We start from the raw sequence: 141,019 nt of genomic DNA, 5'->3' as shown, positions 1-141,019 counted from the left end.
ACTGGTGCCTGCAGCTTATGTAATACGGATTATTGGCAAATTTATGCAGTGGCGTTGATGATAGTACACGTAAACCTTTTAAATATATTTTTTTTAAATCGTGTTTATGACCATGTGTAGTCGTTTTCCTGACCCTTGGCTGGCTTCCACGTCGTCTTCTTAAGCCTTTGCTGGCTTCCACGTCTCAACATGTAACAGGACGTGAAAAAATTCAACATCGACACTAAACGCCTGCGACAAACGTGCGATAACACATCAATACCTACGCTGTTTCACAATCTGTTGTAATACTGACATCAATTACTCAACGTTTATGTCTACTGATATCCGAGAACAGTCTGTGGGCGGAGTAAGTGTACACAACAACTCCCACGTCTGTGACCATTATCAAACAGTCACCAGTGCTTTATGGACCCGTGGAGATCAAGGTTACAATTGATCCGCAGCAGCACATGCTTGTCGTAAGAGACAACTTTAACGGGATAGGGTGGTTAGGCTCTTTGTCTTGGTTGACACAACTCATCGGTTCCCAATTGCGCAGGTCGATGCTCATGTTGTTGATCACTGGATTGTCTGGTCCAGAATCGATTCTTTATAGACTGCAACCATATAGCTAGAATTACGCTGAGTGCGGCGCAAAACATCTTTCTTACTTTCAACAGAAAACATACTTGCATTGTTTATCTTCGTTGATTTCATGGTAGTCACTGGGTACTTGAACAACAAGACGCACATCCTTTGTAGTGACGACAAGTTGTAGAGTAAAAATTCTTGAAGAATTTTCTCCAATAAACGTTACAAATTAAAATTGTGTCATTAATATTAAATGTGTGGTTAGTAAGTGGGTGGGATCTAGAGTAACATGGGTATTAGGCTATAGAAAACAGAGGATATTCCATTTTGGGGTGATATTTTTAGCAATCACATTGTGTGAGTATATTGTTTTCATTCATAACGTGTTTAGAAAGTCGTGCAAATGTTAGTTTCGTCCAAGCGTTTCTTTTTCACGTTCACTAGTATATCGGGGCGAAATTAGAAATTTATATTAACATGTATCGGATTCTTGAGAGGCATATAGAAATCGAAGTAAAAGCCAAAATCATGCCAATCATATACAAACAATTGGAAAACCAAGTATATAACCCCAGTTACCTAAAAGTAAAAAATCTTGTATATTTAATGACTACCACTCAGTGGCTTTTACTCCGATAATCAGGAAATGCTTTGAGCAAATGACCATGAACTTAGTTAAGCAAAATACTGGACATCAACCGGACCCTTTATAATTTGCTTACAGTGATGCGTGAGATTTATATGTATCTGGATAATTCAAATAAATCTTTTGTGAGAATCCTCTTTGCTATTTTCTCTTTCCTCCTCTGCTTTCAACACAATCCAGCCATAATTGCTGATAATGAAATTATTCAACATGGAAGTGTCGGTAACGAGCTGACTGACGCCATGCTCTATAGCTATAGATGCTAGGGCGCACGTTACCACAAAAACAAATGATAAGCAGTTGGATGACTGCTTACGTTCGGGTTAAATATCGTCTCTATATTTTAATGACATGTGTGATTAACGTAAACCAAATGGGGCAATCAGTGAACGTCGTAGATCTACTTACAATGTTAGTTTAGATCAGTACACCCAAATGAATCCAACTAGTCACGCCACATTCCACGGATGCATTGTAGGAATGCAAACATTGCGGAAGTTGCCGTCCACGTGTTATCCGACGTGTTGGCCGTCACATTATTCAATAACTCATCAACTCGGCTGACAGTGGACTTTCGATTAGGAATGTGCCTCGTTAAAACCAGACTGAGTTTGGCCTTTAATGACAAACGACGTCGAGCCAAAAGGATGGTCGATAATCTAACAAAATTTGTCAGTTGACACAACGCTCAGTCCATACTGCACCGTTAAACTATTTGTCAGATTAAGATATAAATATGGGATCACCAGCAACCAGAGACTGCACACAACGCATTGTCCGGTCCAGATTCCTTACTAAAGTCACTCACTGATCAGCAGTCAGAACCCCACACAAAGTACACACCGGATCTACGGCAATCTGTCTGTTAAATCACTGTTTTCTTTTCTTGTTACGTTTTCCTCTTACTTTTTCATAATGTATGGAAACGTATTTGGGCCACAGTCTAATTGTTCCATATCCTCTGTATTGTTGATACGTTCCTCTCGTACAAGATACTTCCTTCAACGCTCACGATAGATTCATTTGTATTGGATATGTAGTAAACAAAATGAAGATTCGTGTCATCGTTAGAGTGCTCCTTTTTTCATTTCTCATATCAGTGCGCATGCGCATTCTCTTTATGTCCATGTTCGCAGGTTCATAGTTCAAAGTTCATGTCATACATATTTCAACATCATAATTCTCATCTAAATCCTTTCTGACGAATGAAACGATTGACTGTAAATACATAAAAAATAGCAATAAGTACCAAGAATAATACACATCTGAGAATATTACAGTCATTAAAAGGAGAAAATATATGAAAAATATTTACTTTTATTTCACATATTTACTATTTACGTACATTAGAGAAAATATCTAAATGAACCTACATCCTTACCTTACAAAATACATTTTACGCGTACTGAATGAAGAAATTTAACAAGTGCATGAAAACTGAGTACATATATCAAAAAATTGCAATAAAACCTGCAAAATGTGGAATAGAAATATATTATGAATTACCATGTCTCTAACACAAGGAAACTTATTATTAACAATGAAAATATTCACCTACCATTTTGTTTGACCCCATATTATCCACCTTCCACTTCTCAAAACAACATGTCTTCTTTCAAACCACATGGCAATGAAATGACCAAGAAAAATAACGAGTAATTTCCCTCAAAAACACAAGTCAGCATGCTCCTTACAGGGAACATTGAGTAAAGAGCTCATTACAGGTGATACGGACTGAAGAGTTTGTATGTTGGTTCTTACGGGAGAGTTTCTCAAACAAAGCTGGTAAGTATCTTTTCATATAAATGTTAAAAATAATTAGACTGTAGCATTATGAGGTTAGTAATAATATCATTGTGCTTAATAGTGGCAATACCTGCTCGTTACCAGATATATACTGTATATTTAAGAAACCTGTATATTTAAGAAACGTTATGAAATGTGTCGTAAACAAATTCTACGTTGTTTAGGCATCTGTCCTCGAACCAGGTTTACGACCTTGGATGTTTGGATTGCCGGCAGAATATCCGATATCAAACTACCGCATTTCCGCTAATAGATGCCCGAAAGTCTATTAAAACCTCCCGAACTATTTACTCATAGGTATTGGAGGTCTAGTGTCTAAATAAAGAATAATACACGAGGTTTCATTACATACGAATAATACGTACCGATCGAGCGATCAGAAAGCATCTAAATCTCAGGAGTGGAGTATAATTTGTATGCAATAAGAACAAGTGTGCCATTTTATTTATTACCCGTATCTTACTTGCATAAAACTGACGAAACGGCGTATTTTGTTGTTTCTATGGTTTGAAACCGAAATCAGTTTCATAAATGGTTTTCGAAAGAATTTGTTGAGGACTAACCTTTGCACCTCTCTCGATATGCCCGAACATATGCAATTGAATGTAGTTCTTAATTGGTTTTACTTAACAGGGAAGCCAAAACATGTGGCAAGACTTAAAAATTCTAATAACAACTCACACAAGCTTCAAATGAAGCAAATATTTCTGATTATAGAATGATAACTAACTATCAACTCAAGTCACCCCGCACGGTATACGGGCAACTGCCATTTGCCTCATTTCGTCAGTTTTGATACTGAAAACACTGAATATTCCGAGAGTCGTAACGATGAAAGTGAAAGTTCCTCGAACTGCGTTATCGTTTGATGATTTCAATAACTTCAAAATGCTGTTAGCTATGCTATCAGGATTTTGAAATCATACTTAGAGCAGTCTACCATTAATTCAGACAGAATAGTCATTTGATTGAAATGAAACTTCCTCATATACAAGTATGTTTTGAAATTGTTTAACCTTGTTTGCTGCATTGATATAATATCGTGCATCGACCTTTTCTAAATGAAATGATAAACAAATGAAATGATAAACAAATGAAAAATAATCAAAGAAGGACAAATGTATATATCTGCATTATGATTCGCCTATAATAATGACTGTAACAAAACATTCATATACATGTTGATGGAAAAACAATCATCACTGAAAGAAAGGCATCTTCCAGATTTATGACATGACAAATAGCATGTTTACTGTAAATGGTATTGTTGTCAGCATGATTCACAGAGGGACGCCAGTTTCATAATATTTATATTAAGATAAATCAGAATGAGAGAAACAGCTGTCAGGGTCCCTTTACACTATCTCACAGTGCTTCAGTTTTAAACTCTGTGAAAAATCGGTAGACTCCAATATCCGGTGGTTTTCCAGCTTTCTATATTGGAACTTAGTCAAATGTTCAAAACCAGGGTATGATAACTTGCATTTCTACAGAAAACAGAGCCAGGTGCTACTTAAAACACTGGCGCTCAATAACTTTACTAAATATAGCCTATGCAATAGCTTATGGGTTCACGTGGACAAAGCGATCTTAGCGCAACTCCCATTCTTCAGCATAGGATTCAGATAAATATCACTTTGTACAAGTCGGGACTGGAGTAATATCGAATAGAATCAAGAATGTTGTACGTAATATCATAAGCAAAACGCAAAAGGTCTCACTTTAGGACCGATTCATTGGTGAAAATACAAGAATATTATTTGAATTACTGTGAAATACAAAAAAATCCAGGACCTCTTATAAAGGTAGATTTTGAAAAATCCTTTGACACAAGAGTGGTAATGTATAGATAAAGCACTGGAAGCATTCAATTTTGGACCTTCTCTCAGACAGTGGATTAAATTATTTCAGTATAATAGTAACAGTGCATAAATAAGCACAGAACACATTTCAAATTAATTTAATCTTGAAAGAGTCTGTAGACATGGCGATCCTATCTCCCCTATCTGTTTATCATTTGGGCAGAAGTACTAACCATATCTATTAAGAATACTACTTGGATGAAAGATATAGATGTTAATGGTGTTGAATATCTAAACTTCCAACTGGCTGATGACACAATTTTCACCTTAGAAGGATCACATGATGGTCTCTCTTAATTTATTGGGACATTACAAGCTAGGGACAGATGAGAATATATGGATGAACAACTTTTTTATTGCTATGACAGCGACGTTCCGGTGTAGGTTGTAACACCGTTATCAAGCATGTGACGAACAGTATGAGGAAGGGGAGCATATATACAGGTAGTGGATATGTTTGTATGCTTGTCAGTTTGATTGGGGTAGGAAACCAGACACAATAACAGCACATGGGCTTTGATTGGGTGGTGACAAACGACGAGGGTGTATCTTCTCTTCAAGATCTTACCTCTATATGGGACTCGAAGTTGGATGCAGAAAATTTCCGGCCCCAATGTTTTTTTAAATACAATATGAAATTGTGTGGCAGGCAGTAAGACACGGATTTTCGTATCATACCATCAAAATGATTTCTTTACAAAATACGATTGATAGAGGTATAACCTTTCTACATTTGCCAATCAGAAAGAGAAATACTAAAGCTTGTATAATTTTCCTGACGAAAAGTTCAAGCTATAATAAATGTAAGGAAGGATGACAATATTATGATAAATGTGATCAAATTTTGATATGAAAGTAGAACTTACTTATTCAGATTTAAATGTGAGTAATTTCCTTCTTGGAGATCAAAATTTGAATTTCTTGAAAACCTCCTCTTTACAATAACCAAGCGTTATATTCAAAACAGTCATTACAACAACACTATTCCCATGTTTACCCAATTATTACCGCTAATAAAATAATCACAACATCGAAAACATTCATTTCTGGAGACTGGACCCAGTTTACAGAAAAATTGAAAACCTTGCTTAAATAGGTAGGCGCAAAACAATGTTTGATAATACCTGCGTCTCTCCGCTCTTAATCACCTAAATCTCCAATCGTTTTTCTTATTCCTTCATACGTTATTAAAATATATGCTTATACTGTATTACCCAGCCACATGAATATGGTATTGCTTGCTATCCTAATTGAAAAAGACATTCATGGAGAGATTTCCACTTTTCAAGTTGTTCTGATGACGTGTGTGAAGGTATTTGGGGTAGGAATTAGAACAAAAATGTTTGTGCCCTGGCTTTTTATAATGGTAGTTACGCCCCTAAGAGACACCGTCAAACTTTGAAACTCTGAACCTTTAGCTGAAAAATCAGCAACTTTCAACACTGAAACGAAGGGAATGGCGGTGTAGCTGTCCACGGGATTATGGATATTCTAGGAATAGCCATGTATGGAAATTCAAAGTTATCTTTCCTTGGAAATAGAACTAGAATATTATCATCTCCGTGCCCATTTGCGGAGACAAGGCTCAGTCGTAAACATGGCCACAGGGTACGAGTCGCCGTCATCCAGCTGGTCAGAATGAGACGAGTAGTGTCTGACTTACAAGAATGTGTTATTCCAGCACCGATGTTTATTCCCACTTGCCTTGTGTGTTAAGTTCTTTTATATAATTTATGTAGATGTGAGCTTTAAGAAAGTTGACACCAGCTCCGTAGTGCGTCCCGTCCACGCTATGGACTCCTCTGGTCATGTTGAATGTATCAAACATAGGCACGTTGTATTTCTCTGCCACCTTCGCCATGTACCTGTTGAACTGCTCGGCATGTTCATTGTCTACTCCCTTCACAAAGGGTCGACGCCAGATGCCGAAATGATGGAACCCTGACCAGACCAATTTGGGCCACGTTCGGTTCTTTCCGTAATTGACAGTATTGATGACTGCCATGGCATATTTTTCAGTGTTTTGTGTGTTGAAGAACTTCCACAGTCCACACCCATACAGAATTATGGACCGGCGTTTGTCAAGGAGTTGCTTCACGTTCTTTGTCATTGCCGTTATTGAACTAGCTCGTGGGTATGCCCGAAACACAGCCTTGACGGTTCCGTTGCAAAGTCTTGGGGTAACGTCAATATACTTCCGGCAGGCTCTGGCCGGGAACACATACATTCCCGCACACATCCTCTTCACATCTGAAACACAAGACATCCCTTTGGCCACATGAAACAATATCCTTGCCCCAAACCCATTGGTCTCTATGGAAACGTACACCTTTTCTCCGATAGAAAATCCAAACTTAAAGATATGAAAACAATTCTCCACATTTTGAGAGTCAAAGCTGCATTTTCTGCAAAATTCCATATAAAACATATCGTAGGGTCGGGTTACATATTTGTGTAGGGCGGTAATGAGAAACATGAAAATTTATATATGACTTTAGCAACTGTTCGTTTAACGTTTTACATTTATGGTATATTCCACAATCGTTTCAGATGTGTCCAACAACCAACTACTAACAAGTCTGGTAACTCGGGGTTACTCGCCCCAGTTAGAATACCAGTCAGCTGATGCATAATCGTTATCTCCTGACTGGGACATACAATAGTCTAAACTGGATGACAGAATGATACCGTATACAAAATATTTCAAGTCATGGATTCCCACACATAGCTGCAACACTGCAGCTGCTGATGCGGCGCTAAACAATATTCAGTCAATCACTGTAGTCGTGGCTCCACAAGTGGGGATTAAGGTATTGTAAAATTATTGCCTCTTTAGAGGATACGTAGGTTCCTAAACATTCAACGGAAATTTAATTTACCAGATGTTATTCACGAAGCAACCTTTACTACGGTTAACCCTTATCCCCATCCCTTTACATTGTACTAAGTTTACCATAGTGACTTACGATTACCTTAGTGCTTTTTGAAAGGGGGCCCTGGACACCAAAGATAATGCTCACAAGTGATTAACGCCTCACTGACTCAGTTACTGACACACCCACTTTATGAAAGGTCGCTGTGGTGATTACAACAGCCTTTGCGAATCCACATTTATTCGCCACAGTCTGCAAGCTTTATATACTGAACAGCAAAGGAAATCTCGTAAATAAAGCGTTTCTGTTTATGTCTCTATTTTAAATCTTGCCAAAACAACCAAAGTCGCGTTTCTTTTGCTGTTCAGTATATATTATTTTGAATATAAACAGCCTATCTCTTTCCATAACCACAATGCATTGTGTCTACAGGATTTCTAAATACCTCGTCATGTTGATATGAGGGTACCGATTTTAAGACCTTCTCAGGATCAAACAACCCGACTGCCGCCCAATCCACAAGACCACGACTATTTCCTAATGTGAAGATCACCATACCTTGAGGGGTATCAGGCCTGAGTCCGCCATGCTGGTTGTCTCCCTTTAGAATGATGATGAATGCCAGGAACATCTGTCTGACCAGAGAGTCACCGTAGAAGTGGTAAGTTCCACCGCGAAGGAGTTGACATGCTGTCGCTGACGTCAACGTTTCAATCTTACACCTACAAAAAGTACTCAGTTGTCAGAGAGAGAGAGAGGGGGGGGGGGGGGGGCAGAGAGAAAGAGAAGGGGATCGGGGCTGTCAGAGGAAGGGCTGAGGACTGAAATCTGGGTGGTTTGTCACAATGACAAACATGTACATCTACATGACTTTACCTTTATGAGGCAATATCATGTTGATGCAGTGAATGAATGAATGAGTGAGTGGGTGAGTACGTGTTAACGCCGAAATAGACGCCTGAAATGGTCTTTATATATTTTAACGATGTGGGGTATCGAATACGGAATATCGAAACCGAGTATTTAGTCTGACGAACGGACGTTTTAACCATTATGCTACCTCACCGCCCCCCATTGTTTGTATTATTCAAGTGAAATTCATGTCAATACAACACACTAGACATCTGTGTGCTAATGACAAAACCCTATACGAAGCACACGTGTACCGAGTATTGTTTGTTACCAGAATCGTTAATTCTTCAATGGTTGACGTGACATTGAGGAGCACCACACTGCCGCACTTGCCCTCATTCGTCTACTGTATATATCCAGAGTCAACACAAAAGCACAGTTAGCCTCAGCAGCTGCATATTCCAGGGCGATAACGGTTAACGTAATGACGGAATTTACATGGGGTGTATGGTATTGTACATAGAGATCAAACCACAAAACAGTTGATGTAAACCAACGTTGGCTACGGAGAGTCCTTGGATGGGTGACCGTGTTTGGCATTATACTCCTGAGTGTCAAGAACTGCCCCGTGGTGAACCATACGAATGGACTCACCATTTTCTAGATATATACTAGTAATACATTTCTGATACATACTAGTAATACATTTCTGATGAAAAATGAACTTCCAGTCACTGATATTTAGTCATATTGTATTTTGGCAATTCCAAATGACTAATGTGCTGTAGCACATAAAGAGACACGTGAACATGCGGGTAATCCGAAATAATAATTTAGCTTTAGTGCAAAAATCTGGTTTTCAATAAATCTCTACGTTAGACATATTCTGTGTCTTTACTCATCAAAACGTTAATAAACTGATGCACTTTCAACTCAAGAAGATTTTGTATGAATAGAGCATTAGTTCGAATTGCAGAATTCCATATAATTTAATTTAGTTCTTCCTGGAATTTAGATCTAGCGAAGGACTGGTGTTCTTCAATCGATTCGAGAAACATATTCAGTAACAGTAACCCGAGCGTTGGGCGTACCCACAAACGTTTAGAAGTTGGTCCATCAATAGCACTATATATGACCATGTTTCCTCCGTCAGTCACCCGTGCTTCATGAGTACTTCCAGACACGGTTAGACGTTTGACATGAACTGTTATATATTGGAGATTATGGTACCGTTTTTTCGGTGCGAGTGCCGGTCACTAATCGAAGCAAGCGTCTAATAGACTAATAATCAGCCCAGGCATTGGTGGTATCGTGATATCAAGTCCAACTTTTGGGTTATGAGTTTGTACGACATGCATATAGGTTTGTGTATGTAAAGGACAGTTGAAAGTCTGGGGTAGAATAGGCCTTCAGCAACCCATGCTTGCCATAAAAGGGGACTATACTTGTCGTAAGAGGCAACTAACGGGATCGGGTGGTCAGACTTGCTAACTTGGTTGACACATGTCATCGGTTCCCAATTGCGCAGATCGATGCTCATGTTGTTGATCACTGGATTGTCTGGTCCAGGCTCGATTATTTACGGACGACCACCATACAGCTGGGGTATTGCCGAGTGCGGCGTAAAACTAAACTCACTAATTGTGTATGTAAAGAATGGATTGTGTGACACTTACCTGTCGTCATGGGGAACCCATGTTGAGTACTCAGCTTGTATTTGTGGTCTTAGGTCATAGCAGCCATCACAGACACATTCTTCAACTGTCCTCATTTGACAGACGTTGCCATAACAGCAGGGAGTGGTCCCCTTTGGTTCGCACAGTGCTCGGAACCAATCATCTCCAGGGTAAGAGATATTTCCACACTTCTTATCTGGAAGCTCTAAACTATCCCTGGGGTTTACCATCAATCTAGAGAGTACTTTGTGTTGAAATGTGTCCATTTCATTTTCCTCGCTCTCTGTCAAAGGTCGTGTTTTCCAAGATCCTGACAACATGCCTCGTAGAACACTGGGACACATCTCGGTAACATTACTGGTTTTACCGGGATACGCTATTGTGACGTTTCTGGGGTACGTCATGATGTTACTGGGACACATGGTGGCGTTACTGACACAGGGCGCAAGGAGGCTAGGAGACACCATGGTGCCATTTCTAGAAGCAGTGGGAAGTAAGTATGTAGGTTGGTTTGCTACGTAACACATCGCTATGATGGAGAGTGTCACTGTTATCATCAGTATGCTCCGTCGGTAAGTCATTTAGGTTTACTCGCTGGCTGCAGAAAACAGAAACAGATCAGGATATGAAGGCAAATAAAAAATGTTTAATGTATGTTTGCCTGGTATTCGTTCATGGATGACAACTTCTTCTTCATTGCATAAAACGACATCTTACCTTACAGTTGTGTAAGAATCTACACCAAACCGTCGCTCTATGCAATACACATGAACTTGGCATCAATAATGTATGTTCCAGTTAAAATAGAAGCGGCAAAACGCTCTCCACATTTATAAGACATTTCGGAGTCGATTACAATTGTGATTATACCATGAGCAGATATTTGTGTCATCTGTATTACAGCTGTATGATTTTGTTTGTAATCAAATCGGGTCTGACTCAGAGAATCCATGAGTTTGTCGCCATGCGATACCAAGTGCCAGTCTAAGTAAACTTAGTCTCAGTGTATTTCGTTACACTCCACTACAGAGTCAAACAAAACCTTATGGGAGGTCGCGTCTGGTAACCTTTGAGACTGACCAATCAGAACACAGCTTACCTAATCGCGAAAGTGGACATTCGCAAATACCTTTTGAACTTTTTATCTCAAAAGGTTCGTACCCGAACGATTCCGAATGCTATTTAGCGTACGCTCGCTTCCGGGTGATGCACACGGCATACGTACCGTACAACCATGACAACGGTGAGTAAACAGTCGCTGAAAATGGTGTTTTTGGCAATATTCAAGGATGTCAACTTGCGGAAATATTAGCTAATGGTAATCATGTCAACAGAAACCCCACAGCGCATACTGCAGTTCACATAATTGTGTTATATGCGGATTTTTGTGTGTGGAGAGATCTGTGTCAGTGACCTGAATATTTTGAAAGTCCCTCCGATCCCTAAAGTGTAGCCGCTGTCTGATTGGTTAAATCTATTCAACGGTTTCGCGTTTGGTTGGACGGTCACTGGGCGCTCAAAGCTTACCTGACGCGACCTTCTACTAGGTTTTCTTACTCTCAGTGTTGGAGTGTAAAGAAATACACTGAGACTAAGTTTACTTAGACTGGAGCAAGTGATTTTGTATCTCCATCAAAAAGTCATGATAACAGGTGTACGCTTAAAGGTGAGCGTATCCTACGCCATCGGTGACCCTTAATGAAGTAAATTTAGTCAGAGAATAAAATAAGGCAGGATCCCTCTACCTTGTTATGTAGGACAGCCACATCCAGTGCGATATCTCAGTGAACTGGTACTAGTTAACAAAACGGTATAAAACGGTATCGAAATCTACGCTCATGCGCATGCGCGTTTCTCTGTAACTGCAGTATTCTAGACAGCCTTGCTCTCAAGAGAGTGTTGACAGGTCAGATTCATTACTATATGCGCCACCCCACACAAATACATATTAGTCCCCGAACACTGAACACGCAAGGCTCAAGCACATCTATAAAACATATCAATATATATAGTTGAAGTCACCATCTCACTTTCTTCTGTCTGCAGGCTTTTTACCAGCTTAGTGATGAAATCAGAACACTGTAGCGTAAAACAGAAATAAAACAAAACACAAAACATGGCGTACTTACTCCGAGTGTATCTGACGGGGGGTGTTTCATGGTATGTGGCATGCCGGCTGCTGAATCTGACCATCTGTGAAGTGCGTGATTCGTGGTTGTTTCTGATAATGTCCAATCAATGTGTGGCTTTCTCTGGTTCCTCATACATTCACGTATTTGCCACGCCCCCGTGTGTCGAGAAATGAACAGACGACGGGTCTCGCCCGCAAACACACCACCTGCCACCTGCCAGAATTCTATCGGAAAGAAAAACTTTTTTATAAAGGTACGATCGTCTAAAAGTCACCTTCCGTGATTGAAAGTGGATCAAAAAGTTTGCAAAGTAGCAATAAACACAGGAAAACAATTACCAGTCCCTAAGAAAATATGCTTTTGAAATGCGATTGCCGGTCCTTTTCGTCAAATGGGTGACAGCTGGAGCCTGGGATTTAAAAAAATATAAAAATAATAATGCTTCAAATGGGGAAAAATAGATATTCCCAGCTACAAAACTTACACTGGAATTATTTTGGTAAATACTATAGGATCATAGTTTGCAATTATAATGCATCACGTTTCCATGCAAGATTTCAGCCTTGTTGATGCAGTTAAGTTATTCCCCAATAACTGCTGAATTATATACTCACCGCCAAAAGAAACGCGAATATTGTGAAATGACGATGTTGACAGTGAGTGAAAACATAGTATTATTTCTACTGACTGTACTTTCACAAGAAACAACGATAACTGGAAAGATTGCACTTAGTGTGTTTATTCTCCACATGTCATGAAAATACAGTCAATCAATATGGAAACCACATAACGCATGCCTTTAGGTATTGTACTTAAAAGGGAAAGCTCCAGCAAATATGACGATGTCTTAGAGCAAAAGATGGACGAATAACTTCGTCGGTGTAGCGCTGCACAGTACCACGATCTTGCAAATTGTTCTGAAAGACTACATGTTGAACATGACGAACCCAGGTTATGCCACCTCAAGACATGGGAGAAGGCTCTCACAAAAGATCTGTCTCTAAAACATGGTTTTCTCAGAATATTTCACCTTGACGACGCCATATTCTCACTCTGCCGCCTGCGGTATCGATGCAAAAGCGACTTTCTTCTGAAAAGATGATGTTCTCCCACTGTCAGTTGCGCCAGTTGCGATACCAGCCAGATCAGTCGAGCACGTCTATGTCGTGACGTCAAACTTGAACCAACCTATGTGAGTGAGACGGCGACGTACAATTACTGATGGATCTGTTGTATCTTCCTATGGTGTTACGAACTGTTGTGGTAGTTGGCATGAAGCGATGTCGCAAATGCGTTCACAATGTAGCGGTCGTGCCGGTATGACGTTTCATGTGGACGCCTGCTACGACAGTGGTCAAAGACGGTGTTTGTCTCCTGATAGCGATCAAGCAGTCTGGCTTTCCCATCCTCACGAGGCACCCATTCACAGCTGGGTGGACTGAGACACATAATCAAAATACGTTTTCCAGTCCACGTGGCCACCATCTGGTCATATACCGACGGATTCGTGGGTAAATTGTGACAACACTGAGAGGGGCTGCACACAAAGCTGATTCCAAGATTGTTACACCTGGATTGTTACACCGGTGGGCTCATCCAAGCTCACTGGATCACGAGATAGCTCGCAGACCACTACATAGGAAGTCTGATGCCCTACCTAATTGGACAAAATGGAAATATGCAAAATAGCCGAAGCTCAGATAAAAGAAACTGTGTTCGCGAATGAAACATCAATAACGATGTTTTAATCAAAACCCGGGGTGCATGTTTATAATGATTTTACTTTCCACCCAGCAAATTATTGTAACTGTCTAGGCCGATTCTCCTTTAGAGGCGACTATGCTTGTCGTAAGAGGCGACTAATGGGACCGGGTGGTCAGGCTCCCTAACGTGGTTGACACATGTCATCGGTTCCCAGTTGCACAGACCGATGGTCATACTGTTGATCACTAGATTGTCTGGTCCAGACTCGATTATTTACAGAACCGCTACCATATAGCTGGAATAAAACTCAACTCACTCACTCCTATGAACAGGAATAGGCTAGCCCTAAAAGACCAGCGGCTGCTTTACACAAGCTGCGACCGTAATAGCTTCATAGCCACACAGACATAAACAGTGCGATACTAAAACTACAAAATGTCAATATGAATCCATTCAAAACCATATGGTCACACGTGTTTGCTTTCAACACCTCTCACATGCGTCACAGGCGTAACGATTGAGAGGAAAAACCTTTATAGTTGAAGATCTCACAGTAAATGGTCATCTAGTGTGAACAAAACAGGTGGCATGTTCGACATATGGCATTGTTCCCTTCGTCCATAATATATCTTGATATGGTTTACTTTTTTTGAATTTGTGGTGAATATCTCAAAATAGTGTAATCTCTGTTATCCCTTGAAAATGGCCATGTAATTACTATATGTATCAGAAAGAGTTCCTTACTTACAGTTTTATGTTGGGACAATACAATATCAATATCATGGCCACTAAATTTCAAAAGATGTTGCAAATTGTGGGATGTGCGATGTGCACTATCACTGGACTGGTCACCCGTCATAGACAAACTTGCCGGCCAGCAGACAGGCCTAGAACTGGAAGACCAAGGGTTACAGGAAGATCGCCAATTCCGAATGCTTCACTTGAGGTACACATTGATCACTGTGACGTCAACCACCGAAAACCGCACTGGTCATCCCATCAGCGGGGGACATTTACCTGACGACTCCGTCCACATGGCCTTGAGCCTATCAACCGTTCAAAGACACTTAGACATCGACGTTCGCTAGTGACAAAAAACAAATTGGCGATGGACAGTGTTTAGCGATGAAAGCAGGTTTCAGCTTAAGGAACATCACGGTAGTGTCCATTGTCGTCACTATACGGCGTGTAAGTAGATCACTCTGCAAGACATTAGTACCTCCGGTGACAAACAAACTTTCATACTAATACAAAACACTCGTTATGGATGTGCAGCTTCTTTATCATTTACACACAACGCACAGCATGTTTGGGTAGACACCATTGTTCACTTGAATCAGTTAATGCACCAGATATTGGGAAGGAGGACACCCTGGTTCCTGACCAGCTCAGGTGGAGACCGTTTGATGTGGATAGCTTTCATTAATTTCCGTTTACGCCAGTGCGTAATCTTACGCTAAGATGTCTAAGTGTTGCCATCAGATGGTTCGGTCAGGATTCTTAACGAACTGTTCCGAAAGATCGTCTTTTAACTTTCATTTGTTGACACACATTTTGTGTTCTTTGATCCGGGTAGCAATAGGTCTGCCATTCTCACCAATATAAGTGTCACCACAGTTGTATTCCAGTTTGTAGACACATCCTGTTCAGTTGAGACTGATGTTGCAGTTGTGTATGTCATTGGCGATTAATAAGGTTTTTAGGCTTCTACCGGATGCGAATGTGGTGTCAGTTCTGACAGTTTTCTTCTATAGTTTTCTGATTTGATGGCTAATGGGTCCTACATATGGAATGTTAATAAGGATGGGACGGTGGGTTGGGTGTGGATCGGTCTTCATGTTGAAGAGTTGCCTACATGGCGGTTTTCACTAGTTGTCTCGGGTAGTCAATGAGGGTTACGAAAGTTGTCTTGAGTTGGTCGAGTTCATGTTGAAGATGGGAGGCGCTGCTGATGGATTTGGCACGTCTGACTTATGCGGATATGACGATGTTATTTTTCTTCCTCGACATCTGCATTCAGAGATGCAAATGTTATATATCGGAGTCGCCTAATATTGCACATTCCAATTTCTATCACTGTATACTTTCCTGGCCTCATCTATGGTCATTCACTCTATATAAACATGTTGTACAAACATAACATAATTCCCTCACAGATATATTGTAAAAACAACTCTGTGACTTCATGTACTTACTATACGTACCGCATTTCTGTGGCTTCCTGTGTATTCTATATATAATTATTCAGTGTCATTCAACTGATGAAGGTGCAAGTATTAGTCCAGAAACATCGTGTGTAAATAATAAAAGAAGTTGCACATCCGTAACAAGTGTGCAATCTATCAATTGTAGTACTCTACCAACTTCTCAATGTCAATCAAACATCTGACCCTTTCATACCTTTCCGAATGCTCTCATGATGGTCAGCTGACAGTGAGGAACCGATAATCCTTGCAGGAGTGACAGCCAAGCATGGTTGTACGCATGGTCCAGTCTGGTAAAGTTTTTTTGGTCTCCAAATTTGGAATCAAAACTGGTTCTTGACTATACGCTTGTATTTGGTACAGGACGTATGTTGGGTCCCGTCTCGCATATTACAATCTGGTGCGCGCAAAGGGAATTGGGAACCAGCATTGCGTCTCGGAAGACTTGAAGGCAATGTGGACGTACGTCACGTTGTCGTGTTCCAGAAGCGGAGCCTTGGATGTTAGTTTGAGAGTTTGAGGTAAGGATGACTGATTTGGTTGTTATTAATAGAAATCTCAGAGCATATTGATTAGATTGATTATGTTTAGAGGTTCTGTCAATTATCCCAGTCTCCAGGACAATGTCACCCTTGTAACACATTGAATCATTTTGAAATTTGCCTCGCTTCTATGTCCCTACAACCTTGTTACAACTGCGCTATGTAACAGGCAATGTTTAGTGGATTACAACTTAATGGCCCAACGATATCGTATCAACCATATAGCAACATGTGATTGTTAATTCCATGCATAACTTTCACGTACATTCAAGAATCAGTATTAGAGGGGACGAGTCCAACACGTTGTCTGCAGTGTCTAAACTTAACGAAGCACAAAATTGTGTCTGAAACAATATCTGAATGATTTTCGGTTTTTGTAATTATGGAATATGTTTAAGGGTGTATGTATTTGTATTGACGTGTAGCCTCCTACAAAGCTGTTCACAGGGTGAATCCTCTAGCACTTTTCTCCACCGCGTATTGTAACCGCACGAATTCATTTGCTATAAAAATAATTCCTGTAAATCTAAGGTGCATTTTCTGCCTGTTCGGGTGTTGTGTAAGTATTTGATTGACTACTTGGAAAGCAGAATTAATTAATGAGGTATACTCAAAGAGTAAATCCGCGAGAATTAAAACAAAAAGGGAAATCAAATTTGAATCTGCAATAGGGAATACCAAATATTGTGATTGTCATAAACAGTGTGCGAGCTATAGCTACGGGCCTGCTAGCACGTCGATGGTAAAATCCAGTCGGGCCAGTTAATATCCACAGCCATCAGTGAATTTTGCCTGGGTCATTTCGTAAATATATCCCGTCTTGTTAAGTCAGAATACTTTTAAATCATGCAAGATTACGTCCTGATAAAAATGTTCATCCTATTAGCAGTTTCATATTGAAACCCTTGTCATGTCAACAATGTCTTATCCCAATCTATTTTTTTAAATATATTGCTAGGTTCCCATGTTCAAATTTCGGGCTAGTAAATTATTTGGGACTAGTATGTTTCATGTATAGTCTTGCAAAAGCTGGACACTATTTCGCACACTGGTCTTGATGTTCCATGTTGTCCTTGAGGTGTAAGCTCCAACTCTACACTCACCTGGTTCAGGGAGGATCGGTAAGACAAGGAAGGATTAAAGAAACATTAGTCTGTATACTCACATAGGTGTCTTAGTCCATCTCTCCTGCTACAACTTTATCACACGACACGAGTAAAGGCGTTTCTAGCCAAACTAGACGACCTACACCAACGTTTACACCATCAGCCACATTTAGCGCTGTAACGTTCAAGGACGGAAAACCTCCTCTACAAATAGCGTCGTTGAACAAAGAAATTGTATTACTCTATTGTAGAATAGCGCAAGCTTGCTTTCCTCGTGACTGTCTCGATGGCTATTGAATGAGTAGAGGCATGAAAGAAAGACCGTCACTGCCCACATCTGTGACCTGTTTCTATCGTTTCCTGCAGGGGAATGGTCACCACACATTTGTTTTGTTTCAGCCACAGCTGAAATTTCATGATGCACCACATAACGACAGATATCACTACAAAAATACAAAACAAAGAGAGAGCAAATCACAGTCATTGATTCATTACAAGGTAGCTACAAGCATACAAAAGCCAGATATGCCAAAATATAAACAGGAAGTTGAAGTGAAGATTGAGAGCTTTTTTATTTTAAAATCAAATACTCCATTGCTTAAATTTACGGGTACTGCCTGATAGTAAGATCATTATTTCACAAGCTATTTAGAGACGTGCTGCTCGATTAATAGCTTGAACATTGATCTGACAGCTGAAAGTCGGGGCGACTATCTGAGGAACGCATGATTAAACCGTGGCATCATGTGGGCGGCCTAGCATGAAAAACAATCAGCTCAACACATACGTATCCTTGCACCCAAATTTGTACCCTCTGCCTGCTTTTCTGTGTCAGACTATAGTTAACCCCCCTATTGTTTATCTAGCTGACATGGCCGACTGCATCTACACCTACGACAATACGTACGGGCACAGTGAGGTGTCCCCACACATACACATCGCGGTGTAAGCAACGTAAGCAGATAACTTCGATAACTGTGATCGTTGATATAAACACACACATACTATTGTTTACAAACAGCTTGTTAACAGTACAACAAGTGCAGTGTGCGACATGTCAAAAGATCAGGATCGCGGGATTGCCTAGGTCGCCTGGTTCGCTCGTCATACCAAAGAACCGGGTTCTTACATAATAACTTCAAAGTGATAAGTGACAGAAAGCGACCATATTGCCAGGTGGTGCGTGTTGCACAGCTGTAGCACTGTTTACGCAAACAGTATGTGGGCCAAACAGTCACTGTTGCCAAGCAACACAAATTAATGACATTAAGAATGTCAAATAGTCATTTTGTCAGTGTGCTGACAATTAATATCTGCTTCTCGGGGTACATATAGTTGTCCTATTCTTCAGTGTTTTCTTTCGTGTTTAGATTTCACGTTTTATTATTCTTGAAGACAACTTTGTTACGACACTGTGGTCAAAGTGCCTCTCTAATTGAAGATGATCTTCACAGAGCCAAAGATGTTATCTGAAATGAGCAGACGAACAAATATATAATCAGCGACATGGCAAGAGGTTAGACGCCGAGGTCAACGTTTTGTCCCTCAAAAACAGACGTGGTAGGGCAAACGTCAGATTTCCGTTGGATCATAGTTTACATTTAGAGTGTGATACGTTGCAGTTAACACCTGACAGAACGATCGATTGGGGGTCGGCTTAGGATTGGGATTAGTGACTGGCGGAACACTGTTACATGTTAGTCACGGACGTGTCATTGGGAAGTACTATCGTGACAATACCCTGGAGGAGTCACGGGTCAAGAGCAACACAAGACCACACACATTGCTACTGAGTCGACCGATTCGGACGATATTAACGTTTCACGCTGATGTGTGTGTGTGTGTGTGTGTGTGTGTGATGGAGAGAGAGAGAGAGAGAGAGATAGAGACTCACTGAAGCAGGTAATGACGGCTGCTTGTGCCGGGGCTGTAGCGACCGATATAAGCACAGGGAACAGAAACAACATTGTAATAGGAACAGAAAGTGAAGTCTTTCAACTTCAGTCATCAATGAAAATAATGATACCATCAAGAGCCATAAAGCTCTATGTGACTAGGTGAAAGCACGTAGTGCTGACACTGGCTCTCATATAAGTACAGTTTTACACGCAGTTTCATCTCTTTCATGTGAACTGAAGTCCAGTTTTGTCAATGTAGGTTCACGGGTAGACAATTAAGAGAACAAGATGGAGAAAACAATTGAAAATATACATGTTGAAACGTTTACAGAAACTTGTTTATGAGGAAATCAAAAGTGTAAAGAAAGACTTTGGTTCAGAGTATGGTAGGCCTAAGGCGTCTGTAAGTGCTCATGAGGAGAAATGCGATAAACGTGCACAAACGTATTGCAAAAACTGTTCAACTTTATCCTACAAAAAGGCGCTTTCAAAATAACATTGTCATAAAACAAAATCTCAAGCTCGAAACAAATGAGATCAAAAATCAAAGTGTCACTGTACACAAGATAACTGCACTACTTAAAGATGGACTTAAACTGCACAAGGTATAAGTAACAAAAGCAGATAGAAGAGTGGCAGAAGAGAAAAGCGAGTGATAGCAACACTGGGCACAAGTGAACACGAAACACAGGTACTTCAAAACAAAAGGAAACTCCAGGAATCCAGCACATACAAGTCTGTCATTATCGACAGTGAATTCACGCCTGAAGACCTGAAGAGTCAACGTGCTCTGGGGACAATAATAAAGTAAATAAGAACAAACACAGAGTGTATGGATCCCGCCTTGTTTCTCTGCAACAATGGGATGGACTTTGTGTCTGGAATTGTGAAGGCTGGTCTATCAAGGACAATGAAACTTCAAAGTTTAGAAAAAAAACATTACAAAACAAAAGAATAGTGATGTTGTAGGAATATGTGAAACTTTTTAAAAACAAGATGAAGAATTTATTCTACCAGATTATACTTGGTGTGGAAACAACAGAAAACAGTTTCATGCGTAAGCCCGGCAATGTTCAGGAGGAGTTGGGTTTTTTATTCGAAATGAGGTTTTAAGCACCTTTTGAAGTATTGGTCTCAGACAAAATCTGAAGAGCATATATTGTTGTTGGCATTAACCTCCAACATTCTGATTTTACAGTTGTTGCGTGTGTATGTTATCTGTGACCAGCAGGTTCACCCTATGTGAGAGATGCGGAGGAGTATTTCAACACACTAAGGAGACAGGTATATACATATCAGGGAGAAGGTGCTAACCTCATCACTGGCGATTTTAATGCCAGAGTAGGGGATGCCGCTGACTATATAGAAGGTGTTCATTGTGTTCCTTCTATACACGTTTTAGATCAAACGGAAAATTCACATGGCTCACATCTCACAGATTTCCCGATGCATGCTGTGCAATTTGTGAATGCTGAACGTGAGACTGGTGTGCAATGATTTTACGCACGTTGCACCACATGGAACTGTCTTCGGTGTCCAGCCTATGTTAGCACTTGTAAACAGCCTATGTTAGCACTTGTAAACAGCCTATGTTAGCACTTGTAAACAGCCTATGTTAGCACTTGTAAACAGCCTATGTTAGCACTTGTAAACAGCCTACAAGCCAACGTCTCATGGATACAGAAAACGAAGCATACACACAGAACTCAAATAATGAGTTACGCTTTAACTTTAAGTCAGGCTTTAAACTAAACTGTCTCCTAACTGATTTCCTTATGATATGGCTGTAGGAATGAACACATGCAGGAGGAATGGAAGGAAATGTGCACTAGTGAAAAGAACTGGCTGAAGTGTAAAAGCTCTGGCAGCAAACAAACTCTTACACATGTTTTCAACCTAAACGCAAATTGTTTGACAAACTTCACAAGAAATACAAATGACAATATCAAGTTGATAAGCAGGAATCACCGACAGCACTTCTTCATCAACACTCTGATAGAGACTTTTGGATATAAATAGGGATATAAATAGGGATATAAATAGGGATATAAATAGGGATATTGAAAACGACAGGAAAAACATGTATACCTATGGAAGTCCTTGACTCTGATGGAGTCCTCACACCTCATATTGAAGAAGTCATGGATCAGTGGAAAGAGGACTATGAGAATCTGTTTAATTACAAAGAGGTCAATTACGACTCCCTCATATGCAGCGGGTAAAGTCAGAGACATCACTTCTTACTGGACCAATCACATTGGAAGAAGCTTAAACGGCAGTGAACCATGCTAAGAGTAATAAAGCCAGCAGAAGCCCTAAAAATACCAGCAGAAGCCCTAAAACCCAAACTGTATTAACATTTTGCATAAGATATTGGATTTGAAAATGGAACCATCCCAAACCAGTGGAAACATGGAATCACAACCTATTAAACCAGGAAGTACAGACTTAAGAAAACCATCACTATTTAGAGCTATTACTTTAATATCTGTGCCATGTAAACTTAACTGTCATATCTTAAACCAAAGACTGTCGCATTTACTTGAAGATAATAATATTTTGGCAGATGAACAGAGCGGATTCAGAAGAAAAGGGTATGTATCGAATGAATATACACATTGTTTACACTTATTGAAGGCAGAAAATCTTCTAACCAGTCAACATATGCCGGATTTGGGGACCTAAAGAAAGCTTTCGACAATGCTGATCGAGAGTGTTTGTGGAACAAACTATGCAAACCTGGAGTTTATGGCAAAATCTAGAAGTCCATAACATTCGCATACACAGGCATTGCAGAGCTCAGTGAGAGTGAATGGCTATACAGGTCCAAGTTTCAACTTAACCAAGGGATTGAAGCAGGGATGTTCAGTGTCGCCAACACTGTTCTTACTATGTACAAACAACTTGGTAGAAGACATAAAGTCTCTCAACTGTGGAATAGAACTTACAATGAATACGGATAAAACTAAAGTTGTTCATTTTCGTCTCGACAATTTCCAAGTTACTGCTGTTAAGTTTTCCTGTGGATGCGATAACATAAAAATAGTGGATAAATATACATATTTAGGACTATGGTTCCATGGACACTTAGATCTACGTGTCACAGTGAGGGAAATAGCCAGATAAACAAGTCGGGCTCTGTCCTGTCTCCAGACAAAGTTTACTGAAGCAGGAGGGATGACATACGAAACATTCAAGAACCTCTACGAAGCGCTGGTTCCACCAGTTCTGTTATATGGATCTGCGGTATAGGGTACGAAGGGATACAGCTGCATAAATTCAGCTCAGGGAATAGAGCTTGGTTATCTTATTGTGCCATCCGTTGAGAAATGGTCTTGAAGAGTTGCCTCACCAAACAACCGATGAGAAATATTCAGACTGTTTGCAAAAGTAGCGTTTGAGGATAGGACTCCATCAAGATCAGCCTTCAGTTTGTCAAGTCGGAAAAAAATCTTGGATCTATAAAGTTACCGCCCTTGCAGCCAAAATGTCTATAAACACGGATTTTATTGTGCTTTTGTCTACGGACAGTTTTATGTACCATGTGAAACATATATGTAATGCTGTTGACGATGAACAGTGGATCAGTGACTTGTGGCACGACAAAAATCATCAACATGGAAATACGAGAGAGCCTATGGAAAGTTTACAAAATGACAGAGCTCCAGAAAGCTGTTTATTCTACCGGATGTCACGGTGCCAGCGAACACTGTTAGCTAAACCATTATGTGGGACTCCCCCACTTTCATTTTACTTATTCAATATATTATCTGTCTATCTGTCTGTCTGTCTCTCTCTCTCTCTCTCTCTCTCTCTCTTTCCCTCTCTCTCTGTGAAAACGAATGCAGATAATGCAGATGCACGCTTATCTCTCTCTGATTACCACTGGTATTATGTGTGTGCGTGGGCGCGCAAGTGTGTGTGTTTGTTCTGTTTGTGTGTATACTTTTGTGTAATTTATTTTAATCATTTGATCCATAGCACACATTTTTATGCTCTTTCCGTCTCTTATAGTCTCTTGGCGACTTGTGCAGACACCGTATAAATTTATGTATAAATTACACGTCTATACAAGGTGAGACTAAAATAAACATATTCCTCCCTCTCTCTCTCTCTCTCTCTCTCTCTCACACATTCTTATAAATTTATGTATACATCACACGTCTATACAACGTGAGACTAAAATAAACAACATCTCCCTCTCTCGCTCTCTCTCTCTCTCTCTCTCTCTCACACACGCCTTCTTATAAATTTATGTATAAATTACACGTATATACAAGGTTAGACTAAAATAGTCAACATCTCCCTCTCTCTCTCACACACACACACCTTCTTATAAATTTATGTATAAATTACACGTATATACAAGGTGAGACTAAAATAAACATATTCCTCCCTCTCTCTCTCTCTCTCACACACACACACACACACACACACACACACACCTTCTTATAAATTTATGTATAAATTACACGTATATACAAGGTGAGACTAAAACATCTCCCCCCCCTCTCTCTCTCTCTCTCACACACACACACACACACACACCTTCTTATAAATTTATGTATAAATTACACGTATATACAAGGTGAGACTAAAATAAACATATCCCTCCCCCTCTCTCTCTCTCTCTCTCACATTCTTATAAATTTATGTATACATCACACGTCTATACAAGGTGAGACTAAAATAAACATCTCCCCCCCCCTCTCTCTCTCTCTCTCACACACACACACACCTTATAAATGTATGCATAAATTACACGTATATACAAGGTGAGACTAAAATAAACAACATCTCCCTCTCTCTCTCTCTCTCTCTCTCTCTCTCACACACACACACACACACACACACCTTCTTATAAATTTATGTATAAATTACACGTATATACAAGGTGAGACTAAAATAGTCAACATCTCCCTCTCTCTCTCTCTCACACACACACACACCTTCTTATAAATTTATGTATAAATTACACGTATATACAAGGTGAGACTAAAATAAACATCTCCCCTCTCTCTCTCTCTCTCTCACACACACACACACACACACACCTTATAAATGTATGTATAAATTACACGTATATACAAGGTGAGACTAAAATAAACATCCCCCCCCCTCTCTCTCTCTCTCTCTCTCTCTCTCTCACACACACACACACACACACACCTTATAAATTTATGTATAAATTACACGTATATACAAGGTGAGACTAAAATAAACATCTCCCCCCCTCTCTCTCTCTCTCTCACACACACACACACACACACACACACACCTTCTTATAAATGTATGTATAAATTACACGTATATACAAGGTGAGACTAAAATAAACATCTCCCCTCCCCTCTCTCTCTCTCTCTCTCACACACACACACACACACACACACACACACCTTCTTATAAATTTATGTATAAATTACACGTATATACAAGGTGAGACTAAAATAAACATCTCTCCCCCCCCCCCCCCCCCCTGCCATCTCTCTCTCTCTCACACACACTAAGTGTTGTACACATCCATATCCATACATCCACGCACCTGCCAGATCAGCTCAAAGTAAACTTTGATGGTCACCTTCCTGAAGATGTCAGGGATGAAGGTTACCTGACGTGACCTTCTGCAAGAGTTTATTAGACTCAGTGTTGGAGTGTACCGAATAACACTGAGACTAAGTTTACGTAGACTGCTCGACTACCTTACCTCTGCTCAGAGTATAGAGTTTCTATCATATAAATAGACATAGATGGACTAGAAATGAGGAAGTTGTCTCTGTCAGGATTAGTCAAGCCGCTCTCTGTCAGGATTAGTCAAGCCGCTCTTTGTCAGGATTAGTCAAGCCAGCGATCACCCCCCCCCCCCCCCCCCCCCTCCTTTGTAGGATCCTAACTGTTTATGTCCAATCTACATTTAGGACCTCGGAGATACACAATTTAGTGTTATTTCAATGATGATTTTGTGCGTACGGATATCACGAGGGGCCTTAAAAGGGTTTTACTATAATGTCGGGGGTGTCTGTGAAAAATTATGATTTCGCAGTTATCGTTTCTACGAACGTTTTGTTCAAATCTTTTTGCTTTTGACAATAAAGTAGTGAACTGTCTGAAGGATTTGAGGAACTGCTGACTGAAAGATGTCCATAAAGTATTGATGGCAGATCATACCCATGTATGTAAAACACGGTGAACATTGATGGTGATCAGTAAATACATGGGTATGGTAGAATTTGTGTTGTTCATTGGTGCATTCTAAGGGACGTGAGTGTTTGAGAGAGTTAACATTCAAAGTCATCTTCAATGTTTCTGCCACATATTGCGAATATGTCACTTCCATACATGACTCGTCAAAATTGTTGTGAAAATGCTCGTGAAATTGCAAAACCATGCAGCACCACATATCCTCCATTGTGTATTGCCATACATGTAGAAAGAGAAGCCCCTTAATTGTCACCATGTGCACGTGACGGGGTGTGACGCTGAAACCTGAAGTTTGATCGAAACATGCATTGGTACCTGTACGGATACTGACTGCCTGAACTATCTGACTGCCGACTTGAAGATCTTACTCTGTATGTGAAATCCCACATCTGAAAAGATGACTATTAATTGGTCTACAGCAGACTGGGTCTGTTGGATCAAAGTTGAACGTTTACCACACTGTCATCAGTCCGCTCATTCCCAAAACAACATGAATGGACAGGTGAAGGATTGACCGGAATCTGGACGTATACGAAAGGCCAGTTGGAAAGAAAATTAGGTCCTTCAACTCAAAGGGAAAACGTCTTCCAATTTCGTAAATTGCAAATTCAAGTACATCTCAGATACACTGCTGGACCTTTGCTATAACAAATAGCATCATCTAAGGCACCAATAAACAAGTTAGTTATCCCTAGTTTCTCTGTTCGTAGATGAAGAGGATGGTATGCTCTAGATGCACTGTACGGTCTCTGGATAACACTCCCGGAGTGACGGTGACAGTGGAAAATGTCTGCCAGATTCTGGAGCAATGTCATGGGTATGGGGAGCTGGACCTGGAACAGAAGGCCCTGAAGATCCTCACTGAAGGTGGGAAGAAAGTCACCCAGTCTACCGGATTCGGACAGCTTTGTCCTGGCTGTGTGGCTAAATTTGGTAGGTCATGTAAATTAGATTTAAAGGAGGAAGACATATTTGAAGCGGTGCTGTCCTGGACAAAGGAACGATAAAGGAAGGAAGGTGTTGGTGACACACCTGAGAACAACAAGCATTACTCCTGGGTGAGAAAAAGTATGACATCAGACTCACCAGCATGTCCATGGAGTATGTGGTCATGGTTGTGGGACGGTACGGCTTCCTGACAGATAGTGAGAGAATATGAATAATGGACAGAGCCATAGACACAGCAGAAGATATATCTCCATTTCAACATTCTGTGAGAAAAGCCACAAATACTGCCATTAGGAAACTGAAGACGCTGTGTAAGAGTGTGTACAGGTTTTTGTCTTACCGACAATCATTAATACACGCTGGGTTTAATGCTATCTTCTTCTCGCCTAGTAAGAGTGTTCTCCCACACGGGTGCCAGTTGTATGGAGGACACGACGATGCAGTGTTTAAACTGACCATTAGAATGCATGGCCGCAATGTGATCGATCAACCGCCATCCACCACCAGCATGACTCTGCAAGACAGCACAGTGCTGAATGACGTCCTGCTTTCTGGGTCTGTGTCGCTTACAGCTCAGAAGACGTAAACTCTGTGTGTTGATATGCAGGGTCCTGACACCGTGTGTGGAGAGGAAGGAAAGGATGCCGTTACTGTGGACGGGGTTACGTTCAAGTTTACAGACTGTCTAGTGTAAAGTACACCAGATACCTGGCTTGATATTCGGTCACCTATAGTCAGGTGCTTGTTGACAGTCTTGATACGGGGACAATGTTACTGTTCCGTAAGCCAGTTTGTTGCCTAAGATCATATTGAAGGTTTGATCCTATTACATTTTATCTAACTGACACTGAGATAAGGTAGATGAAGATTATAGGTACAGCGATATGATGCTAGGAACAGTCATGACAGTCTTGATACGGGAGACAATGTTACTGTTCCGCAAGCCAGTTTGTTGCCTAAGATCATATTGAAGCTTTGATCCTATTACATTTTATCTAACTGACACTGAGATAAGGTAGATGAAGATTATAGGTACAGCGATATGATGTTAGGAACATTCATGAAAATATAAAGAAAGAACTTAGTGAACCACCCTCTGACATATGTTACAATTGAATGAGCTCCAATATTTAGTATTTGGAGCGTATCTTGAGCATGACTGGTTCGTCGTGTGTAACAAAGGAATCCTCCTGTTCAGAATCAGGCCCATTTGGAAACTGTTTTACGCGAGGAATGGCGCATAGGCTGCCCTTTCAGGGGATCAGGAGGCTGACAGGGGTATGAGGAGGAAAGTACTGGCTCTCATAGAGTGACACTGAAGTTACACTCAAGTTGTCGACGCAGAACCAGTTCGCAGAGGTTCTATATGAGGGTTTGCCTTAAGGATAAAACTTTAGGTCCTGTGAAGTCATAAATGCGGGTGTGCTTTGTGTAGGTGTAGTTAACCAATCATCTCATGGATATCAGGCACCCGTGGCGAGCCACCTCCTCGTGGTGGGTGCTGGGTAACGCCAAGATCTCGCCTATTATTTGATATATGTTATTAGGTCTTGGCCGATTTTTTTACTTTCAACAATCAACTAACCTGATGAACATTAAATCTTTCGTGGGCATTCTGGTCACGGTCTCTGCTCACAAAACCTTGAAACACAAGTAAAGGTATTGTCAGAGATCGTGATCGACTGTTTGTTTGTATGTCAGAACTTGACATAGCATGCGAAATGAAAGATCAAGGAGTGCTTTATGTCAAGCGTTTTTCAACCCGAAAAAATAATGAAACTATCCAAACAGACACGTATCTGTTTTCCTCTTCTCGTCTCCAAATGCTCCTAAGTCAGTAAAGGCAGGTTACTGTAACATCCAAGTTGAGACATACATCCCTAACCCGCTCAGATGTTTTAAATGCCAGAAATACGGACACGGTGTGTCTACCTGTATCTACCTGTACACTGTGGTGAAAAGACACACACAACAGAAGATTGTGACAGAGATTTTAAAAAATGCACGAACTGCTCAGGCGACCATTCATCTTCTTCGAAACAGTGTCCAATTTGGAAAGAGCAAAAGGCAATAAACAGAATAAAGTTTACCCAAAATATCTCCTTTTCTGAGGCAAAAAAACTGGTGAAGAGATCTGATCTTACAGAAGGTTATGCTACAGTAGCAAACACATCACCTGTGTACAGCTCTAAAATAACAAAATCATCCACAAGCTGCCAAACTACCTTGACTTGGGTCAATTGCGACTCTCCACAGCTCTTGTACCCAGCTATATCATCTCAGACTGAGGAATCACTTCGTAGTACATCAAAGTCTTCTTCTGATCACAAATCATCATCATCATCATCATCATCATCATCATCATCATCATCATCATCATCTCAGTCACACTCAAAGTCTCAATCGACAGCTGATAGTTAACAAACTGTGAAAAGTAAACCTAAACCTGATGCTTCAAAACAACAAAGTGGCAGAGCTCCTAAAGGGTCACAAAATATAATTCAATTGTTCAATAAATATGGGTCTCTAGAGGACATGGACGTTTCGGAAAACGTCCATTCTAGGACACAGCTTGTCGCCCTCTAAAAGAGTGCGGGGTAGATCCCCAATAAATACCCCTTAAAGATTGTTTATTCCAATAATATTGTACAGTGGAACTGCAGAGGATTGAGGACTAATTTACATGAATTACAGCTATTAGTCCAGGATATTACACCTTCAGCGATATGTCTCCAAGAGACATATTTAAAACAAACAGATACATTTGACCTTCGTCATTTTAATGCATATCATTGTCTTTCCCCTCCGGGTGATAGGGCCCTTGGTGGATGATCCATTTTAGTCAGACAAAACGTTATTCAAAGCCCTGTTTCACTTATTACTAATATGCAGGCTGTTGCAGTGAGGATTAGTTTACATGTAGCGTTTACACTGTGCTCTCTTTATATTTCGCCGTCTTCGACGTTTGCCAGAAGTGATCTTCAAGCTCTATATGCCCAACTCCCGAAGCCCTGTATTATAATAAGAGATTTAAATGGGCACAAACCCCTCTGGGGTAGTGTAACTACAAACGCTAAAGGTAAATTGTTCGAGAACTTTTGTTCTGACAATGATTTATGTATTTATAATGATGGTTCCAACACATACTTACACCCTGGTACAGGGACCTATTCTGCTCTCGACTTGTCACTCACAAATTCAGAACTACTCAGTGAATTTGAATGGTCAATCCACGATGACCTCTGTGGAAGTGACTATTTTCCTACTATACTAAAATCTATAACACCGTCTGATGTGCCTCCATCATCAATTTTAAAAAGGCTAACCAGGCTTTATATGAAACACTGTGTTTTGAAAACCTTAAACCCGAACGTTTTATTGACGTTCCTGGTGCTATTAAATGTTTTTTCTGATGAACTGAATTCCATAGCTGATGAGTCTATACCAAAGGCCTCTGCAGTTCCACATGTTCGAAAACCATGGTTCAGTGATGAATGCAAACAAGCTAGGAAGACAAGGAAAAAAGCAGAACATTATTTCCGTCGCCATCCTATGGTGCATAATTTAAATAAATTTAAAATTTTAAATGCACGGCGTACTCTTAAACAGAACAAACGCCAATCTTGGCAAAATTATGTATCCAAATTAAATTCTCTGACATCCATGTCCAAGGTATGGAACATGGTCCAGAAAATTAATGGTACTAAATCTACAGTCCATCATCTTAAACATGGAGATCAATTACTTACTGATAAATCAGATATTGCAAATAAACTGGGTGAAACTCTCGCTAAACATTCTTCCTCTTCTAATTATATACCTAAATTTCAGCAATATCAAAAACAACAAGAAAGGAAAACTGTTAATTTCAATTCTGATAATGGAGAAGATTATGATGAAACGTTTTCTATTCATGGGCTCCATACTGCTCTTGATCAAGCTTATGACACTGCTACACTTACCAGAATCCTGTTTAGAGACGCCCTTATCAATTTTTGATGATATTTGGACTTCCGAGAAATTTCCCACTTCATGGCGTGATGCTATAGTAGTACCAATACCTAAACCTGGACGTGATCATACGGATCCGTCCAATTATCGACCAATTTCACTAACTAGCTGTGTTTGCAAGACCATGGAACGCATGATAAATAATCGACTTGTTTGGTACTTGGAAACAAATAACCTTATAACAGATATACAATGTGGTTTCCGTAAAAATAGAAGTACTGTCGATCAAACGCGCTGATTAATAAAAAACACGCTGTATCTATCTTTTTTATCTTGAGAAGGCATATGATACAACATAGAAATATGGCATTTTAAGGGATTTACATGACTTCGTGTGCCGGAATTCTAAGCAAACTTTTTAAATGACAGACAGTTCCAGGTCCATGTAGATTCTACCCTGTCTGATCATTACAATCAGGATCAGGGTGTTCCGCAAGGCAGTATTTTGTCTGTCACTCTTTTTAGCATCAAGATCAACAGTTTATCTAAAGTTTTAAACGATTCATTTGATGGATCGTTATTTGTGGATGATTTTAATATTTCTTGTCATGGGAAAAATATGCATACTATTGAACGGCAACTGCAGCTGTGTTTAAACAAAATAGATACATGGTGTCTTGAAAATAGCTTCAAATTTTCTAAATTTCTAAAACCAATTGTATACACTTCTGTCGTAAATATAAACCCCATAAAGACCCAGAACTATTTCTTAGTGGTACCCCTATCAAAGTTGTCAAGGAGGCTAAGTTCTTGGGGTTTATTTTTTATTCACATTTGACCTTTTTCACCTCCATATCAAGTCCCTAAAAGCCAAATGCTTGAAAGCTCTCGATTTATTAAAGGTTGTTTCAAATTCAAAATGGGGAGGGGGAGACGACCCTCCTTCACTTATATAGATCACTCGTGCGATCGAAACCTGATTATGGTCCCATCATATATGGTGGAGCCTGTCAAAGCAAACTAAAACTACTTGGTTCTATCCATCACCAAGGCCTAAGACTTTGTCTTGGTTCCTTTAGAACTTGTCCTATCGACAGTCTTTATGTCGAAGCTGATGAGCCTTCTCTCAACCAACGCCGTATAAAACTATCTTTACAATACATCACAAAACTAGCTTCTAATGAGTCAAATCATGCATTTAATTGTGTCTTTAATCCTCTTTATGAGGATTTGCATAACAAAAAGTCTTCCCTTGTTCCGCGTCTCGGACTCAGAATTAAGCCATTTCTTGCTGCTTCTAGCATTGAGCTGGAAAATATAGCTCCTTCCCGTCTTCTTTCTTCTCCTCCTTAGCAATTGGTTAGGCCACAAGTTGACCTAACATTAACTTCATTTAAAAAATCAGTAACAAGAATATAACAACTGAAACATATATACATGTATAGGAATTATTCATCCTTATTCACAGATGGGTCCAAGGATGGTGGCGCAGAATTTCTTGTGCCACTGTCATTGGATCCAGAACAATATCTTCTAGATTACCAGATAATAGTTCTATTTTTACAGCAGAAGCTAACGCCATATTAACAGCTCTTAAATATATTCAAAGACACCCTAAACGTAAACAATATATAATCTATTCCGACTCTCTTTCTTGCCTTCAGACTATTAAAAATATTTCTTGCAAACATCCACTTTTAATAGAAATTATTGAATTGTATAATGATCTTGCCACTGGCCAATACGACATCGTCTTCTGTTGGTTACCCAGCCATGTAGGAATCTCTGGCAACACATTGGCTGACCTTGCTGCTAAAGCAGAACTCAACAAATCTGTGACACCACTTCTTATTCCTTACAGTGATTACAACGCCACCATTAGATCTTATATCCGTGATCTGATGCAGGAGTGGGACGCCCAAGTAGGTATCAATAAACTACATGAAATAAAACCCTACACTGGTTAAGCCTACTTGGGTTGTCAGTCCAGATTTGAAGAGGTCATCATGCGACGATGTCGTATTGGCCATACATGATATACCCATAACTACCTGTTAAAAGGTGAGGATCCTCCATTTTGTATCCCTCGTGATGAGAGAGTCACAGTCAAGCATATCCTGATTGACTGTGTTGAGTTGTCCATCACAAGGGATAGATATTTCAATGTCAAAACCATCAAGGATCTTTTTACCACCGTTGCTTATCATTTAGTTATTGTTTTTTAAAAAGAAATTGATTTTTTGGTTGAATTATGAGTAATACGTTCTGTAAACAGATGTATTTTAAATATTGGTAGCTTAGATTAGTAACTTGAATTGTTAGTGGCTGTACCCTCAAAGGGGGTTGAAGTATTGTACAATTATTGTTCTCCTGAGAGGGTACGTAAGTCCCAAATCATTTGATAAATATTTAAGCCTACTAGGTTTCTAATCGTAGTATTCATGTTCTTTTAATTTTGGCTACCTTTTTGTACAATCGCCAGCAGCTGAAGGGATAGTGTAAATCCGACTGGGGTCCATGTAGGTAGCAAAGGTACTGTAAGTCCCCATGGTCCCTAGTGTGGTGATCAACCTTCTGTTGTTGGCGATCTATAGTCTGTTTTTATATTGTATTCTCTCAATAGTGATATTAGTTTTAACTTTCCATGTTAGTTTTAATTCAAATTGTGATATTCTAGTTGTTTTACTGTCATTCGTCGACAGGTTTTCATAATACTCATATATTCCATTTCAATTTCAGATCTGTTCTCGTCACGATATGGCTGACATATTGCCGATGTGACGTTAAATATTAACTCACTCACTCACTCATGGATATCAACATGGACATTGCAGCCAGCCGATATGTGTACATGAGAAGATATTTGTCTGCACTACTTTCCGTTTCCCGACTACCGTTTCCATTAAATAACATTCGGTCTGGTCATGCACACCACTCTTACTGAGTCCTAAGTATATGATAGGTGGCAGTTACACCACCATGTAAATGACATTGTGAATTCAGAGTACATGTATATACCTTAGATAAACTATGGATAGGTTAACACGCAATGTAAACCTTTGCAAGAAAAAATCACTTTGTGGACTTATGCAAACCTATTCATATGAAATATTTACATACATTAATACATAACATTCATCTTTAACCGTCTCTTATAACAAAACAAGTGTTATCTCATATTTATCCAATTATTAGCCAAATATCTTGTAATTTCGATATGTCCATCTTGTAAGAATGCATTAAAGCCTTGAATCAGCGTTAGAATTGTTCGCCACCATGGCTGCTAAATGGCTCACTCCAGACCAGTGTGCCATAAAGACACTGGCCCTTCCTTATGCCCGTGTCTCTCTTGAACTGTATTTGTAATCAGCATTGTGAAATTCACTTGTGACCTTGTATACCTTGCTCTCATTGCCTTAATACAAGATTTGAATATATCAAACTTGTCTTTGCTCTGTTTTGTTGGTTCACAAAGGGATTCTTACATCGTTTGTCACGGTAAATTCTTAACCGTAACAAAAGCCGTGTCACTGCGGCAACATCCTATTCACATTTGTTGTAAAAAACCTTTGTTATGTTTCTACATTCATATTTCGGGCTGGTAACTTTGAGGCATAGTTCAGTCCCTCCCGAATTCCGCGATTCCGCGGTTGCAGAGAAAATCGCGGGATTTACCTTTCCATGCAGGAGAACGTCTGGTTCGCGGAAAACGCGTTTTCGTGCAGAATTTGCCACTTTTCTGCCGCGGAATTTGCATATTTCAAAACTTGAGTGAAAACAGAATGACAGCCGAAATGAAAAGTAGAAATAATGTTAAGAGTAGGATCGGTTACACATAAATCGACATATTTACTGTGACAACATTTTCAAAAGAATCATGATTAAAGATACTTTATTAATAAAGCAAGTTTTGGGCATCTTTTAAATATTATTAGATGAACTTGACACTGCAATTACGTTCTCAAAGTCAATCATTTTGAAAACTGAAATTGTTGCAGAGTTAGTTTAAATATAAAATTGTTATTTGCATGAAGCTGGAAGTTGCTGGTCTGCATCTAAGTTAGGAATGAGAGGAGAGAAATAACTTAAAGCCAGTGTTTAATTCTCAAACAGAAAAAGATGTGGGTGCTTAGTCAAGATGTGATGTGTACTGTCGACGTAACATTATATCTGTGTTTGAGAATTAAACTATGAAGGTCTGTATAATGTTTTTGTTGTTTTTCCTAAATGTTGTAACCGCAGAATGTTTTGCAGAATGTTGAAAACTAGGGTGCAGAATTTGCTTAAATTTGCCGCGGAATTCATAAACATTTCCCCCGGAATCCAGCAGGGACTGCATAGTTGGCCCGACTGTCTTACAAAGACTGGAAACTATTTCGCAGACTGTTCCAGACTATTGATAAGAAGGGATTACCACAATCAATGATATCCAGGGAACGTTACCATTGTCGCACTCTATAATTGACAGGTACGTGGCGGTACTTAGTAAATTGTCACACAGCTGACTCTGAGCTGTAACAACATTTCCAGTCTATATACCATTGAATGTTTCCATAATCTATTGGGAAAATACCTTCTCTCCTTTAAAAAATCAGATGTAGAAATCATATATTTTTTAGAAACGAGATACGGATGGATTCGTATGACTTCCTATATCCTCGTAGAAGGTGTTTCGACAGTGGCTTAAAAAGTGTCACTTATCTCCCAGTAATGATCGTTAAATAATGGAATTATTGATGTGCACGTCTCCATTCTGATCGTCACATACACATGGCTGACAAAGTTGTCCTTCCCGAGATACCAAGTGAAGAGCACATAAAATATACATATGGTATGCGTTCAAAACGAAAGTAGAATTACACGGAAGCGTTGTGTGAAGGAAGTGAAGGTTACTGGTGTCAAGCAGACCTGTGAGGACGTCCTTCTCAGCTGGTGAGTTTAAACATTCTGTGCCAGTTCCAGAAAATCTTGATACGATCCACACTTATGTAGTGAATAATGACCCACCCCTCTTGTGTAGGGGCGTCTGTTTGAGATGTGTGTATCGGGAGTTGCCCACTTTGCCCGGCTGTGGTATTGACCAGTACCATCACAACATGTGACTTTCCAGATCTACAAACATTTCCCGTAACATTTTGTCTGTCTTGATACTTGTCACTACTTGTGACTGAAGCGATATTAATATTCACTTAATTAACGACCTGTATTTTAAAAACCAGCAAAATACACAGCCTGTATTAGCCTGAATTTGGCTGTGTTGGACAAGTCCGGTCCCGCAACCGTTTCGCGTGAATTGAGACCTATATACACACCTCACAAAAAATTAAGCAACAAGTATTTTCAGTGTAACATTTTATCAATCTCGATAGCGATGTTTACTGAAAGGTAAATATTTGAAGAATACATAACCTTTAATTGTTGTCAAAGTGATATAACCCGTGAAGGTCCCGGGGTAGAATAGGCCTTCAGCAACCCATGCTTGCCATAAAAGGCGACTCAGCTTGTCGTAAGAGGCGACTAACGGGATCGGGTGGTCAGGCTCGCTGACTTGGTTGACGCATGTCATCGGTTCCCAATTGCGCAGATCGATGCTCATGTTGTTGATCACTGGATTGTCTGGTCCAGACTCGATTATTTACAGACCGCCGCCATATAGCTGTAATATTGCTGAGTGTGGCGTAAAACTCAACTCACTCACTCACTCACTCACTCACCCAAAGTGATATATCTGACCACTTTTCCACCACCCGCACAATGACCGTCAAAAACAACATGCAGAATGAATAGCATGAATGTGCTCCACTCTTCATACATGCAGCCTGATCGGTTTATACTTGTAATCATTCCTGGCGGATCATTACTGACGGACCCTAACTTCATTTTGGTGGATATTAATGCCCCAGCATGAGTTGTGAATGGTGTTGTTTGGATCTACAACATCACACATGTGGACTGGTCTGCAAGGTCACTTGATCTTAAGGCATTGTTGGGAGTCGTGTTTTCGGTCTCCGCGATCATCTCAGACTCTGGATATCCTTGAACAGGCATTACAGAGAGAATGGCGGAACATTTCACGACAGCATCTTTAGAGGCACATTTGGTCAAAGCAATGCCTGGGCCGTCAGTAGAAACTTGTATTTGTTCTCACGGTAGTCATGCGCCTTACTGAACACTGCTTCACTGTCCGAACCAGACTTTCAGCTTAATGTTAAAATTGTACTCAATCAGTTTGTAGGTCTCTTATTGTTCAATACCTTTTCATCTCAGTTTGTTAATCATTTGTGCAAATGTGTCACCTTTTTGTTGAATCATTCCATGATTTGCAATTTCAATGAAAGAAAATGTAATGAGACTAAAATTTTGTGTTGCTAATTTTTTGTGAGGAGTACACACTGAAGGAAAAAACAAACTTTCACGTTCAATTTGATCTCACTGAAAACAAGAATAAGAAATCGGAGTTCGCATTTTAACAGGGCTAATAACTCATTGTACGTGGTATGGTCGATATTTCTTCAAACTAGAGAATTGCCTGTCAGTGGCTCTATTCGAGAAACACAACAAAGCGCCGCCTCTAGATAGAATACATGCAAATACACGTCTTCTTACTGAAGCTGAGAGGCGTCTTATGGCTTAGGACTTTTTATTTACTGTTTTGTAAATCGTGGATTCTGTCTCCGTCGAATAACTATCAATGTGGTCCCGTAAGTGCTCCATTTGGCGACATGTCGGGCGAGCATGCAGGCTATGGCAGGACGATGACATTATGAAAGAAGTTCTAGAGGCGACTGGAGCGGCATGTGGGCGAGCATTGTCAGGCTGGAAGAATATTGCCTGTGGCTGTTGCTGAAATACCTGGCCAATACAATGTTGGCCCGTGCGATTTCCGTTGATAACAACCGCCTACCAAATAGCTACCCCATACCATGACCCGGGTTGTATCATACGGCTCCGATTGCTGGACGCAGCAGCGAGCTTTCCTTTCGCCTCACCTTGTAAACTCTAGCGCGTCCATCGCCCCTTGATATAAAGAATCTGCTTTCGCCCGAAAACGGCAGCCGACGCTGGTAACGCAGCTGCCAACGCCTGACTCTTGTCACCCACAGGCGATGATGACTGTCAGCAGCAGTAGTATAGGGAATGACAGTTCTAAAACACTTTCAAGAAAAGTCTCTACAAAGCCTTATTTACTAAATAAGGCTTTGGTTGGGACCTTAGTTCTTGCTACTATTACCCCTACTACAAAAAAGTTGGCGTGCCTACTTCCTACTATTACCGTGTGTTGGTAGGAGGTAACACTGTGCCGTACGGTACGATCAATAATTCTTCTCTTACAAAACCCCTACCCGGCCCATCCCTCAAGTAGTACAAGTTAGGTTCGTTGGCTTTCATATCCACTTTATCTATGTTGTAAGTTTTGACTGACCATATAGGATCGGTGGCCCGCTTACGGCTATCACCCTCGTGTTCCCCCGGCTGGTATAGATACCTCACTAGGGCCCTATCTGGTATCTGTTTCTCCTTCCCACGCAATGGAGCGGCCGACTCTGCAACTATTGATTTTAGTTTGATAGCGTCTGCCGGTTTCTTACCGGTGAGACGGGTGACTTCATGGTTGATTGCCGACACCACCTTGGGTAACCTCGTGACCCATTCAGTCGATCGTTTTCCAGGGGTGGCCATCTCCCTAGCATACTGATGGCCGAACAAGCGCTCAGCCAAAGTCCTATTAAATCTCTCAACTATGGCTTGGCTGCGATGGGCTCCGGCCGTGCCACGCCTGACCTTTGTATCGTGTTTGGCTAGCAGTTGTGACACGGCACCCATGAACTCCCGTCCGGGGTCAACTTGCAGCTCTGTTGGCCACGTCAGCGGACTGCGTTTGTATATGCGTTCGAATCCTCTGGCTACCTGGGCCGAATCTTTCGTGGTCAAGGGTTCGGCTTCCTTGTAACGACTGGCTACGTAGGAACAGTAGGTCTGCCTGGTGAACGCTATTAGGTATGTTAATACCGAACCTCCTTCTAGGCACGTAGCGTGGTGCCGGCAAATAGATCTGCCACAGGGCTTGTTTTTCAAGCCACGCTTTGGCTTCCTCCGGGGGTACTCGCGCTATTTTAGCTAGCTTATCTACTGCGCTAGCTCCTTTCCAGTACCCACGCGGGCTGTAGTAAATAGCCTCAAATTTTTTCATGTCCATACGCGTATGTGTTTATCCCATCAATAGCTATCCAACGTTTCGTGTCCATAGGCGACAGGGACGTCTTGTTTATAGTCAGTCCGTATATCTTATGTCCATCACTTCTAAGTGTGTTCATTTTATGCCTAAAGGTACGGGTCTTGAACAGGGCTTCCTTGAATCTGGCGTGTTTGATGTGTTGTTTCACCACATACTTCTTAACCCCCTTAGCCTTCCGGATCTCACTATTGTCGGCTTTCAGTATGGAGTACATCTTAGGTCTCAAACCTATGTACTCGGCTATGGGCGTGCCAGCACACTCGTCCTTCATCTTACCTAGGACCTTTTTATTTACCGTACTGTGTAGGGTATGGGTCTTAGGGTAGTCGCTGGTGTCGTATAAATCGAGGTGTTTTTTCATGTCCTCGTACACGTCCTCGGTTCGAATCTCCATCAGCAGGGAATCTGTGTCAGTGTACAGCACTTCACACCTGTCACCGTACTGTTTCTTGAGCTCGTTGTAGTAAAAGTCGTACATCAGGTGTTTGGATAAATCGAGGATGCTCATCCCCACGTAAACAGGCCGGTTGAATTTTATGTGGCTTTTCTTCATGTGTAGGGCAACCAGGTTGTCTGTGAATATCTTACTACGGTTGAATGCCGGACTGGCTATCAATCTCCTGAGCTTGTCTTCCTCACTCGACCGAACCAGCTTCACGGTCACGCGTTTCCTCAGGTTCTCCATAGTCTTACCAAACACCGAGTTGTTCATGAGTTTGTAGAGATTTTTCTCAAAATCACTGGTGGCTTTTTTTCGTAGGTCTGTGTTCATTCTGATGTAGGGCTCCATCCATGGGCTCTGGTCGAACATGAGCACCCTGTGTATTTTGGTCAGCCTCATACCCAACGACAGGTACAGCTGTAGGTTGCGATAGTGAACGATGTACTTGGTCTTATTCATTAAGTTAGGAACGAGTTTTTCAACGTCTGTCACACGCCCACCTAACAAGTTATGTTGGTACTCAGACATCCAGTCTGGGTTAACCCTCATACGTTCGGGGGCCAGGGGGTAGCTGTTGTGTGATGTGTGTAATTCCTTGGTATACTCTAAGTCAACCTCGAGGATATACCCTTTGTTCGAATCTGGTGCAACCCCCATAACATCAACGTCTGGTACCCATTCGAATCCCCCTGTAGGTAGATACTGGCTCATGGCCCAGCCGTACAGGTTGTTTGCGTCAAGGTAGAGAATGTGATTGGTTGGCTTGTTAGGATCGTAACCTTTCACGTATTGATTATTTGCTTTCGCGTATCGTTTGGATGCCATGGAAATCCCACCTCGCAAGCCTTTCTCAATGAATAGGTGCATGTCGTAATCTGTGAGCAATTCCAAATTAACTCCGGTCTTTTTAAGCAAGGCGTCCCACGACAGACCTGGGCTGGTGTAATACCATGCGGGGTCGAGTTTATACTGCTTGAAACACGTCCGCCTAAACGTTTCAAACACGTCGGCTAACAGCAGTACATCTGTCCTCAAGTACAGGTCGTGATAATCACCCAGGTTCTTACAACCCAGTTTATTCCATACGTTAGTCGCGTGCGAGTAATCATCTCGTGAGACGGACGCCTCATTCAGCTTGCTATAAAAGCAGTCAATAGGGGGTAGTCTGGTCTCGGTGAACTTGACCCAACTATCCATGTACTCATAGGGGTACACACCCTTCCTCATAAGCAGGGGTCTAGTCTCGGCGTCTGTGTATCGATCGGTGATAGGGAAGGTATTGTTGGCCTTGACCAGACTGTCGAGTGACGACAGGAGGAACTGATACGAGTCAATGAACCTAAGTCCGTTTAAGCTGAAGGAGATGTATCTCTCCATGTTGTTGGGGATGCACGTTATATTACCATCGATTTTCGCGATGGCCTGCATGATCAAGTGTGAGTCGTACCCTCTCAAGTTGTGAAAGACAACGGGGATGTTTATTGTCTTAGGGTTGATTTTAAGCTTGAGGTTGCACGCGCTGTGAGCGGCGCCTCTATACTTACCAGTTATGTGGCAGTGATCTCTCACCGAATCACCGTTAAGTGGTGAGTCACACACGTGACATTTAGTGCTACGCTTGTGAGCTAGCTTGTCGTCTTGGGTCAGACGCATGGGAGCGATTTTATACAATGCATTCCTAATAATTTTTTCTTCCTCCTGCAAACACTTTAGAAACCTTTCAGCCGCGTCAGGGCCCCTATACACTACCGGAGCTTTCGTTTCCCCGTCACAACGGACGACAATGTATCCAAACCCACAGGCTTTATGCTCCTGTGTCTTGTGGGTGAAGCTACCACTGGGGGAATCCCCACCCACAACCAAGGCTTCGAAGTCGGCGTATATGATATAAGGCACAGACATTTGGTTCTTGTGGTTACTGAATTTTAGGATTTTGTTATCTTCCTTAGGCATGTCGACTCGTATAGCCGTCTGCCCCACACCTTGGCAATCCTCCCGGTGGGATTCTAATAAATCAGCTCGACTGAAACCGTGTAGGCATCGTACACAAAAGTGTTTTTCCCCATCGTGTTTCGACTGGTCGTGCAACAACCGGCTGAGATGTTTTATCCACGTGTAGTGATACTTGTCACCTCGTTGGATCATGAATATATTGATAACTTGGCGATCCTTCACCGGGCTGACCCTGTGTACTATTGTTTTGTTACCTTCGTGCCCAAAGACATTTATAGCCAGATTATTCTGTTTTTCTACTTTAGTGATCTGGGATATGGGGGTGGGTTCATCTATACCATCCCAGTTGAGCCCATCATCCTGAGGATAATTAGAAGGCCTGTTCGGATTAGTGTCAGCTGGAAATAAGGCTGACCTGATAGCTAACCTCAGGCAATCGTTTCCTCTATTCTTAACGTTTACTATGGCATGTTTGTTCCTATAGTAGGGAGGCAAGGCTAGGTATGACCCGCCTCTGAACGGCACGTAGTTAGCTATGTCTAGATAGACATTATCGATTTTATCTACAGCCCACCCGGACCCCAAGTGTGTGTAGCGTTCTAGGTATTCTCGTATCTGCTGAAAACTGGTATCGATTGATGCGTCAATGGTCTCTGTATGTGTGACGACCTCTTGTTTACCTCAGAAGTAAGGCTGAACATACTCAGTGGTACTCCCAACCTGCTTATCGAGCGACATTTTCACTGTGATCTGAAACTTGATACTTCCTAGGTTATTTAGTTCCTGGTTGACCTTATCAGCTATCAGAGGCTTGATATCTGTAATGTCTATGTTTCTATCAACGTGCATGCGCCAACCTCTCAAATAGTTGCCTACAGCGCGCTCAGTGCGCACGAACTGTAGGTCAATAGCTCTATTCTGTCGTAATAATTCTACAAGCTGTGGTTTTCTCATACGGGAATACCCGCCTAAACCCAAATCGTGTGCCTCGGCTTTCAGTTGTTTTACAGTGGGAGGTTTTGCTACGGGGGCATGTGATAACAATGCGGTTAACCCGGCTCTCCCCAGGTTTGAATAACCCGTGTATCCAAGCTGTTTTGCTTGAGCTTTTAATTGTGTTACCGTAGGAGGGGCTTCTAAACCTAGTAATCTCAACAATGCTGACTTCCGCATTCGAGAATACCCGATCACACCTCTCTGTTTTGCGACCCGCTTCAGCTCGCGCACAGTAGTCATAGTGTTTACACCTAAGAGAACCAATGTCTAATTGGTTCACAGTAAAGGGAGGTAACCCTTAAGTGGCTGTTTCACGCATTGTTGGATATGTGTAAACATTTAATTGGAGTCTATCTTAAGCAGTCGCCTACGTTCTTTTATGTAGCCCTTTTTATTCTCGTAGATGAGTTGATGTCTGACTACGTTCGCTCCGTGAGCTTTACATAGACAGTAGTGTCCTTTAACCCCGATACCACACACAGAACACGTGTAGTTAGGACTTCCCATATGGAAACAACAGAACCCCTGATTCCTGCATTTCCTACCACAGGCCTCGGTCTTCCCCATAAGTATGCATTCGCATCGGTATGGAGCGGGTCTCATGTTTACTTATATAGGTATTTTAATTTAATTGCTTCGCAACCAACGCAGTAGCTGCTATACCCAACACTATGAAGCCCAGTTCACGATTCATTTGTCCCTTGGATGGTGTGTAGTACTGAGCGAGTGTGGGTTTATTGAGCGGTTCCAATTGTTTACCAGTTAGTAGGTAGTATTCTTTCATTGCTTCATCGACATCGTTGAATGTTTGAACGGCATGGTTTTCACGCGTGAGTTGTTCGTTAATAAAATCGATCCTCTGGAGGCGTTTTTTATCGTACTCGGCCTGTGCCCTTTGTAATTTCTCAGTAGCGATCGTGCCGCTTCCTTTCTTCCTGTATTGCGTGGCCATCTCGTAGTTTCGAGAAGAGGAAATTACTCCCGGAAAATGCCAGGGCATTCACTAACGCCCCACCGGCCATCATAGCTATCGTGGCCATCCCTATACTTATTTCATTATATTTTCAGGTATTATTCCTTGTTTTACTAGGATGTCTTTTGTGGCCATCGCCATACCAAGGTTCATTATGAGCATACCCATATCCTGCAGGTTGAAATCTAGCTTGATAGTTGGTTGTTTAAGCACCATTTTAGTCAACCGAGCGTACCCTACGGCTAGACTGGCGACCACTGTGGCGTGGTATGCGTCGTTGACGAACGTTTTCCCCTCAGACATTATGTATATGATATAAAATATTAAAATTATAACATGATATGCGGGTCTACCGTGGGGGTGGGGGGCTCACTGTTGGGTGGTGGCTCACTGTGGGAGGGTACCCCCACGTATAACCACGAGATAGCCAAGGCAACAGTTACACCTACAGCCAACAACAGTCGGGTTGGGTTGGCCACTTTATGTTGGTTACACCACCGTTTTTTACCGGCAGCTACTCTCTTAGGATTCTTCTGCCTGGTTACTGTTGAAGGGGTCTCCACCGTCACCTCGGGACTCACTGTTGGGGGTACCACCACTGGGGTCTCCTCCATCACTGTTGGGGGTACCTCCACTGGGGTTTCCTGTGCAGCATCCATCTATACTATTATTATTATTCTTTCTCTCAAATTGACAATGCTTTGCCGTGATAATCGCCGCCGTCACTGGAGCCAACAACATACCATATTTGTGGTACAGCTCGCAGCTGATAGAGCTCACGGCGTGTTCGATAAAAGGGTCTTTATCTAGGTCCTCCCACAGGTAAAGTCGGCGCTCTGGTGGAATGGGAAGGAAGTATGACACAATACCGGTGTATATCTGGGTCATAGCCGATCCTATTGTCTTTGTCATTTCTGCTCCGAGCCGGGACTCGTATCTAGCGTACAGCTTATCGATTTCTTCGACTGACATTTTGTGAATTTTATCCGGAGTGTAGTCTCCAAAGTAATGTTTGGCTTTGCCACCAACAGCCAACGCCACCAGTTTCTCTCGCTTGTCATCAGTGGGGCCTGCCGGCGGCGTGGGGGAGACCCCCAACTGTTCGAGCAATTCCTCACACTCCATCTTATAATATAACAAGTAAGATTTAGTTTTAACTATATAATACCCGATGCAGACAAAACACAGAGAAATGAAGGTTAAGTTGCACACAACAAACACTTCAAATATCATAGCTATGCTTAGCATTTGCTTAGCTTTAGCTTAGCTTTGCTTAGCTTTGCTTAGCTTTGCTTAGCATACTATATATGCTACTGGTTGGTCGGTCTTGAGCACGAGCTTAGCGTGTTTAGTTTCAGCGAGCTGTTTCTTCACCCGTTCCCGTTCTAATTTGCTCATCACATCGTTCTCTCTCAAACACTCCTCGAACGAATCCCTGTCCTTGCAGTGAAATAAGGCCACCCATCGCGTCTGCTCCCTGAGGTCTTTCAACACCGAGTTGAACTTCTGCGTTAGCACCCAGACGCTGTGATTTGCATGCCGGCCGGAGAAGGCCAGGTACGATAGCATGTCTCTCTTTTTTGTTATCTCGCGATTAGCGCTGCAGTCGTCCAGTATGAACAGCGTCGGTTCCCCTTTAAATTTCTCGTGAAGAGCTTTCAACCAGTCCTGCAGGCGTGTTCCAGGGTCGATTTTGTGTACGTCCGGGTCCGTCATCACCCAAGGTCGCGTGTACGTTTTATTCATGCTCAGAGTAGGGCACATGATAACGATGTTATCGAACACATCCTTGTAGTAACCCTCCAACATATCCAACACGAAAACGGTCTTCCCACAGCCAGTCTGCCCGCACACTATGGCGCAGTGTGGGTCAGTGGGTAGTTGTGGGTACCCCCGGGGGGTGTGGGGGTCTCCCCCACTAGTAGACGGCTTGCACGAATCTCCCATTGTCTATATTAAGTTGCGCGTCCATAATAACGTACAAATATAATTTCAACTTACCAGCGGGTTGAGCCTTCTTAGTAATCTGGATGGTTATCCCTTCGCTGCCGTTATCTATACGGCGCCCGCTACCGTGCAGTTTATCATCATCCGTGGATCGCATGTCCAACCATAGGGCGTACTTGGTGGTCAGGTATTCACCGATCTGCACGGAGCCGAGGTCCAGGTCCTTTGTTATATAATCCCCCACTGGTAGCTTTTTTATCTCATCCCACTGCTGGTGTGGTCTCATACCATGACTGAACAGCTGGTTGGGCACGCCCTCGATGGTCACTTCCACCTTTTCAATCTCGGGGTTGAAAAACTTCTCGCTGTCCCTCCGGAATGGCTCGTAATCCTCCACGGGGACGACCAGGATACCTTTCATCGATCGCGCCGGCACGTTCAGGTTGATATTCCACACAGTGTCGCTCTTATCTCGCACGACTGATCTATGCCTCAGTACGCGATCGTACAGGATAGCCATCTTCCCAGAGTACTGGCTTCGAACCTGCCTGGCTAGCTCCGGGCTAGTGACCATGTCGAACTCCAGAGAGATGTTGTCTATGGCATAACTGGCCTCATCACCGTTCGGCGTACGCACTACTTTGCTATAGTCGTTAAACATGAGCTCGTATTCGAGCCTATCACCCAGCGCGGCCTGGTAAAACGGCGCGTGTCCCGTGAGCAACTCGAAGTCTAGCGGCACGCAGAATCGATTCCCGTATGCTCGAGCGATGGCCTTTTCACCGTCCGATAGCTTGTCTTGCTGGTCTTGCGTGAAGACATACCCTATGCGCGCCCGGGTTGATTTGCTGATACCCTGGTACACATCATTGACTCGTTCTCCCTCGTTTTTCCAGAGATCCCTGTAGCAGTGAAACACGTCGCTGTCGTCGATGCTCAGCACCTCGTTACCGCTGATCTTGACGGTCGTTTTCTTGATGATGGCTCGCCCCACGTTCCGCACTAGCTCACGTTTGTCGTTGTCGGAGGTCAACGTGATATTGAACGCCAGTCGAACAGTGCCTGGTACAATGAGGTCATTCTCACCAAGGTTTGGAAATCTAACCAGCAGAGTTTGATTCTGGTCTATCTTGCTGGGATTGTTGGTGATGGTCACCGACTGGCGCACGGCTCTGGCTCCTAATGGCTCTCTCAATCTTCTGAAAGGATCTAATTTTCTGCCGTACATTGTTATATATATATGAAATATATTTTTAATACTAAATAATGGCTGAAGACATACCTATGGAGGAGATGTGGTATGATACTATGGATGATACAGGGGCCGAGCAGGAGACCTCATTCAGTACTAGCCTACAGCCGTCTGTCGAAGATATAAACAAGCAGGAGATCTCACCAAGGACCAAACTCGTGAAGGACACCGTCGACGGATTTTATGATGGTTTAAAAAAAGATAAAAATTACGTAGAGCCGTTGTGGCGAGACTATACCAAGTTTTTTGTTGATAGAGAGGGCACGCTGCGTTTGAATGATTACCCGGGGATCGATATCTTTAATCAAAAAACGAGAAAACCGCTTGCTTTATCAACATTGGTCGGTAAAACAAATACTAACTTTGTCAAAAATGAACTAGGTTTCAAAGATTACGGTGGCGCGCGACCTAAGATTCCCACGAAGAAGATTCCCCCGAAGGTTAGTCAAGATCTGGAAGGCATCAGGGACGCCACATCAGTTCAAAACATGACTTATAATATTGAAAAGGTGTTGGCCGACTACGAGAACAAACCCTTCCGGGTCTCAAAATTACCTTTCGGGAACTGAAGGGGTTGGACCTGTTGATGCAAACCATTCGTGGTCATCTCTGGAAAAGCACGGCCAAAGTGAGTGAGATAGACGACAAAATCGCCTATGAAAAGAAAAAACTAGGTGAAACTGAGGACGAATCTATGAAAGCCACCCTCGAGGAACGAATACGTAATTTGGAAGATGAAAGGCAGGTCTGGTTGGAGACAGCGTCCGGCTACAAAGAAAAGCTTCGATCCCAGGTCAACCGTGTGCGGGAAACCATCAATCAAGTCCTCTACCGAGACACCACGTTAGCAGACAGGATTCGGATATTGTTCCGGGAGCAAAGGATCACCATCGCCAGCATTCTAACTGCATTTGGTTTCATCATATCAACCCTGGTGGTGTCACTGACAGGGGGTACTGTGGTGCCTGCCGGCGGCGGAACTCCAAGTGGCGGTGGGGGTGTTAAAGACTGGATAAAAAAACTCGGGGAACGCCTAGCTAAACTGGCTGGTAAAGCCGCCGAAGCCCTTCCCGGCATCCTGGGTAGCATCGTCTCGTGGTTGTTGAGCGCTCTGGCTAAAACTGCCACGTGGCTCAGTCAAAACCTGTGGGCAGCCATCGTCGCCGTGGCGGGTCTGGTGTACGTAGCGGCTAAGAAATCTTTAACCAAATAAGTCCCAAAGCTACCCCACCAACCACCAGGGCCGTTTTACTATCAATATGCTGCTGATAGGGGGGTACCCCCACATGCATATGGGGGGCCACCTCCTGTGGTGTTGGTTGAACTTTAGACTCCGGGGGTGACGTCACTATACCTGTTTCACGTGGTGGGATGTGTGGCATATAGGTGGTGTTAATATCGGGGTTGATACCCAACTTTTGATCCGACGTGGCTATGACTATTTTGTTGTTATAACCCACCACTTTTTTTACTCTCAGTTGCATATCACTCGGAGCCATGTACAGCCCCACGCCGAACACGTAATTGACTTTCGATCTGGCGTATTCTAACACGTTTTGGTAACGGTCGATGGCCCGCGGGAGATCAACTGGAGAATTGATAGCATCCTCAACGTTGGAAACGAACTGTTTCTGAGCGTCGTAAGCAGTTCCCTTACCGAGGATGTTGGAACGCGTCATCGACTGCGCACCCAACAGCGCCCACACGTACGTTCGAATCGAGTCGTTCAACCTGACTACCCCGGCACGAGTGAATCCTTTCGACGTATCCAGCATAAACATTTTCCACCCGTCTGCGGTTGACTGCTCCACTTTCTGGATTGTGAAAGCAACACCACCTTCAAAGTCCATACGATCATCTCTCCATTCATTACTCGACAAAGCAAAGTCCTGCCTAAGTATACCTCGTTTCACTAAATCATCACTTGCATCTTTCACTGGTTTTGGTCCATATTTGGTAGGTTTAGGAACAATATCATCTAATGCATGGAAAAAATTCCCAGTACTAAACATTTTCGTTTCATAAAGTTTGTTAGTAAATCTTTCTTAAATGCTTTTACTGAGAGCCCATCGCTGTAAGGAATACCCAACCCGTGGTTCAGCCCCGGCAAACGCCAATCCGTCTTCGGGCTTATTTCGAATTCATTGCAAATACGTTCATAGACCCGTCTATCGTACGGGTTGTTTGTTGCGTCCCACGCTTTGTCCTGTGGGAGGGGGGCGCTGATCTCTTTAAGGATACGTCTGACCTGGTAGTACACGTGGAACTTGAACACAGACTGACTCAGCGGCCCACGCCGAGTGTCGGTCAATGTCACACCACACCCCGTTGTAGCGCACCACACGGCAAAGTTTAATTGATTCTGCCAGAACTGCATAGGGTTGTTGAACCAAGCGTGGACTGCCTTAATGTTAGTCACCGAAAGCTTATACTTATCGAACACATCTAAAAGCTGGGCATTGAAATACAACCCAAGAGCAACCACGATCTTCATGGGGGAGAAATCTACGTCCAGTTTAGGGTAAAACATTTGAAACTCTTATATAATGAGTATATATACTCTAACATGTACATAACACTTCCAGGAATAACGAGCGGTGAGGCCGTTCAGCTGACGCACGCGATCGATAACACGTCAGACCAACTCGAAGTCGCACTCTGCGATATCACCTACCTACCGCAATGGACTAACATCAACGCCAGCAACAATAAGCTGTTCGTCAGTGGAACTCGCAGCCAGATAACTGACAGCTACTACAGCGTGTGCTCTCTAAACGACGAGGTCTTCAAACCCGTGGGAGCCGAACTCAAGATGAACGACTCAAACGGTACAGTGGTGTTAATCAACAACGGAAGAAACCCCTTGAGGCTCGGCCGACCATTAGCGAGGATACTCGGTATGTCTCCTGACGAGATAAAACCAACAACAACCGTCACAGGCACGAAGTTACCCGATCTAGTACCGTACCGAGAGCTGTACATTCATCTCGGTCAGGTGAGCACAACGTACAACATTCAAGGAGGTCACCCTTCCACTACACTGAGAGCAGTGCCGGTGAAAACTGAGAAATACAACGACGGTAGAACCGAGTCGTTTTCACCACGACAGTATAAGAGATTAATCCAGGGCAACATACCTGAGCTGACAATATCGGTGTTAGATATAAATCATAATCCTGTAAATATAGGATACCTCAGCTTAACGCTTCATGTAAAATGACCAGCGCACAAGGGCCCGGAGTTAAAAAATGCGTCAATATCGGGATCTCCGACCTCGGAGACACGCGCGGTTTCGACGCTCCCGGAGTAGATGGTACATCGTACGCCTTTCAACTGAAAAACAACATTTACAAACGCGTTGAAGTCACCTCCGGTGGAGCCCTAAGTGATATAGTAGATACCGCAAGAGCAAAAGTCAACACTAAGTACGCCCTTGTCAACACCGGTAATAATAACTGGATAATATACCCATCGTTCGGGGGTAAACTGTTCGACTTAGACGATGTTGAGAGCACTACCGTCGTCCAAAACAAACCATATATGCTCGTCTTCACCGAAGATGACAAGTGGGTGTTGTTACCCGATAACGACGACTGGTTTCTCAATATTAGACTCGTCTCTCCCTACGTGTTCACGGATAACAAAGACAACCACCTAAACAAAGTCGTGAACAATGGAACCCTGCTCGTGGCTTACGTCCCAACTCAGAGACGTAGCATAGTCGTCAGCCCACTCGACACTATGGCAGCCCACATGCTAACGAGTAAACCAGCCATAAAAAACGTGAAATTGCAGTTGGTGTCTGAATTCGAAGGCGTGGTCACTATACTAGAGAGTCTACCGGCAAACTCAACACTGATCATCAAAGTCTACCTAGGGGAACCATCGGGGAATGATGTCGAGATCGTGAAGGGGATCAAACTCGGGTGGGTGAAACGACACCAGTATCAAGTTTGCAACGTTTACGTGCGGGTGGGTTCCGACTCCAACACCAGTCTGCAGGGGGTCAACGTGATCGTGGAAAACGAGATATCACTAACCAATATCTTCCTGCCTGCCAACATACACTTCATGGGTATGAAGTTCACCCCTGAACTATTATCAAAAAACCAGTTGGAAATTATATCATAATAGTATAATAATGACCAGTCATCGACCCAACACTACGCTTAACGACCTAGGAGATACGGAGGGATTCGATCAGCCTGGTGAGGAAGACACCTTATATATCCTGCACTTCAAAGACAACGTGTACAGACGGGTGTCGTTATCAGATTTAAAAGAGCCCAAATGGTTGATCAACTTAACACCCACCTCACCTTATATCACATTTTACGCAAATTCGGGGAATATCTCTAAGATTAGGAACAACGGTATCTGGCCCGGGGATTTCATTTCGGAGAATCACTCAGCATCTCCGATACGTTTTGATACCGAAACAAATGGGTTAAGTTCTGGATTAGATAATAAATTAACATTTAGCAGTATTTACTACTTAATCCGGGAGTCTCTTGATAGAATATCCTCCCCCTACACACTCATCATAGAAGTCGTCTTTACGTATTTTGACCAGGTAAACTCCTCTAAAGGACGTCAAATTTTACTCGGGTTGGTAATACACTGGTATACCGAACACTTAGACCAATATTGTCGTATTGTTATACAACGGAATACCCCCACGGGTTCTATAAACCGCTTAATAAGCCTCAGTGGGGTTTTTATTACAACAGAAAAGTCTATTAGCCTCTCACCTATTATCATTGGTAATGATCTATCCCTTATAGGCTTCAAATACATTGATAGAGTATTAACTGAAACCCAATTAAAATATCTTTCATAATATATATTATAGGATGGGTCTGTACCCAGTCGTAGAGGAAGTAGCGAAGACGTTGGAAACCGTAGATGGGTTCCACTTGAGGCAGTTATGTGATGTGAAACGTCAACTAGAACAAGACCGTGACACGCGGAAAGCACTATGTAAGAAGTACAATAGAGCTTTCAATATCATGGACGGGGCTGACACTACCCTTATGGCAACCAGCATGGGACTAGGGGCGGCAGGCGTTGGGTTGTTGGCTACCATCGTGGCTGCACCTATAGTGCTAGGTTTTGAAATAACAGCTGGGGTGGCAGGGGTGTTAGGGTTGGCGCTTAAGTTAGTATCACGCAGACTTCATCGTAAGGCATTGAAACACGAAGAGATCAGGGTTCTGGCCAAAGCAAAGCTCAACACAGTGAGTGAGCATATTTCCACGGCACTCTCTGATAGTAAGATCTCAGAAGAGGAGTTTCGTTCAATCCTCTCTGAACTCACAAAATATAACGGAATGAAACAAGATATTCCGTCCAAGTCTCGTAAGTCTGCTATCAGCGAGGACGAGAAAAAAAGTACATAGAACAGGGGATACAAAAAGCCCAGCAAGCCTTTATTACGAACACCAAAGAGATCATAGGCGGTTCACGTTAAACTGTTTCATCGATATAAACGTGACATAGGCACGCCAACTTTTTTGTAGTAGGGGTAATAGTAGCAAGAACTAAGGTCCCAACCAAAGCCTTATTTAGTAAATAAGGCTTTGTAGAGACTTTTCTTGAAAGTGTTTTAGAACTGTCATTCCCTATACTACTGCAGCGTTTCCTGGTATGGTCAGTACGCCCTGGTACCACAGGCCCGTAGTTTCCCTGTCACTGTCAGGAAACGGTTTCTTAGGTGTAACGTCCTCGGGTTCAGGTCTTCCTGTGCAGTCGTTACCCGGGGTTTGCCTGTCCGGAGCCTGTCTGAGGTCAGACCAGTCTGTTTGTAACGCCGACGATGGTTCATAACGGTCACGGGGTTACAAATGCGACAAATACCCGTTGTAGCTTTCCGATGACACTTTCCGAAGTTAACATTGGCATTATAAAGTGCATTTTACCCTTACTTGTAAAACACATGCATTTGGTGTTTTCGATGTAAAGTTGTCAAGAGGTGCGTTTCGGCGCACCTGTTCGTCAGAATCGAACTCCTAGCTGTTGTTGGCATTAACTATGGAGCAATTTACAGTAGATTACATTTTCTTTTGTTAATGTTATGAAAGATATTGCAACAGAAAGTCCGTAGATGACCTTTATGTTCCATATGGTTTATATCTTGCATTGTATTAGTGAGTGGGTTTAGTTTTATGCCGCAATCAGCAGTATTCCAGCTACACGATTCTGTAAATAATCTGCTTTGAACAACACAATCCAATGGTCAAAAACATGAACATCGATCTATGCAACAGGGATACGATGTCATGTGTTAACCAAGTCAGTGAACCCTATCACCCGATCCCATTAGTCGCCTCTTTCGACAAACATGGGTTTACCCGGTTGCTGAAGATCAATTTTGGCAAACCGTAGCACAAACAGGGCTTCGTAGCAGATAGAAAAGTGACCATTCGTTCTATGTGCGGGCAAAGCGAGCAAACAGGAAGATATGTGATTCTCTGTCTATTGCGCAAGCCCATTTGCGCTTCAGTGTGCCCGGATTTTTCACGGTACTTATTATATGTATATGCTCATGTCTTGTATGTTTCAAGCTACAAGATGTCCGGCACAAGCAAAACATCTGGAATGGTGGACGACTGGCAGGCTGGGAAGACTGTAACAGAGTGCAATCGGCGCATGCTTGAAACTGAGGAGTTCAGTGACGTCACCTTCTTGCTGGGGTCACAGAAGCACGTGGTCCGAGCTCACCGCTACGTTCTTGTCAGTCGAAGCTGTGTATTCAATGCCATGTTCTGTGGCCCCTTGGCGGAGAAGGGGGACATAACCATTCCTGACATTGAGGCAGACATTTTCACGCAATTCTTAAGGTTAGCCTAATCTAGCAGTTATGTATATTAAATTATACACTAACGAAAACAATGACATAGGCTCTTTTTCTGAATTTTATCAAAGATGTTGGGAAGATTAAAAGTTGACATTTCAGGCATAAACTGTTTACCACACATCAGTCAGTATAAGTTATGTATTCCTACCTCGCAAAGCAAGAGATAAGAAAAGAACATCTGTTTTCAACCAAGACGTCGGAACTGGTAAAATGTAAAAGTGAAAAGGCACCCTGCTGATGTTGCTTTCATTTGAGTTAAGATAAAGATTGGGAAATACGTTAAGAACGTTTTCAAATCCTCCAACCCTTTTTACTTTCACATTATGTAGGTATGTGTACACAGACGATGCTACTATTGACGCAGAAACTGTCACTGGACTCATGTACACATCCAGGAAATACTCGATCGATGCCTTATACGATCGCTGTGTAGAGTTCATGGAAGAGTCCCTGTCAGAGGACAATGTCTGCCAGATCCTGGAGGAGTGTCATTGTTACGGGGAGGTAGACCTTGAACAGAAGGCCTTAGAGATCCTGACAGAAGGAGGAAAGAGAGTAACCAAGTCTCCAGGATTTCAGGGTCTTTGCTCTGACTGTCTGGAGAAGTTCCTGAAATCGGAAACGCTAAAACTGAAAGAGGAAGATGCATTTGAAGCTGTGCTGTCCTGGACAGAGAAGAGATGCCGGAAGGAAGGCGTGAGTGACACACCTGAGAACAGACGGGGACTCCTTGGTGACATGAGGTATGAGATCCGGTTTACCAGTATGCCTATGGAGTATCTGGTGAAGATTGTGGGTCCATCTGGACTACTGACAGCGGATGAGAAAATGAGGATAATCGACAGAGCCGTAGACACAACTGTGGACATATCCCCGTTTAGACACTCAAAGAGAAATACCACACAAACATTTACAGGAACCCTGAATGCACAGACGTTTACAAATTGTCCTAATCGAACAGGGAATCTGAATACGTCCTGTAAGATCGTGAATAGATTTTCGTTACTGAGCAACTGGGAAATTGCAGCAGGGCAACATGCTATCTCATTTACACCGAGTGAGAGCATTCTCCTTCGTGGCTGTCAGTTGTATGGTGGACACGATGATAAAGACTATATACTGACAATCAGAGTGTATGACGCTAACAACGTGGTGCTTTATGAACCATTCGAGAACAGAAGACTGTGTGTTCAAAACAGAAGGCAACTGAATGACGTCCTGTTTGAAAAGTGTGTCTCCCTCACAGCAGGTGCGACGTATACTCTTTATGTGGACATGCAGGGGCCTGACACTTGTTGTGGATTGTACGGAATGAACACAGTCACAGTGGAGGGAGTACAGTTCACATTTATAGACTCCCCAATGAGTACAACCGTCACATCCACCGGGCTGGGACAGATACCAGGCTTGATATTCCGTCCCCGCTCCTAGTGAATATGTCACCGTGACGTGGTCGCTCCTAGTGAATATGTCACCGTGACGTGGTCTGCTGACCGACACTGGTGGAAACCCGTTCATGCGCGACATGAATATATTAAATGGTTAAACTGATTGACTTTCACTAGTCTTACAGATGATTATATGGATTCACGACCCTCGTTACAGTGTATTGTGCATGGCGTCAATAAGCATAAGTCATCTGCACAGAATACACAATATGTGATAACAGATAGGTAAATACTGTCCAGTGAAAGTGCATAAAGTTTACATGTACCAAATGTTTAGCTAACTATTTTGCCTGCATGGAAAATAATAGCAAAAACAGTATAGTATGTGTATTTTGATTAGCTCGTTGTTGGTAGATAGACGAGAATTTTAATTATATATTAAATATAGACGGGGCGGCGGGAAAGCCTAGTGGTTAAAGTGTTAAGTCGTTACGCCGAAAGCCCGGGTTCGATTCCCCACATGGATACAATGTGCGAAGCCCATTTCTGATGTCACCTGTCGTGATATTACTGGAATATTGCTAAAGACGGCGTAAAACTCAACTGACTCACTGTATGTGGACAACGTTACAAGTGTCAAGTCCACGGAGTCAGTCAGCCTCACATCCATCCCACGCTGAAACTGCAGGGTTGTTCGCCGAATCCATGTGGAATCGGGGAGAGAAGTCTTCTGACATGGAGGTTCCTGACAGTTGTATATGTAACCCATATCTCTTGAACCAGCTAGGATTGTGGAACCACATGTGATAACCAGCCAAACTTCACTTGGATATTGTTCATGACATTGCCGTTGGTACTTCATTTTTATTAACTTTAAATCTCTTTCGCACCATATCGTTCTGCAGGTTTCTTGGAAACTGTAATATCATAGCTCCGAACAGAGAGCAGATTAAAAAACCTTCAAGTGCTTCAAGTACAGACCTAGAGCTTGGAAAAATGCATCATGGAATTGCCAAGTTAGATATGTCCTTGTATTGTGTTGTCATGTTTCTGTCCGTCCTTAATGTACCAATTGTAGCTTGTATGTTGTATTTACGTTATAGCAGATATTTGTATTTGCTTAATAGCTTATGTGTTGTGTTTGCTAAATAAGTTGTGTGTTGTGTTTGCCTTATGACTTATTTGTTCTAATTTCTTAAATACTTATCTGTTCTGTTTGTGTAATAACTTATTTGATATAACTGCTTAATTACTTATCTGTTATGTTTGTGTAATAACTTATGTCTTCTATTTGCTTTAATTAAATAAATCATTTGTTTTAATTGCTTAAATACTTATATATTCTATTTGCTTAATAACTTATACATTGTAGTTGCTTTATATCTTATTGTATTTACTGAATAGCATTTATGTTATATGTGGTTTATAACTTTATTATTGTAATTGGTAAATAGCTTTGAAATTGTATTTGCTTTATAACGGTAACATAATTGTATTCGCTTAATAAAGGTGATATACCCCTGCATTGCTACAGTTGTAATAAATAGAGCTAATATTGGGTTCCATCTTGTCGTTAGTTCTTTCAACTTTATGTTTGGACTGGGGTCTTTTTTCCTACACAGTTCCCAAATCTATGTGCCTCGTGTTCTGCAGTCATGTGGGTTATCGGATAGGCGTGACTACTGAGTGGAAAACCTCTATAGTTACAGTCTATTGCGATAGTTACAGTCTATTGTAATATATCACTGCACTAGCGATAGTCTATTGCGACCAACTATTGCAATACTATTGCAGTAGTTTCTTCCTTTGCATTGTCTTATTTTGAAGAAATTTCAGTTTCCGAAAACTTGAAACTGGTAGTTCCTGTATGTTGCTCTGCCTGTTTATCAAAGGAAGTGACTTACTTACCTATCGATAGGAAAGGTCCTGGTTTGCCTTCTGCAACCCATGCTTGCCTTGAAAGGCGACTATGCTTGTAAGAGGCGACTAACGGGATCGGGTGGTCAGGTTCGCTGACTTGGTTGACACATGTCATCGTTTCCCAATTGTGCAGATCGATGCTCATGCTGTTGATCACTGGATTGCGTTGTCCAGACTCGATTATTTTAAAGACCACCACCATATAGCTGGAATATTGGTGGATGCGGCGTAAAACTAAACTCACTCACTCACTCACCTATCGATAGTCACACATACTATCGATAGTTTTTCGTCTCTACCATGAATCACTATCGGAGACTCAACAATTGCCAGAGATCGATAGTTCGATGCATCGTTAAGCCCTATTATCGGCTATCGGACCCTGTAGCATGTGCTAGCATCGCACCATTATACAGTCTCACACATTAACTGCAGGAAATACAGTGTCGGTTTAGTCAACAGACGTGAGTACATCATATTTATGAACATGTAAAATCAATTTGCTTCAACACTGAATGCATTTAATGATTCACAGGCGTATCACTGTGACCTCTGAGAGAGGATCGTGTTTTGAGTGAGTGAGTGAGTGAGTGAGTGAGTTTAATTCTACGCAGCTCTTAGGAACATTCCGGCAATATCAAGGCGGTGGACATAAACGTCGTGTTTTGAGTGAGCGGATGGCTTCACTCCGCTTTTAGCATTATTCCAGTGATATCACTTCGGGGACACCAGAAATGGGCTTCACACATTGAACCCATGTGGGGAATCGAACCCGCTTCGGCATATATGTATTTCCATATGGTTTATATGCAGCAATCACTGTTGATTATTACTTCAGTGGGAAACAATAAGGTGTTCGCCAGTGAAAACCACTGGAGCTTGTATTGGTGAAAACAATACGTCTATAAGGCCCAACACTGTTGGCCATCTACATTCAAGTACTTATTTTTATTTAGATGGCCATCGGCGTGTTTTGTGTAGAAAAACGTATTATTTACACCAATTCACCCACCGTCCCACCTTTGACCACTTCCTTGTGTATTCCTAATTTGTAGTCCCTGGAGATGAACATGTATGTAAACATACTCTGAAGGAACCAAATTGAAACTATAGAAACTGAATTATAATTGACGAATACTTCATTTATTCATCACTAGTGGTTTACAATTTGCCCACCAGTAACATTCACGATGTCGTATTGCGATGCCTCTATTTTCAGAGTCTGACATGTATCAAACCCCGGATGGTGCTTCCTTTGTAATATGCATCTAGTTCCCAGGAACTCAGTGTAACAGGGTTTCACAACGCCACACTAAACTAACACAAGAGAGTGGCGTTGTTGAGTATCACATCGTGGAAAATACCTTAGTTGTGCGTGCGACGTAAGGTGAAGCAAATAATTAACAGGATGAAAATCAATGTGAGAAAAGTGAGGTTGCAGTTATAATATTGAAACGGCAATGCTGTTGGTTACATTAACGTGAAATAAACTGGACAAAAATAGTTAGGGATTTGTAAATTATTAATGATGGTATATTTATTCTTTGACATACTGATAAAATGTTAGTCATTAAAATACCAATATCCCTAACTTATTTTGCCCAGTATATTACAAACATGAAACACAGCATGACTTATAGTTCCTCTTGGCTAGAAACAGAACAATGTGTTTGATTGTTTGACAGTATGTTGTTTCTAGAAAAGTGGACACAGTAGAGGGGTATACCGTGCCAGAAGGGACTGAAATGAACACATTAACTTGCCGGTTTGGCGGTACCTCCCAGTTTATATCATGGAGTGAGTATGCATGTACGAATCCGGGCGTGGCGGTCTGACGAGCAAACCGCTAGGCTACCCACCATAATGACTTTAAGGATTGGTCATCATAATAACATATGACATAAGCTAGGACTCATATACTGACAAGACGCTTGGGTATATTTAGTTTTACGCCGCTCTTAGCAATATTCCACCAATATTACGGCGGGGGGACAACAGAAATGAGTCTCCCACATTGTGCCCATGTTGGGGATCAAACCAGGACATGCGGCATAACGAGCGGACGCTTTAACCGCTTGGCTAACCCTACCGTATCTAGTCTAATATTTCTTTAGATGGGAGTCACGAACCAATGGAATGTACATGAAATGAAAAATTAATGCTCAACAAATGGGTAACGGCTGTCAAATATTGCCATAGTAGTTAAACACCAGAACGCAAGTCCCATTAAATACACAAATAATCCCCTCGATCCGTAATGATGATGGTGGTTGGGGTTAAATAAGCGGTTTGGAACAGCTGGTGTTTCAATAATTGTTGTTGCAGGTTATCAGTTGGATTCAAAAGGAAAACCTTAATGTGGTCCTGACCATCGACATTACTACAGGTGTAGACCACACTCCATAATCAGGCTCAGTGAAAAGTCTAAAGCCATCACTCCCACCTGTGGGGCATTGCACAGCCAAGGAACGCAACTCTGCTCTGTAAACTGAGAGGACTCAACTTTTTCCATTGGTATTGGTTACTTCTTGGTATTTAGTTAATCAATATACTACAGTCAATACAATATTTCTATGTTTGAAAGATCCAGTTCTGCCTGAAACTTCAATAAAGGCGTTATCCGCAAATACCTACCTTGGAGAATGTTTTGAAAAGTCGTCAGTTTCATTGGAATATTTAAGATGAAATTTAAAAGTGTATCTCCAGTTCATTTGCATAAACGAAGTAATCAACGTATGGGATACTATTGCGAAAGCAAATGCAGTTAATTGTTTACAATGTGCTTGGTGACATTTTCGTTTCATATGAAACTCCTGTCAGTGTTTTTGTACATACCGGCAGGTAGTTGTGGAGGAACGTCGAATGTAGTTTCCACATTAATAAATAACCATAACGGTACGTATTCTGGGGACAGCCAGGCACTAACACTATGATCAGGGTCACAGATGGATTATACCAGGACATGAGCTTATTAATGTTATGCCGCTATGATATGCACATGTGATAAGAATGAATGGTGGCTGATGCAGAGGATGGTGAACGAAATGTGGGGGTCTTTGATGATGACAGGGAAAGGATAGCGTATTTGTGAATCTGGTTCCAAAATGAAATGGTATATTTTCAGTGGAAAATAAATTGTATTTGAATCGCCAGGTATCCACGGGTTACATTTTATGGATATTTGACTGAAGGATTTAAGCCATCAAGTGTGTCTGCTGCTGCGCACATTGGAGTTGGTTATGGTGTTTGGATGGTTAGACTCGGTACGGAAGTTCAGAACTTTAGAGACTTCGTGAACACACGCTGAGTTCTCGAGTTGCCCCCTCAAATTTAGTCAAAATGCTCCTGGGTTTTGGTCACATTGCCTGGGGTAGGGGTGTAGACGAAATGCCCTAATTTATTTGAAATGAGTGAATGTATGCTATTAATGCGTATGTTTTGTCAGGAATGTTTGTATGATCATTATACACAAGTAGGGTAGCTGGTCATAACTCAGTCATTAGTGAAATTCTCACAGACTTGGATGTTAATTAACTCTTTCATGAATAATTTTCACAAATATAGTTTCAGTTGAGTTGCTTTCAATGCTAGTAAATATCTACAAGCAGGGAAATCAACTAAGCTTCAGACACATAATTTCCCAGAAATGTGCCAGCAATTATTATGAAACTGCAGCTATTTGTACAACATATGTTGGAGGCAGGTATTTCTTCTTTCAGGTCCTGTGATATTGTTTGACCAAAACAAATACCATTGGCATGAGCATTCTTTTTTAATGACACCAGGAGGTGTAAAAGTTACATCGAGATGTTCCATTTGGAAACTGTTATATTTATAATGTTTGTATGTTACAGATGGGGGTGTGGGAATGGTTAAAGTATTGAACACAAAATGAGTCGGCAAAAACCGTCCCTCCCATTTGGCTGGATTGTGAAACAATCATCAACATACCCAGAACGTGTGTACTACTTCAACACGCACAGTGGAGTGACAACGTGGGAAATGCCTCATCTTGTAAAAGTTGGTCATGTGAGTTGTACAGTTGTGGTTACATATGAATGGAGTGTGTGTTGGCAGCATTTGTGCATGAAAATTGATATTTTTATGTCTGTGGTATTGGATAAAGTTAAGATAAGACTGTGGACTGCCTAACAAATGAATTGTTGCCACTACATTAACTGATGATGCGCTTGGAGTAATGAAGTCATCAGTGTTGCCTCCCTTGTCTGGACTAGGAAGTGCTGCTTCACAGACTTTCCAAGATTGTTGTGATAGGTCTGTGACATTCTGGATGATGTTACACCATTGCTATTGAAGGCACACTATCACACAACACTTTTCTAAAAATTAATAGTGCATTTTTCTAATTAGTCAGTTGTTCAAATTTTAAAAAAAAAAATTAGCCACTTGCAACAGTTGAAGTGACTTCAAGAAAGTTACTTGTCCTGACTAACTTTCCACTTGCCCTGGTTTTATGACAGTGTTTGATGTTAATGTTTACTAGACTGTTTATCGAAGAGTGATAAATTTCAAAGAACAATAGCTCTAAATTACTATTACTGTGAAATGTAATAGCTACATGAATGATTATGAGCAGATATGAAATGAAGCCATAAGTGGAAATTATCTAGTAGTCCACTGACAAGTAACATACCACTATTTGATTGCCCGAAATGAAAACTGACTTGTCCCGGGCGTCGAGCGATGGGATTTTTCAACCCTTGTTAATACTATCAGCCTCATCGAAGCCGCCATATAATTTATTCTGAAGAAAATATGTATTAACATTACAATATGTAATTGAAAAGTTCAAATGAATTAATGCAACATTGCATTAAATTGACTCTTGCACCCTCTACAGTCTGTACTGCATTTGAAGCGAACCACATAGAATTATGTCCCTTGGAACACTCTTTACAAATATCCTGTAACACAACTTGTGATTGAGGCCAGTTCACCAAAGACCATGTGTGACAGTTTTCAATGTACGGATCAATCGTTTACATTCCATTTATGATAAATGTTACGTGTTTGGAAGCTGTTCATCTTACCGTTTCAATTATCAATTTCAGGCAAGGCATAAGGTATAGTAAGTCTTTTATTGTATCAATAGGAAGTGAGTGCATATGTGCCAATATATATACATGTCTTATGGACCAAATGTGGTTGAAGAACATTGACATTGTGCCCTTAAAATAAAGCACTACTCACATTCACTCTGAACCCCCTATAGTTAACCTTAGTAGTCGAGTACATTGAATCTGCATTGATAATGGAAGGTTGGTGGTTTAAGCTATGGACGTATCATCGCAAAGTTTGTTTAAAGTGGTGCTGGTTATTGCTCACAATATCCAATAATCAGAAATTGGTTGTTGATCAATAATCAGGTGTTGTTGTGTTGATCAATAATCAGGTGTTGTTGTGAACTCATGAGGGCAATGAGGGCACACATTCATTGCAGGAACTGATTGATGCAATGACTGAGACGTTCAGGTATACTTCCTGTTTAGGTGTGCACATGAGTTTGTTGTTTTTATGACTGTCTGGAAACTGTTGCACTTGTCTATGTCTTGATTAAATTAACATAACAATGACATACAAACTTTCTAAAGTTGGATTTAATGGTTCATTTTTGGGGTGTCTTATACTCTCCCAAGTTCATTAATAATTGCAGATGCAAGCAAGTTGATCATTTGACCTATTATTTGATCTTTCACTAGTAGGTAAAAGGTAGCACTTGTTGTTTCCCAGTCTTGAGCACATTTTTGAGGTCATAAAACATGGACTGGTTGACTTGGAATCAGTACTACGTCAGAATGGGCCATCAATGTTTTTCTGCCAAAGGATGGTATTTGTCTGATTTAGTACAAACAAACACACATGTACACTTTACAGGAGGACATCAACTTTAGATCAGTTTCCATCTCACGTTGCCTCTCAACACCTCACCTAACTTTGATGGGTGCTGGGGAAGTCTTGTGGTTGGGCATTCTCTCCTCATGCCGAGGACATGTGTGAAGCCTGTTTCTGGTGTCCCCTTATGTGATACTGATGAAATGTTGCTCACCTCACCTCACCAGAAATGTTTGGAAGGACTTTATTCCAAATAACATAAAGTAAACATATAACTTGTATAAGGAACAAGCATATACTATAGTTCCATGCATGAGGCTTTTTCCAAATACGAGCAGCTGATCAGACTCCCCACATTTCTTGTGTCCCCTGCTGTGATACTGCTGGAATATTGCTTAAAACCAACCTTACTCCTTTACAAGCCCAGTATTCTGTAAATGAATTGCAAGTATTTTCATGGTTCAGAAAGTGTTTTACTTATGTTTCAGGGGGCCAAGTCTGGAGTTCATCCAGCAGGAAGAAAGCAGTTCAGTCCGCCATGCAGTCCCCGCTGTTCTCCGACCAGTTCGTCAGATGATTCTCCGTACTACAGTGAAGAAGAGAAACTTGACCCCAAGAATGAACCTGTGTTTAGTCAGTTCCAGAAGAACATCTATGATCATGTCATTTCCAACTCGCCATCTCACAACAAAGATGAACTTGTAAACAGTGTCAAAGAAGAATCTTCACCTGGACATCTGCCAAAGTTGTCACCAAGAAAATGTCCAGAGAACACTAAAAAGCACAAGGATAAGGAGAAAGTGTCTGAGAAAGAGTTTAAGTCTAAGCCTGATGAGAAAGTTCCTCGGGTTAAATTCAAAATAGAGACACCTGATTCAAAATTTGTATTGAAAAAGGAGGTGAATGACAAGCCAAGGAAGTTTGCACAAATGGACCGACAACACTCCTTTAATATTTCTAGGGTGTTATCAGAAATCAGGAAGGGTGTTGAGTCTTCTGATAATGTTAAAACTTCAAAGAAGAAAGTGTCTTCGAAAAGTGATTCTGTTTTTGATATTCAGAGGATGGAGCAATACCCATCACCAAAGAGGAGAAATGCTGGCAAGAGAGAAGTAATCAGTTCATCTCAGCATTTCAAAACACAGAATAAATCTCCTCTTCCACAAAGGAGAGGTGCCGTGAAGAGAGAGGTGATCTGTTCATCTCAGCATTTAAGAACAGATGTCAAATCTCCACTTCCACAGAAGAGACATGCCAGCAAGAGAGAAGTGTTGTATTCATTGCAGCCTAAAAAACCTAATGACAAATCCCCTGTTACTGCTAAGGCATGTCAGTCATCTGATCAGCTACAACTGAAACAGGACACGGTGCATGAGAGTGCACATATTTCATCGACCAAAGGTTTGTGGACACGTAAAAGAAGGATTTCAAATTCTTCCACCGATGATGTTGTACCAGAAAAAATTGTGACAAAAAATAACTTGTCCTTTAAAGTATCAGTTGGAGAGGAGAGGAAGGTTATATTGAGTCCTGAAAGAAGGAAGAGTACTAAAAGTAGCCAACATTCATCAAGTGATTTATTTGACCTGAATGTGGAAGATGAGACGGTAACAGAACATCTTCACTTTGACAGTCAAAATACTTCAAGTGTTGGTGTTCAATCATCTGTGTTCGAAAGATTGAATGTTTCATGTAAAGTTAGTCAAGGCCGAGGTTGTGCTGTCAACACTTTAAAACATAGCCATCAAACAGACATCAGAAGAGTGGTTTCATCAGACAGTGAGGCGAACACTAACAATAGTGCCCCTGTGGATCCACCTGGCGCTTGCCCCCCATCTGAGGCAGATAGACTTGACCGTGTCCAAGAGTGGGTAGATCTTATCAGTGGCAGTCAGGAGGTGCAGACAGAAACACCTGTTTGGTCACAGGCTCCTGATACAGTGCAAGGTAAATCAACATCCGAGGAAACTTTACTTTGTTCCAGCTTTTCTAGTGGTGTCTCATTTAGGTAAACCTGTGGGGTAAGGATTGGTCCTCAGCACCTGGGTTAGGATTAGTTCTCAGCACCTGGGTTAGGATTAGTTCTCAGCACCTGGGTTAGGATTAGTTCTCAGCACCTGGGTTACAATTTGTCCTCAGTACCTGGGTTAAGGATTGGTCATCTGTGACTGGGATATTTTTATCTGAGTAAAGATTTGTTGAGATAGGTCAGTAGCGTTAACGTAATTTAGAGAATTTCCATCGTCTGTTAGAATCCCTAGTGTGAATGACAACAGCAAGAAATAATGAGAGATAGCATGCAGCCTCAAAGTGTGGCCTAGTTCTGAGTCATCATACCTGAGATATGTTGCTGACATGGAAAGTGGTAGATCAATCACAAATCTTGTTGTTAAAGCTGGAGTGTAGCAGGATTCCATTAGTCTGTGTGGTCAGTATGATGTGGTCCATGTTTCAGCCGTCCAGGGACATCCGAATCATGATGTAGAGGTCTGTGACATGGAGGTGGATGAAGACACAGATGAAGACACAGATGAAGACACAGATGAGGAACGGATGGTTATAGATGTAAACAGCGCCTTCAATCTTTCAGCATTCAAACTTAACACTGTCCATTAACAGGTGGTGCTTAAATGCTTCAACTTACACAGATATTATGTGTATGTTAACTGTGTAATTTACTCTGGGACACCTTGTCTTTTGTCTGGAAACTGGTGCTTTTGTTTCAGTCTTTTTTTTATTTAAATTAACCAAATTATAGATTTCCATTTGTTTAACTGCTTCATCATCTTTGCATGTTTCAGCTTCATGAAGTCAGAGGAGAATTAGACTTTAGTTCTAGTCAGGTAGGTTTAATATGTGGGTTGGTTGGTGTTTAACGCCACCTTCAGAAATATTCCGGCAATGCACTGATCAACATTATGAGCATCGATCTGTGCAATGAAGATACAATGATATGTGTCAACCAAGTCAGCAAGCCTGACTACCCAATCTTGTAGTTGCCTTTCACGACAATCATGGGTTGCTGAAGGCCAACTGTAACCCGTTAAAGGACTGATTTCCAGTTGATTTTTTAGTTTGAATCTTGGAATTACAGTCATGTAACACACTTTACTATAAAAGACGCCACATGTTGCAAATCCATGAAGATGGAAGGTGGATGTAAACATTGCTAGACTATTACTGAATGTGGCATTAAACAACCAAAGAAGTGGGTGTAGATATTGCTAGACTATTACTGAATGTGGCATTAAACAACCGAAGAAGTGGGTGTAGTTATTGCTAGACTATTACTGAATGTGGCATTAAACAACCAAAGAAGTGGGTGTAGTTATTGCTAGACTATTACTGAATGTGGCATTAAACAACCGAAGAAGTGGGTGTAGTTATTGCTAGACTATTGCTGAATGTGGCATTAAACAACCAAAGAAGTGGGTGTAGTTATTGCTAGACTATTGCTGAATGTGGCATTAAACCAAAGAACCATGATCTGAACAGTTGCAGCCCAACAATAGATGGATTAATACTAATTAAGAGAATTGAATGTCGGTTGAAATAACCGACAAACAAAAAAGTCTGTTTGCCTTTGTATTCTTAGTACTATACACCCTGTTCCTGTAAGTGCCTTTTGTAATTAATCACCCCTGTCTCCTGTCACTGAAAATGTACTGCAAGTTACTGCAGTTTACAAACAGGACATCTTATATTCATAAATGGGCTTCAAATGTTGTACTTATTTGGAGAGTCAAATAGGTCTACAATGTGATGAATGAATGCTTTAACTAGCCCAATGCCCTCTTGGTTTGGAATCCCTCTGCTTCGGTCATTGGCCTCGGTGTGAGTGTGGATGCTGTCACGTTTGTATGTTTCCTGTTGCAGTCTGCGTTTTACCTATCTCCACCATGTTCTGCTACACAGAGTGAAACAGCCTCACAGGTGAGAGAACCTAGAATGACCTTTGTTTGAAATTATGAAACACTTGTAGCTTCTGATGTATTTTTGTCTGTTGAAACGTTGTAATTTGGATCATGCTGTTGATCACTGTTGATAGCTTACAGCATTTACATAGAGAAAGGGTCATAGATATTACAGATTTAGTTCTCTGTCCATGTGTCAGACTGCCAGGTGTGAATCTCTGCCCATGTGTCAGGTGATGGACACCTGAGTGAGTGTGAGGCACCTGTATCTGGTAGTTGACACCTGTGAATGTTAGCCTGCCAGGTGTTGCCCTCTGCCCAAGTGACAAGTGATGGACAACTATGTGAGTGTTAGTGTTGTTCTCTGTTCTAGGGCCTCTGTCTTGTGTTGGACACAAGTGTGATGATAAATCATCTGAAGCGTCTGTCTGACCTGCATGATGAGGAACTACAAGGTGATGTGAACATTACTCATTGTCGTAATAGTGTTTACATGTGACACAAGCTTTGCCTTGCCATCAGGTGGAGAACAAGCACGTGAATGGTCAAGCATTTTGAAGAGTCTTTTTTCAGTGTGATGTGTTAAATTGTGACCTGGTATCAGAGTTGGTTCTAAAAGCAGCATTTCACCAGATAGATACAAGCACAAACACTGTTATATGTTCAGTTACCACACAGTGTTAATCCAAATTTCACCTCACTGAACCATATGTTTACATAAGCCAATGAAACAGCCTGTTGCATCTTTACACAAAGCTCCTTTCAGGGATTGCTCCCTTTTCTTGGATCTTGTCTATCAGGGTGAGGGAGTGAGTGAGTTGATTTTTACGCCACACTCAGCAATATTCCAGCTATATGGCGTCGGTCTGTAAATACTCGAGTCTGGACCAGACAATCCAGTAATCAACAGCACGAGCATCACCATGCGCAATTTGGAACCGATTACATGTGTCAACCAAGTCAGTGAGCCAGACCACCCGATCCTGTTAGTGGCCTCTTAGAACAAGCATAGTCGCCTTTTATGGCAACCATAGGTTGCTGAAGGCCTGTTCTACCTTGGAGACCTTTACAGGTCTCAGGGTTTTGAAGGTATCAATCAGTGTGATGGAATTTTCTTCTCATGCCATACAGGTTCTGACATTTAGTGAATTACCCTACGAGTGTGGGTTCAACCTCAGATGGGACTTAACCCCCAAAATACTACACTGTATGCTTGAAAGACAAAGTGTAAACACACATGCCACTATAATTTGCATACAGATGCTACTTTTTTCCCAATGTAAATGTAAATTTCATTACTAAAGCTCTCTATTTTTTCAATAATTGAGATTTGTGAAGCCCATTTGTGGTCAAAAATGAAACTTTCAGGTTTATGGATTACAGCTTCTTTTTTTATTATGTTGAGTACAGTTTCGATGTAGATTCTCACATTGTTAATGTTATCATGCTAAATGTGATTTCTGGCGTTACTGCTGTGATATGGCTGGAATTTTGCTAAATGTGACATAAAACCTCACTAACTTACTACTTGTATTTAGTATTGTAGTTGAAATATCTGCTGTGTAATGACTTGAACAATGTATCATGTGTACTGGGTTTTGTAAGAATTCTTGTGAATCCTGCTGATGTGTATATATTAAAGAGACTAACTCAGTGACTCTTATGTTGCAGGGTTTGGGCTGCCAACGCTGGTGTTTCCCTGGGTAGTTTTGCAGGAACTGGATGCTCTCAAGGACAACCGAGCACGGCTCACTCTTGTATGTTGACATCTGTTTGTAGGAAGGACAAGAGCCCAAAGGATAAATATGCCATTGACATAATCCATTTTGTGGTGCATTACACCAAAGCTCCTTTTGGACAAACAAGCCTGTGATTATATTGCTAATCCTTTCATTAATGTGTGAATCTTAGCATGTTGACTAAAATTCACTCATTTAGCCTAAATTATGAAAATCAGCACAAGACAAGCTGTTCCTCCTACCACAGATGGTAAAGATGTCTCTGTTCTAGCTATATGGTTGTGGTCTGTAAGTAATCGTGTCTGGACCATACAATCCAGTGATCAACATCAGGAACATCACTCAACATGGACAGTGTAGGATGACATACTTCAAGGTCAACCAAGTCAGAGAGCATATAAAACATTGTCATATTATGATAGTTTCTTCAATCATTCTTGCAGTGATGAGTATGAAAATAAACAGCTACATATGGTTGGTTGAATGGCGCTGACTGCTGTGTACCAACTTCACACTGTATATTGTCTAACTTTTCATTCTCATCTGGAGACAGACTGAACTGTCAAGGTTTTTTAAGGCATCTTGACAGAAAACCAAACGTGACTGCCTTTTAATGAGCAAGTGCAGATTTGTGGTTGCATTTTTAGCACAGTTTATTTGAATATCTTTTTTAGATATCGCTTGATATGACACATTTTCTGGGTGTAATGAGAAACGGATTTTACATAAATTCCACAATGATGATGCATCTCTCTCTTACAGTCTATGAGCTGTCAGAACAAGGCAAACCAAGCTGTGAAGTACATCAATGCCTGCTTCACTGGGAAACATCCCAGAGTAAGGGGACAGTCTCATAGTGAGGTGAGTTCACTGGAAGACATCCCAGAGTAAGGGGACAGTCTCATATTGAGGTGAGTTCACTAGGAGACACCCTTGGATATTGGGACGTTTTCAAGTTGAGTTGAGTTCACTGGGAGACACCCCGGGATAATGGGACACTTTCATAGTTAGGTGAGTTCACTGGAAAACATCAAAGAGTAACAGGACAGTCTCATAGTGGGGTGAGTTCAGTGTGAGACACCCTTGGATATTGGGACATTTTCATGGTGAGGTGAGTTCACTGGGAGACACCACAGACTAATGGTACACTTTCATGGTGAGGTGAGTTCACTGGAAGACACCCCAGAATAATTGGACATTTTCATAGTGAGGTGAGTTCACTGTGCGACGCTCCTGGATAATGGGACACTTTGATAGTGAGGTGAGTTCACTGGAAAGCACTCCAGAATAATTGGACATGTTCATAGTGAGGTGAGTTCACTGTGAGACACCTCGGGGTAATGGGACATTTTCATAGTGAGGTGAGTCCATTGTGAGACACCCTAGAGTAACAGGACTGTCTCATAGTGAGATGAGTCCACTGTGAGACACCATAGAGTAACAGGACTGTCTCATAGTGAGATGAGTCAAATAGGAGACTTCTGAGAGTCTCATGGACATGAGTTACGGAAAGCTTCCTAGAGCCTCAAAAAGACATGAGTTGTTAGGAGACTTTCTAGAGTCCCATAGAGATGTGAGTTTTTCGAGAGACTTCTTTAGTCTCATAGAGTGTTGAGTGCTCTTGGAGACTTCCTGGAGTCTCACAATGAGGTTTCTCAGCAAGTCTTCCAAGACTTTTTTTTTGAGGGTTCCTAGAGTCTTATAGAGAAGCGAGTTGTAGATTCTCCTCGAGAACCAAATACCTTCATGCAGGGATGAACTTAATGTCTCCCATCTGTTTGTCTTCCATATCCTCCCAGCAACCTACATCTGTATTTAATTTGTCATATCATGATAGTATCTGTATGTCCAGGATGTAATGAGGACACGGTCCATGTGTTACAGGCTGCAGAGGTCGTGGAGGGGCTGCAGATAGAATGCAACGATGACAGGGTGCTACAGTGTTGTTTACAGTTCAGAAACAAGTGTGAGTTTTTTCCCCTAGAACTGTAACAGCCTCATAAATGTATTTGTGACAATGATTCATTTGTAATGACTAAATATTCATGCAATTCACAGCCTAATAGAATATTTTGCTGAGTTTTGCAGATTTTAATTTGTGTTTTGACGTTTGCTCAGCATAATTTTGTATTGCAGAGAATAAGAAATAAACTTTCAACTTTATTTATCTGCCAAGAGTGTAGTGTACCTGCATCAGAAATTAACTCTGCTGTCCCTACATGACCATGACTTGTCATGGATTGTATGTGCAAAGGTTAAGCGACAGTTCATGTTAAGTTCTATCTTTGGGATATCCTTTTCCATGTCATTGAATCTTGCATTTATCATTGTTTATAGTCTTTGTACTTCTACCAGACTCATAAAGCGTTTAATCAGTCAACAGCGGGATAAACATCATGTATTCTTCAAGTGATAGTCACATGTTGATGCTTGTTGGCATATGTTTGATGCTGTATAGAGACGAATGCACTAATGACATTCAAGAAGTATTGCCAGTGTAATCGTTAGATCCATGAGGTATGAGCACCATATCAGTGTGTCCACAAAGCCAGTGGTTCTAGTGATTTCAGTGGGTACAGCGCTGCCTAGCTTGAGGATGAGGCTGTCAATGAGGCACACTGTTTCCACAGTTAACCTCTCTGTCTTCTGATGCTGAAAGGTTAATGATCATGGATATTTACTTGGTTACTTCTAAGGAATTTTCACACAAAAAGTATGTCCTCAAAGACAGTTATGTCCTGGATGTATTTCTAGATATATTCAACTTCACGTCTTCACTTGCAGTTAGAGGGAGAAGGTGTAGCCTTGTGGTTAAAGTGTTCTCTTATCATGGTGAAAACCTGGGTTTGATTCCCCACATGACATTGCTAGAATATTGCTTAAAGCGATGGTGAAAACCCATGTCTGATTCCCCACGTGATATTGCTGGAATATTGCTTGAAGTGATGCTGAAAACCCGGGTTTGATTCCCCACATGATATTGCTGGAATATTTCTTAAAGCGATGGTGAAAACCTGTGTTCGATTCCCCACATGACATTGCTGGAATATTTCTTAAAACAATGGTGAAAACCTGGTTTTGATTCCCCATGTGATATTTCTTAAAACAACATAAGACTAAACTCATTCACTCTTTGTTGCAGTTGGGACTTCCAATGTGATTCTTCTGTCAGAGGATGTCAACCTGTGTAACAAAGCCATGATGTGTGGACTGGAAGCAGGCAGTATCAAGGTTGGTACCACATTCATTTCTCTGTGTTTTGGTACACTAGCTCATTGTGAATATGTTACAAGTTTTAAAACCTGACCTGTCTCTCGTATAGTAATCTCTTTCATGTCACCAGGGGAGCGGAAACATCCTGTTATGGTTTAACAAAGTTTCTGGCCTCCCTTAGTCCCTCACCCAAACACTCCCCACCGTTGTTGTAATCCTGTTGTAAGAATTTTCCTGCAGTTGACCCGCAGATGTTGTGCTTAGACTGCTTAAGATTGTGCACCTGAGGTGTCAGTTTCACGCCCACCTGAACAACGATGATTTTGCAGCATACTGTTGTGTTGGCTCACGGTGAGTTGCAGATAGAGATTGAAAATCTCCACAGGACAGACCTTTTAAGTAGGCGCATAGAATGTATCATTCCTCGATTCAAGACAATTTCCTAGACACTCCATCTGATTCTCATATGTCTCAGCTCTGCAACGACTGTTTTATGTCTCAGACCCTACTTATGTCGTCCAGAGACTAGATCCCTGGATACTACATGGGCAGTCTTGTTGATAGTTATGCAGAGTGGGAGGTCTCATCATTTCCCCATGTCTCACCTTCTGCGGACAACACTACAGGCACAGCACTTGTGCCTTTCACCATTGCTACTTTGGATATGACAGGCTTTTCGCAAGCGATTATCTGACTGGGATGGATGATCCCTTCTTCAGTGTTTTTTATGGGACCAGCGATCCTTGCTTCCTCTATGACCCTTCCAAGATCAGTGATTCCACCTTCTATGAGTGTATATCAGGAACGTCAAGTCTTATGGGTACATCGATCTTCTCTACAGGCTTCAGTGCACATTTAATGCTGCTACCTCCAGTCTTCAGCAAAAGCAGTGATCTTTCTATGATCGATGAATCCCCCCTCCACCACTTTCCACATGCAGATCTTAATGGATCGCCACCCCCTTGACTTACTGTTTGATTTCAGTGTTTTCCCAGGATCAGTGATCTACTCTTCAGTGGCCTTCAATCCACATGCAACTAACTTGCTGGGTTCTTAAACTGCTCCAGTGTCTTCTTTTCTCTTAAGATCAGCAATCTTGACTTTGGTGCTTTCTCTCCAATCCAAGGTCCCTTATTCACTCTCTTCTATGTTACGGGAGTGTTCGGGCAAGGGACTCAGGGAGGCTAGTAACTTTTTTTAAGTTTGTTTATGAGCATGTCTACACTTTTCGGCATAAGAGAGAGAGAGTACTATACGTAAGATAGGATAAGTATTATTAATATATATTCTTTTTCAGAAGAAGTCCTCCTTGGGGTACATATAGGTATTTTTATGTCCATTAAAAATCCCTACGACAGTTGTAACTATTTTGATAATAGAATATTTACAAAACAAAAAACTCGTTTTTGTCTTGTGAGTCCACCCTTACAGGGCCCCTCAGGGCCCCCTACAGCCAAGAACAGGTAACTCTGGCCGTCTACCTCGCACCTCACTTTTCATGCTGTCATTCGATTGAATGGTCGCGTCCATTCAAGTCTAGCTTGGAATCCTACACCTTGAGAGATGAGTGAAAAAGAGTCAGCAACTGTATGTATGGTTCCTTTCCTTTCGTGTTAGATGGCGGCCTATATGGCTTCTTTTTTAGAGGAAGTGTTTCGCTTGCGTCACATTTTCCTGTATGTTGCGTGTTAGTATGTTTCTTACATGCTGGAATGTTTTAACCCAGTTAGTTTCAGTCAAAATGGGTACATAGGTTTAAGACTTTTAGTCTTTTATCATGGTGTCACACAATTATATGTACACGCCTGTATATTGCATTTAGCCACTTATACAATGTGTTCAGCTGGGTTAAATGTACTTTACTTTGGGTTTAGCAATTTATTATCGCCTTTGCTTATAGTGTATATAGTGTAATTGTGTATATTTTCTGTACATCAGTTACCATTAGGTTGGTTGTGATTGTTACAGTTCCGCCCGTGCACTTCGTGTGGGCATACTCTTCCACCTCAAGACCCACATCTGATTTGTCTGAGGTGCTTAGCGGAGGAACACCATGATGATCAAGCCTGTGAAAAATGCAGGACTCTTTCGCCACACACCATCAAGAGACGGGCGGCCAACTTCTTGTTTTATAACAACCTGTTACAGACGGGGGGTGATATTTGGGCACAGGACCCGCCCTCCAAAAAGGTCAAGGGGAAGGGTAAGAAGAGCTCTAGCTCTTCTTCAGAAGGTCCAGGGAGCAAGTAGGCTAAGTCGGGGGATGTACCCTCCTCTTCTCCTCTCCCCTCCACCTCTAAAATTCCGCCCCCCGCACCTCTCACATTATCAGATATTTCATCTCTTTTACAGCAGCAGATGTCGTCTGTCCGGTCCTTGATCACAGATCGGCATCCGCCCCTGTGATCTTGGTGGGCCGGGATTGTCTATGTGGGGTACCCAAACCTTGGGCCTAGGCTTGGGCACTGGTGCTGTCCCTGGAGGAGTGTCCGATCCGAGCTCAGGCTCCGGTGGCAGCCTCCTCGCTGGTTCGGCGAGTTCTGCACTGGGCTCCGGCTTGGGTGCAGTTCCACTTCCCAGCGCTGGTCCATTGTGTCTCGTACCGTTGGTCACCGGCAACCTCACTAGTGGTTCCCGAGCACCGGCTTTGCCGTCTGCCTCGGTCCCACTCGGTGCACCAGGGATCCCTGTTTCGGCAGCCGATCCCACAGGGTCTCGGCACACGGGTTCGTCGGTAACCCATGGGTCAGTCGGTTTGGGCAACTCAGCTTTTCTAGATCCATTGTCCTTGTCAGCGGGCTCCTCAGGCGTTCCTTCGGAGGTATCCCTTGGTACGGGGGATTCCTTTGTAGAGATGTGTAGTGAGGTGGCCATGGATGAGGATGGCGGTCCGGAGCAGTTGGGGGAAGTTCATAGTTTCTTGCTGGGATTGTCCCTGCGGCAAGTGCGCGAACGTATCGCGGTAGTTTTGCCACGGTAGTTTTGCCTTCGGACGCCCCCGATCCTGCGGAGTTTCGTCTCCCTGGGGAAGCATTGCGCATATTACCTTCACTCATCAGTGAGGTAATTAATCTGCTTCTGTTGGGTAGCCGCTCGCGGTTCGATCTCCCGGAGTTCAACAGCCGCTACTCAATGGGGAAGGATGCGCTGTTTGACCCTCCTGTTGTCGACGAGTGCATTTACATCTTGATCGCATTTGGAGGGTCATCTGGCTACAGTCAGGTGTCAGCTCGTCAGGGCCGCCGCTTGCAGCCTTTCACTTCATCGAACCAGGTGTTGCGCTTGGTTTACGCTCCTTTGAGGAGCAATATCGGAACGCCGTGCAGCAGCGTATGGTTGCGGTACACTCAGCTTACCTCTCTGTCCTGCAGAGGCTGCTGGTGTCACAGGAGGACGTGGACGAGGATATTTCCTTGTCCACGTTAGAGCGGCAACTTACGGAGGTGCATTCACATCTGGCGTGCGACTCAATGCGCGAGTCAGATGATGTGTGCTGTGATGGGCCTTCGTAGGTTATGGCTGTCTCTCGCTAGGTATTCACTGGCTACACTGCAGGCACTGCTGTCTCTGCCTTTCCGTCAGGGCTCGACCCTGTTCCTGGGGGTTTTGACGGTAGTTAGGGAGGCAGCGGAGGCTCTTAGTCAATTCAAGCACTCTAAGCACTTGCTTGAACAACCCTCCACCTCTTGCATGCGGGCTTCGGTCCTCAGCTCAAGCTATCCTGCGACTCAGTCTAGGGATGCGCCGAAGTGGACTGCTCCACTACAGGCACGGAAGAGCAAGGGAAAGGGGAAAGGCAAGGGCAAGGCAGCTTCTCAGTCGCCTTTTCAAAGGAAGGGGAAGTCGACACCGGCTTCCCAGTAAGCGTACCTCTGGAACCCTTAGTTGTTCCGTTGCAAGCGTCAATCTCTCTGCGTTCCCGGGACACTTTGCTTTCTACCCGAAATTCCTATGGGTGGTCGCCTCCCATTATTCTTCCTGTCCACTGTCAGGCATGGACACATGCCACAGTGGAAGCGAGAGCCTCCTCCTTTCGCCGGGATTCGCTGCACTCCAGTGCCAGTCCTCTGTGCTGAAATTCAGTCTTTATTGGACAAGGCAGCCATAGAGATAGTTCCATTAGGACAGGAGAATATGGGGTTCTACTCCACTTATTTCCTGGTGACCAAAAAGGACGGAGGCTTCAGACCCATTCTGAATCTCAAGCGTTTGAACAACTTGATAGAGGTGCCAATTTCAAGATGGAGACACTGAGGTCAGTGGTCCCACTCGGAGAGCTACGAGAAGAGTCTGGCTATTCCCCAGTGGTTGATACTTCACTTGCGGTGGTGGACAGATACCGGAAATCTGTCCAAGGGTTTACCTCTGACGACTCCGGTACCATCGCTCACAATTAAGACGGATGGATCAGGTTCGAAGCCAAGTGGTTCTTCTAGAGATGGACAACCAGACGGCGATGTACTACATTCGGAAGCAAGGTGGCACTGTGTCTCCGTCACTCCTTCAGGAGGCGTGGCAGTTTCTGCTATGGTGGGATCAGTTCATCATACGGGTTATGCCTGTCTGTCTCCCAGGGGTGGACAACGTGCATGCAGATGCACTCTCACGACATGTTCTAGCTCCCCACGAGTGGTTGCTCGATCGGGAGATATTCGAGATTATCTCTGAGGTTGTTCGGGTCGTTCCAGGTGGATCTGTTTGCCTCTGGGGTGACGAATCAGATTCTGTTTTCTTTTTTCTCGGATTCCGGATCTGAGAGCCATTGCCGTCAATGTCTTCCAGCTGGACTGGACAGACAGGGTGTTGTGGGCATTTCCGCCAATTCCCCTGATTTCCAAAGTTCAGTCTCAGCTTGCCACCCAGCCAGCATGGCTACTAGTGCTTCTCGCACCTGTGTGGCCGTGTCAACGCTGGTTTCCGGTAATACTCAGGTCGCTAGTGCAGTTGCCTGTACTATTACCGCGGCGACCAAACCTACTATCCCAGAACGGCCATCCTCACCTCAATGCCAGGATTCAGTGGGTGGCCTGGCCACTGTCCGGAATCGTCTCCAAGAGAGCAGAATTCCTGCATCAGTTGCAGACACAATTCTGGCTTCGTGGAGGGATTCCATGAATGTACAATATGAGGATAGATGGGCCTGTTATGCGCGCTGGTGTGGAAATAGAAGGATTCTCGATCCTTTTTCTTTGACTGTAGTTGAAGTATTGGAGTTCTTACAGTCTTGTTTAGAATCTGGCTTAGCCGCTTCTATGATTCAAGGCTACTCCACGGCTATTTCAGCCTTCCACATACCCGTTGAGGGTGCCTTGTAGGGACAACACCCCCTGGTACAGCGTTTTCTTGCAGGTGTGGACAGACTGGATCCGGTCGTTAGACAGACAAAAAGTCCTCCTTGGGATTTGTCTATAGTATTGGATTGGTTGTCCTCTCCTCTCTTTTATGACTTGGCCAACCAGTCGTTGCAACTGTTAAGTTGGAAAACGGCTTTCTTGGTGGTGGTTACGTCGGGTAGACGTGTTGGCGATTTACATGCCATGTCTTAAGACCTGGAACTAACTGTGTTCCATAAGGATGGGGTTAGCATACGCTTACCGGATTCATACCGCCCGAAGATTGATCACTCGTTTCAAGTGAAAGTGCCTATCGATCTTCCTGTGTTTACGCTTCCTGCGTCGTCTCACAATACACGCTGTAGGGCTCATGTATTGGGCGTTAGGAAAACTCTTTAAACATACATTAACCCCCTGGATGCCACAGAGACATATATGTCCTTCCTCTACATACCTCACTTGGAAGTCCAATAAAATTCTAAATATACCACGCATATACAAATACTTCACAATTTTGAATTCTGCAGAAAATTCCCAGTTTCTTGATACCATCCACTATTATCTCAGACCAAGCTAAAGTGCTTAAAATCGCCTTTCAAAATAGGCTTCATCGTAAATGTCGCCATTTTTCAAACTGTACAAAATCGAGATTCACAGCATTATTTGCAGTATGTTTTGAAATGTGAAAATCGGATAATTACTGGGAGTAATGAATTTCAAAAATAGCATATTAATGATCACTGATATCAAGTTTTCATGTAACCAGTAATGGTAATTCTGAAACATCACCAATGTACCCAGAATCGGTTGGGATGTTTTCGAAAATACGCTTACGCGAACGCCGAAGTGCGCTTTCCGCCATATTGGATAGTGTTTACAAAATCACGTTTCGAGAAGGCCGGTATTGAGACGCCTATTGCATCATGTATACTTCATAGTTAGCTGCGACAAATGCATCATTGAATTCCCCACACATCTAAGAATCAAATTACAGAAGGTCTTTGTCACCAAATAGCAACTGTCTAGACAAAACGAAACGAAATATACTTTGTATGAAAACGAACGCGGTGCTCGAAAGACAGCGCTTGACTGAAACGTAAACAAAGAAAAATTCCAATTTTACACTGCGTAGGATTTTCGGAAATTTTCCAACATCTAGCAGCCTAATCATTGCTTACAATGGCTCAATACGTATATTCGGGGGAAGAGCATCATAGCAAGAAAGAGCAAATTGAAAACAGATACAATGAAAGCATTTGGTAATTCATAAGAAACTGTCAAACTTTTAGTGCAACGTGACGCCATGACTGACGCAAAAACACGCAGAACGACAACGGTACTTATAGGCATTTCTGGCTTCTCTCGTCATTTACAATGTAAACGACAAGAACATATAACAACACACGGATAGTCAGAATAATTCTGATTACTTACCTCTCATATTTATATACAAAAGATCCCTGAATCAAGCAAAAAGTACTCGCAAATTCCTGTTGACCCTTCTCTGCGAAGCCACCATTTTTAAAGAAATCGGTCATCGGTAGTGATGTCACACGTCAACATTGTTGCACATATTAGGCAATTTCTTTGAGGTGAAGGTCGGTTGAACAAGAGTAAACACAATGCCCATACCATTCCTATTGCACTTTTAGTATTGTGATGTATATTTTGCGTATCGTTCCGATATTTTTTCATGAAACTGATTTCAGTATGTACATATATCCATGTTCAACACCATATCATGTGTGGATATAAGGTATGCGTTTTTATTCTTTGAAAGCTTTTGATTGTTTGAATAATACTTGCATGGGAAATTGACTCAGTAAGTGTACTATACCACATTTTTAGCCTCTACACAAGTGTTGGAAGATCACATGTAGCCATTACTGCAACATGTGCTTTAGTTCCCGTGATGTACAATATTCAATACGTTGGGACAAATATTGCAGTTTCATATGAACAGGTTAATAAACAGCGATTTAATTCCAACTTAGATGTAAAACGGATAATATTAATGAAAATGATTTGTACATTTTATGAAATGTAGGGGCACACACACTACTATTTAAAGGAATTGTCTTGTTCATTGTATTGGTTTGTGTTGTTTTTATAGACAAAACTATTATGAATATTAATTGACCAGGTGCGACTTCGTCAAAACGTTTCATGATTCATTATCATTGTTTTTCAATAATAAAGTCAATTCAAATGCGATTAAAATATATCTGATGGCAGAATGTCTAACTCAAACAATATTTATATGGAACTTGTTAAAAATATATATATCAGGTCAAGTCTTAATTTCGACAAGCATTACGTCCATTTTCTAATACTTCTTTACTGAAAAAGCGATCTCTTTGTACCTTTCATTGCATACTTATGAAGGGAATTGATTTCATAATCATGAGAAGAAAAGTCTTTTTCCTAAATGAATACTCAATGAATATTCAGGTGTTGTGAAATTTTCATTTAAGCTATATTGATGGTAGGCAGGTGCGCGTGTTGCTCACAATAAGATATGTAGTAAAACCGTGTAATTGTTGATATATTCAGGACACTATTTCAGTGATAAAACCATTAATTTAATATTTTGACTAAAAAGTGTTGAATTCTGACACAGAAGCCGATATCTTTTACACATTGAATGGAAATTAGGTTTAACTTAGATATATACTAATCAGCAACCAGAGTAGTCTTTTTCCGACGTCACAAAATGCACAAAACATCCTGTGACGTCAACTAAAATGTCGCATTATTTTCAGTTATTTCATTACGTTTGAAAATGTGGCTGTTACTCCGTTAATAATGATGGAAAATTAATAAAAATACATATACACAAACAGGAGAATATGGGAATCAAAGAACTAAAATATGTATCGGATAGGGACATCCAAATCGCTATTGCATGATTTTTGATGTAGTACACCTGCATCTTTTCTTACAAATTGTGAAACTACCAAAAGGTGTCCTCTCACATTGGGGAACTTTGTATTGGAATAGTTTGGTTCACTGTGAACAAAACATAATGAAGATATACTGCCCGTATCCACAGCAAATTCTCTCCATGTGATCTGAGTTACACTGACCTAAAGTAAACCATAGCAGAGTTATACCCCCTTTTATTCATACGTGCATGACCTCTCTGTCGACGTTTGACGTCATAGTAGAAAATCGATTTTTGACATTTATTGCAGGTCATTTTTGATTTTGTGAGTATGACGTTATGCATTAGCACATACATCCATTTCATATACACTTATGTCGTTCAGATATCAAGCTGTATTTTCTTCGCTCACACTTTCCGTAAAGATGCCAGATTAAAAAAATCGTAGCAGAGTGCTTTTATTGGTGCACGATAAAAAACTGAGAAATTTACTGTTTTTGAACACACACAAAAGTTTTGGACAACATTTAGCAGTGTCTATTTCTCAAACCCCTGAGGTAGCCGCAATTATATCTATACCAACGGATAGGAAATCAAATATTCTACATGTCTGTGCAATTTCATAGCCGTACACAGGTCCAGGACCACGCGAGCGCAAATCTCGCACAACGTTCACTTTTCAAACCTTATGAAAATGTGCGCCTGAAAAAAAACTCGGCATCCAGGGGGTTAAGAGAACAGCCTTACTCTGTAAGGAGAAACAGCTATTTTGTTGTAATGGTGGTGGCAAAGCTGGTTGTTCGGCTAATACACGGACAGTATCCCGATGGATTGTATCGGTAATCTGCATGGCCTATATACATAAGGGCTTATCTCCCCCAGAGGGCTTGAAAGCTCACTCAGTGAGAGCAGTGGCCACGTCAGAAGCATATGCCGCTGCTCTGCCCATTGAGGAGATCTGCTCAGCATCTATTTGGAGCCTCCTAGCATGTTCATCCGGCATTACCAACTGGACAGACACTCATGAGAGCATGCTCTGTTCAGTCAGCCAGTTCTCCGCAGTGGACAGAGTAGCGCTGCTCAGGGTGATTAAGCTTTGTAGACTATATCTGTTTGCACTGGGTGGTGGGTTACCATCCGTTCCCATTTGACTGGTGGTGGTATTTGGCGATGGTTTTTTAGTCCCGCCTTCCCTTGGCTTGGTGCCTTACTTTCCTATCCATTTCCCCGCTTAGCTTGCTAATGTGGTATGGACAGGTTTTCAGTTTGGCGAGTTTCCCCTTTGGTCTCCAAACTTTGATTGGGCTGGGCGGGGTTTGTTCTTTGGGGTTTCCCAATTTTTAGCCAGTGGGCATATAAGCTTTGACAAGCGGGTCCTCAGCTTTGTCACACACAGCCCCGCCTTGATTGACATCAGCGGTCAGGTGACAAGGTAGGTGCCTTTTCTATTTCCGCATGGTTGTAGATTCGCACTTCGATCGAATGGACTGTGCTGTCAGACAGAATACCACTCCCTATTGCTTATCTTTGGGAGTCTGTTTAATGCTTATATGTACCCCAAGGAGGACTTCTTCAAAAAAAGAATTATACAAACCTGTAGAGGTTATGAATTCTTTGAAGAAAGTCCTCCTTAGGGTACAGCCACCCTCCTCCCTTCATTCTGTCTGATACGTTTAGCATGAAAAGTGAGGTGCGAGGTAGACAGCCAGAGTTACCTGCTCTTGGCTGTAGGGGGCACTGAGGGGTTCTGTAAGGGTGGTCTCACAAGACAAAAATGTCGTAGGGATTTTTAATAGACATAAAAATGCTTATATGTACCCCAAGGAGGACTTTGTTCTAAGAATTCACAACCTCTACAGGTTTGTATAAATTTATAGTAGTCTTTGAAATTGGTTGAAAAAATGCTTTGGTATGAAAGACATTGTTTCAGAATATCCATGAAATCCTGGTCCTGTCAAATGCTGTTCAAGACCAAAAGAGCACGCAAGGTAGGATTTTGATGACAGAATGGCAAAATATTTTTGCAAGATAAAGTCAAGTGGTTAAAGTGTTTGCTTGTCCAAAGCAAAGGCCTGTGTTCAATTCCACACCTAGGTACATTGTGTGAAGCCTATTCTTGATGTCCCCTGTAGTGATATTACTGGAATATTGCAAAAAGTGACATGAAAGTATGCACTCTCACTTATTCATTTTTGTCAGGTAGGAAAGTATCTTTGTTGATATTCTAAGCTGTTCACTGTATATCCAGGTCAGATACAGTGTTATGGGAGTATTCTTACTCTATATACATCATCTTTATGAATCCTGATTATTGACTTATTTTTTGCATTATTGCGTAGCATAGATCTAGAAAAAGGTAGTAACTCTAAGGTAGTGACCAATGAATGTCTGGGGTAGAACAGGCCTTCACAACTCATGCTTGCCCTAAAAGGCGACCAACACAATTGGATGGTCTGGCTTGCTGACTTGATTGACACATGTCATTGGTTCCTAATTGTGCAGATCGATGCTCATGCCGTTGATCACTGTATTGTCAGGTCCAGACTCAATTATTACAGACTACCACCATATGGCTGGAAAATTGCTGACTGCAGCGTAAAACTAAACTCACTCTCTCACTCTGTAGTGTGAATTCATTCAGTAGTGTATTTTGAGATCTTTGTGTATCCCCCACCCCCTCCTCCAAAATTCTGGATCTGTCCCAGAAAGGTTGTGATATATTTGTTGTCTGTTCTGTTATGTATTCACATCATTTTTTGACAGAATCAAATCTAGCACCAGAGACAGCAGCCATGTCACAGTCATGTTTTCCACCAAGGTCACAACAGCCACTACCCCACCCACCCTCACTCCCATCAGAGAAACACCATCACACAACATCAGTCACACCCTGCCATAAGGTGGACCGAGTCCAGGTAAGAAAGTACTTAGAACTTTGCCTTGCAGTATCTAAAGCTTCCAGTATTCCAAAGTATTTTCTACTTGTCACAGATTTGCATCTACACTACAAAAGTGTTATTTCTTCCGTAATTTATATGTGTCATATGGATAACAAAATGAACACTTAGTGCCTTGTAGAAAGTGGTCTAAGTGGTCAGTGCTTTTATCCATATGATATATTTGGAAAAAAATTTCTCCCATTGAAGATTTGAACCCACACTCTCAGAGTAAGAAACCTAATCACCGGCACACAATGTCAACAGTCTCACCCTCTCTGCCAATGTGACTTCCATGAAAATGGAAGTCATCAGGTGTCACATTTTGGTATTGATGAAAAGTCATAAGGACTTTGAAAAATGTCACACCTGTGAATGGAAGGCTATTGTTTGACTGACATTGGCTTTATGTCAGCATCTTGATTACTGGCAGGTTGGACATTTTTGTTTAGTATGTATCCAACTGACTCCCTATTTTGCAGATTGATGAAATGGTGGTGAAGGTCAAGGCTGTTGTCAAGGACACACTTGGTCTGGTCCTTGAGACTGAGATGAAAGCAGCATTTGACGACATTTGGTGAGAGAGATATCAAACACTAACAGACTAACTGAGTCCCAAACATGCCAATTTCGAAAGCTGACAGCTGCTCATGTTACTGCACAACAATCTCAAGTAAATCACAAGCTTTGCGCTAAACAGACATAATAGAATACACAGTATCAACTGAAAAGAATTGTAGGAATGCCCCATACATATGTCAAATAGCTTTTGAATTTGAAAGGCAATTAACTGCAGCTGCTCAACAGTAATCCTTGCCATTGGAGTAAATTCATGTTTCGTTGTGTTACTAGGAAGTCTGTTGTCTACAGAAAGCCACCCTGGACTGCTGGAGACATCATGGAATCCATCAAAAAGTAAGTCCTGATCTGGTGTTGGTGATTTTGCTTTAGGTGTTGCATTATTCATGTCGTCTTGTCATGCCACTCTTGTGGTCCTTGTTGAATTCAGTGTGCTTTGCCACCATATTGCTGGAATATTGCTGAGTGCTGTGTTAAACAGTAACAATTCAGTGTGCTTGCAACTTCCTTTTCTGAAGCTTCTTGTCATGTCTGTTATGCTCCTTTTATGGTTTATGTCTGTCAAGGTTAATGCCTGCAACTGTGTTTGATGTCATATCAGGATCATGCCTGTCATTGTGCTAGATGTCATGTCTGTCATAGATCATGTTTGTCATGGTGCTTGATGTCATGTCTATCATTGTTAATGTCTCATTTTGCGTCATGTTATGTTTCTCATGCTTAATGTCTGTTATGGTGTTTGATGTCATGTCTGACATGGTGCTTGATATCTTGTGTATCATGGTTAGTGTCTGTCATAGTGCTTGATGTCATGTGTATCGTGTTTAATATCTGTCATGATGCTTGATGTCATGTATATTATGGTTAGTGTCTGCCATTGTGCTTGATGCCATGTCACCCATGAATCGTGTCTGTCATGGTCAGTGCCTGTTATGGTCCTTGATGTCATGTCTGTCATGGTGCTTGACGTCATGTGTGTCATAGTAAATGTCTGTCATGGTGCTTGATGTCATGCCACTCATGGTTAATGTCTGTCATGGCGCTTGATGCCATGTCACCCATGGATTCTGTCTGTCATGGTTCTTGATATCATGTCTGTCATGGTCAGTGCCTGTCATGGTGCTTGATATCATGTCTGTGATGGTTAATGCCCATCAGGGTGCTTGATGTCATGTCATCCACGGATCATGTCTGTCATGGTCAGTGCCTGTTATGGTCTTTTATTTCATATCTGTCATTGTTAATGTCTGTCATGGATGGATGTGTTTGATAATCAGTAAAACAGAACATGTGTATACTGTATTTCCTCAGGCACTGGATGGATGTATTCGATAATCAGCAAAACAGAACGTGAACATGTGTATACTATATTTCCTCAGGCACTGGATGGCTGTGTTTGGTATGATCCTGCCTAAACATATATCGGAGACTGTCAGCTCCATCACCAACAAGTTCCAGCCATACAAAGGTGAATCCTTGCTTGCAGTATACATAATGTACTACATTAGATTTGGGCAGTAGAGTAGCTGTGTTGCTGAAGAGTTAGGCACTGTTCATAATTTATGGCTAGGGGTATGATGATGATATTTATAGAGAAACATGTACATTGTGAGTGGCCCACTCCCCTAAAATCAAACCCTACACTTCCCTCAGTAATCGCTAGAGGTGACTAATGGGATTGGGTGGTCAGGCTTGCTGACTTGGTTGACACATGTCTTCGGTTCCAAATTGTGCATATCAATGCTCATGCTGTTGATCACTGGATTGTATGGTTGATTATTTACAGACTGCCACCATACAGCTGAGATATTGCTGAGTGCGTTGTAAAACTGAACTCACTCACTTGCTCAGTAACAGCTATGGACTCATGATAACAGCTGTATGTATACAGTCACCTTGTTGTTAGTCATACGTAATGCCACCTGTACCTACACAGTTACCCTGCTGTGAGATGTATGTATGATACCCATGTATTATACACTTCCCCAGCTTATAAATAAATATACATATCACCCATTTAAGTATGTAGTTTCGCTGCTGTGAGATATGCATTATAACACCTGTTCATAGGACACAAAATGGGCTCTAAACATGTCCCAAACAAGTAATGAGTAGCAGTTTATCAATGCACCTGGTCTCGTAGACCACACATCTTCAACCCATTTGTTGACAATCCCTTGTGGTGAACTGTAACCACCTATAGGAAACTTTTCTTTTGGCAATGTCTTAGGCTTAAACACAGTCATTGGCATCAACTTCGTCCCATCTGCCATACAGGAAAGTATGACTGTGAAATGTTGCTTCTCGTTCCCTGTTGTCTTCACAGACATTGTCCTTGCTCCTTTAACATCAATGGTCCTTGATCCTGGCATATCAAAACTAAGAGCCGTTTCATCCATGTTACCTATCTGTGATAGATCATACTTGACAGCCTTCCTTTCCTTGATTACAAAAGCGTAAGCAAGGGGCAGTGTGTGTCCTTTCTGTCAGGGTCAAATTCCTCCTCTCCATGAATCACGTACACCAGGTTGACAAAGCTCTAAACGAAGAGGGCAGTCCTAATTCCTCCCTCTTGGTTTTGTATATTGTCAGTGCTCTCACTCAGTCAGGATGTCCTTGAGCTTGGTAAATGGTGTTACTGTGAATCTCCTGGCTTTCTTGTTCTTTGGCATTTCCAGCAGCATGGTCTTCTCCTTTCTCCAGTTTCACTCTTGTTTTTCATTGATGTCAAACTCACCTGCAGCAACAGGTTAGTTGCCTCACCTTGGGCAACAACTCGCAACTAGAGTGAAGCATCGTAAGCATGGCGTTTCCTTTTCAAACTCATGATGAGAATGTCATTTTCAGAAATCATTCAAACTTTTATGCCTATGTGTAATAACTCACCAATTTCCTTCATACAACATCACCCTATCATCAAACATTGCTGCCATGTTAATGTACGGTGTAAACTTTTATACTTTGTTAAAATAATTAACACTGTATAGTTTAAAATGTATTTTATTGATCAGTCATAACAAAGTGGCTGCAATCATCGTAAACTTCCATGTGCGTGTACCGCTAATCTGTGCGATCGTCCTGACAGGGCCCCAACAACCTGAAAAATACTTTCATAAAATTGTATCTAATAGATAAGTCGAAACCCTTCTATGGACTGCTTTTTTTTTTGTCCCCAAAATTCGGCTTATACACGGTAATATACAGTATGTATGTAGTTTCCCTTTCTGTGAGCTATGTAATACTATGATGACCCATGTATTCACTTCCCCTGCTGTAAGTTTACATGATAACACCTGTATAAGTTTGTAGTTTCCCTGCTGTGGGACCTACATGATATCCTATGTATGCATACACTTCCCCTGCTTTAAGTTATATGATAACACCTGTATAAGTATGTTGTTTCCCTGCTGAGATTTATACATGATATATATGTACACTTCCCAGTTGTATGTTAACCATTATAACATATGTATATGTTTGTAGTTCCCCTGTTGAGGAGCCGGGAGGTGCTGGAGCTGATCAAGGAGCTGATGCAGCTCATGGAGGCACTGAAGAAACATTCGAGGTGAGGGGCCAGACCAACGGACTAGCTGTTGTTGAGATAAGTTTTAATCCCTGTTTCAGGTGTCTGATCTTGCCCCGTCATCTATGCAGATCACATACTGTAACAACCCAGTTATGTCATCTCTGAGATTATGATTAAGAGTATTTGTAGACATTAATGTAAGTGTCTGTAAAGCACTTGGTTATATCTGTTGCAGCTATAAGGGCACAATGAGCATTTCCATTGACAAACTAAAGACCATGCAGATGCAGCTACAGCATCTGAAGACAGCATCAACACCATCAGCACCTTCATTCTCAACACCAAGTTCATCAACACCATCATCATCAACAGCTACACAGGTAGAGCAACACAAGTGTTGTGTCACTAGATACGATGAACATGCTTATTAATGAAGCCAGTCTGGACTGTCATTGCTTTCAGGGCCTGTGTTCTGGGGAGCTCATTATACAAAGGGTTACCAGAGGCTCCATGGAGATTCCAGGTTCAAGAAAGCCCTCAGCAACCTGTCCTGGTCGTAACATGCAACCTAATGGATCAGATGACCCCTTGAAGATCGGGGGTAGAACTGGTCTTCAGTAACCCATGCTTTTTGTAAGAGGTGACTACCAGGGTCGTATGGTCTGGCTCACTGACTTGGTTGACAGATGACATTGTATCCCAATTGCATGGATTGATGCTCATGCTTTTGATCACTAGATTTTCTGGTCCCGACTGCCACCATATAGCTGGAATATTACTGAGTGCTTCATTAAACTAAACTCACTGTCTAATGGACCAGATGATTATGCAAATTGATTACATTGCATTATGTTTCTATCAAGAATATAAATCTCCACTTACATTTGAATATTATGTATCCACTTAACAGGATCATGAATATAGAAGGCTTTTATTTTTGCTAAGACCTGGAGAATTGCCTTTAATGATAAACATTGGTAGATGTTGTGGTGTTGCTCGCGATTAACGGATTTGTAATTTATATATGAACACTATGGTTGCATAGAAGATGAATATCATTTTCTGTTAATATGTAAAGTTTATTCCATTTTAAGACAAAGGTATATTCCTGAATATTTCTGGTGACATCCTTCGCTTTTTAAATTTAATATGTTATTAAGTTCTGATTAAGTGAATATCCTAATTAACTTTGTAAGTTTGTAAAAGAAGCTTTAAGTTAAAGGGGCACTGATGCGGAGCGAATAATGTTTCTCGCCAACGGTCGAATTACGAAACCAAACCGCAAATTGGTCAGCGCCCGCTCCTTCGACCGTGACGGACAAAGGAACTGGGCTCCTGTCCATATTAGCAGAATTTCTTCACCTAAACAGTCAGGAGGCCGGATGCCCATCATATGCCATTATTTAAAAATATCCATGGTATTCCTTGTCTGATTGTAACCAAATATCCCAGCAGTGTAGTTCTTTTCGGATGCTTGGATTGTATAGTTACTGATCCAATTTGATCCTATTTCTGTGTTTTTAACCTCGATATTTAATCATGTTACATGAAAATATGATGTCTACAGGCACGTAGCAAGCCATTTGTTTCAGTACGGAAGATTGCAAAGCTTTATATTTAGGTAGTTTTGAGTGTTGGTTGAGCTGTGATAGCAAATAACATACGTAAATTTTGGTAGCTATGGTAGCTACAATGGTTTATTATTTATGATAATAAAACACACAGTTGATTTATTTGAATTCGTAAACATAAAAACGATGACCTTGGCTTTGGTAGAGAAATCTGAAAATTGTCTTACGTAAAAAAAACCTTATTTCACTTAATAACCAAAGTACACGGCAAATGCCTGTGTGTATTCCTTATGTAACGAAATTCCGTTGAGTAGTATAGGTAATAGGGGTTCTAAAACACTTTCACAAAATGTCTCTACAAAGCCTTATTTACTAAATAAGGCTTTGGTTGGGCCCTTAGCTCTTGCTACTATTACCCCTACTACAAAAAAGTTGGCGGTAATTACTGTGCCTTGGTAGGAGGTAATACTGTGCCGTACGGTACGATCAATAATTCTTCTCTTACAAATCCCCTACCCGGCCCATCCCTCAAGTAGTACAAGTTAGGTTCGTCGGCTTTCATATCCACTTTATCTATGTTGTAAGTTTTGACTGACCATATAGGATCGGTGGCTCGCTTACGGCTATCGCCCTCGTGTTATGTTTATATCGATGAAACAGTTTAACGTGAACCGCCTACGATCTCTTTGGTGTTCATAATAAAGGCTTGCTGGGCTTTTTGTATCCCCTGTTCTATGTACTTTTTTTTCTCGTCCTCGCTGATAGCAGACTTACGAGACTTGGACCGAATATCTTGTTTCATTCCGTTATATTTTTTGAGTTCAGATAGGATTGAACGAAACTCCTCTTCTGAGATCTTACTGTCAGAGAGTGCCGTGGAAATTCGCTCACTCACTGTGTTCAGCTTTGCTTCGGCCAGAACCCTGATCTCGTCGTGTTTCAATGCCTTACGATTAAGTCTGCGTGATACTAACTTAAGCGCCAACCCTGCCAACCCTGCCACCCCAGCTGTTATTTCAATACCTAGCACTATAGGTGCAGCCACGATGGTGGTTAACAACCCAACGCCTGCCGCCCCTAGTCCCATGCTGGTTGCCATAAGGGTAGTGTCAGCCCCGTCCACGATATTGAAAGCTCTATTATACTTTTTACATAGTGCTTTCCGCGTGTCACGGTCTTGTTCTAGTTGACGTTTCACATCACATAACTGCCTCAAGCGGAACCCATCTACGGTTTCTAGCGTCTTCGCTACTTCCTCTACGACTGGGTACAGACCCATCCTATAATATATATTATGAAAGATATTTTAATTGGGTTTCAGTTAATAGTCTATAAATGAATTTGAAGTCTATAAGATCTATCCTATCAGTCAGGGTAATAGGTGAGAGGCCAATAAAATTTCCTGTTGTAATAAAAACCCCACTGAGGTTTATTAAGCGGTTTATAGGACCCGTGGTATCCTGTTGTATAACAATACGACAATATTGACCATGGTGTTCTTTATACCAGTGTATTGACACCCCGGGTAAAATTTGGTGTCCTCGTGAGGTGTTTTCATCGTCTGAATACAATAAGACTTCTATGATGAGTGTGAAAGGGGTTGATATGCTAGGAAGATATCTGCTATAACCACTATTACTAAATGTTAATTTATTTTTTCCAACAGACTTTAACTTATGTTTTTCGATACCAACAGTTATCATGTATGATTTACTCTCTGGAATGAAATCCCCGGGCCAGATACCGTTGTTCCTAATCTTAGAGATCAATACATCTTCGCTTAATGTGATATAAGGTGAGGCGAGTGTTAAGTTGATCAGCCATTTAGGCTCTTTAAAATCTGATAACGACACCCGTCTGTACACGTTGTCTTTGAAGTGCAGGATGTATAATTCATCTTCCTCACCAGGCTGATCGAATCCCTCCGTATCTCCCAGGTCGTTAAGCGTAGTGTTGGGATGATGACTGGTCATTATTATACTATTACGATATAATTTCCAACTGGTTTTCTGATAATAATTCAGGGGTTAACTTCATACCCATGAAGTGTATGTTGTCAGGCAGGAAGATATTGATTAGTGATATCTTGTTTTCCACGATCACGTTGACCCCCTGTAGACTGGTGTTGGAGCCGACACCCACCCGCACGTAAACGTTGCAAACTTGAAACTGGTGTCGTTTCACCCACCCGAGTTTGATCCCCTTCACGATCTCGACCTCATTCACCGATGGTTCCCCTAGGTAGACTTTGATGATTAATGTTGAGTTTGCCGGTAGACTCTCTACTATCTTGACCACGCCTTCGAATTCAGACACCAACTGCAATTTCACGTTTTGCATGGCCGGTTTACTCGATAGCATGTGGGCTGCCATAGTGTTGACTGGGCTGACGACTATGCTACGTCTCTGAGTTGGGACGTAAGCCACGAGCAGGGTTCCATTGTTCACGACTTTGTTTAGGTGGTTGTCTTTGTTATCCGTGAACACGTAAGGGGAGACGAGTTTAATATTGAGAAACCATTTGTTATCGGGTAACAACACCCACTTGTCATCTTCGGTGAAGACGAGCATATATGGTTTGTTTTTGACGACGGTAGTGCTCTCAACATCGTCTAAGTCGAACAGTTTACCACCGAACGATGGGTATATTACCCAATTATTATCACCGGTGTTGACAAGGGAGTACTTAGTGTTTACTGTTGCTCTTGTGGTATCTATCATATCACTTAGGGTTCCACCGGAGGGGATTTCAACGCGTTTGTAAATGTTGTTTTTCAGTTGCAAGGCATACGATTTACCATCTACTCCGGGAGCGTCGAAACCGCGTGTGTCTCCGAGGTCGGAGATCCCGATATTGACGCATTTTTTCACTCCGGGTCCTTATGCGCTGGTCATGTTACATGAAGTGTTAAGCTGAGGTATCCTATATTTACAGGATTATGATTTATATCTAACACCGATATTGTCAGCTCAGGTATGTTGCCCTGGGTTAATCTCTTATACTGCCGTGGTGAAAATGACTCGGTTCTACCGTCGTTGAATTTCTCAGTTTTCACCGGCACTGCTCTCAATATAGTGGAAGGGTGGCCTCCTTGAATGTTATACGTTGTGCTCACCTGACCGAGATGAATGTATAACTCTCGGTACGGTACTAGGTCGGGTAACTTCGTACCTGTGACGGTTGTTGTTGGTTTTATCTCGTCAGGAGACATACCGTGCATCCTTGCTAATGGTCGGCCGAGCCTCAAAGGGTTTATTCCATTGTTGATTAACACCACTGTGCCGTTCGAGTCGTTCATCTTGAGTTCGGCTCCCAGGGGTTTGAAGACCTCGTCGTTTAGAGAGCACACGCTGTAGTAGCCGTCAGTTATCTGACTGCGAGTTCCACTGACGAACAGCTTATTGTTGCTGATATTGATGTTAGTCCATTGCGGTAGGTAGGTGATATCGCAGAGTGCGACTTCGAGTTTACCTGACATGTTATCGATCGCGTGCGTCAGCTGAACGGCCTCACCGCTCGTTATTCCTGGAAGTGTTATGTACATATTATAATATATGAATTATATATTATAATATGGATTTAGCACACTTGAAAATCGTGGTGAATGCAGATGGTACGGGGTTTAAAACAACCTTTATTAATATCTTTGAAAAATATATCGTGTCCGTTAATAACGCGCAGGCGGTGGTAAACTGGAATCAAAACCCAATGCAGTTTTGGCAGAACCAACTAAACTTTGCTGTGTGGTGTGCGACGACAGGGTCGGGTGTGACGCCAGACTACGGTATAGACGAACTGAGTAAGGCGGTTATTTTGTTTCATATTTATTATCAAACGAGACGAATATTGAAGGAAATAAGTGCTCCTCTTCCCCAAGATAAAGCGTGGAGTATGACGAATAACCCCTATGATAGACGCGCTTATGAACGTATTTGTGGGGAGTTTGAGATTCCAACGAATAAAGACTTTCGCCTTCCTGGTGTGAACCATGGTCTCGGTATAGTTCTCGTGTACTTCTACAGGTCCGGAACATATCAGGCCGGTTCTAAAGATGGTTCATACAACCCAAACCGTCATACATTTACAGGCCCCACAACGAATGAAAAGATCCATGTCAGCTGTATAAAGCAAACCAATCCTGATGCAGCCACAGCCTGGACTAAAATGATCTCAAAAACATCGAAAGAATTCACTCGTGCTGGTACAATACGCTTGAACGACTCGATTCGAACGTACGTGTGGGCGCTGTTGGGTGCGCAGTCGATGACGCGTTCCAACATCCTCGGTAAGGGAACTGCTTACGACGCTCAGACACAATTCGTTTCCAACGTTGAGGATGCTATCAATTCTCCAGTTGATCTCCCGAGGGCCATCGAACGCTACCAAAACGTGTTAGAATACGCCAGATCGAAAGTCAATTACGTATTCGGCGTGGGGTTGTATATGGCTCCGAGTGATATGCAACTGAGAATAAAAAAAGTGGTGGGTTATAACAACGAAATAGTCATAGCCACGAAGGATCAAAAGTTGGGTATCAACCCCGATATTAACACCCCACATATCCCACACACCCAACCACGTGAAACGGGTATAGTGGCGCCGCCCCCGGAGCCTAAAGTTCATGTGTCCCCCACACACCCCCATATTCATGTGGGGGTACCCCCCTATCAGCAGCATATTGATAATAAAACAGCCCTAGTGGTTGGTGGGGTAGCTTTGGGACTTATTTGGTTAAAGATTTCTTAGCCGCTACGTACACCAGACCCGCCACGGCGACGATGGCTGCCCACAGGTTTTGACTGAGCCACATGGCAGTTTTAGACAGAGCGCTCAACAACCACGAGACGATGCTACCCAGGATGCCGGGAAGGGCTTCGGCGGCTTTACCAGCCAGTTTAGCTAGGCCTTCCCCGAGTTTTTTAATCCAGTCTTTAACACCCCCACCGCCACTTGGAGTTCCCCCACTGGCAGGCCCCACAGGGGTTCCTCCCACCAGTGACACCACCAGGGTTGATATGATGAAACCCAATGCAGTCAGAATGCTGGCGATGGTGACCCCTTGCTCCCGGAATAATATCCGAATCCTGTCTGCTAACGTGGTGTCTCGGTAGAGGACTTGATTAATGGTTTCCCGTATACGGTTGACCTGGGATCGAAGCTTTTCTTTGAAGGAGGATGCTGTCTCCAGCCAGGTCTGCTTTTCATCTTCCAAATTACGTATTCGTTCCTCGATGGTGGCTTTCATAGACTCGTCCTCAGTTTCACCGAGTTTTTTCTTTTCATAGGCGATGTGGTCGTCTATCTCACTCATTTTGGCTGTGCTTTTCGCGAGATGTCCGCGAATGGTTTGCATCGTCAGATCCAACCCCCGCAGTTCCCGAACGGTAAATTCGAGCCCCGGGAATGGTTTGTTCTCGTAGTCGGCCAACACCTTTTTAATATCATAAGTCATGTTTTGATCTGATATGGCGTCCCTGATGCCTTCCAGACCTTGAACTAACTTCGGAGGATACTGCTTAGGTCGCGCGCCACCGTAATCTATGAAACCTAGTTCATCTTGGACCAACTGACTTCCATGTTTACCAGCTAATGTTGATAAAGCAAGCGGTTCTCTAGTGCGTTTATTCATGAGATCGATCTCCGGGCGAGACTTCAAACGCAGCGTGCCATTGCTGAGGGTAAAATCGGAATAGTTCCTTCCCAACGGCTTGAGTTTGGATTTATTTTCAACTGCGTTGTAATAATCGTCGACGGCGCCTTTAAGGAGCTCGTCACCTTGCGAGAATGAGGTCTCCTGGTCATCATTGAATGCCTGGGCACTATCGTCCCACATATCATCCATAGGTATGTCTTCATCCATTAGTATTAAAAATATATTTCTTTTATATAACAATGTACGGCAGAAAATTAGATCCTTTCAGAAGATTGAGAGAGCCATTAGGCGCCAGAGCCGTGCGACAGTCGGTGACCATCACCAACAACCCCAGCAAGATAGACCAGAATCAAACTCTGCTGGTTAGATTTCCAAACCTTGGTGAGAATGACCTCATTGTACCAGGCACTGTTCGACTGGCGTTCAATATCACGTTGACCTCCGACAACGACAAACGCGAGCTAGTGCGGAACGTGGGTCGAGCTATCATCAAGAAAACGACCGTCAAGATAAGCGGTAACGAGGTGCTGAGTATCGACGACAGCGACGTGTTTCACTGCTACAAGGATCTCTGGAAAAGCGAGAGAGAACGAGTCAATGATGTGTACCAGGGTATCAGCAAATCAACCCGGGCGCGCATAGGATACGTCTTCACGACAGACCAGCAAGACAAGCTATCGGACGGTGAAAAGGCTATCGCTCTAGCATACGGGAATCGATTCTGCGTGCCGCTCGACTTCGAGTTGCTCACGGGACACGCGCCGTTTTACCAGGCCGCGCTGGGTGATAGGCTAGAATACGAGCTCACGTTTAACGACTATAGCAAAGTAGTGCGTACGCCGAACGGTGATGAGGCCAGTTATGCCATAGACAACATCTCTCTTGAGTTCGACATGGTCACTAGCCCGGAGCTGGCCAGGCAGGTTCGAAACCAGTACTCTGGGAAGATGGCTATCCTGTACGATCGCGTACTGAGGCATAGATCAGTCATGCGAGATAAGAGCGACACTGTGTGGAATATCAACCTGAACGTGCCGGCGCGATCGATGAAAGGTATCCTGGTCGTCCCCGTGGAGGATTACGAGCCATTCCGGAGGGACAGCGAGAAGTTTTTCAACCCCGAGATTGAAAAGGTGGAAGTTACCATCGAGGGCGTGCCCAACCAGCTGTTCAGTCATGGTATGAGACCACACCAGCAGTGGGATGAGATAAAAAAGCTACCAGTGGGGGATTACATAACAAAGGACCTGGACCTCGGCTCCGTGCAGATCGGTGAATACCTGACCACCAAGTACGCCCTATGGTTGGACATGCGATCCACGGATGATGACAAACTGCACGGTAGCGGGCGTCGTATAGATAACGGCAGCGAAGGGATAACCATCCAGATTACTAAGAAGGCTCAAACCGCTGGTAAGTTGAAATTATATCTGTACGTTATTATGGACGCGCAACTTAATATAGACAATGGGAGATTCGTGCAAGCCATCTACTAGTGGGGGAGACCCCCTGGGGTTACCCACTGACCCACACTGCGCCATAGTGTGCGGGCAGACTGGCTGTGGGAAGACCGTTTTCGTGTTGGATATGTTGGAGGGTTACTACAAGGATGTGTTCGATAACATCGTTATCATGTGCCCTACTCTGAGCATGAATAAATCGTACGCGCGACCTTGGGTGATGACGGACCCGGACGTACACAAAATCGACCCTGGAACACGCCTGCAGGACTGGTTGAAAGCTCTTCACGAGAAATTTAAAGGGGAACCGACGCTGTTTATACTGGACGACTGCAGCGCTAATCGCGAGATAACAAAAAAGAGAGACATGCTATCGTACCTGGCCTTCTCCGGCCGTCATGCAAATCACAGCGTCTGGGTGCTAACGCAGAAGTTCAACTCGGTGTTGAAAGACCTCAGGGAGCAGACGCGATGGGTGGCCTTATTTCACTGCAAGGATAGGGATTCGTTCGAGGAGTGTTTGAGAGAGAACGATGTGATGAGTAAATTAGAACGGGAACGGGTGAAGAAACAGCTCGCTGAAACTAAACACGCTAAGCTCGTTCTAAAAACCGACCAACCAGTAGCATATATAGTATACTAAAGCTAAGCAAAGCTAAGCTAAAGCTAAGCAAAGCTAAGCAAAGCTAAGCAAAGCTATGATATTTGAAGTATTTGTCGTGTGCAACTTAACCTTCATTTCTCTGTGTTTTGTCTGCATCGGGTATTATATAGTTAAAACTAAATCTTACTTGTTATATTATAAGATGGAGTGTGAGGAATTGCTCGAACAGTTGGGGGGTACCCCCACTGGGGATTCCCCCAAGCGAGAGAAACTGGTGGCGTTGGCTGTTGGTGGCAAAGCCAAACATTACTTTGGAGACTACACTCCGGATAAAATTCAAAAAATGTCAGCCGAAGAAATCGATAAGCTGTACGCTAGATACGAGTCCCGGCTCGGAGCAGAAATGACAAAGACAATAGGATCGGCTATGACCCAGATATACACCGGTATTGTATCACACTTCCTTCCCATTCCACCAGAGCGCCGACTTTACCTGTGGGAGGACCTAGATAAAGACCCTTTTATCGAACACGCCGTGAGCTCTATCAGCTGCGGGCTGTACCACAAATATGGTATGTTGTTGGCTCCAGTGACGGCGGCGATTATCACGGCAAAACATTGTCAATTTGAGAGAAAGAATAATAATAATAGTATAGATGGATGCTGCACAGGAAACAGTGAGTCCCGAGGTGACGGTGGAGACCCCTTCACAGGAACCAGTGAGGGAAGTGACCCCAGTGGAGGTACCTCCAACAGTAACCAGACAGAAGAATCCTAAGAGAGTAGCTGCCGGTAAAAAACGGTGGTGTAACCAACATAAAGTAACCAACCCAACCAGACTGTTGTTGGCTGTAGGTGTAACTGCTGCCGTGGTTATAACATGGTTATACGCCTCCCACAGTGAGCCACCACCCCCCACCCACAACAGTGGGGGTATGGGGGTATCCCCCATGGTAGACCCGCATATCATGTTATAATTTTAATATTTTATATCATATACATAATGTCTGAGGGGAAAACGTTCGTCAACGACGCATACCACGCCACAGTGGTAGCCAGTCTAGCAGTAGGGTACGCTCGGTTGACTAAAATGGTGCTTAAACAACCAACTATCAAGCTAGATTTCATCCTGCAGGATATGGGTATGCTCATAATGAACCTTGGTATGGCGATGGCCACAAAAGACATCCTAGTAAAACAAGGAATAATACCTGATAATATAATGAAATAAATATAGGGATGGCCACGATAGCTATGATGGTCGGTGGGGCGTTAGTGAATGCCCTGGCATTTTCCAGGAGTAATTACCTCTTCTCGAAACTACGAGATGATCACGCGGCTGAAATACAGGAAGAAAGGAAGCGACACGATCTCGCTACTGAGAAATTACAAAGGGCACAGGCTGACTACGCTAAAAAACGTCTCCAGAGGATCGATTTTATTAACGAACAACTCACGCGTGAAAACCATGCCGTTCAAACATTCAACGATGTTGATGAAGCAATGAAAGAATACTACCTACTAACTGGTAAACAATTGGAACCGCTAAATAAACCCACACTCGCTCAGTACTACACACCATCCAAGGGACAAATGAATCGTGAACTGGGCTTCATAGTGTTGGGTATAGCAGCTACTGCGTTGGTTGCTAAGCAATTAAACTAAAATACCTATATAAGTAAACATGAGACCCGCTCCATACCGATGCGAATACATACTTATGGGGAAGACCGAGGCCTGTGGTAGGAAATGTAGGAATCAGGGGTTCTGTTGTTTCCATATGGGGAGTCCTAACTACACGTGTTCTGTGTGTGGTATCGGGGTTAAAGGACATTACTGTCTATGTAAAGCTCACGGAGCGAACGTAGTCAGACATCAACTCATCTACGAGAATAAAAAAGGCTACATAAAAGAACGTAGGCGACTGCTCAAGATAGCCACTTAAGAGTTACCTCCCCTTACTTTGAACCAATTAGACATTAGTTCTCTTAGGTGTAAACACGATGTCTACTGTAAGCGAGCTCAAGAGGGTCGCAAAACAGAGAGGTGTTATCGGGTATTCTAGAATGCGGAAGTCAGCATTGTTGAGATTACTAGGTTTAGAAGCCCCTCCTACGGTAAAACAATTAAAAGCTCAAGCAAAACAGCTTGGACACACGGGTTATTCAAACCTGGGGAGAGCCGGGTTAACCGCATTGTTATCACATGCCCCCGTAGCACGTCCCACTGTAAAACAACTGAAAGCCGAGGCACACGATTTGGGTTTAGGCGGGTATTCCCGTATGAGAAAACCACAGCTTTTAGAATTATTACGGCAGAATAGAGCTATTGACCTACAGTTCGTGCGCACTGAGCGCGCTGTAGGCAACTATTTGAGAGGTTGGCGCATGCACGTTGATAGAAACATAGACATTACAGATATCAAGCCTCTGATAGCTGATAAGGTCAACCAGGAACTAAATAATCTAGGAAGTATCAAGTTTCAGATCACAGTGAAAATGTCGCTCGATAAGCAGGTTGGGAGTACCACTGAGTATGTTCAGCCTTACTTCCGAGGTCAACAAGAGGTCGTCACACATGCAGAGACCATTGACGCATCAATCGATAATAGTTTTCAGCAGATACGAGAATACCTAGAACGCTACACACACTTGGGGTCCGGGTGGGCTGTAGATAAAATCGATAATGTCTATCTAGACATAGCTAACTACGTGCCGTTCAGAGGCGGGTCATACCTAGCCTTGCCCCCCTACTATAAGAACAAACAAGCCATAGTAAACGTTAAGAATAGAGGAAACGATTGCCTGAGGTTAGCTATCAGGTCAGCTTTATTTCCAGCTGACACTAATCCGAACAGGGCTTCTAATTATCCACAGGACGATGGGCTCAACTGGGATGGTATAGATGAACCCACCCCCATATCTCAGATCACTAAAGTAGAAAAACAGAATAATCTGGCTATAAATGTCTTTGGGCACGAAGGTAACACAACAATAGTACACAGGGTCAGCCCGGTGAAGGATCGCCAAGTTATCAATATATTCATGATCCAGAAAGGTGACAAGTATCACTACACATGGATAAAACACTTTAGCAGGCTGTTGTATGACCAATCAGCATACAAAGGAAAGACCCACTTCTGTGAACGATGTCTACACGGTTTCAGTCGAGCTGATTTATTAGAATCCCACCGGGATGATTGCCAAGGTGTGGGGCAGACGGCCATACGAGTCGAAATGCCTAAGGAAGGTGAAAATATCCTAAAATTCAGTAACCACAAGAACCAAATGTCTGTACCTTATATTATATACGCCGACTTCGAAGCCTTAGTTGTGGGTGGGGATTCCCCTAGTGGGGGTAGCTTCACCCACAAAACCCAGGAACATAAGGCCTGCGGTTTTGGATACATTGTCGTCCGTTGTGACGGGGAAACTAAAGCTCCGGTAGTGTATAGGGGCCCTGACGCGGCTGAAAGGTTTCTAAAGTGTTTGCAGGAGGAAGAAAAAATTATTAGGAATGCATTGTATAGAATCGCTCCCATGCGTATGACCCGAGCCGACAGGCTAGCTCACGCTAGTAGCACTAACTGTCACGTGTGCGACTCACCACTTAACGGTGATTCGGTGAGAGATCACTGTCACATAACTGGTAAGTATAGAGGCGCCGCTCACAACGCGTGCAACCTCAAGCTTAAAATCAACCCTAAGACAATAAACATCCCCGTTGTCTTTCACAACTTGAGAGGGTACGACTCACACTTGATCATGCAGGCCATCGCGAAAATCGATGGTAATATAACGTGCATCCCCAACAACATGGAGAGATACATCTCCTTCAGCTTAAACGGACTTAGGTTCATTGACTCGTTTCAGTTCCTCCTGTCGTCACTCGACAGTCTGGTCAAGGCCAACAATACCTTCCCTATCACCGATCGATACACAGACGCCGAGACTAGACCCCTGCTTATGAGGAAGGGTGTGTACCCCTATGAGTACATGGATAGTTGGGCCAAGTTCACCGAGACCAGACTACCCCCTATTGACTGCTTTTATAGCAAGCTGAATGAGGCGTCCGTCTCACGAGATGATTACTCGCACGCGACTAACGTATGGAATAAACTGGGTTGTAAGAACCTGGGTGATTATCACGACCTGTACTTGAGGACAGATGTACTGCTGTTAGCCGACGTGTTTGAAACGTTCAGGCGGACCTGTTTAAAGCAGTATAAACTCGACCCCGCATGGTATTACACCAGCCCAGGTCTGTCGTGGGACGCCTTGCTTAAAAAGACCGGAGTTAATTTGGAATTGCTCACAGATTACGACATGCACCTATTCATTGAGAAAGGCTTGCGAGGTGGGATTTCCATGGCATCCAAACGATACGCTAAAGCAAATAATCAATACGTGAAAGGTTACGATCCTAACAAACCAACCAATCACATTCTATACCTCGACGCAAACAACCTGTACGGCTGGGCCATGAGCCAGTATCTACCTACAGGGGGATTCGAATGGGTACCCCACGTTGATGTTATGGGGGTCGCACCAGATTCGAACAAAGGTTATATCCTCGAAGTTGACTTAGAGTATCCCAAGGAATTACACACATCGCACAACAGCTACCCCCTTGCACCCGAACGTATGAGGGTTAACACAGACTGGATGTCTGAGTACCAACATAACTTGTCAGGTGGGCGTGTGACAGACGTTGAAAAACTCGTTCCTAACTTAATGAATAAGACCAAGTACATCGTTCACTATCGCAACCTACAGCTGTACCTGTCGTTGGGTATGAGGCTGACCAAAATACACAGGGTGCTCATGTTTGACCAGAGCCCATGGATGGAGCCCTACATCAGAATGAACACAGACCTACGAAAAAAAGCCACCAGTGATTTTGAGAAAAATCTCTACAAGCTCATGAACAACTCGGTGTTTGGTAAGACTATGGAGAACCTGAGGAAACGCGTGACCGTGAAGCTGGTTAGATCTAGTGAGGAAGACAAGCTCAGGAAATTGATAGCCAGTCCGGCATTCAACCGTAATAAAATATTTACAGACAACCTGGTTGCCATACACATGAAGAAAAGCCACATAAAATTCAACCAACCTGTTTACGTGGGGATGAGCATCCTCGATTTATCCAAACACCTGATGTACGACTTTTACTACAACGAGCTCAAGAAACAGTACGGCGACAGGTGTGAAGTGCTGTACACTGACACGGATTCCCTGCTGATGGAGATTCGAACCGAGGACGTGTACGAGGACATGAAAAAACACCTCGATTTATACGACACCAGCGACTACCCTAATACCCATGCCATACACAGTACGGTAAATAAAAAGGTCCTAGGTAAGATGAAGGACGAGTGTGCTGGCACGCCCATAGCCGAGTACATAGGTTTGAGACCTATGATGTACTCCATACTGAAAGCCGACAATAGTGAGATCCGAAGGCTAAGGGGGTTAAGAAGTATGTGGTGAAACAACACATCAAACACGCCAGATTCAAGGAAGCCCTGTTCAAGACCCGTACCTTTAGACATAAAATGAACACACTTAGAAGTGATGGACATAAGATATACGGACTGACTATAAACAAGACGTCCCTGTCGCCTATGGACACGAAACGTTGGATAGCTATTGATGGAATAAACACATACGCGTATGGACATGAAAAAATTTGAGGCTATTTACTACAGCCCGCGTGGGTACTGGAAAGGAGCTAACGCAGTAGATAAGCTAGCTAAACTAGCGCGAGTACCCCCGGAGGAAGCCAAAGCGTGGCTTGAAAAACAAGCCCTGTGGCAGATCTATTTACCGGCACCACGCTACGTGCCTAGAAGGAGGTTCGGTATTAACATACCTAATAGCATTCACCAGGCAGACCTATTGTTCCTACCCCACGATAAGAGGTACAAGTATGCCTTAACCGTAGTGGATGTAGCCAGTCGTTACAAGGAAGCCGAACCCTTGACCACGAAAGATTCGGCCCAGGTAGCCAGAGGATTCGAACGCATATACAAACGCAGCCCGCTGACGTGGCCAACAGAGCTGCAAGTTGACCCCGGACGGGAGTTCATGGGTGCCGTGTCACAACTGCTAGCCAAACACGATACAAAGGTCAGGCGTGGCACGGCCGGAGCCCATCGCAGCCAAGCCATAGTTGAGAGATTTAATAGGACTTTGGCTGAGCGCTTGTTCGGCTATCAGTATGCTAGGGAGATGACCACCCCTGGAAAACGATCGACTGAATGGGTCACGAGGTTACCCAAGGTGGTGTCGGCAATCAACCATGAAGTCACCCGTCTCACCGGTAAGAAACCGGCAGACGCTATCAAACTAAAATCAATAGTTGCAGAGTCGGCCGCTCCATTGCGTGGGAAGGAGAAACAGATACCAGATAGGGCCCTAGTGAGGTATCTATACCAGCCGGGGGAACACGAGGGCGATAGCCGTAAGCGAGCCACCGATCCTATATGGTCAGTCAAAACTTACAACATAGATAAAGTGGATATGAAAGCCGACGAACCTAACTTGTACTACTTGAGGGATGGGCCGGGTAGGGGATTTGTAAGAGAAGAATTATTGATCGTACCGTACGGCACAGTATTACCTCCTACCAAGGCACAGTAATTACCGCCAACTTTTTTGTAGTAGGGGTAATAGTAGCAAGAGCTAAGGGCCCAACCAAAGCCTTATTTAGTAAATAAGGCTTTGTAGAGACATTTTGTGAAAGTGTTTTAGAACCCCTATTACCTATACTACTCGTTGGTATCCTCAAAACAGTTTCGGCCCATAAGTGTTTTCAGACTGCATGCGACACAGAGATTACATCTTCCTTGCTGTAACTCGCGTTTGATGGTGTAAACCTACACGTGTTATTTGTCATCATTCTCTTGATGGTCAATTCATAAATTTATAACAGGTATAATTAGTAGCAACACCACTTCGGTTACTCAACAAAGGTTCCCATTTGGCATTTCTCCTGTCTGGAGTAAATACTCAACATTATAAATTAAGGTCTGTAATGGCAAATGTATTGTATATTATGTAATATGTGCATGTAAGTGATGCAAGAGGGTTTATCAGCTGAGTTACAAAAACAAACATCGATCAAAGGATTAACCGACAACACAGTGATTGATTAATTACTTTTATCTTCTAGCGGATTTGTCAAAAGGCAGTGTGTGTAGATGACTACACCCTGTCGTAAAGTGTGAGTGCAAAAACAACATCCTCCCTTCAAAGAATTAACCACCCTTGCATTGTTTGATTGATTGCTCAATATTGGTCAACTAGATTACTTAGAATAGTGGACATCATACAATTAGTTGCCAGGTGTGCTATCTTGGGAGACCAATGAGAGGTTTATCTAGTTTTCACCAACGAAAGACGTGAAATGATGTGTTACTTTTTCGCAAATGAGACAGTTGTAAGACACGCGACACAGAGCAGGATTATTTACCAGCTGCAGATGAATGGAATACGATTTCTTTTACGTGGATATTGATGGATACATTCCTGAACAAGGTAGTAGCCTGACACTGTTGCTATAAAATTAGTCTGTTTTACATTCATTATTTGCATTTTGTTTTAATTTATTTGTTGTAGCATTCAGCAGAATCTGTATGACAGAAAACACACACTAGATCGCGTATGTGTGTGAAATAGGATCCACATTGGCAATCTATACAATGTATAAATGTTGCTGTTATGTTAGAAATTTACTATGAGTATAAGCAAATCGTGTGTTCTTTTATTAATTTTCAGAATCATACAAATATGACAATAAACTAATTAGGGTTATGAGACAAAATATAGAGACATACATTGGCTTCGTTATTTTTCCGTCCTAATAGTTTTTTACTATTTCTACCACTGGCAGATGATTAACCTTCAAAGTGTTTCATTTGTTTTCATAATACATTTGTAATGAAGTACAAATGACTTCACCTCAGTTGATCTGTCTATAATTTAACTATCAATTGCGCTTACGGACTGCGCAGCAGAGGTCACGAACCAGTCACGAATTCTGGGATATCATCCGGGTACTCACGGGAGAAAAACAATAACAAAAGTTTACACCAGTCCACGGAAATTGCTCCGCATCAGTGCCCCTTTAAGAAGTATGTAAAAGGTGTATCTATCCATGTTGCCACTATGAGTATTATTTTGAGGTTTGTACTTGGACCAGTGGCTTTTATACAGAACAAAGTTTGAACTGAATTGTATCCTTATGGTGTGAATCAAAGCTCACAAAATCAAGTGCTGGAGTCTTTCACACTGTCTCTATTGTTTACATGTTGCATTCATTAAGCTTAGATATTTCTGTGAGTTATCACAGAAGAAAGGGCAACCTGAAACTGAGAGTGTCTTTATGTTCATCTGAGATGCATTGAGAATCTGTGGTGTTACTTTGATGTTGATTTTATGTTCCAGTTACGAACATACACAAACAAGCCTGTGACCAGTCAGTCATCCAAACGGACCCAAGTCTGTGTAGATGATGCTGATTCTTCCACTTGTACAGATGTCACTCCTCATTGTCAGCATCCATCACAACAAGACTCCTTACCCACAGGCTCTGACATGGATGTCAAACCCTCCACTTCCAGTCTATCAGCATCCAGAATCAAGCACAGACCTAAAGCCTCCAACAGCAACAACACCATCACCACTGCCACCAGCAATACCACCTCCGCTGGACAGGCTGTTGTACACAATTGTTTCCAGGTTGTATGGGCTAACGTGTACCAAGTGTGGTGAGTGTTTTGATGCCATGCTTTAAAGTGACATGTCTGCCTGTGTGTTGGCCTGAAGTATATCACCACCTGTAATAAGTTACGTGTGTGTAGACTGCAATTTAGTCGTTTTGCCCTAAATGTCTTAAGGTCCTAAATTCATTTTAGCCTTGAAATGGCCCTAGTTGCCATTGGGTTGCTTTAGAAAGGCCTTGCATTTGGCAAAACATGTTACGTTATGATTTTAATACACAGTAGGAATACCTTTGCAGTGACAGCAGGTGAGGTAGAACCAGTGCAGCAGTGAATATTTCCCTCTGATAGTCGGTCCCACATGTGACCAACCTTGTGTGTATTCAACTATGTATGTCTCATATGTTTTAGAGAAATGATAAGTCTTTTGTGGATGATCATGTTTGAAAACTGTATTAGTATCAATCCAGAAATGTCATTCTTATAATGTAAGCCTATAGGATGCCTCTCAAACAGTTGTGCTTCAAAAGTTACTTCAAATTATGGATTGAGCCTTGAAAGTCCCAAGCCTTTACTTTCATGGCTGATAGTATGTATGAGCCCTGTACCAGTAGTATGTTTGTGAAGGCTTCAGTAGGTGTATCTCTGTGTAGACTACTGTAGGTGTCTACCTGTACTATGCTCTTCCAAAAAAGCAGGGGAACCTGAACTTTCAATTTGGATAGGAAGTCTAAACATTAACAAACACTTCAAGGACAGACATCTTATGAACGCAGCACCATTTCCCTCTATTACCACCCCTACACACAACACATGATATGCACGTGCTCAACGCAGTAGCCCCATACACATGTGTCGGTCCTTATTCTTGATTTTGACTTTTTTCTCAAGAAGGTCGACAAATCACTTAGAATATTAATTTTGACACTCATCTTGCATCACACATGTGTTAGTGTTTGTTTCAAGTCATTTGTTTTTAAATGAAAATCATACACATGCAAATTACATGCCATACACCAGTCATCTTTAAAAAGCAACTACATTCCAAATAGTATGGTTGTAAGGTAGTGCAAATGGTGATGCACTCTCAAAACATTCAATATTATTATATCAACATTGATTGACGCCCATAAATATTTTAAATCGTAAATAAAAAAATTGAAGATCTCTTACTTTTTTTAAGAGTATATGTCTGTGTAGACTACCCTAGGTGTCTACCTATACTGTCCAAGTCTAAATATACCATGCCACACCACTACCCCTTATTGAACCCTACAGGTACAATGAAACAGTGGAAGAATTGTTGCACAACATATATATCATAATACTATATGCTGTTAAGATCCTGTCTGCATCTGTATTCAAGTGTTGAGGCCAAAGCATGTATTTATTTCTATTCCAGTGTTGAGATAGAAGCTTCCTTGTTGCAGTCTGTCAGTAATGACTACCTCAGCCTACTGACCCGCCTCACCAGAATCATAAAGGATCTCCGATACGAGTTTGCCCTGTGAGTCATATTTGTCTTTACGTTTCATCCCTGTTCTGTAAATACTCTGTTCCAGAGTATGAACCTTTGTAAACCATGTTTGGTTTGTCACTGCGATAAAGGGTGTTTGAGAATTCCATTATGCCAGGACAGCAGTTGTAATATTGCTTTCTCTTTCTTTATGCAATATATGCAGATGTGATACTCACTCTTGGAAGAAAGACACACTCCTGTAGAATGTCCTAGCTACTCCTTGGCAGAATATTGAGATAGTATATAGGTCATGTGATATGGTACACCTGACCATGGAACTCACACTGCATATCTTGGCCATGATGGGCGCCAGTGCTTATCATGTCCACTAGACCAGGGTTAGTATTCAGGCAGTCGGTTGTGGACATGTGGACTGTGTGGGTTCCGTAGTGGGGTAAACCTTGTTTGTTTTTAGTAACCTGATACATTATGTGGGCAACTCTGGAGAATGGGAGGTGTCATACTAATTACCGTATAACACTCTTACTGCTGCTGAAAGATCTTAAAAGGTAGAGATGTTTCTGGCATTTGGCCCAGGACTATGATTGTCAGGGGTGACTGTTGTAGGGGAAACAACTACTGCAATAGCGATGGTCTGGTGTTGCAAACTGTGGCAACATACTATTGCGATAGTGATAGTCAGTTGTAACATGCTATTGCGATAGTGATAGTCTATTGCAACATACTATTGCGATAGTGATAGTCTATTGCAACATATAATTGCGATAGCGATGGTCTATTGTAACAACCTATGGCAACATACTATTGTGATAGTGATAGTCTATTGCAACATTTAATTGCGATAACGATGGTCCGTTGTAACAAACTATTGCAACATACTATTGCAATAGTGATAGTCTATTGCAGCATACTAGTGTGATAGGGATACTCTATTGCAACATATAATTGCAATGGTGATGATCTATTGTAACAAACAATTGCAACATACTCTTGCTATAATGATAGTCTATTGCAACATTCTATTGCGATAGTGATAGTCTATTGTAACAAACTATTGCAACATAGCATTGCGATAGTTATAGTCAATTGTAGCAGACTATTGCAGCATTCTATTGCAATAGTGGTTACTAAAAGTACTAAATTACTAAACTATTGATAGTCACACATACTTGATTATGCATCAGTGGTGTTTTGTTTCTGTAATTGATTAATTGCTATTGTAGACTCAACAATTACAATCAATAGCTAATTCAGTGCATCGTTACAGCCCTGTTTACTCTATCCTCAGTCTGAGTTTAAATCCTTGTTTAAATCCTCGTTGCTTATTTTGTATTTGCATTATCACCAGAATGTGATATTGAAGAGTGACTGTTGATGATTGGAATGAAAATTTCATTTATCTCTATGGCTAAGCTCTATCTTTTGTTTTCAGATGTCTTTCAATTTCTCCCTATGAAATTCCCAATGAGATGGAGAAGTTTCAAAACTTCTGTGATCAGCTGAACACAGTATTTGTTAAGCTGAAGCATAAGGTAATAATGAGTGAGTGAGCGAGTGAGTTTAATTTAACCTTGTATAATGGATAGGCAAGTGCCAGTGATCGAGGATAGTAAAGCCACAACCTGTATTTTGTATTCATTAAATCATTCTGAAATGTCAGCTGTCTCCTCTAGTGACTTTTCTGCCTCCTTGTAGCAGTCTGAATGTATTTTGTAACAGCTAACGCCGAGAAAAACAGACTTGCTGTGGGGTGTGAATCCATATATTACTGAGCAGAAGAAAACTGTCCTGTAATGTTTCAGTTTAAATGTATATTACAGTGTCTGGTATCACAGTGGTTTCACAGATTGCTGTGTGTGAGAAAAGAAGAGAGACAACTAAAAAACATGTAACACCTAATCACATTTGAACAACAAACAAATACGATGAGACCCTGGTGATGCGGACACATTCTTTTCTGCCTAAATTGTCCAGATAACTGAATATCCGGATATCAGGATTTCTGTTTTGATTTGCCAATTACAGTTCGCTCAGTATCAGATAGGCCTACTTATCACCACCAATACCCTGCTGATATCTCAAAACACATGGACACTCATGCGTCACTTCATGCAGTCAACAGTATTTCGAAGCTTTATGCGGATTAATGAGTCAATTTTGTGTTGATTTAGTGGGTTCGTTTGTAAAATTTACCATCCAGAAATGAAAAAAGATTATTTGTTATAGAGCGTCACTTTTATAGCGTAAGTGAGAAATTGTAAGGTACATGTTTAAACATTTCATATTCAAAATTTGCTCACCTGTCTATAAGACAAAGCAGCTCCGTTATCTCCCTGCCTGATGACAACATTATAAAAACCTTAGTAACACAAAATGGTCAGTTGTACATATATGACACGTATCAACAGCTGAGACATACCATGTACATCTCTCTCCCAGCAGCCATTATCACAGCGCACAGATTTAACACACAAGATAACTTGTAAATTGTTTGAGAGAATAAAATAACAGAATACAACATTAGGTGAATATTTTACAGCCTAAACCTGTGTACCTAGGCATAATGTTTACATTGTTCAAATGCTAATGTTAAAGAAGTTTTAAATAGAGTTTTTGGCCTAGTACGTTAACTACATTAGTAATACGTTCTAACCTAACAATCTTATAAAGCATTTGGACAACCAAATATTAACTAACCTTGTGACAATTCAGGCTTGACCTCACATATTCGGCACTCAGAACACAGTGAAATCCACAAGACACCACAAGATATCATCTTATTGAAACTGGTGACCCAATCAGCCCATCAAAATCCTCAATTTTACCACAAGGATTCCCACTAACATGAAATGCATGTAACACGCATGTTCATCAACCTGGCCTGACCAAACAGCAAGCAAAGAGAATACCATGAATAATGTTACCCACAAAACTGTACTTCACAAAGAAGGAAATGACTTTTAAATAAAACAAACTACACTGTGTAAAATATGTGAAAACATTACTGTTACAGTTGCATCCTTTCTCTAATTTTTACATGTACAGAATGGATGATTTTGCATCTTGTAAATCTGTTCTACTTTTGCCTTGTCAGATATTTGACCTGAAGTATGTGTGTTTTGTTTTCAGCCTGTTGAGTTTGAGTCAGTTACAGTCAACGCACTGATGTCCTTTTTCCGTAACACAAGCAACAGGTACTGCTAAAGTCCTTCTTTTCACTGTCAGTGACACCCCTTTGCATGTGTAAATATGGTTTACAGTTTGTAATTATGATTAAAATATGGCATTTTTACATTTTTTAGTTCAGCTTTTTCAAACATTGTTCTGTCAGTTAATAGTTTCATTTCTGGCTTTCTTTATAAAATAAAATGTGTGTGCATATAATAAACTGACAGATGCAATACACTGTAATGTTATGGCTGACCAAGAACTGTGTTTTAAGTTGAACTGTGTATAACAATGTACGGTTATCACAAACTGAAAATACTCGTCCATCTGAGATTGTTATTTATATAGTTTGCTGTATGTGGTATTTGAGATTAAAGTTCATTCTGACTATCAGTTCAGCAATGTCATGTCGTGACATGTTGATGAGGAATAGATAATATACACATTTGTTATTAGCATAGTTTACTGTATGTTGTATTGATGAATAAAGGCCATATTTGTCATTTTTAGACCCATCCTTCAGTCTGGTTTGATGCAGCTGGACGACATCATCCGTAGTCTGTATGAGCTGGTGAAGAAGCTGCCTGACTGATGTTACTGGATCTTACATGGTGCTGCATGTCGAAGATACATGGAGAAAATAACCTTTAGGACCTGCCACACAGACTGACCAGCAATCACCCTGAACTTTACTTGACTAAAGGATCTTACTAGGTGCTGCATGTTGAAGATGCATGAAGAAAATAACCTTTAGGACCTGCCACACAGACTGACCAGCAATCACCCTGAACTATTTCCTGACTAAAGGATCTTACTTGGTGCTGCATGTTGAAGATGCATGGCCATATCAACCATTGGGATCTGACACGTGGACAGATCAACGATCAGCTTGGACTGTTGGCTGACTGAAGGGTGATTGATTGTCAGACAGATAGAACAGGTCAGACAAACATCCTGAACTATTTTGGCGGATCTGAAGGGTAGATGATCATCAGAAAGAAGATAACTGCAACTTCATAACAAAATTAACACAATAGTTTGGAATCAGGATGGCTTGGGTCAATCAAAAGAGTTGAAGCTATTGCATTGTGAACCATTTGTTGACCCCTTGATGATGGGGAGAGTTGTGAGTAGGTCTGAGCTCCTTTCTGAATAGACAATACTATCCATTTTCTCAAATGACAGTTTGTGCCTTACCAAGAAAATATGTATCTTAGCAATATTGTGATATTTGTTGAAGGATCTTTATTGTTAGTCATGGAATTATTTGATGGATGTGTTATGTATGTTTGGAATACATTATTTATGTTCATTACATGTTGAGTTTCAGAAAATGATTTCTTTATCATTATAGTCCACAATATTAATGTGTCAAACTAGTCCCAAGGATGGGTCTTTAGTAGTTGTTCTTTATACCCATGGCATGTAATGGACAGTTTCAAAAGGGAGGGGTGACCTTTGTTTCTGGAGCACAACTCGAAAACCATTCAGTATCTTTCAACAAAACGTTTTAGATGTATCAAACAGTACCTAAAGGGGTGCCTTTTGCTATTTATAGATATTTAGCATTTTTATTTTTCTTGGTTTCCATGGAAACAGTTTGGACTTGATCTCTAAAAGGAGGGGTTGGCTTCATTTCCAGACCACAACCTGAAAACCTTTCAATATCTTCATTAAGACTTGGCAGATATGTGACTCAGATCCCAAGGCTGTGCCTTTTGCAACTGTTGGCATTTACATTTTTCATAAGTCCCATGGATTTGGACTAAATTTGAAAAAATCAGTTGGACTCAAGGTCACTGTCAAATGATTTGCTCTTTCTAATATGTTGGGTCCAAGTGGATTTGTCATCTTCTGATGACTTGGCTTCAATGATGGACATTAAGATTAGTTCATGGCAAATTTTAAGTTATGATCTTTAAAGTTACCATGTTACAGTGTTTCATAGTGGATGCTTGAAGCATTGTCAGTTTTGAGTTTATATGTAACAAGATGCATTTAGTATTATTTAGATGTTCTACTCTAGTACCGCTCAGTGTCATGGAGGTTTATGACAAGTGTGGTAGTGTTGATGGTAACATGTCTACTTGGCTGCCATATCCATATCTGTGTGCATTTCACTCTGAAGGCATCTTGACATCCACTATGGGATAATGTCCAATAGTGGATAGCAGCACAACTATGCCATTACAACTAGACTGCAGAGAGAGTACCTGTAAAGATGTGGTTTAGAATTGGTCAGGTGGTCAGGTTTGCTGACCAGGTTGACGTGTCATCAAAACACAGTTGGATAGATGAATGTTCATGCTGTTGATCACATGATTGCCTGGTCCAGACTTGACACAGAGAACTCAGACTGTGATCTGGATTATTTTATGGAATTCTCATGCCATCTACCAATGCTTTTTCTCTGGAAGAATTAGTTGTCGTATTTTCTGAGTCATGAGTGACCAGTTGGTTATTGGTGCAGTGGAAAAAGCACCTGCCTGTAGAGCAAGATATCAGTGGTTTGATGTCCTGCTGTGTCAAGATACAATACTTGTTGTTACCTTGGCAGACAATAAGGGACAAAACAAGGATGGTGATATCATACTGTGTCTGAAATGGATATTTTGTTAATCAGGGTCTTGGCATCAAGGCTACCTCTTTGGAAAAAGGGCATCTATCAGGATAGGTACGAGCAGCCAAACACGTGCTATGTCGCAACATTAGCTAAGATGTCCTGAACAAGGTGCTTTTGTACAAAACAGCCTTAGCACGAAGACTGCCTAAAGACTATGTGAAGGTGTGGGGGTTACAGTCACCCAAGAGCTGAGACAGCTTTGTACAAAGGCACCCTGAATGTTAAATGCCATTTCACCTCATCTCACTCTGCACAAAATAATGCTTATAAACTGATATTGTTCCATGTAATTTTTCAAAATTGTATTACTCTTGTTACCACTGAACTTGACGCCATCCTTAAAACGTTTTCCTGGCAAGGCATTGAGTGACTAGGTGCATGAACATTGATCTCCCCAATGAGTTACCATTACCAGATAAACCAGTGACTTGATTTATGTGCAGTAGGGGCGGTCAGCTAGCCTGGTGATTAAAGGCTTGTAGTGCTGAAGACATTCCACACATGGGCAGTGTGTGAACATACATAAAGTGGCATTATATTTTATACTTGTAATCACAACAAACGTTATTAAAAACATTCTGTATATGTGTTCTGTCATGTGTTCTTTTCTTTCACAGGTAATTATGCCAGACACTGGCACTTGTTCACAAATTCTGCAGACTATTATTTAGTGCCAAAATATGAATTTCAAAACATTGTAGTTCCTTCAATTGCTACTTGCTATATTACATCATATTCCTGAGTATGGGTCTGTCTTATAATACAAGGATCTTCAAAGACTGGTTTCTCTTTCATCCTGCAAAACTTGAAAATTGTCCAAAAGAAAACATTTTCTGCTGAGAAAATAATCATTTTGTGCTCCCTTAAGTATGTGTAATTTCCAGTGTTCCAGTTCCAAATTCGCTTCACAATCAAAGGGTAGAAGTAGGGGATGGGTTTCTGAACTGAGAACTGTCAGCTTTCCACACTACAACTCCTGAACCCAGACTGATGACAACTTCTGCCTTACACCTGAAGTTTAAGTTGACAATGTTGCTGGTTTTAAGAGAAAGTTGACAGGACTGAAGTTTGCATTTCGTCACTGTTCAACTCTTGTGACATGTCCTTCTAGCAGACTATTTCATTTGGAAGGGTGAAAGTTGGCAACTGCAAACCTGTAAATACGGTAACTGCTCCAAGGACATTAGAGTGAGTGAGTTAAGTTTTACGCCACACTCAGAAATATCAGAAATATTAACAGCAGTCTGTTAATAATCAGGTCTTGACCAGACAATCCAGTGGTCAACAGTAGACAATGCATTGATCTGTGGTAAGGATTCAGCATTCAGGACGTCTGAGAGAGGCCACTTCTAAGGATGATACAACCCCGCTCAGAATCTGAAAACTCCATCTGTTCATGTCAAGTGGGGAGTTCAAATCATAGTGGCTTCCATATCATTATTTGTCCATGAGAAAGGTCAGAAATCTCCAAAGAGTATCCAGGTATAGAGACAAACAACCGTTGTCATGCCGAGTACATTGCAAAACGACTGGCTAGTCACTGGAATTCGATGTAGTAGTAAAGGGTACACTTGTCCAACTAAAGTTGATTTCTTTTTCCTTGACTTACGGCCGAGCTCCATAGGAACACTGCTCATATGTGCACAATGGAATATCTTGGTGCAAGTGTCGTTGGGCAGGGCGTTGTTGATGTACTATCGCATGACAGTAAACTTGACCGTGTTACACTCGGACAAAACCTGAATCGACAATGGTACATCTCAGACATGCTAGACAGGCTTGTCATGCCACATTTTGATGACCATCCATGGAAGAGAAGGCCAGTCTTCATGTACGACAATAATAGATCACAACAAACACTTGTGGCAGGAGTAGCTCTTCCTTGGCCGGCCAGGAGTCAATAGCTCAGCCACAAGTTCTAGAAATATGGGTAACACAACAGGCCAGAGACATCCACCAGTACCATTTTTTGTGCACTCAAACAGCACCTCCATCAAGAATGGAACTTAACGGAACAGTGTTAACTTTACGTCAGATACATTCAGTGAGGAGGAGGGTCAGTGATGTTATTGCAGTTGGCAGAGGTTACACCAAATATCGAGATTCTGCTCGGTTATTCAACATTATGTCAGTTCTTGAAGATTTAATGGCAGAATGTTGAAAGCGACCATTTTTGAGAATGCCACATGACCATTATTATGAGCAGCACAAAATGTTTGCCAGTTTTGCTATATTTCACAAACTTTTACCGTCCAGATTGAGGGTCTGTTATTCCAGATGGTAAGTTTAGCTGACATTCAAAACAAATGGATTGCAACACACGTCTAGACATAATATCTTTACATGAAATGATTAAATATCCAGGTTAAAAACCCATAAATAGGATCAAACTAGCAACCTTTTGGACTACCAAGGCATTAGAAAATCAGAAAAAGCATACACTGTTGGGATACATTATTACAATCAGACAAGAAATACTGGGGATATTTTCAAATAGAGGCATGTGATGAGCATCCACCCTTCCTTATGTCCCACTGTTCAGTTTGAAGAAATTCTACTATGGTGGACAGTAGCCCAGTCCTTACAGATGCCCGTCTTGGTCGAGGGAGCGGGTGCTGACCAGCTTGCAGCCTGCTTGAGTAATTAGACCATCGGCAAGAAAGATAAATTGCGCAGGATCAGTGGCCCTTTAATCCTTTCATCAACGAGTGGTGGAGTCTTTTTCAACTCAGCTAACAGTTCTTATTTTGCTGGGTTAATCCCCTTCATACATGTATGTGTATTACATTTTCCACTTCTCATATGAATTTATTCATAAGTGTTATAGGTAGAGATGCAACATTTATAGCCCACAAATGGTTTATTGTAGTTTTAATCATCAATACAAGGCTTTTTGCGTCGTGTTGTGTTCTTTTCGTTTCATGATAGCCGCAATGTATTTTTTCACTACCCGCTAGGGGTGGCATGTCGTGAAAGTAAACACAACCTTGATGTGTTTGATTGACATCAGTGTCTGTCGGGATAATAAACACTCGTATGTCTCGAAAGGCATTAGATATATGCACATTGATGGCTGTATACGGACAGATATTGTTCAAGTGTTATCAACGACATTGGCATTACCATAAGCGGAAACAGGCGAATCTCTTGTACTGTAAGGTAAACAACTTTCTGTACACGGGAAACTGTGTAATAATATTGTTTTCACAAACAAACAATAACCGTTTAAGAAATATACAAATTTACATAAAAACAGAAAGAGATTATGGAAACTGTATGGTCCTTGTGAGCTTAATACAGCTATTTGTGTGTTTCAAACATTAAATTGTCATAAATTATATGTCGTTGAGAAACTAGTATCAAATGAAACCGCTGGCAAGTGGAACAAGTTGAGTGGTCCGGTCTTATGTTTACTGCGGAAACCCCATGATTTAAGCCTCGACACTACAAAGATGATCGGCCAGACAGGTCGCAAAGATTTTTCTGCCATCACGTTGGGTTTTGGTAGTGAGGATTACAACAACAGTAAAGGAAGACGTAGGCAGTCGCCACTCAGGGTGAGTTCTGGAATTGATAGTATCATAACTTATAAGAAGTTGGGAGTATCGGTGACTTAGATTTTGTCTAACATATTGACGTCACTTTAACGTACCTGGCACACGGCATGCATATGTCATTATATGTACAATTTGCGACCGCCTCTTGGTGAAATACTAATGAATTTCACATCACAATTTTAAATGATATCAGCGTTAGTGCCGTATTTGTGGCTGTGCAGAAATCGCGTGTCAACCACCTGCTTTCCTCAATCTTTCTTACAAGATTTTTAATGGCGTAATAGGCCACTTGTGGCCGATATGAAAGGAATTATATATCTCAAATACTGGTCGCAATTAGCTAGTAATTTGATTTCGTGCATGAAAAAAAAAACAAAACAAAAAACAGCACTTGTGTCAAGCTGAATTAAACCATTGAGTCATGCATCCAACTTGTAAGGGCGATGAAGTAGAGAGACTTACTTGTCAGGCCAAATAAGGGTTTGATTACCCACATGGGTATAATGTGTGTATGGTTTTATACCACGTTCGGAAATATTCCAGCAAAATCTGTTGTGGTCATGTGAAATAATATTGTATACATGGAAGCACAACCCTTACTGACGAGTATGATTGATAGCACTTCTGTTATCATTATCCTCATCTTTAGTGGCACTTTTTCTATTGCTGTCATGTAAATGGAATCTGTATATCCTTAGGTATGGAATCGATTGTCCCGACTTCAGCGAAGTATCATCTGTCTCATGCTGGCAATTGGTACTATCTGTGCCGTGTACATCATTCCCGTGCTTTACCATGACCTTGGCACAGCGGATGACCTTGACATAGGCAGGAGGAGGATCACTAAGGATGACGACCATGACTTGTTTGGCATCAAAGACAGGATTCAATTTGACAAGGAGAAGCAAGCCAAACTTCAAGAACTTAAAAACAAGGCGCGTTTTCAGTTACAAGTGATTATGGTTTGTTAAATGTAGCTTGTTTGCATCCCCAGCATTCATACAGCGTCATAGGAAATGTGTTTTGCAAGAGTAAGCATGACTAATGTGTGGGATTGTTTGTTTTTTCGTTTTCCTTTGTTGATCTAACATATACTGGACCAAAATAGATAGGGATGTATGTAAAATTTTGATAGGAGGAATAATGATCTATTTATTCATTGAAAATCAGATGAAATATCAATCATACAGATACCAATATCCCTAAATTATTTTGTCCAGTATAGTTACTCACCAAGTTGATGGGTTTTACTAATTTTTCTTAAAAGACATTCCTAAATGTGGCACTCTATACCTTGTGCAAAGTTATATGGGTGTTAAACCCATGAAAACCCTCAATAATCCACTTGTAGCACTTTCAGCTAAGATGCTGTATTGGTGGTGCAGAGTTAAGTCCCTTTGCACTGTTAGGATCTGCTTATCATAGATATATGTATTATAACTCATTACGATCACATTCAGTGTATTCTCTTGTTTCAGTTTCTCTAAGCCCTTGCATTATGAATCTTTTCCACAGTTTCTTTGATAAGAATTTAAGATTGTTTGTTCCTGTCTCAATAATATTATAGGTGCAGTCACAGACTAGGAACTTTGTTTCACCTTGACAGCACTTTTTGTAGTATATATGATTTATTCCTTTCTTTATACAGATTATAGTATAACCCTTGTAGTTAGGCATTTAGCTGGAGAGTGGGTTCTTGGTGGTTTGATCCCACACCTTTTTCTTTGGTCAAGCAACACAGTGTCAAACATTATCCAATCGTTACCCTGCCTGGTGCCCAGTTTTAGAGTGAGTAAGAATGGTTATACACCTCTTTTAGCAGTATTCCAGCACTATTATGGCAGGGTCACATGGGCTTCACACATTGTACCCAGGTGGGAAATCAATCCTTGTTCTACAGCGCGACAAGTGAACACTTTAACGGTGAGGCTGTTCCACCGCTCCCAGTATTTGAGGTTAAAACAAGGACTTGTTGGCTCAGAGTTTGTATACTGTGTGTAAGTGAGAGCATCAGTGACTTTTTGTCATTGATTTACTCTTTTAATCCAACTTACCACCAGAAGCTTCACAGGACACTTGAATATACATCCAAAACAACCTGACTACTTGTAACCTGCGTTCCACCTTCCATTTATTATCAGTACACTTATATGTTGTTAGGATTCACAGTTATTACTGTTGACACACAGTTATTAAAGTTTCAATGTTTGCTTTCACTTAATTTTCATGATTTGCTTGTTTGATCCAGTTAAGTGGAAAACTCGCTATCTGGACAATTTCTCATGTAACCAAAACGTCCAGATCAGTGGGGTTCGACTGTACTTAATATAATGAATTCAAAATAGTTTTGATGTACACTTTGTAACTTTTTCATTAGTACACCCTACTATTCAGTGTTTTCACTTTTAGAATTAAAACAAAATCAGTACCGTGCCTCAGTCATTGGGTGAAGTTAAAATATTGATCAGTGTTTGTGAACATATGCTGAATGACAGGTGTCACCTATCAGATGTGGATGTTGGTCACGGAGAGGATGACTGTTCTGAACAATTTATAACTGTATTGATTCTGACTGAGGGGTGGTGGGTTAGCCTAATGGTTAAACTTGAAACGTCAGCTTGTCATGATGAAGACACAGATTTGATTTCCCACGATGTCTGAAGCCCATTTCTGGTGTTCAAGACCATGATATTTCTGGAATATAGCTACGAGCCATAAAATCAAACTCACTCACTCACTCACTCACTCACTCACTCACTCACTCACTCACTCACTCACTCACTCACTCACTCACTCACTCACTCACTCACTCACTCACTCACTCACTCACTCACTCACTCACTCACTCACTCACTCACTCACTCAAGGTGAATGTAGTTTCAGCTGAAGTACTCCTGCACTCCAGCAATCTAACAGTACTCTGCATAAGTACAATTGTACCGGTACCTCGTCCAGCTTCAGTGGTTGTATTCCGAGGGACCATTTAAAAAAAGCATTGGAAATAAATGTTAGTTCCTTATTTTGTAGGTATAGTCATATCCAGTGGTCAAAAACAACCTTCATGATTGTTTAGTGGTTTAACTGCAATTTTACCATGGCAAAACTCCTATTTCACTGATTCTAATTTTCATTCATAAAGAGTTGTCATAGAATTCATTTTTGGCGCTAGCACTGGTCTTCATGTCAAAGTCTAGTACATGCATATTTCCATATATTTCTTTGAGCGCCAAGCTGAATTTTGGAAAGTACAATGTTGACAAATTTTATGGATTACAAATTCATTTATTTTGTTAGAGTGATGTTTTGATACAAATATATGTGCCATTGTCAAGCCTACATGAAGTTTGTATTGTGTTTCCTTTAGGACCAGTGAATGGTATGGTCTTGTGTAAATATGGTCATATATTCAGCTTTATCAACTTTAGAACACTGAACTGTAAACTGTAAGCATACCTAAATCACCCTGCCAGGTACAGTTGTCACACACTTAACTGACTAATCACATGAGGAAATGCTCAGAAGTAGTCAGTGTCATCTTACCCTGCATCAAAAGCAGAGTAATTTGTATAAAATGTCTGCTCATTAGGTTTGTAAATGATGTGCAGACTGGTCCAAGAGAGTCCCTACATATTGATTGGAAAATATCAATGCTCCACATGGCCAGTGAGAGTGAAAAATATTAGTAAATGCTTGACACTATCTGCAGCCTATGACACAGTAAAGTGATACTCACATGCTGTTGATCTATTGCCGTCAGACGTAATATAATTGCTGGAAAATGCCGAAAGCGGTGAAATATCAAAGTCACTTGCCATAATATTGCTGGAAATATCTAAAAGCAGAGTTAAATTATACCCACTTCCTGTAAATGTGCTAGAACAAAAAGCAAGAGTTAAATTAAAGTCACTTGCTGTCATATTGCGGGAAAATTGCTAAAAGCAGAGTTCTATCATGGACACTTGCTGTAATATTGCTGAAACTCAGTGAAAGCGGAGTAACATGATAGTCACTTGCTGTGATATTGCTGAAACTCAGTGAAAGCGGAGTAACATGATAGTCACTTGCTGTGATATTGCTGAAACTCAGTGAAAGCGGAGTAACATGATAGTCACTTGCTGTGATATTGCTGAAACTCAGTGAAAGCGGAGTAACATGATTGTCACTTGCTGTGATATTGCTGAAACTCAGTGAAAGCGGAGTAACATGATAGTCACTTGCTGTGATATTGCTGAAACTCAGTGAAAGCGGAGTAACATGATAGTCACTTGCTGTGATATGACAATGACAGTGACCATAGTGGCACCAGCATAGGTCATAATATTGATCATTTGATTGTTTGATTTTTCATCCCCACCCATCACCAGATCATACTCCTCCAGCATCAGTGTATTCCTAGTAGAACTTAAACCTGGTACTTGTTGTTACCCTGCTTCTTGACATAAAGGGGACGAAACAGGAAGTGGAGGGATCATGTCTGTGTACTGTGTGAGTGTGTCTCACTGGATATCAGGGTTATCCTGCCTCTTGGCATATTGTTGACAAAACAGGAAGTGGTAGGGTCAAGTCTGTGTACTGTCTCTCACTGGGTATCAGGGTTACCCTGCAGTATGGTATCTCACAATAAGCTAACACCATACTCTGCATCAGTCTGAGATGGTGAACACATGTCACATACTGATTGTACTATTCATGATATTAACATGATGCATGCAGTAATCTTTGATGGAATTACTTGGATGTCAGTGCTTGTTTTACCTAACTAACTCAACCCCACAACCAAACACCAGACAAAAAGCATGTGTTCCCTCTTTACTGAACTTTTAATACAATAATAATATTGAAAATTCATACAGCTCTAAATCCAACCACTGAAAGACAGCTCACAAGTAGCCTTGATCAGGTTTTTGAAATCTGTAGAAATAGACATAAAAGGGTTACATTCTCACAAGATAAAAATGTGGGTTTACATCTATCAGATGTACCAATTAATGTGATATGGACAGCTTCTTTTCAAGGGTACAGCTGTAGTATATGTGGACATGCTTTTGGTGACATCATTTACATGTGGCTTTACTAGAAAAATGTCAGTGTTTGTTTTGATGTTTTCTTTTTCATTTCAATTTAGTCATGTGTTTTAAATTGTGTAATTTCTTCTTAAGTATAAAAATACCATTTTCCTTCCAACCTCCATTTTGTTTTAGAAAAAAAGAGACAGTGATACAGATGAACATAAAATCAGTTTGTTGTGGCCAAAGATATTCCAGCTTCCTTCAGTGAGTGCATTACCTTGTGGCAGACTGGTATCACTGATATCACCTCCCCATGTAAACATGGTAAATCTGGGGTACACCCAGGCTTGTTGTACGTGACGTATCATGCCTATGGGATTCGGTGGTCAGACTCACTGTCTTAGTTGTTGCATGTTGTTATGCAGTGACAATTTGAGCAATATTGTTCAATGGATAGTCTGTTCTAGCCTTAATGATGTATAGACTACTGTTATAATTCAGGAGTATTGCTGTGTGTGCCAGTAAACAAACATTTATACATGTATGATTACTACTGGTGTCTTTTACCTCGGTAAACATGGTGCAGTGTAACAGCATACCATGTCAACATACACCTTGTGACTGCTCACTGCAAGCTCTGCTGCAACTGTCTCATAAAACATTTAAAAATGATTTGACTATCATGCAAATGAGGACCTTTCTGATGAAATAAATGACTATGGAAAACTATGACTTCAAAGAGCTTTTCTGGTGGATCAATCAATATCATTTTTGTGCTTGTGATATGTTTTATTGATATGTCATTGTGACCCCAGATGGTTGTGTGTCTATTACCTGTGCGGGATTTAATATGATACTGATAAATTGTGTTGAATACCTCATGTTAGGTGGGGTAGAGGTGCAGCATCAGCTTGGTTATTCATATTTTCCTGTTTCCCAAATCAGTCTGTTATTAGCATTTTGACCAGAGCAATGATCCATCACATACACTTTACTGTGAAATAGGTGTACTCAGTGTCTCTTGCTCTGTTGACTATTGAATGTGACAGGGATGGCAATGTTTTGTAGATTACTGCCAGTCTTACTTTACTTTATGAACTCTTCCTTCCAATATTGTTTGGTTCCAGGGATAACAATTATAGTCTGTTTCCACTGGTGTTAAAAAATCTGCATCTAAATTGTCTTCTACCTTATGTCAAGAGTGGAATTCTGCAAGGAAATGGCATTAGTCTTGTTCTTACAACTCTTTATGTGGAAGATGACTTATTGCTCACAGACAAACTGACATGTCTGAAACTTACATATATGCAAAGCTCCTTCCTCTTTCATTGTACTTCTGCATGATGTGTGTTGCCAAGTTTACTAAGTTTCTTAAGTCAAAGAGAGTTGTGATCGGTACACTCAAGTTCCCAGGGTAGACACCTGATAGATAAAAAGCCAGCTAAGGGAGGTGATAAAATTATCGAGCCTCTGATGCATCCAGGGTATTGGATATTTATCGGAATATATACCCTGGAGATATCGAGGGTGATGTCACAACTGACAATAACAGAACTGTCAGTAATTGTAATGTGCATGTCACAACTGAAATAATCCATAACCATGTGTCTGTGTCCCTGCAAATTGCACTGAAATTCACTCCGGTATTAAGCGACAGAACAGAAATAATAAGATTCAAATGCATCCCATTCAACAGCCTAGACCTGTCCGGTCACTCTGGAGCTGGAGTCATTTATTTTGGTTTATTCTCTTTGGTCAGGGAGACATATTACTTCCCTACTTGAAGTAAAGATTATATGGGTATATTCATGTTTTATGTACAGGACACAGTACTGTGTCTCACAAGACCCTGTCATATACACTGAGCTGCTGTTCCATAGTGTATACATGTGCTCCAGGGTAAGAGTCGTGTATAGTTGCATAGAACAGTGTCCCTCCCATTTGTGAGAACTCCCAGTTGTGCGACACATTAATTAATGATTCAGTGCACATAAGTGGTGCTTCCCCACTTCTACAGTGAAAGAAGAAACAGACCTGTTGCTGAAGAGTACCCACAGGAGGCATAGTTCATTAATGGGTTAATGCAGAAGACATTGTTTGTTGAAGAGCCATTTATTGTTTTTAATAAAGAACATTATAGATACAGAAATAATGAAATAGAGTATCGAAGATATGGGGTGGCCAGGTCGACAGGTACTTGATGAAAGCCTGCTAGATAATGGTGATCAAAAAGTGCAGTCAAAGGTAAATAAATACAAATAATATCAATTATAGTTAAACCGTTATTGCCATGAGATTTATGATGTACAGTGAATTAGGTAGATAACCCATCTGTACATCCGTAAATGGTAGAATTGTGTCAAACTGGACTAAAATGTTTTGTTGTAATGGCAAATTAAATACTATTTTTCTTAATGTTATATGTAGAATTTATATCCTTCAAAAGCTGATTTTAACTTTCCATTGTTATCAAGCATCAGATGTATTGTATCCTACTGGACCCAGGACGTTGTTAAGGAATTGAAAGATGTAACAGATATATGTCATCTGTCTGTGATGTACTCCACACTATATTATACTGTTCAGCACTACATGCTCCTAGACATCACTTTCTTTCCCAGTATTCATATTGCTGTACACATCCTAAATATTGAAAAATTTGTTTATCAGATGAACTGTGATTATTCACCACTTAACTCTAAACTTTGTTCAGTGTTTTAAAGTGGATCAGTACATGTTGTATGTTATCTGTGTAACTATATGTGACTTTTAAAAATAAAATGTCTGTTACATTCACAAGGTTCAGTTACATAGCTAAACCCTAGCTGTCATGGGTTAATCCATTCTATCAGATAGGGGAGTAGGGTGTGTTTTCTTTGCTAATTACCAACTCCATTGTCACACCACTTGGAGTATCACAACTGGGAGTATCACAATAGGGAGTTCTCACAACTGGGAGTAGACCCACAGAACACGACAATAAATAATGCCTGCATTATACACATCATCATGAGTGGGCCATTACTTGTGAAATTATCTACTGGTGTTGGGTTTACAAGGTATTTCTGGCATTTTCTCTAGTCTACACTGATAAAGATTTTTTGTTTACTTAATCATTCTGTTATAGATATGTCAGTGTGCAAGTAAAAGTTTTGTTCAGTTACTAAAGTACTCTCTGAAATAGAAAAAAAGACCTTGTTCCTTTTCCCATTTCTTTTTACAATTTTTGTTGTTAATATGAGACAGTCTGAAGTATCTGTTGAACTAAGTTCGGCCTAACTACAGTCTCAGTAGCAGGGGAAATTACGACTTTACGAAGGAGAGATCAGCGCATAAAATGAGCAATGTGTGAAGGCGGCATATTTGGAACAGACCTTGACTTTATCCAAATTAGTGTCTGATGATATTATATTACAAAGGACACTTTTTCTGTGCAATATTTAGAATTAAACTTAGCTTCATTATGAATGATAGGTGACAAAGAAAAATACGAACTTTAATACTGATGTATTAAAACTGTTAGGATGTAAGCTACTAAGGGGTCTCAAGGTCATTGTGAAAAGAAACGTGTAGGAGGTTCTATGTAATGGTTCTATGAGCCATCACTCTCACTCTTTCTTCTCTTCACTCCCTTACTCCTTTTCTCTCTCTCTCCTCATCCCCCTCCCCCTCCTCACTCTGTTCCCTCCCTCCCTTCCTATCTTCCCTCCCATTCTCCCTTCTCTTCCTCCTCTCCCTCTGTCAATCTAGAATGAGTAGTACAGGTAGAAGACAGTGGCCATTGTTAATGGTGTTCTCTAGAGGAGTTTTGTTTAGGAATGTGTCTAGTGCTTATGCTGTGGGGGCAGGTGTCTGGTGCTGATGATGCTGTTTCGGTTGTTACAGGCACAGGTGAAGGCAGACATCCAGCCAAAAGATCCCCCTGGTCTGGAGGCGCCAGTGCCCCCAGATGAAGCAGGCAAACAAGAGGGTCAGGATGTCCTCCAACAGCCCATTGCTGATGAAGATGACAAGAAAGCAGCAGAACAAATTGTGAGTAACTACTACATTGCTCTCACCTGTTCCAACCGTGAACCCAGACTTAAGGAAAATCCATTCTTCACGGGGGGAAATAGAAAGTGTAATCCCAAATATAGCATATGTTAGAAAGGATTTGTAGTTTTTTAAATTGACATATCAATGTCAAAGTGAAATAAATAAAAGACCAGTTTTGATATTTCCTTTATGCGACAACTATGTCCACAGTGAACTGTTAACTTAATGTTAATGTACTACAGTGAGCAGAATAAAATTCACACATATGGATTTTGGTACATCATGCTACCTGTAGGGAGGTGGGGTTGCCTCATGGTAAGAGCGTTCACCCATCACACTGAAGACCTGGGCTCTAAGCCCATATCCGATGTCTATTCTATTGCCAGGATAGTGTTAAAAGCTGCTTAAGACTCAATTCAGTCGCTCTCTTATACTTCCGGAAGACTGCTGAGTGTAGAATTAACAAGCTATCATCCATACAATGGTTCAGATTACCACATCTAACTTGACCTTCAGCTGACCATTCTGTGTCTGCTTAGATGTTCCATATCTCATTGTTTTTATAAATAAGGCACTGTTGAACCAATAATAGCCAGAGCCTTCAGGTTACAGTATGTGCATTGTTGTATGCAGCAACAATTTCAGTAAATGTTTGCAGTAAACTTGATGCCTGTATTCGCTATATAATGTGTAGTTACACACAACACTGTGGTATTATAGTCAGTCTGAGATGGTTCAAGTATATTTTTTTTAGAATTGTAGGTAACAGTCCTTTTTTAATTGGGTAATGGGGGTTTTGTTCGCATATTTTACTCACCTGTGCAGCTATCTTGAGCTCTGGTGTATTTCAGATTCCACCCGTAGACGAGCATGAGAATGATGCTAAAGAGCCAGCAGCAAAGGCAGCAAGATATGACTTATTTGAGGGTATGTTATGTCTGTAGCCATCAGTCCAAACCATGGTTCTGTTTGTTCTATAAATATACCTGACACTATTATCTGCATGGGTGAAGGCCAGGTAGTATTAGCTATGACCTGTTTTGAATCCGTGTTTTCTGAGGTGAAAAGGCAAATGGCAGTGTAACAAATTTATTACCTTAAAGTATTTCAGGGGTCAAATTCTAGTAAATGTCATGATGTCATAACGATTTTATTGAAATGAAAAAACAACACATGGACAGGTTGTGATTTAACCAGTACAGACAAAACATTATTGACTGACATTCAAAGGGACATAACATATTCTCCAAAAACTTTTGATAAATAGAACCATTTGGATTTCAATGGCACAGAAGGCAGAATGTGAAGGAAGAGTCCATACTACTTGTTGAAACTGGGTAAAGATGGAGTCATTTGATGCTATCGTATCATTTGCATTGGTCATCAACCAAATCAGAGTCTCCTAACTTAACTTAAGTGTATTAGAGTCCATCACTTTGAAATGATCTGAGTGCCATTAAACTCTCTCTCACTCATTCACTTGCACTTGCACAGAACTGTTGATATCTTTTGACATCCATGCTATGTCTTAGGGAGACATCAACACCATTGGCAATTTTGTTTCACCATCTTTGTATTTTCTTGTGAAGATGACCTGTCTATCCTGAATTTTATGCTAGATGAATTCCATTTCAGCTGCTAAGCACCAGACAGACAAGCAGAAGGCTGTGGTGGCGGCATTCCGTCATGCCTGGAATGCCTACAAGAAGCACTCATGGGGTCATGATGAGCTGCACCCTATCAGTAAAACTCACTCTGAGTGGTTCGGGGTGGGACTCACTCTGGTTGACTCACTGGACACCATGGTCATCATGGGGCTGAGGGAAGGTTAGTGGTTGACTCACTTGACACCAGGGGCCTGAGAGAAGGGTAGTGATTGACTCACTTGACACCAGGGGCCTGAGAGAAGGGTAGTGGTTGACTCACATGACAGCTGGGGGCTGAGGGAAGGTTAGTGGTTGACTCACTTGACACCAGGGGCTTGAGAAGGGTAGTGGTTGACTCACTTGACACCAGGGACCTGAGAAGGGTAGTGGTTGACTCACATGACAGCTGGGGGCTGAGGGAAGGGTAGTGGTTGACTCACTTGACACCAGGGACCTGAGAGAAGGGTAGTGGTTGACTCACATGACAGCTGGGGCCTGAGGGAAGGGTAGTGGTTGACTCACTTGACACCAGGGGCCTGAGAAGGGTAGTGGTTGACTCACTTGACACCAGGGACCTGAGAGAAGGCTAGTGGTTGACTCACATGACAGCTGAGGGAAGGGTAGTGGTTGACTCACTTGACACCAGGGACCTGAGAGAAGGCTAGTGGTTGACTCACATGACACCAGGGGCCTGAGAGAAGGGTAGTGGTTGACTCACATGACAGCTGGGGCCTGAGAAAAGGTTAGTGGTTGACTCACTTGATACCAGGGGTCTGAGAGAAGGATAGTGGTTGCCTCACTTGACATCTAGGATCTGAGACAATGTTAGTGGTTGACTCACTTGACACTAGGGGGCTGAGACGAGGTTAGCAGTTGATTCACCTGACACCAGGTAGTATGGTTCTGATTTGAGTGTTCTGAATATTTATTCCCAAAATAGCCTCCCAAACTTGGTTTGGAATCTTATGGAAGTCACTGAACTAATATTTTATCTTATTCTAAGCAATCATTGTGGTGTCTTTTGATCTGCACATTGAAGTCATTTCAAGGAGGTTTAAAGCGTTCTCTCATCACGCGCAGGTTTGATTCCCCACATAGGTGTAGTGTATGAGACACATTTCTGGTGTCCCCTGCCATTTCTGGAATATTGCAAGCAGCTGCATAAAACTTCACTCAGCTACTCACTCACATATAGATGTACACTGTTCCCTTGTGAAGAATTTGAAGCTGTTGTGTTTCATCCTGACAGAGTTTGATGAAGGGAAGGAGTGGGTGAAGACAAACCTCAACTTCAATGTGAACCGGGATGTCAACTTGTTTGAGATCACCATCCGCGTCATGGGTAGCTTGCTCAGTGCCTATCACCTCTCAGGGGAAGACATCTTTAAGGAGAAAGCGGTATGATCTTAACAGCTACATACTGGTCCTTACTCTGATTCAGGTCTGACTTCTCAGCTGGTGTGTTGACTGGGGTCACTAACAGCGCATAAAGTTTATTCGTGTCATTAAACACCCATCATTAACTGATAAATAGAAACACTTATGCCCAATTCATGTGCACACACATATGTACATATGTACATATTGTCTCAGTCCCAGAACCACATTTTTCCTTGGCTCCTTGTGCAATACTACAGCTGTAAATGATGCAGGTTTAGATTTTCACAGGTTCAGGTTGAATCTCCCTTCACACAGGGTTTTCTTCACAAATTACAAAGCAATTTTATGATTTTCCCTTATCCTGACTCATGCGTAATTGCTTATGTCCTTCTTCCCTAGCGAAGGTAGTGGAATACCTGAAATCCCTTGAAGTTCTCTTCTTAAAGAAACAGACGTGAAAATACACTCACCCACGAGTAGCCTCCCCTTTCCCGCGCAATTGGTCAGCTGACCGATCACTCTCTCCTTATCGCCCAACAAGGGCAGCTGGAGTTACCTGGGGTCTCCATTACAGCGATAAGTTTTTCAACTATTCCAGTCCTTTATGTTTATGTATATGTATCACAATTTGTTTATTTGTGATTATTGTGTGTTGATATAGCACATATTTCGTCAACCGAGGCTCAGTCTCTGTTGATGAAATCGTGTTTACAGTGTAGATTATGGCTGTCAGTGGTTGACCCGCTCTTAGTCCCCGGTGGCGTGTATGCCCTTATGTTCTTCCACTATTTGCTGTGAAATTTGCAGAAATTTATCTGTTTCAGAATCTTTTGTATAAATTCATTCTTTTCACGTGCGAGGGAAGGCAACGTCGACTTTCATTAGTCATGTCTAATCGGGTGATTTAGCTTGGGCCTTTTCATTAGCTGCTGAATTTCATTCCAGTTACCAGCCAGGTGTGTCTCCGGGGTTATACGTTGGGTCCAGTGAGTCGTCCCCTATACCACAGAAGAGTACTTCATCAGGAACGGGACCGTCGCAGCCTCAGAAGTCAAGATCACCATCTGTGTCGTCGGAGAGTCACTTCAGTCATCACTGCAGACATCTCTACGAGTCAGCCGTGACTGCACTTCAATGCAACCATTCGACGCAGACGCCTTCATGCAACATGAGCCCGGGAAAAGTCATGTTGAAGAAGAACGAAGACTACAATCTTCAACTATGTCGACTGCTGCACCGACTGAGCACTCAACTAGATCTGCACTCACTTCAAATGATGAAGAGGAGTCATATGCATGCACCTGTTCAGGAAGATTGTAACTGTCGTCCTTATCATCCCATCGCAGTTCGGAGAGAGATCCTCCTACGTTGAGTGAGTGCACCCTCACGGGCAAGTGCACTCACGTGGGTGACTACGCTCGCGTGTGTGCATTCACAGGTCTACTCTTCAACAGAGAAGATCTTCAGCAGTCTCCCAGACCTGGACTCGCATAAGAAGGATCATCGGCATCCATCGAATGCATCACACTCTCGGAAGGATGAAGACAGATATTACTGATCGTCATCTCCAGAGGAAGCTCTTGTCTCGGACTCGGAATTCACATCGTGAATCACGAATAGAATGGACTTAGTCTCACCATCCAAGGACTCCAACGAACCCAATACTTATAGGATGAAGAAGGAAGGCATGCACTGACGTTTCTGCGGATAACTCCGATATCTACGATTTATGAGAAGTTATCTACAGCATTCAAATTAGCAACCAAGTTCCCAACGACAACCTTTGTCACCTTTCCACACTCGTGGCTTCCCTTATCACCATATGGAGCCCTCCATCAGAACACGGCTTGCTCAGCTGAACACCTCTACGAGACGCACCTTCTTCAGATGGCTCAATTTAGAGTCGTTAACGAAACTCTCATCTCAAGTTCAGGAATCGTGTGAATGAGGAAGACTGAATGGTCCTATCAACTTTCATCACTCAGAAGAAGGATCAGTAGTTTACATCCAAACACCTCGTCTTAACTACTGTGTTACTGAATCTACTTCCTCGACAAGATTGAAGAGGTAGCAAGGATGATCGCCCAGGACTTCAGAGAAGTCATGATGATCAAGTCCATTGTCACCTTGACAACGGTGCTCAAGCAGACAAGTCAGTGTTACACAAACAAGTCCAAGTTCTCCAGAGACCAGAGAGCGAGAGATAAGAAGTTTAATACCGGAGCATCCAGGAGGTAAACATTGAAGATCAGAGTTGGAATGACTGAAGTTTTCCACCCTCAGCCGTGCCCATACAACCGTCTCCAGTGTGTGGATGTTTCAACCCTACTAGAAGAATTGGGGAATTCTCAACGATGAATACGTCACGAATATTTTTCAAGACGATTACAACAGTACCACTGCAAACTACACCTCAGATCATAAGAGATGACGGTATTATCTTCGGGGAAAAAATTCCGACAAAGCTACCTGGAAGACAGTTTGTCTACATCAGCTTCTAGCTGTGGAAGTTTTTTTGCCCGCTTTACTCGTCTAAACACATGCTCACCAAACAGTTTGGTTATGGACAAGCCTAAATGCTAGCAAGGGTATCACCATTTGAACAAGATTTCACGATGATCTGTTATCTGCTACACCGGTGACGTCACGTCTACAATCTGATTGGTCCCCGAGAGACAACGCCCTGCAAAGAAAGCCGATGACGTTACATCTACAATCTGATTGGTCTATGAGAGACAACGCCCTGCGCAGAATGTGGTATTATTGTTCCAGTAACAGAAAGTTGTCGGTGACTTTCAACGATGGAAAGATGTCGACTACACTCTAGATTAACAGTTTACAGCATCATTTGAATCGTCAGGCAACATAGAGATCTTCTGACAACAGACTCAGTGTTGCCTATCACAGGCTTGCAGCAATGAATGACAACTCCTGATCGGACAGGCAGCCAGCTATAAATAGACTTCCTTCAAATGTCAACACGCTCATAATGAATAGTATTGACAATCTGGAAACGAAGAATGACGTATCTTCACGGCATACAAGTTCTTCATGAGAGAAGTCAACTCAGTCTACAGTTGGACTTCACTATCATGCTACTAACTCAGCTTGCATGAAATGTGAATCTAAATTCCTCGTGATTTGATTCTTCACTACATTGAAATACAGTGGGTCAATCAGTTTGTCAAAGTTCAAGTTGATGTGATAACATGTTCAGCTCTCTCTGCTACCATTACAACAGTGTCAATGTCTATTCGGTCTGCTCACGTCATCTCAGGATGTGACCAGACGAAGATGCCTGCAACTACGTCTATGACAGCGTCCTGAGTCACGGTTTCACGTCCTGACCGGTTTACGATGCTGGACAACTTAAGACTACACCTGTTATGGGGAACTCGCCAGTCAAATGTCTGCACAGGAACTGTTCTGTTACAGTCGGCATTCAACAACCATCTCTATGTAGACACGTCTCTCCTAGGATGGGGTGCCGATCTAAACGACATTGCAGCAGGAATCTGGAAGAAGGAAGGTCAAACTCTTCCCATCAACCAGTTGGAGATGAAAGTGGTGATTCATGCTATCCATCACTGGTCGACAACACTGAAAGACAAGCTACTGATGATCCCCACAGACAACTCAACAATGGCTTTCTATTTAAACAAGCAAGGGTCAATGAGATCGCCATCTCTACTACACCTGTTGCTTCAACTCTTCGACATGGTCGACAGTCAGAATCTCGAGATAAAAGCACGTCACATACCAGGAGTGTGCAGCATCATGGCACATGCCTTATCTCTTCCTCCTCATCCATCACCAACAGAGTGGATGCTGCTTCGAGAGGCGTTTCAACTAATCAGCCAGACATTTGGATCGCCGCAAATAGACTTATTTACAACAAGGTTCCACAAACAGACTACAACCTTTGTACCAGATCCGTTAGTCTGGGCAACAGACGCTCTCAGCATCCCATGGGAAGGGCTAAACGCATTTGCGTTTCCCCATCCAGTGCTGCTACCAAAAGTCATCGAGATAATAAAACAGACCAGGAGGCTACAACTAACTTTGGTCGCGCCTTACTGGCCATCAAGACATTGGTTTCCAACACTCATAGAGGAGTTAGGACAAACAACCAGATTGGGAAAATCACGTCCATCCTACACGAAACAGGCACATAGCAATCCATCTGCATTCCGACTTCACGTGTGGAACGTATGAAAATCTGTTTCAAACACAGAGGATACTCGACGAGAGCAGCAAAAGCAGTTACCTTAGCCTTACAGAAATCCACTCGCACCCTTTATGACAAGTGGAAGCAGGTTGAGACATACGCCAAATAGAAAGCTTGGCAGCTCTCTGCTTCAGGGAGCCAGGGCTTTCAAGTTGGAAGATCAACAAGGTAGATTTAGAGCTCCAGTAATGGGATCTAAACATCGTACTTCAACATCTCACAAGTGATGCGTATAAACCGCTTGATCGGACCTCATTTGAACAGCTAACTCAAAAGACGCTGTTTTTACTTGTCTTGGCTACAGCTGCACGTATGTCAGAAATTCATGCTCTAGACTTCAACTGCATGAGCTGTGATGCAAGTCATCAGCAGACAGCTCATCTGGGTCTACAATGGGATTTTATTGCGAAAAATCAACTGCCAGGTCAACCGGATAGACAATTCCGCATAGAGACACTATCTCCAATCCTTAGACCCCATGATGCTCAAGTATCCTGCAATACTCTCTCAATATGGATCAGAGCTGATATATTTAGAGCCTATAAAGTATCAGGATTGGCTCTGTGAACCCCCAGCCTTGGCCTCTACACTAGCACTACATGGGAATTGCTCGCTATCAACTGTAATGGAGGGCTGCACTTGGAAGTCAAACATGGTGTTTGCCAACCACTACCAATGAGACATAACCACAGAGGACGTCTCTGGCATTCATCAGTTTGGGCCTCTTGTAGTTGCTCAGCAACTAACAGTTCCCCGAAGGCGCTGAGTTCACTCACCCGTTTTATCACGTGGCTTGTGGAAGCCAGACGCTCTGCGGAGTATAATGGTGGAATGTCCATGCACATGTCTTAAACAGACTAGCATGAGTGATTATGGCCCTGTACTCGTAGTGTAGATACTTGTTCAGAAATAAGGGCGCAACTAGTCTCGATTGCTATATCTTGACATTTAGTTGCTTTAGAAACTGGCAGGACGGTAGTTATTTTCAATGTCATCACGTGCCAGTCAACAAAGTCGTCTACGGAAGATATAATTTTGAACAGCCAACAGAATTCAGCGTGGCCTGACCCACAGCCGTTTCCGTCGGATTCTGTAAGCAATTAAGCATGAGTCAGGATAAGGGAAAATATGTAATTTTCTGAATAAAATTGGTATTTTATACTTATCCTGACTCATGATGAAAGTCCTCCCAGCCGCCCCTCACAGGCATGCTGAATTCCTATAATTCTAGTGTCGGGCGATTTACAGGAGAGAGTGACAAGCATGGTCGGTCAGCTGACCAATTGCGCAGGAAAGTTGAGGCTACTTGCGGGTGAGTGTATTTTTACGTCTTCTTCTTTTAGGAGGGAACTTCAGGGGATTTGAGATGTTTCACTGCCTTTGCCAGGGAAGAGGAGATAAGCAATTACGCATGAGTCAGGATAAGTATAAAATATCAGTTTTATTCAGAAAATTACATTTTCTGTCCAAATTATTTATATTCAGAAATTAAGCTCTAGTCTAATTCACTATAAGGGGCAGATGGGTGAACTTGTGGTTAAAGCCTGCGTTACTCACATTATCCCACATGGATACAGTGTGAAGCCCATTTCTGATGTTCCCACCTTGATGTTGCTGGAATATTGCTAGAACTAGTAGAAGCAGCATAAAAACTGACAAACTCATTCACTAATACAACTTAAAATTCTTCTCTGAGTTGTGAAAAAAAATGTTTTAAGTTAACAGTTAATATCTACATTAATCCAGCCTAGCAATTATAGGTAGAGGTAATGTTCTGTGTAATTAATGATAGAATATATTATATGTTGCACTGTGTATGTCAGATTGATCTTGCTATCAACAGTGAGCAAGGAACATATCTCTCTAGCACTTGGGACTTACGAATATTGGGATAATTTCATTGTCATTACTGCCCACTTCCTCCTTGTACGTACTACGAATAAGACCCACTACCACCTGTTGCCACATCAGCCACACCTGGATGAACACTCCCTGGCTTCCATTTGTCCATTATGCCCCACCTCTTCTGGCTTCCTAGTGTTTATCTTCCTATTATTTATCATGCCGGGGTTAACAATCCCTGGCTTCCACTCCTGTCCATCTACCAATTAACTACTGGCTTCCTTTGTCATACTGTTGTTGCTACATGTACGTATATAGCTGGCTGTACTCGATTGTTTACCCATGCACCTGATAGAAGTAAGAACATACTTCGAAACATCGTGACTCTTCACAATAAAAGAAGTTGTGATCCATAAAAACTCTTGTCTTTAGATTGATCTCGGCAACCGCCTCATGCCATGTTTCAACACGGGGTCGAAAGTTCCGTTTTCTGATGTGAACCTGGCATCAGGGAGAGCACATGCCCCTCGGTGGGGTCCAGACAGCAGCACATCGGAGGTCACCACCATACAACTGGAATTCAGGGACCTCAGTCGCATCTCAGGAGAGAAGAAGTTTGAGGTAACACACACATCTGCATAATTGTAGTGTAGTGTTCGCTGCAGTCTGGTTGGTTGAGTAAAATAGGGTGAATGTGTCCTGTAGTCTGATAGGTGTAATGTGAAATGAAGCTTATGTTTTACTGTTTAAAAGAGATGTGCGAGTTGCAGTCTGACTGGTTTGTTGCGTGTAAGTTCCAACCAACATTTGACTGTTAGAGATGTGAGCACTGCAGTCTAAGTGGTTGTTTTATAACTACGACATACTTTCAAACCTCTTTTGTTTTATTTGATAAAATCGTTGCGTAGTAGATTTCTGTGAACCAATTCTTCTATAGCAGTGAGTGTAAGTCTACATTATAATAAGGAAAAAAATGTCATCCTTACTCATCTGGTTTCAGAAATACTATGTCAGGTATAAAGGAGTTTCGGGATCTTTAATCGATTCTGCTTTACTATATTGTACACCTTGTGATTATAACAAGAGTCCTTTGACTTCTGTTGATCATTTCTAGCACAGCTATGATGATGATTAGATGAGTCTATATAAGACACTGTTGGTGATCATCTGTGTTCCAGGACATTGTACACGATGTGTCCATGCATGTACACAGCCTGCCTAAGACCAGCGGTTTGGTTCCAATCTTCATCAACGCTCAGAGTGGCAACTTCCGCCAATCTGGCACCATCACTGTAGGGGCACGTGGAGACAGCTACTATGAATATCTACTCAAACAGTGGATACAGAGTGGAAAGAAGCTAGATGTGTAAGAATTACAGTTGTCTCTCAGGAAGTACAACTTCATATAACTTGTACCAAGTCAGTTTGTTGTCTTTGATAATTATCTTTTGGGATTGTAGAGTTCTATACTTGACATGCTGAAGATTTGTGCCTGATAGGTTGTGAGTGTTCGTCATGTGTTGGTATGTATGATTCATATGTTTTTATTGTTTGTTCAGTTCACTGCCTTGCCTTAAGCAAAACCTGTGACAGTTATTATTATCTTTTTCATGAGCATTCATATACATAGCACCCGGCATATCCAGGCAACTAGTACATGCTCAAGGCACTCAATCATTACATGTCAATCTCAACGCCACATCATATTATCAATCTCAACTCCCTGCGGATCATACAACTCTAACAACCACTAGGCGCACCGAGATATTGTGACTCTCTCATCCTAACATTTATATCAGGAAGGCATCTTGAACCTATCCTGCAAATATCATAATGTTACTGTCCCCCTGCTTTGGGGTATAGGACAACATACTTTTGTCATGCCCTGCAATGTTACCTTCCTTATGTTGTAAAGTACCTGAAATATTTTCAGGGTACAAAAATTATATACTGAAGAGCAGAAGAAACCCAAATTTGAAAGAATAAATGAAATCTCATATACATAAACATTCATGTTTATGTCTACTATTGAAGAACCAGTCCAGTAAAAATATATCGTATCGTTGAAGGTGAAAATAAACAAACTTTGAAAATGAAAATATATATATGTACGGGAAACTTTGCAAACAAAAATCACTACCTGTTATCAAAGACGTATATTCACGTGAATATACGTCTTTGTTGTTATTCAACTAAGCCGGAAATAGCGAACAGCTGTGCACAGATGTTTTCGTCCAATGTACCGGTGATTCAGGTAAAAACGATCCGATAATATTACATCAAAACTTCTATTCCATTATCAGAATATTTTACATATTAAGCTGTTATTGTAACAGATTATTTTACATTGCTATCTGGCTAGTATATAATGCGAGTTTTCTGCCAACATATTTAACATAACAATGAACACTGGCCGTTACCTGTCTTGATACAATTTACGTAGGAGACAGTTCGACAAGTCACTGCTGTCTTCCTGCGATACTTATAACTTTGATTGTAAAAAAAACCCAAAATTTTGTCCATTTAATTGTTGAAACTGACTTCAATGAGTCAATAACGAGGGCCTCAGAGTCCATGGATTACGAGACTATAATCTGTAGGTGACTGCTAAGAATAATGTGAAATTGGTGCTATCGGGGTAGGCGCAAAAAAACGGACCCTCACGAATGAGGTAAGCGGAAGTTGTACGCGTATGGAATGAGGTAATGCTCTCACAGTATTTCCGTTGTTTCTGTCAGCAGTTTTAATAAATAAAATTGGGATTGAATTTAATCAAATAAAATGTGGTTTCTGACACCATACATCCTGGGATGACTGTGTCTTACCGCGCTAAAGCGCGGTGTGTTGCATCACAACAAACGTTGTAAGTACTCGTCGTAACTCGACTGATAGCATGTCTTGTGTTTCATAAGTTACTGCTATGATGTTGGTTCGATTATTATTGAGAAAACCCTGCATGTTTTAAGCATGTGAAACACAATGGATATGTACGATAAACACTGTCAGTTGCCATCCGCACTGAATTTCAGTAGTCTACGTAAGTTATAAGAGCGCAGCAGCAGGGTGTGATCGCAGTACAACCTTTTTATGGGAGCCACTGATTACCCCGCGGTTTAACCGAATCCGCAGTATCACGAAGCGCGTTATTGCGAGGGATGACTGTAGTTGTATTTTCACGTCATGATTGAAATGATGTTGTTACTAATAAGCAGCAGTCTGGCCATGTGATATTGACAGTATACACTGTCCGTGTTTCAGCTTCAAGGATGACTATGTAGAGGCTATTGCTGGAATGAAAGAGAAGTTGGTGCGAAGGTCTGAGCCCAGCAAGCTGCTGTTTGTGGGAGAGCTCCTCAGTGGGCGCTCCTTCAGCCCAAAGATGGTAAGATCTCATACGGTTAATGGGAGGCACATAGATGAATCATTTTAGGACAGTTTATTGATGGATGGTCTTTGTCCTCAAGGGATGCTGTATGTTTGAAATTTAGGGCTTAAGTTTGATTGAGTGTATGCTTTGGCTCAGTTTGTGTGGTTCATATGTAGTCGTGAGTTTTCTCACCCTGCTGTTTATCATAAGAAGAGGAAACATGTCTGTGTGAGACCTAGAGCCTTGTTTCAAGTACAACTGTGTGAGACCTAGAGCCTTGTTTCAAGTACAACTGTGTGAGACATAGAGCCTTGTGTAGACCACAACTGTGTGAGACCTAGAGTCTTGTATAGAGTACAAATGTTAGATCTAGAGAGCCTTGTATAGTGTACAACTGTGTGAGACATATAACCTTGTATAGTGTACAACTCTGTGAGACATAGAACCTTGTATAGTGTACAACTGTGTGAGACCTAGAGTCTTGTATAGAGTACAAATGTTAGATCTAGAGCCTTGTATAGTTTACAACTGTGTGAGACCTAGAGACCTAGCCTTGTATAAAGTACACTTGTAACGCCTTGTATTACAAGTACAACTTGGGCTGGTGTTGCTAGGACCACCTGGTGTGTTTCCTGGGCGGGACCCTGGCACTGGGCAGTTACTATGGACTGGGGGAGGATCACATGGACTTTGCCAAGGAGCTGACTCACACATGTTACCAGACATACAACAAGATGCCCACCAAACTAAGCCCTGAGATCACCTACTTCAACATGGCACCAGGGGCACAGGAGGATCTCATTGTCAAGGTAAATATCATGTGTTAATGTCTGAATATGTACTGAAATACAGTCCACAGGATGTAAAAAGGCTAAGTGGTGAAAATGAGATACCAAATGAATCACTGAAAGTGTCTCACAATTTGCATAAACAAACTGTTTGGTATCCCTTATGTCAATATTCTCTAGTGATTGCGGTCTGGTGAAACAACAACAATCAACATGTAACTTTTAATTACATCAGCTGTGTTGAAGGGCAGGGATTCTTTCCCATACAAGCAAGCAGAAACATAGGAAACTTGGCAATAAGTATCTTCAAGGACACAGAAGGTTCTTTTTCATATCTCAGTGTGATACTGACCAACAAATAGAAGCACGCCTGAGAATCTTATTCTGATCTTTTTGTGTTGCTAAGCTACCAGAACATTCACTGGTAAGGATCTCTGTATGGTTCTTATATTCTGTTATGAGGTAATTTTGACATTAATCCAAAAAGTGGTTTGTACAGAACTGAACTGTGGAATCATTTAATGACCACACTAAACCAATGAATGACTCTGTTTTACATAACATACAGATATAATGGGTGACGAAAATGGCAACCATAAGTTAAAGGCACTATATATGTGAGCAGAATATTTTTACTGTTAAATGTCTTGCTTGTTTCTTTTCTTGAATGCTGAAAATGATTGAAGCTTTAGGAAAGCGTTCTGTACAAATAGGAAAACAGTGTGCATAGAGTCAACTCAAGTCTGTTGGAACAAAGGCCTCTGATTATCCTCTTAGCTCAATTATGGGTACAGTCTGCCTTCTGGAAATGGTTCCATACCAGCACATCTTGGAATAACCAAGCCTGCTCAAGTGTTCATTGTAATGCAAGGTCCAGTGGTTAAAGCATTAGCCTGTCCCACCAAAGACCCAGGTTCAAGTCCCTACGTAGGTACAATGTGTGAAGACCGTTTCTGGTGTCCACCACAATGGTATTGCTGAAACATTGCTAAAAGCGGTGTACAACTACAGCCACCCACCCCAGTGTAATACAAAGGCAGATAACTCTGAATTACATGCTTCCACCTGTGTTGTTCCTATTTTTGCCATGAAATTATATGACTTACTGCTGTGGCTGTCACTGCCACTGCCAATGCATTTCCACTACCCTTCATTCCACCCTCAGCCACTGGATGCCCACAACCTGCTCCGCCCCGAGACCGTGGAGAGTCTGCTGTATATGCATCGACTCACAGGGGACAAGAAGTACCGCGAGTGGGGCTGGCAGATCTTCCAAGCATTTGAAAAATACACAAAGATCCCTGATGGAGGTTACTCATCCATAAACAACGTGAAGAACATGGGCAGCCCAGGTTTTAGAGATAAAATGGAGAGTTTCTTTCTATCGGAAACTTTAAAATATTTATATTTATTGTTTAGTGATGATCCAAAAGTTATATCTTTTGATGAGTATGTGTTTAACAGTGAAGGTCATGCCCTGCCCATCAACTGGACGTAGCAGTGCTATGAAGGTTTAATAATTCACTTACTGTATTTAATGCAAGCATATCTGGTGGATTCTTTTACTGTTAACATGTGGTTGTTGAAAGGGCTATTTGGGCTGTCAATTTGGGCAGAAGGCAAATCATTACTGGTAATTTAAGCCAGACTCCTTTTATATTACTGACTGAATGTTTTAGCCTTAAAATTAGAAATGCTCAAAAAATAACAATGAATGTTCTGATTTGTATGGAATTTTAATCCAAGTCGAAGAGTTAATTCCTTTTACATATCAGGTTTTTGCTTTGATATAAGTTGGCAATAGGTGTTTCATAAAAGGGTATTCTAGTGGTTAATCCGAAGACCCGGCTTCAATTGTCCACGTGGGTACAATGTGTGAAACTCATTTCTCGTGTGCCTTGCCATGATTTTGCTGGAATATTGCTAAAATTAGCGTATAACTATTTTCACACACACTCTGTACCAGAGGTGAGTGAATATGGAATAACTATTCTAGATGTATTATTTCAGATTTTTACCATGGCACAGAATTCACAATCGGATTGAATCTACCCATTACTATATTATTTTATACAGAATGTAGGGGATAAAACTGGGAACTTGGAATAATTGAACCATAGGATGAAGATACTGATGATAGGTACCCACTATCATTGACAAACATTAATGAATGCGGTTTAAAAACATAAACCATACCATATGACACATTGTTGTATTCGAGATAAGAACTGGGTGGTGGGGTAGTCTAATGGTTACTGCATTTGCTCATTGTGGGTTACCGGGGATAATAATAATGTTTATCATCTTTATTGTGCTTTGAGCGTTCAGCGCTGTATGTGACCAGTTGCTATAATGATTATTATATCATGCCCCATCATGTATGCCCCACATGGGTACAATGTGTGAAGCTCATTTCAGGTTCCCTGCTGTGATGTTGCTATAACTAAACTCACCTAATGTTAGTATAAACTGTTTCACCATCAAGAAATGGAGCCCGACTCACTTTAGTATATCAGCACTAGATAACCACTGTCACTTTCATAGACCCTTCCTGCTTCTTTGTCATTACTCAACAATCCACTAAAATGCTAAATTTGAAGCATATTTTCAGACATACCATGTTTGTAATATCTTGTCAAACAACATCATGAGATGTGTCTTTTGACAAGAGGAAATTTTTCAGTTATTATGCAAGTCAAATTTTCTTCTAAGATGCTTTACTGAAAAGATCAAACGTTCTGACTGTGCGTTATCAGGCAATTCATGAGCTTACTCTGAACTGGAGCGAGTATCAAGGCTTTACATGCAAGCCAGTTATTGATTTATATTGTTACATATATATCAAAGTGAGTCCAAAATGTTTTCTACTCTCAGACTTAAATATATTGCATGATATCAACCTAGCAATATCTGCAATATCCAATTTTGGATGGTAGATATTGATATATACTGAGGGAAATAAATAAGTTATCAC

At 41.7% G+C, this 141,019-nt stretch overlaps 4 protein-coding genes and 1 pseudogene across 5 annotated transcripts in view; 4 read left to right on the top strand and 1 right to left on the bottom strand.

The window, feature by feature from the left end:
• Positions 1-2,522: 2,522 nt before the first annotated feature.
• Positions 2,523-12,644, bottom strand: LOC137272215 (uncharacterized). Its single transcript, XM_067804574.1, has 4 exons — positions 12,418-12,644; positions 10,289-10,886; positions 8,319-8,482; positions 2,523-7,137 (listed from the first exon to the last, which is right to left on the bottom strand). Exons 2-4 carry the CDS (start codon positions 10,867-10,869, stop codon positions 6,578-6,580), a joined length of 1,305 nt encoding a protein of 434 aa, XP_067660675.1. The 5' UTR covers positions 10,870-10,886; positions 12,418-12,644; the 3' UTR covers positions 2,523-6,577.
• A 9,320-nt stretch (positions 12,645-21,964) lies between these two features.
• LOC137274755 (BTB/POZ domain-containing protein 6-like) lies at positions 21,965-27,714 on the top strand (annotated as a pseudogene).
• Positions 27,715-35,832: 8,118 nt separating this feature from the next.
• On the top strand, positions 35,833-56,574 carry LOC137272214 (BTB/POZ domain-containing protein 6-like). The gene is made up of 3 exons (XM_067804573.1): positions 35,833-35,903; positions 53,334-53,609; positions 53,956-56,574. Exons 2-3 carry the CDS (start codon positions 53,341-53,343, stop codon positions 55,055-55,057), a joined length of 1,371 nt encoding a protein of 456 aa, XP_067660674.1. The 5' UTR covers positions 35,833-35,903; positions 53,334-53,340; the 3' UTR covers positions 55,058-56,574.
• Positions 56,575-59,763: 3,189 nt separating this feature from the next.
• Positions 59,764-112,778, top strand: LOC137273171 (uncharacterized). The gene is made up of 23 exons (XM_067805659.1): positions 59,764-59,829; positions 60,789-60,963; positions 63,276-64,734; positions 65,243-65,352; positions 65,589-65,630; positions 66,664-66,720; positions 67,075-67,156; positions 68,373-68,458; positions 69,203-69,301; positions 70,325-70,406; positions 71,583-71,671; positions 81,801-81,858; positions 82,634-82,785; positions 83,289-83,383; positions 83,659-83,721; positions 84,765-84,853; positions 86,869-86,950; positions 87,147-87,291; positions 104,648-104,970; positions 106,325-106,429; positions 107,835-107,934; positions 109,532-109,596; positions 110,081-112,778. Exons 2-23 carry the CDS (start codon positions 60,826-60,828, stop codon positions 110,160-110,162), a joined length of 3,603 nt encoding a protein of 1,200 aa, XP_067661760.1. The 5' UTR covers positions 59,764-59,829; positions 60,789-60,825; the 3' UTR covers positions 110,163-112,778.
• Positions 112,779-115,565: 2,787 nt separating this feature from the next.
• Positions 115,566-141,019, top strand: part of LOC137273170 (endoplasmic reticulum mannosyl-oligosaccharide 1,2-alpha-mannosidase-like) — a 25,958-nt gene continuing 504 nt past the window's right edge. The window contains exons 1-11 of one of the 2 annotated variants that reach the window (XM_067805658.1): positions 115,566-115,750; positions 116,449-116,685; positions 124,645-124,791; positions 125,646-125,721; positions 126,430-126,621; positions 127,690-127,838; positions 134,323-134,511; positions 135,069-135,256; positions 137,149-137,272; positions 137,872-138,066; positions 139,211-141,019. The exon at positions 139,211-141,019 is cut by the window's right edge and continues 504 nt beyond it. In XM_067805658.1, coding sequence (XP_067661759.1) covers positions 115,646-115,750; positions 116,449-116,685; positions 124,645-124,791; positions 125,646-125,721; positions 126,430-126,621; positions 127,690-127,838; positions 134,323-134,511; positions 135,069-135,256; positions 137,149-137,272; positions 137,872-138,066; positions 139,211-139,543 — 1,935 coding nt within the window. In that variant the 5' untranslated portion in view covers positions 115,566-115,645 and the 3' untranslated portion in view covers positions 139,544-141,019. Of the gene's footprint in view, positions 115,751-116,448; positions 116,713-124,644; positions 124,792-125,645; positions 125,722-126,429; positions 126,622-127,689; positions 127,839-134,322; positions 134,512-135,068; positions 135,257-137,148; positions 137,273-137,871; positions 138,067-139,210 lie in introns of both variants that reach the window. The other variant, XM_067805657.1, reaches the window with a different exon arrangement.

Source organism: Haliotis asinina, chromosome 2 (assembly GCF_037392515.1).
Source record: "Haliotis asinina isolate JCU_RB_2024 chromosome 2, JCU_Hal_asi_v2, whole genome shotgun sequence".
NCBI classification, from domain to species: domain Eukaryota; kingdom Metazoa; phylum Mollusca; class Gastropoda; order Lepetellida; family Haliotidae; genus Haliotis; species Haliotis asinina.
Note: the sequence above shows the minus strand (reverse complement) of the source record. Positions and strands in the feature narration are given on the sequence as shown.

Bases quoted from the DNA above. Each gene is read 5' to 3' on its own strand.
- LOC137272215 (XM_067804574.1), bottom strand. From the start codon at position 10,869: ATGACTTACCGACGGAGCATACTGATGATAACAGTGACACTCTCCATC. The intron at 8,483-10,288 runs GTAAGTGTCACA...TACTTTTTGTAG, and splicing joins TGGGTTCCCCATGACGACAG to GTGTAAGATTGAAACGTTGA. The intron at 7,138-8,318 runs GTATGGTGATCT...CTTGTGTTTCAG, and splicing joins CAGGCCTGATACCCCTCAAG to ATGTGAAGAGGATGTGTGCG.
- LOC137272214 (XM_067804573.1), top strand. From the start codon at position 53,341: ATGTCCGGCACAAGCAAAACATCTGGAATGGTGGACGACTGGCAGGCT. The intron at 53,610-53,955 runs GTTAGCCTAATC...CACATTATGTAG, and splicing joins ATTTTCACGCAATTCTTAAG to GTATGTGTACACAGACGATG.
- LOC137273171 (XM_067805659.1), top strand. From the start codon at position 60,826: ATGAGTCGGCAAAAACCGTCCCTCCCATTTGGCTGGATTGTGAAACAA. The intron at 70,407-71,582 runs GTGAGTTTTTTC...TCTTTGTTGCAG, and splicing joins TTTACAGTTCAGAAACAAGT to TTGGGACTTCCAATGTGATT. The intron at 83,384-83,658 runs GTGAGAGAGATA...TTGTGTTACTAG, and splicing joins GCAGCATTTGACGACATTTG to GAAGTCTGTTGTCTACAGAA.